The sequence below is a fragment of the Hypanus sabinus genome, chromosome X1 (assembly GCF_030144855.1).
Source record: "Hypanus sabinus isolate sHypSab1 chromosome X1, sHypSab1.hap1, whole genome shotgun sequence".
Taxonomy (NCBI): domain Eukaryota; kingdom Metazoa; phylum Chordata; class Chondrichthyes; order Myliobatiformes; family Dasyatidae; genus Hypanus; species Hypanus sabinus.
This window is the reverse complement of record NC_082738.1, coordinates 35,178,667-35,313,713: the sequence shown is the minus strand read 5'-3', so window position 1 is coordinate 35,313,713 and position 135,047 is coordinate 35,178,667. Positions and strand designations below refer to the sequence as shown.

The following is a 135,047-nucleotide window of genomic DNA, read 5'->3' as shown; positions in this document are numbered from 1 at the left end:
TTGCGATTTCCCCTTCATTGATCCTCCTTCGATCTCCCCAGGCTTCATCAAATCACAGCCCCGTTCCCATCAACTCCTCCGATCTCTTCCCTCTGGCATATTCTCTCTTCTCCCTCTCAAAAGCTCCAAGCCCACCCTTAGTGTCCCTCACCGGAGAAACCTCCTCTGAATCTATTCATCCCCATTGGATGCACACATTTCTCCTGTCTCTTATCTTCAGCAGTAACCCAGACAAGCAGCTCACACAGAGACCAGAAAACCATAACAGAAAAAAATATGAACCATCTGAACCAGGGCATTACACTTATATATGTAAAGACTTACACTGTCCCAAGGACCTGCTGTAAATACAGACATACTCCCCTAGAACCTTCTGTAAGTACTGACACTCACCAGGGGAGCCCCTGTAAATACCAACACACACCCCAGGAGTCCTGTACGTAGCTACACGCTCCCCAGGAGGCACTATAAATACCGACACATTCTCCAGGACCTCATCCAAATACAGACATATTCCCCAGGAGCTCCTGTAAATACTGACACACTTCTGAGGACCCCTTGAAAATACTGACACACACCTCGGGGACTGACTGTAACTTCTGACACTCTCCACAGGGACCCCCTGTAAATATAGACTCAATCCTCAGGATCCCGCTATAACACTGAATCACTTCCCGGGGACCCCTTGAAAATACCAGTGCATTCCCAGGGACACTCGCTAAATACTGGCATACTCCCCTGGACTCACTGTACATACCAACAGCCTCCTGGAGACCCCTTTAATACCAACACACTCTCCAGGGACATCCTGTAAATACCGACACACACATCATGGACACCCTGTAAATACTGGCACACTCCCCAGGGATGTGCTCTGTCAATGCCAAAACATTCCCAGGACCATCTGTAAACCTGACACACTGCTCAGGATCCACTGTAAATACCAGCACACTCACTGGAACCGCTGTAAATACCGACACACTCACCAGGACCCCTGTAAATACAGACACACTCCCCGAGACCCCCTGTAAATACCAACACACTCACTGGGACCCCTGTAAATACAGACACACTCCACCGGGCCCCTGTAAATGCAGACACTTCCCAGGACACCCTATAAATGCTGACACATTCCACATGACCCGCTGCAAGCACCCCCCCCCCCCACCCCACACACACGCAGGACCCCAGTAAATATCAACATACTGTAAAATTGAAGCAGGTTCACACTATCCTCTCTCCCTCAGTTTCACCATCCAGTCCAGACATTCCCATCCCCCAGCCACATTAAAACTTGAACCTTAACAGAATTGGGCCACCAATTAGCCTGCAGAGCAGCCTCTAATTGCTGTACCTTCATTAGCTGACAAGCTATCTCTATAAACTTTGCAACCCGAGTCTGGGCCATCAACAGTGATTCTCTCAGAATGATACAGTACTGATTTGGGTCCTCCACCTCATACTTATGAGCTACAATCATTTTGTACTGGTGTCTTATGATTGCTGCAGACAGTCAGAAAGCATCTCGCCGGCTATCCTTTCTCCTGGGAATACCCAACGTTTTAAGTATTGACATAATGTGGTGTCCACTTTTAACCCCAGCAAAATCCAACTGGTCTGACAAATCTAAATTATTGTTGCAAGGTTGCTCAGTCAGAAATATATATGTACTTTAAAATACAAGATGTAAGCATTGAGGTGTGAAAAAATACAAAAATGTGCATTAAAAAGTAAAAGTGCAAAATACAGATGTGCAATGAAACGGTGTACTTGAGGAGGAGGAGTTGTAGAGTTTTGTAGCCACAGGGAGAAAGGATCTCTGTGCTGTTCAGTGGAATCAGTCTGTTACGAAAGGTGCTCCTCTGTTTGTCCAGAAGGTCATGGAGGGGGTGAGAGGGATTGTCCATAATGCTCCGTACTTCTGCAGCACTCTCCTCCCAGACACAACCACCGGGGAATCCAGTTCCAGCCCCAGAACAGAACCAGCCTTCCTGATGAGCTTGTCCATCTTCTTGGTATCCGCTGCTCTCACCCTGTTGGCCCAGCGACTACAGCATGGAATAGAATGCTAGCACATCTGCAGCATAGCACTGCAGACACTGAATGACTGGAGCCTCCTCAGGAAGTACAGTCAGCTCTGTCCCTTCTCATATAGAGTCCCTGTATTTTCAGTCCAGTCCAGTTTATTGTCCAGGTGAGTTCTCAGGTATTTGTAGTCCCAGACGACCTCCACATCTGTTCCCTTGATGGAGATAGGAAGGTGTTTTCACCTTCCTGAAGTTCACCACCAACCTCTTTGTTTTAGTGATGTTGAGTTGCAGGAGATTCAGCCCACACCACTCAACAAAGCTGTCCACCACTCTTCTGTACACAGCCTCTTGACCCCAGCTGATACAGCCCACAACTGCCAAATTGTCCAAAAACTTCTGCAGGCGGCAGGACTTCGACTTGTGTATGAAGTCTGTGATGTAGATGGTGAATAGGAGGGGGCACAGGATAGTCCCCTGAGGTGCCCCTGTGCTGCTAACCATAGTATCTGATACACAGCTCTGCAATCTCACATACTGTGCCCATCTGGACAGGTAGTCTGTAAACCAGGACACCAGTGGAGCATCCACCTGCATCTCCGTGTGCTAACTTCCTAGTAAAGCAGTTCATATGGTGTTACAGGCACTGGAGAAATTAAAGAGCATGATTGTCACAGTGCTGCTTGACTCATCCAGATGGGTGTAAGCACGTTGAAGCAGGAAGATTATGGCGTCCTCAACTCCAATATATGGTTGGTAAGCAAACTGCAGGTGGTCCAGTGATGGATTTACAATGGTCCAGAGCAGTTCAAGACCAGTCTTTCTAATGATTTCATAAAATGAGGTCACTGCCAATGGTCTGTAGTCACTGAGCATGACTGGCATTCCATAACCCATCGGTGGGTTATTGAGACTTGCAAAGCCCTCACTGTTATCAGTCCGCCTTCGGACTCAGCAACTCTCATACGAGGATCCTCTCTTTTAAATAACTTTTTTAAAAAATGCATTTTTTTCTCAAACAACAAACCTTGTTATTTGCATTGCCAAAACGTAACGTGGAAGCAGGTTCATGGGGAATGAGATACAGGGCAGGAGAAGGGGGAATCTGATAGGAGAAGACAGTAGGCCATGGAAGAAAGAAAAGGGGGGGGGTAGCACCAGAGGGAGGCGATGGGCAAGTAAGGAGATAATGTGAGAGAGGGAAAAGGGGATGGGGAATAGAGAAGACGGAAGGGGGGGGTAAGAGATTGGCTTGTTTAGTGCATTATAAGTATTACTTTGAGTCTGTTCTGCCACTACTGCAGACATATATATTCCTTATGTGTATTGCAGTCGTGCTAGTTTTAATGAAGTGCATTAATACCCTAATGCATGGCCTGGATGGTAGGGATCTTTGATGATAGACATTGCCTTCTTGCTCCCAAAGCGTTGCCTCTCCCAGATTACAGAGCTCCCTCAGTATTGCCTCTACCACAGGACTGTAATGGCATTCCTTTGATTCTGGGAATTGCATTTATATTGGACATCTTTCTTCATTGCAGGATGTTTTATTGTTTACAGAATTTTTATAGTCCTTACTGAGTCAGAATATTCTTGGTCAAAGAACAAGCAGGTTAGAGTGTCTGGGCACCTTGCATTTACCTGCAGATGTAACAGAGGGCACCATTTAGGTGTGACAGAGGACACCTATCAGGTGTGGTTAGAGGCACCCTACTTATTGTTGTTTCTTTCTGGGCTGCCAGGAGGACACTTTTTTTTCAGTGAATGATAGAGTCACAGAACAGTTTGGCATAGACTAGATGGGCCAAAGGGCCAATTTCTGTGTTACATTATTAATCTGCCTAGTTCCATCAATCTGCACCCAGACCATTGCCCTCCATACCCCTCCCATCCATCTACCTATCCAAATTTTTTGGAAATGTTGGAATTAATCCCACATCCACCACTTGCACTGGCAGCTCATTCCACACTCTCACCACCCTCTGAGTGAAGAAGCTCCCTCTCATGGTCTCCTGAAGCATTTTGCCTTTCACCCTTAAACCATGACCTCAAGTTGTAGTCTCACCAACCTCAGTGGAGAGAGTCTGCTTGCATTTACCCTATCTATACCCCTCATAATGTTGTATACCTCTATCAAATCTCCTTTCAATCCTCTACATTCTAGGGAATAAAGTCCTAACCTATTCAATCTTTTCCTATCATTCAGCCCCTCAAGTCTCAGCAATGGTTTTGTAAATTTTCTCTGCACTTTTTCAGTCTTGTTTACATCTTTCCTGTAGGTAGGTGACCAAAACTGCACACAATACTCCAAATTAGGCCCTCACCAATGTCTTATACAACTTCAAATAACAGCCAACTCCTTTACTCAACATATTGCTTTATGAAGGCCAATGTGCCAAAAGTTTTCTTTACAACACTATCTACCTGTGACTTTTAATGAATTATGGATATGTATTCCCAGATATCTCTGTTCTGTTGGACTCCTTGGTACCCTACCATTCACTGTGCCAGACATGCCCTGGTTGGTCCTCCCAAAGTGCAGCACTTCACACTTGTCTGCATTAAATTCCATCTGCTATTTTTCAGCCTATTTTTCCAAGGGGTCCAGATCCCACTGCAAGCTTTGAAAACCTTCCTCGCTATCCACTACACCTCCAATCTTGGTGTCGTCTGCAAATTTGCTGATCCACCTTACCACATTATCATCCAGATTGTTGATATAGGTGACAAACAATAAGGGACCCAATACCAATCCCAATGGCACGCCACTAGTCACAGGCCTCCAGTCAGAGAGGCAACCATCTACTACCACTCTCTGTGAAGCAATGTCTGATCCAATTTACTACCTCATCTTGTATACCAAGCAACTAAACTTTCCTGACCAATCTCTCATGTAGAATCTTATCAAAGCCCTTGCTAAAGTCCATGTAGACAACATCCACTGCCTTGCCTTCATCAACTTTCCTGGTAACTTCCTTGAAAATCTCTGTAAGATTGGTTAGACATGACTTACCATGCACAAAGCTGTGCTGACGATCCCTAATCAGTCCCTGTCTATCAAAATATCTTACAATAACTTTCACACTATTGATGTCAGACTCACCAGCCTATAATTTTCTGGCTTATTCTTAGAGCCTTTCTTAAACAATGGAACAATATTAACTATCCTCCAACTATCCGACACCTCACCCGTGGCTAAGGATGTTTTAAGTATCTCTGCTGGAGCCTCTGCAAGTTCTGTACTAGTGTCCCACAGGGTCTGAGGAAATAGCTTGCTAGGCCCTGGGGATTTGTCCACCCTAGCTTGCCTCAAGGTAGTAAACACTTCCTCGGTAATCTGTATCGGGTCCATGACCTCAGTGCTGCTTTGCCTCACAACTACAGACTCTGTGTCCATCTCCTGAGTAAATACAGATGCAAAACATCCATTTATAATCACCCCTGTCTCTTCTGGTTCCATGCATAGATGACCACTCTGATCTTCCAGAGAACCTATTTTGTCCCTTGCTATCCTTTTGCTTATTATATCTGTAGAAGCACTCCTTCACCTTGTCTGCTAGAGCAACCTCGTGCCTTCTTTTATCCCTCCCGATTTCCTTCTTGTGTTCTCTTGCATTTCTTATACTCCTCAAATAACTTATTCAACCTCAATATCACACCAAAGTTCAATAAACTTGTTATCCTTGCCTTTTATTCTGACAGGAACATACAAACTCTGTACTCTCAAATTTCACTTTTGAAGGCCTCCCATTTGCAAGCACACCTTTGCCAGAAAACAACCTGTTACAATCCACACTTGCCAGATCCTTTCTGGGATAATCAAAATTGACCTTTCTGCAATTTAGAATTTCAACCTAAGGACCAGATCTATCCCTTTCCATATTTACCCTGAAACTAATGGCATTATGATCACTCGATGCAAAGTGTTCCCCCACACAAACTTCTGTCACCTGCCCTGTCTCATTCCCTAACAGGAGATCTTGTATCGCACTCTCTCTTGTTGGGACTTTTACATACTGACAAAGGAAACTTTCCTGAACACATTTGACAAACTCTATCCCATCCAGCCCTTTTACAATATAGGGGTCCCAGTCAATATGTAGAAAGTTAAAATCACCTACTATCACAACCTTTTGTTTCTTACAACAGTCTGTGATCTCTCTACAAATTTGCTCCTCTAAATCCTGTTGACTGTTTGGTTGTCTATAAATAAACCCATTAACATGGTCATACCTTTCTTATTCCTCAGTTATACCCATAAAGCCTCACTAAGCTCTCCAGCCTATCCTAACTGAGCACTGCTGTAACATTTTTCCTGATTAGTAATGCCACCCCTCCCCCTTTAATCCCTCCCACTCTATCATGTCCAAAACAACAGAACCCTGGAACCAAGTCCTGCCCCATCTGCAGCCAAGTCTCACTAATGGCTAAAATGTCATAATTCCATGTGCTGATCCATACCCTAAGCTCATCTGCCTTTCCTACAATACCCCTTGCATTGAAATATTCACAGCTCAGAACATTAGTCTCACCGTGCTTGACCTGTCCATTCCTACTGTAGGTTCAAACCATCTCTCTGTACAGGTCCCACCTTTTCTGGAAGAGAACCCAATGATCCAGAAATCTGAAGCCCTCCCTCCCTCCTGCACCACATGTTAAACTGTATGATCTTCCTATTTCTGACCAATGTGTGGCATGGGTAGCAATCCTACGATTACAACCTTGGAGGTCCTGTCGTTTAACTTAGCACCTAACTACCTGAACTTACTTTGCAGGACCTCGTCACCTTTCTTACCTCTGTCATTGGTACAGACATGGACCACGACCTCTGGCTGCTCACCCTCCCACTTAAGAATGCCGTAAACTCAGTCTGAGATGTCTCAGACCTTGGCACCAGAGAGGCAATATACCATCCGGGAACCTCGTTCTCATCCACAGAACCTCCTGGCTGTTCCCATAACCAATGAATCCCCTGTCACTACAGCTCATCTCTTCTCCCTCCTTCCCTTCTGAGCCACAGAGCCAGACAGTGCTTGAAACCTGACTGCTGTGGCTTTCCTCTGCTAGGTCATCCCCTCCCCACACCAGTAAACCTGTTGTTGAGGGGAATGGCCACAGAGGTACTCTGTACTGGCTGCCTATCCCCTTTGCCCCTCTTGATGGTCACCCAGTTACCTGTGTTCTGCACACTGGGGGTAACTACTTCTCTATCTATCAACCACTCAGTCTCCCAATCTGGAGTTTATCCAGCCCGAGCTCCAATTCCTTAACACAGTCTGTTAGAAGCTGCAGATAGATGCACTTCTTGTCAGGGACACTGGAAGGCTCCCTACCTTCCCACATCATGCATGAGAAGCATTCCACTGCTCTAACTGTGCAATAAGAAAGAACGGAAGGATAAATAGCAAAAAAAAATCTACCAACAATCCTTGTATCTCCTCGCCAAAGCCTCAACTCCCCACTCTAACATTGGCCAACTGACACAATGGCCACTCCAATTAAACCTAACTTCTCTTTATTGGCCTAATTATGCAAAATCCAATTTCTTCGCAGGAACTGTGCCACACAAAATGTGCCGATTGCTCCTGCTCTCTTCTTTTAAACTTTCTCTCTCTCTCTCTCCTTGCAACCCGATGTCTCCTCGGGAACATGTGTGTCTTTCCTGTTTTCCCCAGATGGTGAACAGTACTGACTCTGGAGCCAGACCTGCCACACAGGCAGTTCACTATCGAGTCTTGAAAACAGCCCCTTTGGCCAATTCACCCATGCTGAGCAAGTTGCCTACCTGAGCTAGTCCCATTTACCTGCATTTCCCTCGAAACCTTTCCTCTGTAAAAATATTTTACCTAACCTGGGATTTTTATTCTGCCATATATATGAGGAAATTTTTGAATCAACATTAGTAAAAAAAGATTTCGGAATAAAAATTGGTACCGCTTGAAAAATATATAAAAACTTAGGTAAAATAACCATCCTAATAGCATTAATCCTACCAATTAGAGATACCTATTTAGGGATCAAAATCACAAGAAACCTTTCCTATCCATCTAGCTGTGTAAATTTATTTTAAATTTTGTAATTGTGCCCGCCTCTACCACTTCCTCTGGCAGTTTGTTCCACTGTGGAAAAGGTTTCCTCTCAGATTTCCAATATATCTTTCCCCTCTTATCTTAAACCTGCACCCTCCAGTTTTAGACTCCCCGAATCTCTTCATAACACAATCCCTTGAGCCCTGGTAACATCATTGTACATCTTTTCCGCACCCTTTCCAACTTAATTACATCCTTCCTCTAGCTAAGCAACCAGAACTGCACACAATCATCCAAGTGCTATCTCACCAAAGTCTTAAACATTTTGTAACATTGTGTCCCAATTCTTCTACTCAACGGTCTTCTTGGTCAGCTCTTCAACAAAAACACTCCAAATTTGTGGGATAAGCTTTTCCATGCGCAATGCCACACTGACTCCTCCTAACCAGACCCTACGGAGACACCAGAGACTGCAGCTGCTAGAAACTGTGGCAACACATAATCTGCTGGAGGGACAGCGAGCTGCCCAGCATTGGGGGGTGGGGGCAGGACGGAGAAGAGTAAATTCTGATGCAGCAACAATCACATCCCTTGGACAGATGCTGTGTATCCTGCTGAGTTCTCCAGAAAAATCCTCCATATCAATAAGGTATGTTCCCTACAACTACTTCCATTATCTGCAGCACCGCCAGTACCAGTCTCCTTCCCGAAACTCCGTCCACCAGTTAGGAGCCTCACTACTAGTTCACTGTTAGCAACGGTACGGTCAGAGGAAGACAGGAACATGCGCACTCACACTTGCATACAGGTACTGTAATGTAAGTTGAATCAGAGTGTCACAGTGTGGGGTCTGTCACTGTTATAGTGAGGGGTGTGGGGTGTGTCAGTGTCACAGTGAGGGGTGTGTCACTGTTATAGTGAGGGGTGTGAGGTGTGTCAGTGTTACAGTGAGGGTGATGGGTGTGTCACTGTTACAGTGAGGGGTGTGGGGTGTGTCAGTGTCACAGTGAGGGGTGTGTCACTGTTACAGTGAGGGTGAGGGGTGTGTCAGTGTCACAGTGAGGGGTGTGAGGTGTGTCAGTATTACAGTGAGGGTGAGGGGTGTGTCAGTGTCACAGTGAGGGGTGTGAGGTGTGTCAGTATTACAGTGAGGGGTGTGGGGTGTGTCAGTGTCACAGTGAGGGGTGTGTCACTGTTACAGTGAGGGTGAGGGGTGTGTCAGTGTCACAGTGAGGGGTGTGAGGTGTGTCAGTATTACAGTAAGGGGTGTGGGGTGTGTCAGTGTTAAAGAGAGGGGTGAGATGTGTGTCACTGTTACAGTGAGGGGGGTGGGGTGTGTCAGTGTTAAAGAGAGGGGTGAGATGTGTGTCAGTGTTACAGTGAGGGGTGAGGGATGTGTCAGTGTTACAGTGAGGGGTGTGGGGTGTGTCAGTGTTACAGTAAAGGGTGAGGTGTGTCAGTGTTACAGTGAGGGATAAGGTGTGTGTCAGTGTTACAGTGATGGATGTGGGGTGTGTCGGTGTTACAATGAGGGGTGTGTCAGTGTTACAGTGTGAGATGTATCAGTCTTACAGCAGAAATTTCTGGGGTGGATTTGAACATTTTGGAAGAGGGTGACCAACTTTGCTGCCAGGATGATTGATGAAAAGACAGTAGTGTCACTGGAAAGACAAGCTGATCATCATACCTGTCCACTATTCACTCTATCACACCACAGTGAAGAGAATATGGATTGATGTATTGGGCAAGCTGGAAAAGTGGATCTGGCAATCACACTTCTAACTTGAGCACACCACAAAAAGCAGCTGGTTAACGTAACATGTCAGAATCTTATCTTTACTGGGTTTACATCTGGAATGCATGCTCAAAATGCTGCAGGAACTCAGCAGGCCAGGCAGCCTCTGTGGAAAAGAGTAAAGAGTCGGTGTTTTCTGCTGAGACCCTTCATCAAGTCCTGAAGAAGGGCCTTGGCCCAAAACATCAACTGTTTACTCCTTTCCATAGTTGCTGCCTGGCCTGCTGTGTTCCTCCAGCATTTTGTGTGTGTTGCTTGGATTTCCACCAGCTGCAGATTTTCTCTTGCTTGTGTTACATCTGGAATATTCCTATAGCTGATAATCTGGTTATTTCTCAATATAAGTACAAGTTTCAGTGTTAAGTAAACTGAAAACATTCTCTTGTACAATAGTTCATTTGCAACCCAGCCACCTCTGGTGCCCGTCACTCAAGGGAAATTTCCTGGCCCTGCTGATGCACAGGACGGTTATTTCTCTCTAGGTCAGTCACCTACTCAGAAAATGGAATGAGCAGGCTATCCATTCTGATAGTTGATGTCTTTCTATTCCCCCACCACCCCCACCTCCAATTCCACCATAAAATATCATTCTTAAAGTGTTCACACTAATTTATATTGGAAACAGATAAAAACGTGGACAGAATGTATGATTTTAAAATTGTGAGCACTTGGATTGAATTGCATCCAATACAATAAGAATTTCCATTTATTGAGTACAGTATCTTTAAAGTTGTTGGGTCCTATAGACTTGTGGTCAAACTGTAAACAACACCTGACAGCATAAAGAATTATTGAGCATGATCCTAACTGATTACATCACAGTCTTATACAGCAATTCAAAAGCATAGGAACGTAAGCTGTAAAGAGTAGAGGACTCTGCCCAATATATCACGGGCACATCCTTCCCCACCAACGGTAGTATCTACAGAAGGTGCTGCCTCAAGAAGGTAACGTCCATGATCAGAGATCCCCACCATCCGGGCCATGCCATCTTCACACAGCTCCCATCGGGCAGGATGTACAGAAGCCTGAAGTCCCACACCACCAGGTTCAGGAACAGCTACTTCCCTTCAAACATTCAGCTCCTGAAGCAACCAGCACAACCCTGATCACCACCTCAGTACAGCAACACTATGATCACTTTGCACTACAACAGACTTTCGATTTTACGTTCTAATTGTGTTCCTTATTGTAAAAATTGTGCGTAATTTATGCTTGTTTATCTTGTGAACATTGTGTCTCTAATGCTATGTGCCTGTGATGCAAATAAGATTTTCATTACACTTACACATACATGTACTTGTGTGTATGGCAATCAATTTGATTTTGAGCCATGTTTGACCAAAAGGGCATTTCTTTATGCAGGGACGAGAAAGTTGAAGGGTCTCAAATCAAAACATCAACTGTCCATTTTTTCTATCAAAAAATTCTGTAGATGCTGAAAGAACTCAGCAGGTCAGGCAGCATCTAATGAGAGGAATGAACAGTCAACATTTTGGGAAGAGACCCTTCATGACGGGGCCTCTTGTATATCGGTGAGACCCAACGTAGATTGGGAGACCACTTCATCAAGTAGCTATGCACTGTCCGCCGGAAAAAGTAGGATCTCCCGGTGGCCACTCATTTTAATTCCACTTCCCATTCCCATATGTCTATCCATGGCCTCCTCTAGTGTCATGATGAGGCCACACTCAGGTTGGAGGAACAACACCTTATATTCCGTCTGGGTAGTCTCCAACCTGATGGCATGAACAGTGATTTCTCAATCTTCCAGTAATTATCCTCACCTCTCCTTCACCATGCCCCGTTCCCATTTCCCTCTCTTACCTTCTCTCCTTACCTGCCCTTCATTTCTCTCTGGTGCTCCTCCCATTCCCTTTCTTCTGTGTTCTTTGGTCCTCTCCTATCAGATTCCCCCTTCTCCAGCCATTTATCTCTTTTACCAATCTTTTTCCCTGCTCTTTACTTCACTCCTCCCTCTCCCGGTTTTACCTATTACTTACCACTTTGTACCTCTTCCTCCTCTCCCCCAACTTCTTACTCTGACTTCTCATCTTTTGTTCTCCAAACCTGATGAAGGGTCTCAGCACAAAATGTCAACTGTTTACTCTTTTCTATAGATGCTGCCTGACCTGCTGAGTTCCTCCAGTATCTTGTGTGTTTTGCTTGGATTTCCAGAATCTGCAGATTTTCTCATCTTTGGGATGGGTGTGTTGTCCATTTTCTTCCATATTACAATTCAAAGTAAACTTATTATCAAAGAACATATACACTGAGTGGCCACTTTATTGGGTACACCTGCTCAAAATCAAAATCAGGATCATGTTAATGCAAATATCTAATCAGCCAATCACGTGGCAGCAACTCAATGCATAAAAGCATGCAGACATGGTCAAGAGGTTCAGTTGCTGTTCAGATCAAACACCAGAATTGGGAAGAAATGTGATCTAAGTGACTCTGACTTGTTGCTGCCAGACAGGGTGGTTTGAATATCTCAGAAACTGCTGATCTGGGATTTTCATGTGCAACAGTCTAGAGTTTACAGAAAATGGTGCGAAAAACATCCAGTGTGAAGCAATCTCTGCATTACTTCCTGTGTCACGGGCTAGTGCAGGTAGGAATGGGATGATAGCATGGATAAATGAGTGGCTATGGAGGACAGCGGGCAGGGTTTCAAGTTCTTGGCTCATCGGAACTTTTTCTGGGGAAGAGATGACCTGCACAAGAGGGACAGGTTGCACCTGAACTGGAGGGAACCAATATCCTGGTTGTAGGCTGTAGCCATTACTGAAACTTGGGTGCGAGAGGGGCAGGAATGGGTGATTCATGTACCAGCTTTTTTAAGTTTTAGAAAAGATAGAGGAGGAGGTAAAAGGTTGTGGGGAATTGCACTACTAATCAGGACAATGTCACAGCTGCACTCAGGAGACATAATGGGGGGGGGGGTCAGACACTGAGTCCATTTGGGCTGAACTCAGGAATAGGAAGGGTGAAATCACACTGATGGGATGGGAAATCACACTTATGAAGGTAAGGATAAAATCTACAGATGAATCACACATAAATAACAAACTAAAATGCATTAATATTAAATATTGCAAGGTACAGAACCAGTGACACTTTGAACACAATGCAGCCGGGAGTTCAGAGGAAGAAACTGTTTGTCATCCTGACCGTTTTTGTTTTTATGCGTTGTAGTCTCCTGCCTGATGGTAGAAAGTCAGAGAGGATGCTGGATGGATGGGTGGGATCCTTAATAATACTAAGGGCCCTGTGTACCCAGCGCTCCTAATCAATGCTCTCAATAGATGGTAGGGGGGCCTCTTTCTGTTCTCACAGTCCTTTGTAGGGACTTCCGGTATGATGCTCGATTGCTCCCATACCAGATGGAGACGATACTTGTCAGGATGCTCTCAATGGTGCTCCTGTAAAATGCAGTTAAGATGGGGGTGGGGGGGGGGGGGGGGCGCCTCGCCTGCCTCAGTCTTCTTAGGAAGTAGAGACGCTGCTGTCCCTGCTTGTTCAGGGAGACGATACTCAAGGACCAGGTGAAGTATCCATGTTGTGAACTCCCAAGAGCTTGGTGCACTTAACTCTCTCTCGATGGAGCAGCCATGTAGTCGCAGAGGGGGATGGTTTGCCTGCACCTTCCTGAAGTCCACAGTGATTTCCTTTGTCTTCTCCACGTTCAGGCTCAGGCTGTTCTTCTCACATCAATCCACCAGTCCCTCCACTTCTCATCATCATTCCCGATGAGGCCAAACACTGTTGTGCCATCTGCAAACTTGAAGATACGGTTTGAGCTGGATCCTGCAATGCAGTCGTGCGTCAGCAGCGGGCTGAGCACACGGCCTTGGGGACTAGAGACGGTGCTGCCCACAAGGATTAACTGTGGCCTTACTGTTAAGGAGTTCAGTATTCATTTGCAGAGGGAGGTGTTGAGGTCCAGTGAGGACAGTTTCCTCACCAGTCTCTCAGGTATGATGGTGTCAAACACCGAAATGAAGTTTATAACCACCAGTCTGGCATATGAAACCCCATTTTCCAGGAGGAACCAGACAGAGTGGAGGGCAGAGGATATTGTATCATTGGTGGATCGATTTGAGTGGTAAGCGAACTGGAAAGGGTCCAGTGTAGCTGGGAGAGTTGTACACTTAGCAGCTCCATCATGGATACTAGCCTCCGTAGCATCCAAGACATCTTCAAGGAGCGGTGTCTCAGAAAGGCAGCATCCATCATTAAGGGCCGCCCTTCTCACTGTTACCATCAGGAAGCAGGTTCAGAAGCCTGAAGGCACACACTCAGTGATTCAGGAACAGCTTCTTCCCCTCTGCCACCCGATTGCTCAGTTATGTCTCTTTACTGCACCCCAAGACAGAGGACATTTGCTGGATGGAATTCCAAGACGGTGGCGTGTGACCTCGTTAAATGAAAGATTGGATGTTTTGATCAAGCTATTAGAAACATAGAAAGCCTACAGCACATAGAGGTCCCTCTATTTTTCTAAGATATATTCCTTAATCAATTTCAGGTAAACAATTCAATGACTCAGACTGACAAACAGGCCAGAATGTTTTTCTGAGAAATCACTGCTCCTGCTTGAACTTGCCTGCCAACGTTAAGTCAATAAATTTGCGTGAGAAAATTACACCTACAGGCACAGAGAGCTCTAGGTATCAGTGTGAAGTATAGATGAACCCACGATTTTAATAATTCAACTCAAGTTTCAAGTCAAGTTTATCGTCATCCAAGTACACACACATATGTAACATATATAACCAGATAAGGTATATAGAAACAAGACTTCTCTTTGAGCCAGAGTGTTAAGCCCAGTAGTACACATAACACTCGATATAACACTAGATGGATGGGTGGAATCCTTAAAGATACTAAAGGTCCGGCTTACCCAGCGCTCCTGATAAACGTCCTCGATGCTCGATTGCTCCCATACCAGATGGAGACGATACTTGTCAGGATGCTCTCAATGGTGCTCCTATAAAATGCAGTTAAGATTGGGGTGGGTGGTGGTGGGGGGGGGGCGCTTCACCTGCCTCAGTCTTCTTAGGAAGTAGAGACGCTGCTGTCCCTGCTTGTTCAGGGTGTTGATACTCGGGGATCAGGTGAGATCATCCGTGATGTGAACTCCCAGGAACTTGGTGCACTTAACTCTCTCTCGATGGAGCAGCCATGTAGTCGCAGAGGGGGATGGTTTGCCTGCACCTTCCTGAAGTCCACAGTGATTTCCTTTGTCTTCTCCACGTTCAGGCTCAGGCTGTTCTTCTCACATCAATCCACCAGTCCCTCCACTTCTCATCATCATTCCCGATGAGGCCAAACATTGTTGTGCCATCTGCAAACTTGAAGATACGGTTTGAGCTGGATCCTGCAATGCAGTCATGCGTCAGCAGTGTGAACTGCAGCCCTGGGGATCACCAGTGCTCATGAGGAGAATTAAAGGAGCGAGAAAAGAACTAAAGAAGGGAATTAGGAAAGCCAGGAAGGGCCATGAAAAGTCGTATGTAAGTACGATTATCGTGAATCCCAAGGCGATCTATACATTCATTAAGAGCAAAAGGATAACGAGGGAGAGGGTGGGACCACTCAAGGATAAATGGGGGAACATTTGCTTGCGTGAGGAGAATGTGAGTGAAGTACTTAATGAGTACTCTGCTTCAGTATTTACAAAGGAAAAGGAGGTGGAGGACCAGGAGATCAGTGCTAAGTGTATAAATATGTTAGGGTGTTTGGAGGTCAAGAAGGAGGAAACGTTGGGCCTCCTAATGAGTATTAAGGTGAATAAATCCCCAGGGTCTGACAGGATTTACCCCAGGTTATTGAAGGAGGCAAGAGATGAGAATGCTGGGGCTTTGACCAGGTTCTTTTTGTCCTCTCTAGCCACAGGCGAGCTCCCAGAGGACTGGCAAGTGGCTAATGTTGTACCTTTATTTAAGAAGGGAAAGGGAAAATCATGGGAACTGTAGACAGGTGAGTCTCACATCAGTTGTAGAGAAATTGCTGGAGAAATTTCTTAAGGATAAAATATAAGAGTATTTGGAAACCCATGGCCAAATTAGGGAGAGGCAGCATGGCTTTGTGTGGGGCAGGTCAACTTTTACCAACTTGATTGAGTTTTTTGAGAAGATGACGAGAGAGATTGATGAGGGTAGGGTAGTGGATGTTGTCTACATGGATTTTAGTAAGACATTTGACAAAATCCCTCATGGGAAGCTAATCCAGAAGATTAGGATGCTTGGGGTCCATGGAAAATTGGCTGTTTGGATTCAGAAGAGGCTTGCATATAGAAGACAGAAGGTAGTGGTTGAAGGGACTTATTCGAGCTGGAGGTCTGAAAGTAGTGGAGTTCTTCAGGTGCTGGGACCTCTGCAGTTTGTAATGTATATAAACGATCTGGATGAAAATGGAGATGGGTGGGTTAGCAAATTTGCAAACGATACCAAGATTGGTGGAGTTGTGGATAGTGAAGAAGACTGGCAAACAATACACAGAACATAGAACATAGAAATCTACAGCACATTACAGGCCCTTTGCCCACAGTGTTGTGCCAACCATGTAACCTCCTGTAGAGACTGCCTAGAATTTCCCTAGCACATAGACCTCTATTTTTCTAAGCTCCATGTACCTATCAAAGAGTCTCTTAAAAGACCCTATCGTATCCGCCTCCACCACCGTCGCTGGCAGTGCATTCCACGCACTCACCACTCTCTGTGTGAAACACGTGCCCCTGACATCCCCTCAGTACCTACTTCCAAGCACCCTAAAACTGTGCCCTCTCATGTTAGCCATTTCAGCCCTGGGAAAAAGCTTCTGACTATCTGCATGATCAATGCCCCTCATCATCTTATACACCTCTATCAGGTCACCTCTCATCCTCGATCACTTCAAGAAAAGGCCGAGTTCACTCAACCTATTCTCATAAGGCATGCTGCCCAATCCAGGCAACATCCTTGTAAATCTCCTCTGCACCCTTTCTATGGTTTCCACATCCTTCCTGTAGTGAGGCGACCAGAACTGAGCACAGTACTCCAAGTGGGGTCTGACCAGGGTCCTATATAGCTGCAACATTACCTCTTGGCTCCTAAATTCAATCTCATGGTTGATGAATGCCAACACACCATACGTCTTCTTAACAACCTGTCAACCTCTGCAGCAGCTTTGAGTGTCCTATGACCCTTTGACCCCAAGATCTCTCTGATCCTCCACACTACCAAGAGTCTTACCATTAATATTATATTCTGTCTTCAAATTTGATCTACCGAAATGAACCACTTCACACATATCTGGGTTGAACTCTGCCACTTCTCAGCCCTGTTCTGCATCCTATCGATGTCCCGCTGTAACCTCTGACAACCCTCCAGACTATCCACAACATCCCCAACCTTGTATCATCAGCAAACTTACTAACCCACCCTTCTACTTCTTCATCCAGGTCATTTATAAAAATCACAAAGAGAAGGGGTCCCAGAACAGATCCCTGAGGCACACCACTGGTCACCAACCTCCATGCAGAATATGACCCATCTACAATCACCCTTTGCCTTCTGTGGGCAACCCAGTTCTGGATCCAAAAAGCAAAGTCTCCTTGGATCCCATGCCTCATTATTTCTCAAAAAGCTTTGCATGGGGAACCTTATCAAATGCCTTACTGAAATCCATATACACTACATGTATCTGATGACCAAGAGCAGATGATATCTTTGCATTCCCTCTTTCTCTGTCACCACATCACAATTCAGAGAGCTTTATGCCAACTGTAGTATTCCCATTGCTGCCTGGGATAATTCAGTCTTAACAATATTCAGTGTTTGCCATTTGAGCAAGATGCTAACATTGGGCCTCCAGGAAAAGAAACTACAGGTTCATTTTTTTCTTACAGGAAAGGAAATGGCAGTGTGTAGTAATGCCTGAGCTTTGTACTTGTTGAGATCCATATACACTACTTCTCCCGTCCCTATTGATGATGCAAAGATCATCGCCAGAGGCTCAGCAATCTCCTCCTTCACTTCCCACAGTAGCCTGGGGTATATCTAATCTGGTTCTGGTGACTTATCTAACTTAATGCTTTTCAAAAGCTCCAGCACATCCTCTTTCTTAATGTCTATATGCTCAAGTGTTTCAGTCCATTGTAAGTCATCCTCACAATTGCCAAGGTCCTTTTCCCTGGAGAATACTGAAGCAAAGTATTCATTAAGTACCTTCGCTACCTTCTCCGACTCCATGCACACTTTTGCACCCTCACACTTGATTGGTCCTATTCTCACACGGCTTATCCACTTGCTCTTCACATACTTGTAGAATGCCTTGGGCTTTTCCTTAGTCCTGCTCGCCAAGGCCTTCTCATGGCCCCTTCTAGCTCTCCTAATTTCATTCTTAAGCTCCTTCCTGACAACCTTGTAATTGTCTGGAGCTCTAACAGTACCTAGTTTCTTGAACCTTTCATAAGCTTTTCTTTTCTTCTTAACTAGATTTTCTACATCCTTTGTACACCATGGTTCTTTAATCCTACCATCCTTTCCCTGCCTCAATGTTCCCTGAACATTTGCCACATTTATGCTATGTATTTCCTAAGAACATCTGCTCCCATTTTATGCTCCCAAGTTACTGCCCAATAGCATCATATTACCTTCTACCCTAATCAAATGTTTTCCCTAATTGTCTGCTCCTATCCCTCTCCACTGCTATGGTAAAGGAGATAGAGTTGTGATCACTATCTCCAAAAAGCTCTCCCACGGGGAGATCTGACATCTGACCAGGTTTATTTCCCAATATTAGATCAAGTACAGCTTCTCTTCATATTGTGTCAGTAGGCTTATCTACATATTGTGTCAGGAAACCTTCTTGAACACACCTAACGAACTCACCCCATCTAAACCTCTTGCTCTAAGGAGATGCCAATCAATATTAGAAAAGTTAAAATCTTCCTTCACAACAACCCTATGATTATTGCACCATTCCAGAATACAGCACAATATAGATCATTTGCAGATATGGGCTGAGAAATGGCAGGTGGCGTTTAACCCAGATAAATATGGTGTTACACCTCAGTAGGGCAAATGCAAGGAGATGGTACACTGTTAAGGGAAAGATCCTTAGCAGTGTTGCTGAGCAGAGAGGTCCAAGTTCACAGCTCCTTGAAAGGTCGATAGGGTGGTTAATGCTTATGGAATGTTTGCTTTTATTAGTCGATGCATTAAGTTCAAGTTAGGAGGTTATGTTGCAGCTTTATAGGGCTCTGGTTAGACCACATCTGGAGTGTTGCATACAATTCTGTTCGCCCCACTATAGGAAGGATATTGAGGCTCTGGAGAGGGTGCAGAAGAGGTTCACCAGGATGCTGTCTGGTTTAGAGGGTATGAGCTATAATGAGACATTATTTAAATTTGGGTTGTTTTCTCTGGAGTGTCGGAGGCTGAAGGGAGATCTGATAGAGGTTTTACAAGGTTGTGAAAGGCTTAGATAGAGTAGACTGGGAATCTGTTTCCCAGGGTAGGAATTTCTAATACCAGAGGACATGCGTTGAAGGTGAGGGGGAGGAAGGTTCAAGGGGGATGTGAGGGTAAGGTTTTTTTTACTCAGAGTGGTCTGTTTCTGGTATGGTGGGAGAGACAAATACTTTAGAGGCTTTTAAGAGACATTTGGATAGGCATATGGATGTGAGGAAGATGGAGGGATATGGACACGGTGTAGGTAGGCAGGATTTGAGTTTGGATGTCTTTGATTTGTTTTTTAGCTGGTTCGGCACAACATTGTGAGCTGAACGGTCTGTTCCTGTGCTGTACTGTTCTACTTTCTATATTCTATGAGAAGCCAGAGGAGAATGGCCAGACTAGTTCAAGCTGACGGTAACTGGAATAGCCATGCATTACCACAGTGGTGTGGAGAGGAGCATCTCTGAATGCACAACACATCAAACCTTGAAGTGGATGGGCTACAGCAGCAGAAGACCACAAACATACACTAAGTACACTTCACTAGGTACAAGAGTTATCTAATAAAGTGGCCACTAAGTGTATGATACCGTATTACCACTTTGCAATTAATTTTCTTGCAGGCATTTACAGGGAAAATATATTTGAATTTTACAAAAAAACTATAATAAAGACTGACAAACAACCACTGAGCAAAAGAAGACAAACTGCAAGTAAAAATAATACTAAGAACATGAGTTGTGAAGAGAGGCTGCCTGACTCGCTGAGTTCCGCTTTGTGTATCGTTGCAGGGAAGCAAAGACGTATTAGGCTTTGGACAAACTTCCCTGCGCCCTCTTGTTTCACCATAAGGATATTCTCCAGGAGATCACCCGATGAGGCGAGGCGCTAAGGCAATATTTGTCAATGGATGGGTCCAGCCAGCAGAGGGGAGATCGTTCATAATGCCTCTCCTTTGGAAAGCTATTTCGAGATCCGCTCCGCATGCTGAGAACTTTGGTCCCACCGTCGCGCCGTCTTCGGGCACTGTGCTTTGCGATTGCGTGGAGAACTGATAACTTCATGTCGACAAATTTATGTGCGAGTGAAAAAGAAAAGTTAAACCCCCCGCGAAAAATAAAAATTACATTTACACCTCAACCTTTCGTTTGCATCTGAAGCGGTGCGACCGCTTGCGGAGCACGCGATGGATCAGTCAAACGTGATAGCAGGTGGATGATTGGCAGCGACGCTCACCAATAATTAGTGGGTTTTCTGTCCCTGTCTGTGAGTTGATTGGACCAAGTGAAACGTAAGGTTAGGTTGGACTCGCAGTTTTACCAACGGTGGCAAGTAAGTGGAACTGTGGTACTGTCAAAAAGTTTAAAGTTATCGTGTGTTCCACAAACAGCATCTGTGTAATGAGAAACTGGGAAAGAGAGCAAACAAATGTTTAAAGTTGCAGAGAATTGGCTCTAGAGCCAAGGGAATGTCAGTGATAGCGTTGTCCAGATGACACTCGTGCTTTTGGCACCGAGAGCTTTTAAATTTTTTTTTAATCAGACTAACTTGACATGAATTCTGGTGTTTTGCGGCAGCATTACAGTGCAAAGACATAAAATTACAATCGATTACAAAACATAGTAAAAAACGATAATCAGGTAGTGTTAATGGACTGTACAATACATAGGAGAGCGGGAAGAAGCTGCTGCTTAATCGTTGAGTGTCTTCAGGCATATGTACAGAGGCATGCAAAAGTTTGGGCACGCCAAGTCAAAATTACCTTTATTGTGAATAGCTAAGTGAGTAAAATATGACTTGATTTCCAAAAGGCATAAAGTTAAAAGTGACACATTTCTTTAATATTTTAAGCAAGATTACTTTATTTCCATCTTTTACAGTTCCAAAATAACAAAAAAGGAAAAGGGCCAAAGTTTGGGCACCCTGCATGGTCAGTACTTTAACACCCCCTTTGGCAAGTATTACAGATTGTGAATACTTTCTGTAGCCAGCTAAGAGTCTTTCAATTCTTGTTTGGGGAATTTTCGCCCATTCTTCCTTGCAAAAGGCTTCTAGTTCTGTGAGATTCTTGGGCCATCTTGCATGCACTGCTCCTTTGAGGTCTATCCACAGATTGTCGATGATGTTTAGGTCGGGGGACTGTGAGAGCCATGGCAAAACCTTCAGCTTGCGCCTCTTGAGGTAGTCCATTGTGGATTTTGAGGTGTGTTTAGGATCATTATCCTGTTGTAGAAGCCATCCTCTTTTCACCTTCAGCTTTTTTACAGACGGTGTGATGTTTGCTTCCAGAATTTGCTGGTATTTAATTGAATTCTTTCTTTCCTTTACCAGTGAAATGTTCCCCATGCCACTGGCTGCAACTCAAGCCCAAAGCATGATCGATCCATCCCCATAGTTGGAGAGGTGTACTTTTCACGAAATTCTGTACCCTTTTTTCTCCAAGCATACCTTTGTTCATCATGGTCAAAAAGTTCAAAGGTTTTGTCATGGCCCTCACAATCAGGGTGTCCAAACTTTTGCTTCGGGCCCTTTTCCTTTTTTGTTCTTTTGGAACTGTAAAAGATGGAAATAAAAAAGTAACCTTGCTTAAAATATTAAAGAAATGTGTCATCTTTAACTTTATGCCTTTTGGAAATCAGGTCATCTTTTACTTGCTTAGCTATTCACAGTAGCAGAAATTTTTACCAGGGGTGCCCAAACTTATGCATGCCACTGTACCTCCTCCCTGATGTTGACAATGAGACGAGGACATGCCGTGGATGGTGAAAATCCTTAATGATGAGGATTAAGGATCTTGAGGCATTGTCTCTTGAAGAAGCAGATTTTGGAAAGGTGCAATAATAAAAGGTTGTTGTCATGAATGACTTCAACTTCCCTAATATTGATAGGCACCTCCTTAGCGCCAAATGTTTAGAATTTATTAGGTGTGTCCAGGAAGGCTTCCTCATGCAATATGTGAACAAACCGACAAGAGGAAAGGCTGTACTAGGCAATTGACCTGTTCAGGTGACAAATCTCTCAGTGGATGAGCTTTTCAGAGACAGTTGCCTGACCTTTTACCATAACCTTGGAGAGGGATAGGAGCAGACAGTATGTGAAAGTAGTTAATTGGGGGAAGGGGGAATTATGATGCTATTAGGCAGGAACTGAGGAGCATCAGTTGGGAATGGGTGTACTCAACGGAAATGTGGAGGTTCTTTAAGGAGTACTTGCTGGAGGTTCTGGGTGGCTTTGAGGCAGGGAAAGGATGGTAGAATGATGAAACCATGGTTGACAAGAAATGTGGAACATCCGGTCAAGAGGAAGAAAGAAGCTAACTTAAGGTTTAGGAACCCAAGATCACGCAGCCCTCGAGAGAGAGTTACATAGCATCCAGGAAGGAGCTGAAGAATGGACTTGGGAGAGCTAGAAGGGACCATGAGAAGGCCTTGGTGAACAGGATAAAGGGAAACCCCAAAGTGTTCTACACATATGTGAGGAACAGGAGGATGACCAGAGTGAGGGTAGGACTGATCTGGGAGAGCAGAGGAAACATGTGTCTGGAGTTGGAGGAGGTAGGAAAAGTCCCTAATGAATACGTTGCTTCAGTATTCACCAGTAAGAGGGACCTTGAAGACAGCATAAAGCAGGCTGATATGCTGGAATATGTCAATGTTAATAAAGGAGATGTGCTGGAACTTTTGAAAAACATTAAAATTGTTAAGTTCCCAGGGCCAAATAGAATACAGCCCTGGTTACTATGGGAAGCAAGGGAGGAGATTGCTGCACTTTTGGCAATGATTATGAACCACAAGAGTAGTACCAGAAGATTGGAGGGTGGTAATTGTTATTCCTTTGTCCAAGAAAGGGAGTAGGAATAACCCCAGGAATCATAGACCAGTGAGTCTTACATCAGCATTGGGCAAACTCTTAGAGAAGATTCTTAAAGACAGGATTTACAAGCGTTTAGAGAAGCAAAGTCTAATTAGGGATTATCAGTATGGCTTTGTGAGGGCAGGTCAAGCTTGATTGAGTTTTTTGAGGATGTGACAAAGCACATTGATGAAGGTAGAGCAGTGGATGTAGTGTATATGAATTTGATAAAAGTTCCCATGGTATACTCATTCAGAAGTTCAGGAGGCATGGAATCCAGGGAAACATGGTTGTGTGGATTCAGGATTAGCTTGCTCACAGAAGGCAGAGTGTGCTCACAGATGCTCACAGCCTGGAGGTCGGTGACCAGTGGTGTTCCACGGGGATCTGTTCTGGGACCCCTGCTCTTTGTGATTTTTATAAATGGCTTTGATGAGGAAGTGGAAGTGTGGGTTAGTAAATTTGCAGGTGGTACATGGGGAGGTGATTTTGTTGATAGTGTAGAAGGTTGACATAGGTTATAATGGGACATTGACTGTACACAGAGCTGAGCTGAGAAGTGGCAGATGAGAGTTCAACCCGGAAGTGTGCAAAGTGATTCACTTTGGAAGGTCAAGTTTGAAGTGGCAGAATACAGGGTGAATGATAGGATTCTTAGTAGAGGCACAGAGTCCACATCTATAGATCCCTCAAAGTTGCCGCACAAGTTGATAGAGTGGTTCTTAAGGCATATGGTGTGCTGGCCTTCATTAGTAAGAGGGTTGAGTTCAAGAACCGCAAGGTGATGTTGCAACTCTAAAAAACCCTGGTTAGACCACACTTGGAGCATTGTGTTCATGTCTGGTCATCACATTACAGCAAGCATGTGGAAGCTTTAGATTTAAGATTCAAGATTCAAAAACTTTATTGTCATTACAACCATACATTAGCTGTGCAGGGCAGAATGAGACAGCATTTCCCGGGGCAAGTGCAATCATAACATAACAAATGCAACACTAAATAATAAACACAACAATAAATAGTAAAACACAACAGCCACATGTCGGTTAAAATCAAGTTATAAGTGTCCAGTGCAAGTTAAAAGTGTCCAAAGCAGAGTCAGGTAGAGCAGCTATTTAGCAGTCTGACTGCCTGTGGGAGGAAACTGTTTAGTAGCCTTGTGGTTTTAGTTTTGATGCTCCTGTAACGTTTGCCTGATGGCAGAAGAACAAACAGTTCATGGAGAGGGTGTGAGGGGTCTTTAATGATGTACTGTGTCTTCTGGAGGCATCGACTCTGAAAGAGGTCTTGGACAGAAGGTAGGGAGACCCCAATAACCTTCTCTGCTCCCCTAACCACCCTCTGCAAGGCTTTTTTGTCGGCAGCACTGCAGCTGGAGTACCAGGTCCTGATGCAAAAGGTCAGCACACTCTCAACCACGCCCCTGTAGAGTGTAGTTAAAATGTTAGTGGGGAGTGATGCTTGTTTAAGCTTCCTCAAAAAATGCAATCTCTGCTGGGCCCATTTCACAATCCCAGTGGTGTTCCTGGACCAGGTGAGATTGTCCGAGATATGCACCCCAAGGAACTTGACGTTTTCCACTCTCTCCACTGTGGAGCCGCTGATGCTGAGGGGTGTGTGCTCAGGCTGAGACCGTCTGAAATCGACGATTATCTCCTTGGTTTTGGTGACATTAAGCATCAAGTTGTTGTCACTGCACCAGCTCTCTAGGTGTTTAACCTCCTCCCTGTACATTGTTTCATCATTTTTGCTGATGAGCCCCACCACTGTGGTATCATCAGCAAATTTAATGATCAGGTTCCCCTTGAATCTGGCTGCACAGTCATGTGTTAGCAGTGTAAACAGCAATGGGCTAAGCACACAACCTTGTGGGGATCCAGTGCTCAGTGTGATGGAGTCAGAGATGTTCCTGCCAACACGGACTGACTCTGGTCTCTCTGTCAAGAAATCCAGAATCCAGCGACACATGGCAGTGTTAAGGCCAAGCAGCAACAGTTTCTCCACTAGTCTCTGCGGGATGATGGTATTGAACGCTGAACTGAAATCAATGTACAGGATTCTGGCATAAGTGTCTTTATTGTCCAAGAGAGAGAGAACTGTGTGCAGTGTGGTTTGAGTGAACTAGGGCTTTTCTCTTCAGAGTGAAGGAGGATGAGAGGTGACTTGATAGAGGTACACAAGATGATAAGAGGCATAGATAGAGTAGACAGCCTGAGACTTTATCCCAGGTCAGAAACAGCTAATACGAGAGGGCATACTTTTGAGGGGTATACAAGAAAGCATAGGGGGAATGTCAGTGGTAGATTTTTTTTAACAGAGAGTGGTAAGTGCATGGAATCCATTGCCAGGGGTGGTGGTAGAGGCAGATATATTAAGGAGATTTACGAAACTCTTGAATAGCCACGTAGATGATAAAAAAAAAATGGAGGGCTATGTGGTAGGGAAGCATTAGATTGACCATGGAGTAGATTAAAAGTTTGGTACAACTTCATGGGTGAATGGCTTGTACTGTGCTGTACTGTTCTATGCTGTCGATGCTGGCTGAATCTATAACCCTCTGCTGCCTCTTTCGGTTTATATTTTTGCGATTCCCTCCATATAGTCAGAATGTTCTCCAACATACATAAATAGAGATTTGGAAGAGTCTTTGGAGACATACCAAATCTCCTCAAACTGTTAACAAAGTAGAGCCACTGGCATGCACTCTTCCTGATTGCATCAGTGTGTTAGGCCCAGTGTAGATCCTCCATGATGCTGAACTTAAAGCTGTTCACCCTTTCCACCGCAGACCCCTCATTGAGGACTGTTGTGTGTTCTCTCAACTTCCCCTTCCTGAAGTTCACAATGAATTCTTTGGTCTTGCTTCCACTGAGTATGAAGTTGTTGTTGTGACACCATTTAACTTCACTGCTGTACGCCTCCTCGTCGCCGTCTAGGATTCTGCCAACAGTGGTGTTGGTTGGAGGAGGTGTAAATAGTGGGAGATAATGTCAGAGGATAAAAATAATGCTGGGATTGTGAGATACAGAACACAGCAGTTGTTGGAATTTGGAAATTAAAGGGAATTCGGGAAATAACCAGCAGGGAGAGAAAGAATAATGATCAAAGTTGATGATTGAATTGGCCAGTTCTAACACAAACAGGAAAGGTTGGTCATCTGAAATTGTTGAATTCAATATTAAGTTCCAAGGGATGCAATGAGCATAGATGAAAGATGAGATAGAGTCCCTCAGCTTAGGTTAGGCTTCCTTGGAACAGTGTAGGATGTCAGCATGGTAGTGGGGTGGAGAATTAAAATGGCATTTGCCTGGAAGCTTAAGATCAACTCTGAACTGATTTCTGCAAAACAATTCTCCTGTTTGCATTTGGTTTTTCAAATGTAGTGGTGTCTGCAAAGTGACCACCAAATGCAGTACACTAGGATGGAAGAAGTGCAAATGAATTGCAGCTTTGCCTGGAAAGACTGTTTGGGTCTGTGGATAGCAGGAGGTAAAAGAACACCTGTTGCATCTCCAGCTGTTGTGTGGGAAAATGAAGGAAGTGATAGGTGAAGATGGAAGAGTGAACCAAGAAAATACAGAAGGAATGATCCTTTATAAATTAAGAGAGCTGGAATGAGGGAAGATTTGTCCAAGCAGTACCTGTTTCTTTGTGGTATACGTCGAGTCTTTAAATCATAATTATGGGAACCCATGGGGGCTAAAGCTATGCTTGTCTCTTTCTTGAAAATGTTTCAGTCCTTGTTCCAATCTTACTTTGTCCCTCTCCCTCACCTGTTTTTCTGGTACAGTGATGACTGTCTTAGTTGTGCTTCTTGCACTTGTACAGAACTTACATGTCACCACCTTCGCTGCCAGTTTCCACTCCGCTCTCCCTTTAAATCTGACTTCCCACCCACCCCTTCCAAACATTCTTAACTTTGCTGTCTCCATCTCAGGCAATAGCTTGGAGACCAATATCCCAGCAAAATTGTACAGTTGTCTTGACTACACCAGCTGCCATCCGACTTCCTATAAGGACTTCATTCTATTCTTCCAGTTCTCTGTCAATTCTATTATAATGATGCCCTTTCCACAGCAATGCTTCTGAGATGCCTTCCTTTCTCTTTAGTCATGTTTACTAAAGCTGATAAGGCTGTCAACCGCATCAGCTCCATTTCCTGCTCTTCTGCACTTGTCCACTCTCCAATCGAGAATAGGGTTCCCCTCATCCCCACCCCTCTAACCTTCTAGTCTTCTAGCCAGAAGGATCATCCTCCATATTTTCCCTACATCCAATAATATACCAACACGAATGGGCCCTCAGGACTCAGTATAGAATTCAACAATTTCACTTCACCAGTCTTTGTGTCATAGCTGGCCAATTTTGATGCAAGGATGTCTACCTGACCTTTAAGCTGGCAAGAGTGTAGGGGAGATTTGCAAGACTCAGGGGATGGTGGTGCACTGAGAGGCTGAGCACTTTAGTAGACAATAGACAATAGGTGCAGAAGTAGACCATTCGGCCCCTCGAGTCTGCACCGCCATTCTGAGATCATGGCTGATCATTCACTATCAATACCCAGTCCCTGCCTTGTCCCCATATCCCTTGATTCCCCTATCCCTCAGATATCTTTCTAGCTCCTTCTTGAAAGCATCCAGAGAATTGGCCTCCACCGTCTTCCGAGGCAGTGCATTCCACACCTCCACAACTCTATGGGAGAAGAAGTTTTTCCTCAACTCTTTTTTAAATAACTGACCTCTTATTCTCAATCCATGCCCTCTGGTACTGGACTCTCCCAACATCTGGAACATATTTCCTGCCTCAATCCTATCAAATCCTTTAATTATCTTAAACGTTTCAATCAGATCCCCTCTCAATCTCCTCAATTCCAGCGTGTACAAGCCCAATCTCTCCAATCTCTCTGCGTAAGACAGCCCTGCCATCCCAGGAATCAACCTAGTGAATCTACGCTGCACTTCCTCAATTGCCAGAATGTCCTTCCTTAAACCTGGAGACCAAAACTGTACACAAAATTCCTGGTGTGGTCTCACCAGGGCCCTGTACAAATGCAAAAGGACATCCTTGCTCTTGTACTCAATTCCCCTTGTAACAAAGGCCAACATTCCATTTGCCCTCTTCACTGCCTGTTGCACTTGCTCATTTACCTTCATTGACTGGTGAACTAGGACTCCTAGGTCTCTTTGCATTTCTCCCTTACCTAACTCTACACCGTTCAGACAATACTCTGCCCTCTTGTTCCTGCTTCCAAAGTGGATAACTTCACATTTATTCACATTGAATGACATCTGCCAAGTATCTGCCCACTCACCCAGCCTATCCAAGTCTCCCTGTATTCTCCTAACGTCCTCTTCGCATGTCACACTGCCACCCAGTTTAGTATCGTCAGCAAACTTGCTGATATAGTTTTCAATGCCCTCATCTAAATCATTGACATAAATCGTAAAGAGCTGTGGTCCCAATACAGAGCCCTGTGGTACCCCACTAGTCACCTCCAGCCAGTCTGAGAAACACCCATTCACTGCTACCCTTTGCTTTCTATCTGCCAACCAGTTTTCTATCCAAGTTGAAACCCTGCCCCCAATGCCATGAGCTCTGATTTTACTCACCAATCTCCTATGTGGCACCTTATCGAATGCCTTCTGAAAATCTAGGTACACAACATCCACTGGCTTACCCTCGTCTAACATCCTTGTTACACCCTCAAAAAACTCCAACAGATTAGTCAAGCATGATTTGCCCTTGGTAAATCCATGCTGGCTCGGCCTAATCCTATTACTGCCATCAAGATGTGCCACTATTTCGTCCTTAATAATGGACTCAAGCATCTTCCCCACGACTGACGTTAGGCTAACAGGGCGATAGTTCTCCGTTTTCTCCTTCCCTCCCTTCTTGAAAAGTGGGATAACATTAGCCACTCTCCAATCTTCAGGAACTGATCCTGAATCTAAGGAACATTGGAAAATGATTACCAATACATCCGCAATTTCCTGAGCCACCTCTTTTTGAACCCTCGGATGCAGACCATCTGGATCCGGGGATTTATTAGCCTTCTGTCCTACCAGTCTACTCATCACAGTTTCTTTCCTAATGTCGGAAAGTTCCTAAAGTCCTAAAGTCCCACTTTGGGACTTTACTCACTGGACTGAGGGGGTGATATTGTAAAGATGTATGAAGCCATGAGGGGAGGGCATAGATAGAGTGAATGCACAGTCTTTTTCCAGGGTTGGGGAATCAAAGAATAGAGGGCACAGGTTTAAGGTGAGAGCAGAGAGATTTCATAGGAACCCAAGGGGCAACTATTTCACCCAGAGGGTGGTGGGTGACCGAACTGATAGAGGAATTGGTCGCAGCAGGCTCATTAACAACATTTAAAAGATACTTAGAAGTTACATGGATAGGAAAGGTTTAGAGGGATATGGGTCAAACGTGGGCAAATGGGGCTGGCTTAGATGGGAATCTTGGTTGACATTGTTGAGTTGGGTGGGAGGGTAGGAGGCAGCAGAAAGGAAACTATAGACCTGTTAGCCTGACATCAGTGGTTGGGTAGTTATTATAATCAACAGTTAGGGATGAGATTACGGAGTACCTGGAGGCACATGACAAGATAGGCCAAAGCCAGCACGGTTTCCTGAAAGGAAAATCCTGCCTGACTAACTTATTGCAATTCTTTAAGGAAATTACAAGCAGGGTAGAGAAAGAAGATGCAGTAGATATAGTGTACTTCAGTTTTCAGAAGGCCTTTGACAGGGTGCCGCACATGAGGCTTAGCAAGGTAAGAGCCCATGGAATTACAGGGAAGTTACTTGCGTGGGTGGAGCATTGGCTGGTTGGCAGAAAACAGAGAGTGAGAATAAAGGGATCCTATTCTGACTGGCTGCTGGTTACCAGTGGAGTTCCACAGGGGTTGGTGTTGGGACCGCTGCTTTTTACGATGTATGTCAATGACTTGGATTACGGTATTAATGGATTTCTGGCTAAATTTGCCGATGATACAAAGATAGGTGGAGGAACGGGTAGTGTTGAAGAAACAGAGAGACTGAGATAGTTTGGAGGAATAGGCAAAGAAGTGACAAATGAAATACAATGTTGGAAAGTGTATGGTCATGCACTTTGGTGGAAGAAATAAACTGGCAGACTATTATTTAGATGGGGAGAGAATTCAAAATGCAGAGATGCAAAGGGACTTGGGAGTCCTTGTGCAAGATACCCTAAAGGTTAACTTTCAAGTTGAGTCAGTTGTGAAGAAGGCGAATGCAATGTTGGCACTCATTTCTAGAGGTATAGAATATAAGAACAGGGATGTAATGTTGAGGCTCTATAAGGCACTCGTGAGACCACACTTGGAGTATTGAGTGCAGTTTTGGGTTCCTTATTTTAGAAAGGATATACTGACATTGGAGAGTGTTCAGACAGGATTCACGAGAATGATTCCAGGAATGAAAGGGTTATCGTATGAGGAACATCTGGCAGCTCTTGGACTGTATTCCCTGGAGTTCAGGAGAACGAGGGGGATCTCATAGAAACATCCCAAATGTTAAAAGGCCTGAACAGATTAGATATGGCAAAGTTATTTCCCATGGTAGGGGATTCTAGGACAAGAGGGCACGACTTCAGGATTGAAGGACGTCCTTTTAGAACTGAGATGTGGAGAAATTACTTTAGTCAGAGGGTGGTAAATCTGTGGAATTTGTTACCACGAGTGGCTGTGGAGGCCGAGTCATTGGGTGCATTGAAGGCAGAGATAGATAGGTTGTTGATTAGCCAGGGCTTCAAAGGGTAAGGGGAGAAGGCAGGGGAGTGTGGATGACTGGAAGAATTGGATCAGCCCTTGATTGAATGGCAGAGCAGACTTGACAGGCCGAATGGCCTACTTCTGCTCCTATATCTTATGGTCTTATAAGTGGCCGGGCCTGTTTCCATGTTGTTTTACCCTATGACATCTATCTGTCGAATATCTCTAGCATTTTCTCCTTTTCACATTTCCATCAACTGAATTCTGAATAACTGGTGTTTTTATTCCACTGTTCATCTTTTTTAACACCTCCTCCAGACAGACCGGCTGTTAAAGCCAACAGCGTGTGTGTGTTATTTGGGCAATTTTGGTGTTCACCCTTTGTTCTCTTCACTGTACTCGACTCTCTGCAACGTGCATAAATCACACCTTTCCAATTCTGATAAAAGGTCACTGGCCTGATACACAAACTCTGTCTCATTCCAGGGATGTTGTCTGCACTGCTGATTATATCAGGCTTTTTCCTGTTTTTACTTCTAGCAATAGCAGTTTTATTTATTGCTTTCGGATTGATTTACAAAATCAGGAGGATTTAGGATTAGGTGCCTTTGAAGAACTTTTTCTCCATTAGTGGGGAGAATCCAGAATAAGACCATAAGACATAGGAGCAGAATTAGGCCATTTGGCCCATCGAGTCTGCTCTGTCATTTGATCATGGCTGATTTAATTTCCTCCTCAGCCCATTCTCCTGCCTTCTTGCTTTCTTATTTATTTATTTATTTATTTATTTATTGGATTTTTATGAAATTACAAAGAATAAATGTGATGATCAAATAGTAAGAAAGAGAAAAATAATATTAATCCTCCCCCCATTAACCCTTATCTAAAGAAAGAAAAAAAAGAAAGAAAGAAGAGAAAGATTGCCTGGATATCGGAGGATCCCCACATGCTCCATGGAGTTCAAAATAATTTTAATATTTATTTTTACTTTCCCCAATTACTTTATAAAGCTTATTCCTTTTACAATGGATTCCTTTTACATAATTGGTTCCAAAAGGGGATTAAATATATAGGTGATTGTTTTGAAGGAGGTATATTGATGTCGTTTGATCAATTAAAAAATAAATATAAAATATCAAACAACACTCTTTTTTGTTATTTTCAATTAAAGGCTCATTTACGAGAAAAACTGGGTCAAACAATGTTGATGCCAAAATCTAGTGAAATAGAAATATTAATTCAAAAAGGAAAAATTAAAAAAATTACATCTTGTAGGTACAATTTGATTCAAAAACAGACAATTAAATCAGGAATTCATAAATCAAGACAAAAATGGGAATCTGATTTGAATGTTAAAATTGATGGAAAAAGCTGGTCAAGATTATGTTCTGATAGTATGATAAATACAATAAATGTTTGACTTAGATTAGTACAATATAATTTTTTACATCAATTATATATAACTCCTGCCTTCTTTCTGTAAACTTTGATGCCCTGACTAATCATAACCCTATTGACTTCTTTAAAAATACCCAATACCTTGGCCTCCACAGCTGTGACAATGAATTTCATAGATTCAGCATCCTCTAGCAAAAGAAAATCCTCCTCATCTCTGCTCTAAAGTCGGTGTCCTCTGGTCCTGGACTCCCCCACTATAGGAAATATGCCCTCCACGTCCACTCTGTCTTTCAATATTCAAAAGGTTTCATTGAATTCCCCCTCATTTTTCTAAATGAGTACAAGCCCAGAGCCATCAAATGCTCGTCACCATTAACCCTTTAATTCCCAGGATAATTCTCACAAATCTCCACTGGAAATGAAGAATTTCTTCTCAGGGTTGAAAAACTTTGGAAGCTGTGGAAGTGGAGTTGAGTGTATTCAAGGCCAAGATAGAATCTTGGGATCAAAGTTTATGGAGATTAGGCAGCAAAATGTGTCTGAGGTCCAAGATGAGATCATGAATGGCAGAGAACAAGCTCTGGTGGCTGTGTGACTAACTCTTGCTGTTCTTATTGGCTCAGTCCATCACCCCTTGACGCCCCATTTTAAAAGAAAGCTGTGCACTCCTTGCTGTTGTCCTCACTTTAGTCACTTTCCATCTCCTTCAAAAGATTACATGGTCTTTACAAGCAGTTGCCATCTAAAAAGTGACTCCCAATAAAGTCTTTGCAGGAAGATTTGGGCAATGTTCCTAAAAGGGAAAGATGCCTAAACATCTGAGTAAAGGTGTATGGGTTCCAATGAAACATTAACTCTGATTTGCTCTCCATTGATGCTGCCTGACCTGCTTTATGCTTTTGGCATATATCTGTTTTTATTTGGATTAGCTGGAGTACCTGAAAATGTTTTCTCCCCCTCTCAAATTTCTGAATCTTTACTCCACAGGGAGAAATGTGTCCAACACTGGGAACAAATTAACCCTGAGGCCCTGCTGGAAACTGGAAATCCAACTACTAAAGTGTGATGCAAGATGATGGAAGAAAATCTGTGCAGTGTCTTCCCCAAAGATGATGATCTGTTTGCCGACTGTTACACGGAGGAGAAGGCTTATGAGTTTTGTGGACATGCTTTAAAGATCACCCAGAGCTTCAGCACTGATTTGGGAGTTGCTGGTGTAGTATGGGATTCTGTAAGTCTAGTGGCCTGAAAATAGATTAAGCAGAGAGCAAGCAATCCTTTCACAACTCCTGTATTTCTATAGCATGCTGCTGTTGTGGCTCGAGCACAGAAATGCAGGCTGACAGTATCAAGAGAGCACCATACTGTCTTTTGGGTGAGATGTCCTCTCCATTTGCCAGCTTGGGGAAGTGTAAAGGATCCCATAGCACTATTTGAATGAACGCAGGGGAGTTTAGGCCAAAATCCCTCCTTTTCCTCAGGCCAGCCCAATCCAGTATCATATTTGCTGCTTCCTGTAACAGGCAAATTTTGCCACTACATTTGCCTAGATAACAACAGGAGCTGCTCTCTTGTGTAAGTTGTGGTGAGGCTTTATGGTTGAATGAGAATGTGAGGAAATGGCATATAAATGTACTTTCTTTTCCCCACACCTAATTTCAGTCAGTTCCAAACTGAACTTGCTGGTGGATTATCAGTTCGGTAATAGCTGTTTCCATTCATTATCCCTTCTCTCCACAAAAGACGTTTCTAACCATTGGCTATGGGCAGCACGTTTGTCTCCAAACTACTTGGATCATGGGTTCAACTCCCACTCCAGATACTCAAACGTCATAAAAGCTACTGTCATTCAGGTGACCCATTAAATTGAGGGTCACTCTCCTACTCTCCATGGTAGAAGTAAAAGATCCATCCTTGGAAAGAAAGGATACAGGAGTTCTCTTCAATGTCCTGGCCTCAATATACTGCATATCTCTCAACTAACCACTCTAACTCTCGTCATAAAACACCACAGCACAGAAGCAGGACCTTCGTTCCATCTGATCTGTGCCAAAATATTATTCTGCCTAGTCCCATCGGCCTGCACCTGGACCATAACCTTTGATACCCCTCCCATCCGTGTACTTCTCCAAATTTTTTTTTAAATGTTGAAATCGAACCTGCATCCCACCTCCGCCTTCAGCTTATCCCACATACTACTCACCATCCTTTGAGTGAAGAAGTTCCCCTTGTGTTCCCGTGAAACCGTCCTTTGAATGAAGAGGTTCCCCCTCACGTCCTAACCTATTCAGCCTTTCCCTAAAGCTCAGATTCTCAAGGCCCGGCAACATCCTTGTAAATATTCTCTGCACTCTTTCAATCTTATTGATATCTTTCCTTGTAAGTAGGTGACCAGAATGCCCACTATGGGAGCTTGCTGAGTGCAAGTTTGCTGTTGTACTCCCTACAACTGCGACTACATTTTGTGTGGTTCTACAATGTTTTGAGATGTCCTGAGATTGCACTTGACACCCTTAGGTGCTTCCCTCTGATGCGTTGTTGTTCTTGCTGCAGTGTGTCATATCAAAACTGAATGTTGAATGAGAATGCTTCTAATGTGAAGTTATGATGTTTTCAGGCTCTTGTTCTTTGTCAGTACCTTGATGAGCAGAAGATAAGCTTCTGTGGGAGAAAAGTGATTGAACTAGGTGCAGGCACTGGAATTGTGGGGATTCTGGCTGTACTTTTGGGTAAGTTTAACGTTCCCAACCAAAACTTAAATAAGCAAAATGCACAGCAATCTCTGTCAGAATCAGTTTTATTATCACTGTCTTACATGATGTGAAATTTGTTGTTTAGCAGCAGCAGTACAGTGCAAAGACATAAAATTGTTATAACTTTCAAAATAGTGCAAAAAAAGCAATAACAAGATAGTGTTCGTGGACAGTTCAGAAACCTGATGGCAGAGGGGAATAAGCTTTCATTAAGATTTTTTTAAATCATTGAGGGTGGGGCTTCAGGCTGCTGTACCTATACTGTTGTTAGTACCAAGAAGGGGACATGTCCTGGATGCTACCCTCCTGACTCACCGCCTCTTGAAGTCCTCAGTAGTGGGGAGCGTTGCGCCCATGATGGAGCTGGCTGAGTTTACAACCCTCTGCAGCTTCTTCAATACCTGTGTATTGGAGCCATGTGGAAATAAAATCAGAAAGTGATGGAAGCACTCAGCAGGCCTGGCAGCATCTGTGGAGAGAAAAAAACTGTTAATGCTTCAGATCAATGATCTTGAATTCCCAGCCTTAAAAGTTAATGATTTTTCTCCACAGGCGCTGCCTGGCCTGTTGAGTGTTTCCAGCATTTTTTGTTTTTACTTCAGATTCTGCATTTGCAGCAATGGACCTTGCTTGCGTTCTGCTGCTGGGGTGTATGGGGTTGGGTAGGAGGGCGCAAGGGTTGGGTGAATGGTGCACATGACATTGCTAGTGACTGCCCAGTCTAATAGAACCCAGTGAGAGGTTGATATGTCACTGGAAGCCAAGAGTCTTCTTACCCAGCTCCAGGCTGTCCTAGAACCTCATCCCTGGAGGAGAAAGGGCAAGCCCCTGTATTTCCCATGCACTTCAGCACATGAAGGCCCATCTTGAATCAACAAGTACCTCAATCTTAAGCACTTGACAAGTCAATGGTGATGCCAAGGGGAGAGAGTGATGGACAAGCAGGAACATAGTTTGGATCCTCGTCCCTTTTCTTAAATTTTTCCGTGGCTTCACTCCTACCCCCACACCCCTCCCTCCCCTTCATGCTGTAAAGCAATAATGTAACAGGTTGTGTAGCATTGTCATTTGGATTTAAAGACTGACTCCCAGATCTTTAGGGGTAAGCTGTAAATGGGGAAATGTGATTTGTTTTTCTTTCCTTTTGTTCATCAGGGGGCGATGTAACCTTCACAGACCTTCCTCATGCTTTGAAGCAAATCAAGAGCAACATCTCAGTGAACGTACCCGCTTCCTGCGTACACCGCTTACGGGTACGTGCCCTTTCCTGGGGCCACAATCATAGCCAGTTTCCCAATGACTATGATGTTGTTCTGGGTTCTGACATTGTGTACCTGCCTGAGACCTACCCCTTGCTGGTGCAGACACTGCAGCACCTCAGTACGCAGAGAACCACCATTTACCTCTCGTCCAATATGCGAAGGGAGCATGGGACTGTCTCTTTCTATGAGGAGATCCTACCCCAGCATTTCCGGTGCCAACTTCTTCACAGGAACAAGGAAGCAAATATCAACCTCTATGAAGTGACCCAACTAGAACATTGTGTCAGAGAGCACAGACTAAACCAGCCAGGGAAAGCACCCCAGGGCCCATCTCCAGATTCACAAAGCCGTTTGTAGGTGGCTCCTGTAGTCAGCTCGAAGACTTATTTTCTGTTATACTACATTTTTTAATTGACCTTTTCCTTTTTTGCTTTTGAACCCAGTAGTTTGACCTGAGTTGTATCTTTGTGCTCTGGGACCAGGCCTAGGACTGAGCAGCCACTCTGCAAATAGGGCATTTCAACTGGCTGTTTGACCACCTGTGTGCACTTTCCAGTGGAACTGTAGTTACTGAATGGTGATATGTTGGGAGAAAGCTTGGTGGGTTTTCCTCTCCCCACATACTAATCCCACCAATCCCAACGATGCCAGTGATACTAGTGGCACTCCTGTTAGTGCCTCTCACCACACCCCTCTCAGTCCTTTTCACATAACATCTGGGCACTTTTTAGATGAAATAAATACTGCAGATGCTGAAATAAATGCAGAAAGTGCTGGAAGTACTTAGCAGGTCAGACAGTCTCCACATAGAGAGAAATAAGAGTTAATGTGTTAGGACTGAGGCACTGAGGAGACTCAGTATTATCAATCTTTAGTCCTGAGATGAGCCTGGTAGCCATACAATAGGCAATCTGGCATAGTCGTCATGGATTTGATGTGCCAAATGGCCTCCTTCTACATCATAAGGAAATGTATAGAAGTACAGCCTCTTTTTGAAGGCAGATTTAGTGGTTTGTTTAAGCAGAGAGGTGGCACTGGGAGATGGAGTTTGAGGATGACTTCCTTCCTTGGCTAAAACAACATGGGTTGTTTTAAGTATCAGTATCAGTATGGTTGTGATAAGTATCAGCCTGTCTGCTGATACTTATTCAGTTTACTCACGCAGAGATGCATCAGTGAAGACCAAAGTAGCTTTCCCCACAGTGGGGCAGAATATTTTTAATGCTTTTTTTAAAAATGTTTCTTTTTCTGAGATCAAATTCCAACTTGTGCTTGGAAACCTGTCCATGTGCCTTAGATGCCCTCCAGTATGTCAACCAGACATACAATCTCAACATGTGGTCAATGTGGGTCAGGCAATTAGACCATGGGGTGTGGGATGAGAGAGCTGGGTGTGAATCTGTTCACTCCTGACATGTAAGTTGTTATTTTGGATTTGAACATAGAACATTACAGGCCCTTCAGCCCACAATGTTGTGCCGACCATGTAACCTACTCTAGAAACTGCCAAGAATTTCCCTACTACATAGCCCGATATTTTTCTAAGCTCCATGTACCTATCATAAGAGCCTCTTAAAAGACCTTATTGTATCCGCCTCCACCACTGTCGCTGGCAGTGCATTCCACGCACTCACCACTCTCTGCGTAAAAAAATTTACCCCTGACATCTCCTCGGTACCTATTTCCAAGCACCATAAAACTGTGCCCCCTTGTGTTAGCCATTTCAGCCCTGGGGAAAAAGCCTCAGGCTATCCACACGATCAATGCCTCTCATCATCTTATACACCTCTATCAGGTTACATCTCATCCTCTGTTGCTCAAGGAGAAAAGGCCAAGTTCACTCAACCTATTCTCATAAGGCATGCTCTCCAATCCAGACAACATCCTTGTAAATCTTCTCTGCACTCTCTCTGGTCATGAGGTGACCAGAACTGAACACAGTACTCCAACTGGAGTCTGACCAAGGTCTTGTATAGCTGTAACATTACCTCACAGCTCTTGAACTCAATCCCACGTTTGTTGAATCCCAACACACCAAATGCCTTTTTAACAACACTGTCAACCTCTGCAACTGCTTTGAGTGTCCTATGGACACAGACCCCAAGATCTCTCTGATCCTCCACACTGCCAAGAGTCTTGCCTTTAACACTATATTCTGTCTTCAAATTTGACCTACCAAAATGAACCACTTCACACATATCTGGGTTGAACTTGATCTGCCACTTCTCAGCCCAGTTCTGTATCCTATCGATGTCCCGCTGTAACCTCTGACAACCCTCCAGTCTATCCACAACATCCCCAACCTTGTATCATCAGCAAACTTACTAACCCACCCTTCTACTTCTTCATCCAGGTCATTTATAAAAATCACAAAGAGAAGGGGTCCCTGAATAGATCCTTGAGGCACACCACTGGTCACTGACCTCCATGCAGAATATGAATCATCTACAACCACCCTTTGCCTTCTGTGGGCAAGCCAGTTCTGGATCCAAAAAGCAAGGTCTCCTTGGATCCCATGCCTCATTATTTCTCAAAAAGCTTTGCATGGGGAACCTTATCAAATGCCTTACTGAAATCCATATACACTGCATGTATCTGATGACCAAGAGCAGATATATCTTTGCATTCCCTCTTTCTCTGTCACCACATCATAATTCAGAGAGCTTTATGCCAACTGTAGTATTCCCATTGCTGCCTGGGATAATTCAGTCTTAACAATATTCAGTGTTTGCCATTTGAGCAAGATGCTAACATTGGGCCTCCAGGAAAAGAAACTACAGGTTCATTGTCTTACAGGAAAGGAAATGGCAGTGTGTAGTAATGCCTGAGCTTTGTACTTGTTGAGTAAGTTCGAGGTTATGGTATTGTGCAGTGGCTGAGGTGTGTCTACTGCTGCACCATTTGAGAGCTTACACTTGACAGTAGTTCTAAAGGAGACAATTTGGCTTAATGAAGCTAAATTATGATCTGTGATTTGCTTTCGAAGGAAATAAAATGATAAAGTTCATTGAATTTTTGCCATAGGGCCAGGTGCCAGTTTTGGAGAACAGAATATTTTTCCAATTTAGGCTTCAAATGGTATTTTTTTAATCCTCAATGGGTGCTCACAGTTTTGGAACTTTGCTTGTAGCAAACAATGGACCATCTGTTGTGGGCTCAGGGTGTCAAGAAGAGCATTGATCAAGTGAGAAGTTCCCTTCAGTCATGCTTTATATCGTACCTTGGGCAGGTGCTCTGAAAGCCCTCAGCTTCTCCTCATTCACCTTATGGACTTGCACTCAATATTAACTGGGCTAAGCTGAACTCATCTGCCTGTTGATTCAAACTTCTTGTCAATGTTTGCCCTGGATTCCCCAGGTCAACTTTATTCCACACTGTACTACCCACCTCATGTTAATGAGAATTTATAATCATGGAGGATGTTTTTTGAAGGATATTTCTTGAATATAAATTGTGCCTTAAATGTAAGCAACACTTAAAAGCAGAAGTGCCTTTGAACTATGTCTGCTTGTACTGCATATTATCTTTCATGTGTCCTTGAAAATACCATGTTGCTGTATAATCACTTTGGGCAATGTTCCTTTGAATTCAGTTCCTAAACCAAGACACTGTATTGCACAGACTGTAGAAAAGCTGACTCTCTTCAATGTGTAAAATATTGATCATAAAGCCAAATTCATCATAGATCCTAAAATTTCCTGTTGTCACTTTTTTGCTCCACAGAAAGAATAAGATTGTATTTAAATAGTGCTTTTTCAGAATCTCAGGAGACAAGGAACAGAAGCAGGAGTTGGCCTTTCGGCTACTCGAACTTGCTTGGTTTACTAAGGTTGCAGATGATCTTTTGTCTTAAATCCACATATCCTCTGATTCCCATAGAATCCAAAAATCTCCTGTATTCAGCTGTGAATATAAACAGTGACCCCTTCAGCCTCTGAATGAGACAATCCCAAAGGTTCACAACCCTCTGCGCAACAAAGCTTCTGCTCAGCTCTGCCATAAATTGGGGCAGCGGAGTAGCATAGTGGTTAAGATAACACTATTAAGAGTGCCAGTGACCTGGGTTCATTTCCACAGCTGTCTAAGGAATTTTTAAGATCCCCCTGTGACCGCATGGGTTTCCTCTGGGTGCTCCAGTTTTCTCCCACATTCCAGAGTTGTAGGGGTTAGCAGGTTAATTGGCCACATGGTGTAATTAGTCAGTGCGGGCTCATTGGGCCGGAAGGGCCTGTGACTGTGCAGTATCTCTAAATAAAAATAAATAAATCACTAAACCCTATTTCAGACACTCCAGCTTGAGGGAAACAGCCTTCCAACATCCAACCACCCAATCCATTGCAGAATGTTGTATGTCTTATTGAAATAATTTTATACTAAGATTATACTTAGAATTTAGGGCAGTGTTTCACAATTTCACCCTATAGGGTCCCTCATCCTAGGAATTAGCCAAGGAATCTGTTGTACTGTCTCCAGGCTAATTGTATTTGGAGACCAAAACTACCCAGGTGTGGGTTTCACAAAATCCCTATAGTATGATTCTACTAAGGCTTCCCTTTGCAATAAAGATCACCACTCTATCTACCTCCTAACTCTATCTACCTCCTTTCTGCATTTCAAGATCCAGCACACCAATGCTTCACATTAAATAGCTGTTGAAAGATCATTGCTGTTATGATGATGACATTAGGTAGATTCAACAGGTGCCAGAAAACCTCAAATGTCTTGGCCATGTGGCCATTCACATGTTAGATCAGGCGGGCAGTTTGGTTGCAAAAGGCATTTCCAGATCCAAGGAGGCACAACAGACCAATTCTAGTGTAGATACCTGGTTGCAAATCCAGCACACCTTGGGACCATATGGTACATTTACAGAATAAGCCATAGGCAGACAGGGCTGTTTGTTCAGAATGTACAGTGCTATGGGACTGAGATCTTTAGCGAATCTAGGCTGCTGGTTAGATTGTTTTGTTTTCCCAGGCAGCAAGCCCTTTGCACTTGGTGGTGTCAGCTGGTCAAGCTGAGACTACCTAAGCACTGGCAAGGTTTTAGAGAGGGGAGAAAGAAATTGTGTGTTGATCAAGAATTAGAACATAGAACAATAAGCTCATGTTCATTTAATTTGGATCAATATAAAGAGTTGACATTAGTCATTTTATCTTTACTTTAGAAATATTAAGAAGTGTAAAATTGCAGTTTTTAGTCTTCAGAACAGCAGTACTTTAATTACATAACTATTGAGCAAAACATCTCAAGCCATGTCACAGGGTAAATGTTTCACTAAACCAATAGTGAATATGAGAGCAGGTGACCAAAATCTAATTAAGTGGGGTTCAAGGCCTGTATTAAAGGAGGTTGAGGTATGTATTAAAGGAGTTTCAGGCAGTTGAAGACGCAGACACCAGTGATGAGGGAATTAAGTTCAGTGATGGTAAAGGAGCCAGAATTAGAGATGTCTCCTAAAAGCATAAGGAATAGGAACAGGAGTAGGCTATCTGGCCTGCCGAGTCTGTTCTGCCCTTCATTAAGATAATGGCTGATCTGACCATGGGTTCAGCTCCATCTACCTGTCTTTTCCCCATAACCCTTGGTCACCTGCTCTCAAATTCTCCGAAGAAATATCACGACCGCATGGACCCCAGCGCTAAACCTGTTGATTTAGAGGCAAGTGTGCTGTTCACCCAATGTAGCAAGGAAAAAGAGAGCTGACTTTTATATTCTGTTCATACTTTGACAAAGGGAAACGCGTTTTATTTTTCCGATTTCATCAGAAACTTAGAGAAACATTTAAACTCCGCCCTCTCTTGGCGTCCTCTGGGTGAGAGGTTGCTTAGTTTGACCCTGTAGGATTTCCGTCGCTGTTTCCTTCCGGTGGCATGGTAGCCTTGTGTCTGCTGCATTGATCCGGTGAAAATGGTCATCTTGTGTGCCCTGCGAATCGCTCGAACCGGGATCTCCAGGGTAAAAATAAATATCTATCTGGTTACCTCGACACCGATGAACGATTTTAATAAGGTTCCGGGGGAGAGAAAACAATCTGTAGAAGGCCAGAGGCTCCGTGGTAAAACTAATGTGCTGGGAGGGGATGATGGACGGTAAGGTTTGGCCAATTAAAAGGGACATTTGCCGGGCTCTTGTTATCTCATTGGAGGATTTCAGACCCGACCCTCCCCCCTCAGCCGCCGTGGATTGAATGGCGAGCAGGGAGAGACAATGGGTCTCCCGCAGGGAGGCCGAACAGCAACATGCAGAGGGCCAGTGACTATTTAAAATAATTAGAGTGACAGATCTTCATTTATACCCCATGTGTTGAAAGAGATTCTTTGGAAGAGCAATTGAATATCTTCAATTTATGAAGGAGAAATCCGGTGGGGAAAGACAGAGTGGAACAGGGGACACAAGACTGCAGACGCTGAAACCTGGACCAACACAAAAGGTGTTGGAGGAACTCAGTCAGTCAGACAGCATCTGTGGAGGGGGAATGGACAGCAGTCGAAACCCTTCATAGATGGTACCTGACCCACTAAGCGCCTTTTGCGTTATTGGAAAGCTCTCGAGGGGCTGGCACAGGGATGACGGCTGAACGTTCTCTTCTGATGTTTTCTAACCTGGGGTTGTGGAGATTGGATCATTAGAAGCAGTTAAGGTGGAGATAAATGAAAGTTTTGAACGATCGGGGAATTAAAGGTTTTGTCGAACCGGTACAGAAGAGGAGTTGAGGCTTGAGGTAGAGCAAAATGATCATATTAAGCGGTGGGGTAGGTTTGAACAGTCGTTGGCCTATCTTGTGTTCTTAAGCTGATAAAATTTATACTCTTAAGTACAATGATTTTCACTTTTTAATGAAAATGCAAACAAGTTGAACTGTTAAGTTTGCAGAATGATTAGCAATCTCTTGCCAAAATGAATTAATATTCATGTGTAGGGTTATAGAACATAGAACATTACAGCACAGTACAAGCCATTCAGTCCATGATATTGTGCCAGCCTACTCTAACATTAGTCTAAACTTCCAATAGTCCTCCAATTTTCTATCATCCATGTGCTGATCTAAGAGTTTCTTAAATGCTCCTAATGTATCTGTATTATCCATGCACCCACCACACTCTCTGTAAAGAACTTACCTCTGATGTTCCCCTATATTTTCCTTCAAATCATCTTAAAAATTGTTTCTTCTTATATTAGCCATTTCTATCCATAAGACCACAAGACATAGGAGCAGAATTAGGCCATTCAGCCCATCAAGTTTTTTCTGCCATTCCATCATGGCTGATCTCAGATCCAACTCAACCCATACACCTGATAGTTTCCCATCAGAAAACTCAATTTCTGCTTTAAATATACCCATGGACTTGACCTCCACTGCAGTCTGTGGCAGAGCATTCCACAGATTCACTACTCTCTGATGAAAAAATTCCTCCTTACCTCCATTCTAAAAGGTCGCCCCTCAGTTTTGAGGCTGTGCCCTCTAGTTCTGGGTACCTCCTCTCCACGTCCACCCCATCTAGTCCTTTCAACATTTGGTAGGTTTCAATGAGATTCCTCCACATTCTTCTAAGTTCCAGTGAATACAGGTCCAAAGCTGTCAAATACTCCTCATATGTTAACTTCTTCATTCCTGGAATCTTCCTTGTGAACCTCCTATGGACTGTCTCCAATGATAACACATCCTTTCTCAGATATGGGGCCCAAAGCTGTTGACAGTACTCTGCAGCCTGAATAGTGTCTCATAAAGCCTCAGCATTCTCCTTGTTTTTATATTCTATTCCCCTTAAAATAAATGCCAACATTGCATTTGCCTTCTTCACCATAGAGTCAACCTGTAAATTAACCTTCTGGGAGTCTTGCATGAGGACTCCTGTCCCTTTGCACCTCTGATGTTTGAACCTTCTCCCCATTTCGATAATAGTCTGGACTATTGTTCCTTTTACCAAAATGCATTATCATACATTTCCCAACACTGTATTCCATTGCCACTTTTTTGCCCATTCTTCCATTTTGTCTAAGTCCTGTTGCAATTGTATTGCTTCCTCAGCACTACCTACCCCTCCACCTATATTCGTAACATCTGCAAACTTTGCCAGAAAGCCATCAATTCCACTATCTAAATCACTGACAAACAATGTGAAAAGCAGGGTCCCAATACTGACCCTTGAGGACACCATTAGTCACTGGCAGCCAACCAGAAAAGACCCCCTTTATTCCCACTCGCTGCCTCCTGTCTATCAGCCATTCCTCTACCCATGCCAGTATCTTACCTGTAACACTGTGGGATTTTGTCTTGTTGAGCAGCCTGATGTGTGGCACCTTATCAAATGCCTGACCTGGCATAAAGTCTCTGGCTGTCCACTCTACCTATGCTTTTTTGTATACCTTTGTCTAATTACCTCTCATCCTCTTTGCTCCAAAGAGAAAAGCCCTAGCTTGCTCAACCTATCCTCACAAGACATGCCCTCTATCCAGGCAGTGTTCTGGTAAATCTACTCTCTAACTTCTCTAAAGCCTGTATATTCTTCCTATGGTGTGACTAGAATTTAACTTATCTAAACACGGGAGATTCTGCAGATGCTGGAAATCCAGAATCTCACACACACAATACTGGAGGAACTCAGCAGGTTGGGCAGCATCTGTGGAAATTAAATAAACAAGCCAATGCTTCGGGTGGAGACCCTTCAGAGTTTCGGCCTGAAACATCAACTGTTTATTCATTTCTATAGATGCTGCCTGACCTGCTGAGCTCCCCCAGCATTTTGTGTGTGTTGCTCTGAACTTATGCTGAGTTTCAAACTGAATTCCAATAATCCATATAAGTGAAAGTTGAGAAGATCAGAAAGCCAGACAGTAAGGGAACTTCCTACCTAATGCAGAGTTTGATTTATTATACAGGTTTTGTATTCTTCATCCTGCTTTGCTGGAGAAATCTTAAGAGCTTGGGATTCAGTGCCTTTCTCATACAGAAAGAGAAAGCTATTAAGCATAAGCTCCCTCCTAGCTTCAATACTAAAGGAAGGAGCCTGGTAAAATGCCACTATTTGAAGCATATTTTTTATTGGCCCCACAAGTTTCTTGGTACGCTTTGAGGGAAGTGCCCCCGCTGAGGAATGTTTGAAATGTGTGTGAGAAATGGCAAGCACAGGCTGCATCCCCTCACTGCTTGCCAGTAAAATCAAGATACACTGGATACCTTCCTCTGTAGCCCAAAGCATACGTTATTCTGGAACTTTATAAAACTCTAGTTGGCTCAGACCTAGAGTACAGTGTACAGTTTTGGTCACTATACTACAGGAAGAATGTGATAACAATAGAGGTAGTGTAGAGGAGATTCACAAGGATATCACCAGGACTGAAGAATTAATGTTGGGAGAAAAGGTTGGTAAGGCTCAGCTTTTTCCATTTGGAACAGAAGTGGCTGTAATGAGATGTAATTGAGGAGTGCAAGATCATGACAGGGAGAGCAAGGAAGGCCTATTCCCCTTAGCAGAGAGGTTGAGAATTGAGAGACATACATGAGAGTGTTAGAAGTAGAAGCAGCAGTAAGGCATTCAGCCCTGATACCTGCTCATGCCTGATCTTCCTCAGTGCCCCACCAGTTGCATGTCATTTCAGCTCTCCTTTGCACTCCCACACTGACCATTGCTATGGAGAGGGCAAACTCAAATTGGAAGAACAACATCTCATATTCCTTTTAGGTAGCCGACAACCCAATGGTATTTGTTTGAATGTTTTTCATTTCAAGTAACCTACAGCCCTGGTGCTTTCTTCCCACAGGCATTCACCTCCCCACCTAGTTCTTGAATGTTGGCCTTCATTGCTAGAGGGATTGAATTTAAGAGCAGGGAGGTCATGCTGCAACTGTACAGGGTACTGGTGAGGCCACACCTGGAGTACTGTGTGCAGTTCGGGTCTCCTTACTTGAGGAAGGATATACTGGCTTTGGAGGCAGTGCAGAGGAGGTTCACCAGGTTGATTCCAGAGATGAAGGGGTTAACCTATGAGGAGAGATTGTATCGCCTGGAGCTATACTCAATGGGATTCAGAAGAATGAGAGGGGAGATCTTATAGAAACATATAAAATTATGAAAGGGATAGATAAGATGGAGGCTGGTAAGTGAGTCTAGAACTAGGAGACGTAGCCTCAAGATTCAGTGAAATAGATTTAGGACGGAGATGAGGAGAAACAGCTTTTCCCAGAGAGTGGTGAATCTGTGGAATTCTCTGCCCAGAGAAGCAGTAGAGGCAACCTCATGAAATAAGACACAATTAGATAGATTTTTGCATAGCAGGGGGAATTAATGGTTATGGGATAATGACAGTGCAGTCGAGTTCACGGCCAGATCAGCCGTGATCTTACTGAATAGTGAAGCAGATTCAACAGGCCAGATGGCCAACTCCTATTTCTATGTTCTTATGTACTCTTGTGCCTTTGTTCATCCCTCCTATCCACTACCCAACTTGCTTCCACCTGTACATTATCCCCTCCTGATATGGCTCCATCTACCACCTTCTAGCCTTTAGCCTATCTTCCCACCCACTGCACTGCTGTACTCTGGCAACCTTTCCTGTTTCCTCTCAGTCCTGATGCAGTCTTGATCTGAAACATCAAACTGCACCCTTTGCCTCCACAGACACGGCTTGAGCCACTGAGTTCTTACAGCATTTTGTGTTTTGTATTTAGAAAGTGCTTGGATGTGTGGTAGACAGAGCTGGGAAGTAGGATTGGGCAGGATTCAACTGCACAGTCACCAGAATGGCCACTTCTTGTGTCATATATTTCCATGATCCTGCTTTGTTGATTGTGGGTGGGGGAGTGAGTGTTGTCCATGACTATGGTCTTTGACTGAATATATTTAACAATGGGGTAGCATCACACAAAAGTTAAAGTGCAGGCTACAGATGGAAAGATTAAAATCTGTTGATCCTATTAGAGATTTTGGTTTTGTCTTCAGCAGATCTTCTCTACACAACCAGCCCAGTTTCTCCACTGTTCTGGGGCTAGATTGATAGTAGCTGATAAAGATCTTCTCATTAAACTCCGGAAAAAGACAGGATACTCATTTACAAATTGTAAGAAGGCTTTGGAGAAGTTTAACAGTGACCTCCAACAGGTAGGTGTAAAGTAAAGGGCTGAACGGCCTGCTCCCACTTGTACCTCTTATACCTCATTATTACCCCATCATGCATTTAAATCACCTTCTCCTCTCTTGAAGACTATTTTATGGATCCTTTGATACCTTGCCTCAAGGGATTGTTCTTCACTTGCAGAACTTGAAAATTTCAGCAAGCTGCTCATTAGCAAACCTGGCTCGATTGGAGCAGAAGCCCAGCTAATTACTTTTGTACCTCTCTCTAATGTTCAGCAGCCAGCAGTTAGCTTGCTTAGAAGGAGCTAACTTCATGCAGACCCGAAGTCAAACCGGGAGATCCCTGGTATATGTATCATAACAGAGAGTACACTGCATGTAATCTCATAGCCATAGGTTTTAATTCTGCCACTGATGGTGCTTTGAACGTAACTTTAACATTCATTCAGCCAATATTGTACTGCAGAGTAGCTCACCCAGAGTGAAGGAGCATAAATCAATTATTCCAATTCAAGCCATCATTCTTTGTGTGTGAGCCTAGAGATTGATGGCAGGCAATCCAATAACTGTCGAAGGTGTTGTACCAGGCCTGTCAGTTACAGTGAAGACACAAAAGACTACAGATGCTGTAACCTAGAGCAAAAAAAAACATATTTTCTTTAACTAATGTTGAAATTACCCACCAAACTGAAGCTCAGTAGTGCTGAACTCTTCTTGCTTGTCTAGTAGCTTAATTCTGATGCCACTGATCTCCTGTTAAATACTTAAAGCAGGCAGTCACTTTCCCCTGGCTAGCCATTGAACCAAGAGTTCATGCTTGTGCTGTTTCTTGTATAGAACCACCAATGAAAAACACGAGATGTAATGGAAACACGTGCTGTTAATTATCAAACTCCCAATGCCCTGAAGATGCTAATGCTGACACAGAGAGTCTTTCACAGCCTCCAGGTTTTACAAAGATCTTTCCAGCAAATGAACTACTTTTGAAGTGTAGTCTTCTTGTCATGTAGGAGTAAAGCACAATATGCACCTCTTCCATCATTTGATCAAGCAGTTGATCAAAGTATCTGGCTTGTTTTCTCTTGGAGATATGGAGTCCATTTTCAACGCATGGTTTTGAGGAAAGTTGATTTTCCTGTTAACATCAACTGCTTCTTGTTCTCTAGTTGTGTCATTTTAAAAATAGATGAGAAAATATATAACAGCAGAACCATTGACTCGGAATAGGTACACTGGGAAATGGAAACAGAAAATGGGTGGCTGACTGTAACTGAGGATCCGTCAAGTTAATGAGGGCAATCTCAGCACCATCTTCTCATGGGTAAAGTGATTTACTGCCGGGTAACTGGTGATTAAAATCGACTTCTTTTCAAAGGCTGAAGCCTGGCTGCATGAACAAGCCCACAAGGAAGGATGGAGTAAAGCTTCTAAACTGCAAGGCCGGAAGACAAAGGAGGGTCTTATTGGATTGCTGCAGGATGGAAACTTGGCTGTGCTGGTGGAGGTAAAGATGAACAACTTCTGAACAGTAAAAAATGTATTACATTACAGAATCTGCTGTACTGACAGACCCTGCCTGTCTGGCCCTTTCAAAGAACCCTTCAGCTGTCCCCACTCATCCCGCTGTTTCCCCACAATCTGGTGCCCATTCTACTCCTAGTACCACTGAATCTGTGCACCCCGGCCATTCTGTATGGCTGCTGTGTCTGTTAAAGTCGTGGGCAGGAAAATTCCCTTTGAACAACACACACACAAAATGTTGGAGAAATTCAGCAGGGTCAGGCAATGGAGGGGAATAAACAGTCAACATTTCCGGCTGAGGGTCTCAGCCGAAAGCATTGACAGTTTATTCCCCTCTATAGATGCTGCCTGACCTGCTGAGTTCCTCCAGCATTTGTGTGATTTCTGGCATTTGCAGAATCTCTTGTGTCCAAAATTTCCTTTGAAATAGTTAAAATGAAAGGCAGGATTGGCAACCAGAAAATTGACTTTAAAAAAAATATTGAAGCGGCAGAGGGCGGTGACAACTTTTTAATTATGATGTTCTGTATTCTAATTGCATATAGAATGCCATCTGAAAAAACACTGGAAGCAGATTCAATAATAATTTTCAAAGGGAATCACAGACATGCTTTAAAGAAAGAGAACTCCAGTGCTTTAGAGAAAGTGGAGCTCAAGTCAAGTCGAGTTTATTGCCACGTGTACATGAGGTACAAGTACAATGAAAAACTTGTTTGCAGCACCATCACAGATATGTACTTTCAGGCAATGCACAGTAAAGGATTGCAAAACAGATATTAGTTTAATAAATCCCCACAATCAGAGACAAGTTCACGGTAGGGTAAAAGGTGGTCCATAGTGTTCCTTTGCTGAGGTGGTGATAAGGGTTGTGTAGGTTGGTTCAAGAAGCTAATGGTTGAGGGACATAGCTGTTCCCGAACGTGGTGGTGTGGGACTTCAGGCTTCTGTGCCGCCTGTCCGATGGTATCATTGGTGGAGATCCTTACTGATAGATGCCGCCTTCTTGAGGCAAAACGTCCTGTCAATGTGGGAGAGAGCTGTGCCAATGGCTGACAATGCTGTGTCCACTACTTTCTGCAGCCTCTTGTGTTTCTGTGTGTTGGAATTGCTATAGCAGGCTGTGGTGCTTTGAACAGTGCATCTCTGGAAGTTAGAATATTTGGTGACGTGCAAAATTTCCTCAAGCTTCTTGAGGTGCTGGCATGCCTTCTTTGTGATTGCATCAGTATGCTGGGCCCAGGACAGGTCGTCCAAGATGTCAATGCTCAGGAATTTGAAGCTGCTTACAAAGGGAGAACTGGCACGTGGTCTCCTGACTTGCCCGTTCTGAAGTCAACAATTAGTTCTTGGTTTTGTTGACGTCGAGCATAAGGTTGTTATTGTACCACCATTCAACCAAGTGTCCTATGTCACTCTTTTATGTTGACTCATCACCACCTGTGACTCGTGGGATAGCTGTTGAGAATTGACCCTGTTGTGATGGGCTGAATGGACTCCAGTACTGTCTAATATTGCACCCTTGTGTGTATCAAGTGGGCTTTTTTTTTAGTATAACGTTCCTTCCCTTGCAGGTCAATTGTGAAACTGACTTTGTTGCCAGGAATATGAAGTTTCAGCAGTTGGTGCAACAGGCAGCTGTGGCCACGATGGAACATTGTCGCTCCAAGCAGGCAAATACCATTGATTATACCAAGGTTTGTCCATGTTTCTGTCTCTTTTCTGTCTATGCCAGTAGATACCCATTATCATTGTTTGAGTCTCCAATCTAAGAGACTGAACAGTCTATACTATACATGTGTAACCCCCTGGGTCGCCTCAGGCTCGCTCAGCTCGTTCTCGTCTAGGGGGAGCAGCCTTCGGCCCCGCCAAACTGGGTAATCAGCTGGTGTGGATGCTGTGTGATGTCCCTGCCTCGCCCAAAAACAGACAGTACACCATAAGCGATTAAATGAGTACAATTTATAAAGGTTACTATAACTAAGTGATTAATAACGATACAGTATATATGAAGAGAAAATTAAAGAAAAGGCGCCAAACTTATCAAAGTCCAAACCACTTCGTGCACAACCGTTGGAGCTCAATTACTGAAGTCTTCTGGCCACCATTTGATCCCCTCCGAACTCCTCGACTCGCAGCTCAGGACCCTCCGAACTCCTCGACTCTCCAAACAGCTCAGGACCCTCCGAGTGGTCAACCAAGCACATCTAGCTTCATCCACCCCCCCCCCCCCCCCCGGAGAATATCCCGGCCTCGGACCCCCCTTTGGGGTCCGATCCTCACCCAGCTTAGAGCATTGCGTCCTCTCTCTCGACCCCCTCGCGCCAATCTGCCCAAAAGCCCGTCAACAAAAGCTTACAGACTCAGAAGAAAGAACATTAATCCCCATTTGGTTTACAAAGGAATACCATTCTCGTTATCAGTAAATTAGCATTCCTGCTAGTTAACAAAAAGAAGAAACCCTTTTTACACATGCAGTCTATATTGGTTTGATCTTGATACCCGCATTGATAGGACACTTCTATTTAAGCCCAGAGGACACAGGTGCAGACCAGCGTTCTAGGTTTAAGGACCCTTCCAAGTGGGAAACAGGTGGAGTTTATCTGGCTAAACCTGTGCAGCTGAACTGCTTGGAGGATTGGAAAAACCTTTCATTGCTGATCCAGCCAGTACCACACCATCTCCAGGCCATTCCCTTAAAGGGTTCTGTGAAGCTGTATTTGAAGAATCACCCTCCACTGACTGTTCAAGCCGTGGGAGTGCTTTTAGCGGTTTAGAGCAACTGATTAACTATTAGCAATACCCTGGGCTCCAACGTTGAGTGACTGGGTCGTAGCAACTACCAATTCGCTGTAAGAAAAGAGATTATTAGGGTTGGTTGCATTTTCCATACTTAATTATTAAGGACTAGTGGCTTCCCACTGTGACATGAACGCATCAATTGCAGAAGCACAGGAGGAAATGCTGAAAACACCCAGCACTTCAAGGCAACATCTGAGGTTGACACTTCGGATGAAAGGAGCACCCACAAAATGCTGGAAGAACTCAGCAGGTCAGGCAGCGTCCATGGAAATGAACAAATAGTCGACACATCAGGCCGCGACCCTTCCTTAGGACTGGAAAGGAAGGGAGAAGACTCTAGAATAAAAAGTTGGGGGGGCAGGGAGGAAGAAGGATAGCTAGAAAGTGACAGGTGAAGCCAGGTAGGTGGGAAAGGTAAAGGGCTGGAGAGGGAGGAATCTGATAGATGAGGACCATGGGAGAAAGGGAAGGAGGAGTGGAGAATAGAAGAAGGATTAACCAGCAGGGGATGCAGAGGAGACAAAGGAACTGAGAAAAGGGAATAGCATTTTTGCAGGAGGCAGGGTGGGAAGAGGTGTAGTGAAGATAGCCGTGGGAATTGGTAGGTTTATAAAGGACGGTCAACAGTTTACTCCAGAGATGGAAATAGAGAGATCAAGAAAGAGGAGGGAGGTGTCAGAAATAGTATGAGTGAATTTAAGAGTCTGGAGAAAGTGGGAGGAACTGAAGAAATTGTTGAGGGTGAGGACCAGTTCTGCCAGATGGAGGAGGGTGGTGGTGCAGCAGGGGAACTGGTTGATTCTTTCATTGAGAAAGGAGTGGAGAGCTCTCAGCTCTTGATGGGGGATAGAAGTATAAAGGGATGGACAAGTGTATAGGAATTGAACGTTATGAGGGGATGGAGGGCATGAGAAGTGTCACGGTTGTAGGTAGGAAGGAACTGAACCAAGGAGGATAGAATGAAGTCAAGGTATGAGGAGCAGATGGAGACAGTCTGGTTTGTGGATCTTGGGTAGGAGGTCAAAGTGAACAGTGAAGGAACTATGAGTTTGGCAGCAGTGGGAATTCTCCAGAGTGGATGAGGTCAGTGATGGTGTTGGAGACAGTTTCTGATGGTCCAGGATTGAGTCCTCTTCAAGGGGTAAGGATGAGGTGGTGTCTGAGAGTTGCCGCCTGGCCTCAGCAAGGTAGAGATCAATCCACCACAAAGGACCTGAAACACAAATGCTGTTTCACACTGCTTGACCTGCTGAGTATTTTCTGTTGTATTTCAGAGTTTCTGTGTCTATAGTATGTTGTTTGAGTGCTGGATGGAATGCCAAACTTGTCACCTAAGATACTATGTCTTGGGGATTTCTGCAAAGTTTGATATCCCCTATGAGTTCCTCAGAAGGCAAGTTCTGGAGGTTTGCAGTGCTATCAGGGATTGACTTCTTTCTAACACTCTTCACCATCCTTGTGTTGAGGCAGGTTTAAATTGTTCTGTACTTTCCTCTGGAGGTATATGTATTGGAGTATCAATATGCTGGTGTCACAAAGTAATGATAGGTGGTTTCAAAACTACAGTAAGATGTAACAAGTGGAAGCACATAGCTGCCTCTTGGAGAGAGGAGGGAAAAATAGTGTCATAAATCATCATGTGCTGCTCTCAGTAAGCCCTTCCATTCTGTTTTGCAGGCTTCAGCTCAAACTGTTTGTCCAAGGATGGTTGGGAGAGCATTTCCGATTAGAAGTTTGTATATATTGAAACTTTACTCATTACTTTGCAGAGTTTCCTTATGGCTGAAGAAATAAAGCAGTTGAAAACAAGTTTAGACAACCGTGCTCTCGCTGACCAGCTCGCTCTGGCCATTGGTAAGGCTGGGGGTGCAATTTCAGCTCGATGACCTGTTCTACTTTTATCCTTGGGTGACGTACACGAGGTATCTTGACTTTATTTACAAAGAGCCATCCTGTTTTTTATAAACATTTTAACTTTTCCCTTTTCTAATAAAATCCTTCCAGGTAACCTTGGTGAGAACATGGCAATCAGAAGAGCTGCCTGGGTGGCTGTGCCATCTGACTGGTACATTGGCACATATGTTCATGGAGAGCTGCCAGCAGATAACCCATCCCTCGCAAAGATGATGTTTGGAAAATACGGTGCGTTGGTGGTCTACAGGGCCCTGGAACAGCATTCCAAAGTAAACCTGCCTGAACTAGGCCGCAGGTTGGGACAACATATTGTAGGAATGATGCCTCTGTCTGTGGGATCAATGGATGACCCGCCTGGTGATGATTCAGAGACCAAGATGTTAGCTCAGCCATTCCTGCTGGAATCTGGCACAACGGTGGGGCAGTTCCTGCAGACAAGCGGTGTGTCAGTATTGGACTTTATACGATATGAATGTGGTGAAGCAGCTGAGGTGGGCGAAGCTGTATAGTTAGAGTATTGTAATACATCTGGCAAAGTGTATTTCATTGTCTGTTTTCAGATGTTAGAATAAAATAAGAATATTCATCCTATTTAGTGAGGATTAATCAATCTCTTTTTCTCCTCCCTTTTTCAAAAAGCTAGGGCTAAATTGTTTGCCCACTTTCCCTCTGATGTCAGGTCCTTTGGGTTGGGAGAGTTTAAAGAAATCCAGCGCAAGTGACCATTCTTCATTGGGGATGGGCTTGCTTTAGGAGTGACTGAGGTGGGCCAAACACAATATCCATAGGTATGTATGATCAAGCACAGGTCACTGGATAGTGCTGGGCATCAGGAAACTTGACTGAAGTTACCGGAGCCCAAGGACACTGAGGTCATCATTAGTGCCTTCACTGGAGATTAAAAGGAATATAAAGCTATATATTCAATGGCATTTACAATGCAAGTATGTCCCAAAGACTCTTGGGCAGGCCAATGAGACTGTAGTTCCTGTTGTAATATGAGAGACTAGTCTGTGTACTGCAAGCTCTTGCAATCACCAATGAGATGAATGACCACACTGCATATTTTAATATTGTTGCCTGAAATACTTAAATACCAGCACTAGGACTTGGAGACAACCCCCTGCATTGTTTCAAAACAGTGACATATGATCTTTAACATCCACTTGACAGAGTAGATTGGACCTCAATAAAGTCTTGAATTGACTTTATTACTTACATCCTTCATATGCACGAGAAGTAAAAATCTTTACATTATGTCTCTGTCTAAATGTGCAATGTGCAATTTGTAGTAATTTGTAATAAATAGTATGTACAACAGGACAGTCAATATAACATAGAAATATAATTGTATCAGCATGAGTTAATCAGTCTGATGGCCTGGTGGAAGAAGCTGTCCCAGAGCCTGCTGGTCCTGGTTTTTATGCTGTGGTACCATTTCCCGGATGGTAGCAGCTGGAACAGTTTGTGGTTGGGGTGACTCGTGTCCCCAATGGTCCTTCAGGCCCTTTTTACACACCTGTCTCTGTAAATGTCCTAAATAGTGGGGAGTTCCCATCTACAGATGCGCTGGGCTGTCCGCACCACTCTCTGCAGAGTCCTGCGATTGAGGGAAGTACAGTTCCCGTACCAGGCAGTGATGCAGCCAGTCAGGATGCTCTCAATTGTGCCCCTGTAGAAAGTTCTTAGGATTTGGGGGCCCACACCAAACTTCAACCATCTGAGGTGAGAGGCGCTGTTGTGCCTTTTTCACCACACCGCTGGTGTGTACAGACCACATGAGGTCCTCAGTGATGTTTATGCCGAGGAATTTAAAGCTGTTTACCCTCTCAACCCCAGATCCATTGATGTCAATAGGAGTCATCAATGGATGAGAGGTGTATGGAGGGATATGGGCCAGGTGCAGGTCAGTGGGACTAGGCAGAAAAATGGTTCTACAGGAGCGCAGGCAGTGTCTGCTTCGCTGATACTGTTCTCTCTTGGAGGGGAATCAGATGAGAATACTATCCACTGAGTCATGAAGGAGCCAGAACCTTCTTTGAAAATACTGCAGAACATTACAACACAGTACAGGCTATTCAGCCAAGAATTTTGTACTGATCCTGGAGTACATTAAAAGGTCAGTCTAACCCTTCCCTCCTACTTAGCCCTCCATCTTTCTATTATCGGTGTGCCTATCCAAGAGTCCCTTAAATGCCCGTAATGTATCTACCTCTACCACCATCTCTGGCAAGGTGTTCCACATACCCACCACTCTGTATTTAAAAAAAATTAAAAGCCTCTGACATTCTCCTTGTACTTTCCTCCACTCACCTTAAAATTATGCCCCCTTGTATTACCACTTCCACCCTGGGGAAAAAGTCTGTGGTGCTCCGCTCAATTTATGCCCCCTATCATTTTGTACACCTCTATGATACAAAGGTTGGAGGTGTAGTGGACAGTGAGGAAGGTTTTCAAAGCTTGCAGAGTGATCTGGACCAGCTGGAAAAATGGCAGATGGAGTTTAATACAGACAAGTGTGAGGTATTGCACTTTGGAAGGACAAACCAAGGTAGAACATACAAGGTAAATGGTGGGACACTGAGGAGTGCAGTAGAACAGAGGGATCTAGGAGTACAAATACAAAATTCCCTAAAAGTGGCGTCACAGGTAGATAGGGTAGTAAAGAGAGCTTTTGGTACATTGGCCTTTATAAATCAAAGTATTGAGTATAAGAGTTGGAATGTTATGGTGAGGTTGTACAAGGTATTGGTGAGGCCGAATTTGGAGTATTGTGTACAGTTTTGGTCACCGAATTACTGGAAGGATATTAATAAGGTTGAAAGAGTGCAGAGAAGGTTTACAAGGATGTTGCCGTGACTTGAGAAATTGAGTTACAGAGAAAGGTTGAATAAGTTAGGACTTTATTCCCTGGAGTGTAGAAGAATGAGGGGAGACTTGATAGAGGTGTATAAAATTATGATGGGTATAGATAGAGTGAATGCAAGCAGGCTTTTTCCACTGAGGCTAGGGGAGAAAAAAACCAGAGGACATGGGTTAAGGGTGAAGGGGGAAAAGTTTAAAGGGAACATTAGGAGGGGCTTCACACAGAGAGTGGTGGGAGTATGGAATGAGCTGCCAGATGAAGTGGTAAATGCGGGCTCACTTTTAACATTTAAGAAAAACTTGGACAGGTATATGGATGAGAGGTGTGTGGAGGGATATGGCCCAGGTGCAAGTCAGTGGGACTAGGCAGAAAAATGGTTCGGCACAGCCAAGAAGGGCCAAAAGGCCTGTTTCTGTGCTGTAGTGTTCTATGGTTCTATAGCATTATTACAATGCCAGTGATCCGGGTTCAATCCTGCCACTGTCTGTAAGGAGTTTGTATGTTCTTCCTGTGACTGCATGGGTTTTCTCCAGGTACTCTGGTTTCCTCCCACGTTCCAAAGACATACGGGTTAGTAGGTTCATTGGCCACATGGATGTAATTGGACTTGAAGAACCTGTTATCATTCTGTATCTCTAAATAAGTAAGAAATTGTGGAATTTAAATTCAGTTAATTGAATAAATCAGAATTAAAAAGCCAATAAGCATGAAACTATCTAATTGAGACAAGGAGCACTGCTGTAAAAAATCCATTTGGTTGACTAATATCCCAGAGAGAAGTAAATCTATTAATCTCTGCAACAATCTAGCCGATAAGATTCCAGATTTTTTGTGGTTGAATCTTAGAAGACCACAAGACCATAAAAAATAGGAGCAGAATTAGGCCATTCAGCCCATCAAGTCTGTTCCACCATTTGATCGTGGCTGATTTACTACTCCTCTCAAACGCGTCCTTTTGCCTTCTTCCCGTAATTTTTGAAGGGATAGCTTGTTGGAATTCTACTGATGTGTGATGAAGTAATTTAATGTTTTGGGGGGGGGCAGCCCGGCAGTGTAATGGTTAACATAGCGGGCTCACTTTTGACATTTAAGAAAAACTTGGAAAGGTATATGGATGAGAGGGGTTTGGGGGGATATGATCCAGGTGCAGGTCAGTGGGACTAGGCAGAAAAATGGTTCGGCACAGCCAAGAAGGGCCAAAAGGCCCGTTTCTGTGCTGTAATGTTGTATGGTTCCATCAAGTCATCTCTCATCCACCTTTGCTTGCTCCAAAGAGAAAAGGTCCAGCTCACTCAACCTATCCTCATGAGACATGCTCTCTAAACGAGTCAGCACCCTGGTCAATCTCCTCTGCACACTCTCTAAAGCTTCCACATCCTTCCTACAATGGGATGACCAAAACTGAATACAATAGTCCAAGAATGGTCTAACCAGGGCTACAACATGACGTTGCGGCTCTTGAACATAATCCCCTGACTGATAAAGGCCAACACACCATATGCCACCTTAACCTCTCAGGCAACTTGAGTGATCAGTGGATGTGGACCCAAAGATCCCTCTGTTCCTCCAGTTCTTGAATTGCATTATTGACTTCCACACTGAACAATGCATTCACCAATTAACTGATAAAACAAATATGGCTAATGACTATTGTTCAGTTGAGCAGTGCACAATTATTTACATTCACATTGTCAATATAGTAACAGGATATAGTTTATGCAGCTGTCTTCAATGCGTGATATCAAGTTTGCTATCCAGTAGTAAAATTAGCTCTGAGGGCGACAAAGGTGAGCCCAGCTTCTCAGGAAATAAAGTCTGACACCAGGTGCACACTTGAGATCTGCTGTAGTTAAAATTGCATAAACTGACTGAAGTCGCTGCTTAAAAATAAAATTATTTTGGGCCCTTATCTGTTCAGTGAAGGGAATGGGAGGCAACTTTGACCATGTTGTGGTTGGCACTGACACTGGGTGCACACATAGAGACAAAATATTCATTTTCCTCATTAAGGACATTCCCTGCTCTAATGAACAATGTAGTTTTCTTCTCCTTAGCATGGCTGTGATTGTTATCAATATTTTACCTTTGACAATGAAGTATTCAGCAAGTCATTTGTGTTATCACAGCACAGCCAAAACCTAGTTATATCCAATTCAGTGACATGAGACACTGCAGATGCGAGTAATCCGGAGGAACTCGGCAAGCATCTATGGAGGAGGAAGAATAGTTGCCAGTTCAGGATGAAACTCTGAATCAGGACTATTTCTCAGAGTTTATTATAGAACATAGAACAATACAAGCCCTTCGGCCCACAATGTTGTGCTGACCCTTAAACCCTGCTTCCCATATAACCCTCCACCTTAAATTCCTCCATATACCTGTCTAGTAGTCTCTTAAATTTCACTAGTGTATCTGCCTCCACCACTGACTCAGGCATTGCATTCCATGCATCAACCACTCTCTGAGTGAAAAACCTTCCTCTAATATCCCCTTTGAACTTCCCTCCCCTTACCTTAAAGCCATGTCCTCTTGTACTGAGCAGTGGTGCCCTGGGGAAGAGGCGCTGGCTGTCCACTCTGTCTATTCCTCTTAATATCTTGTATACCTCTATCATGTCTTCTCTCATCCTCCTCCTCTCCAGAGAGCAAAGCCCTAGCTCCCTTAATCTCTGATGATAATGCATACTCTCTAAACCAGGCAGCATCCTGGTAAATCTCCTCTGTACCCTTCCCAATGCTTCCACATCCTTCCTATAGTGAGGCGACCAGAACTGGACACAGTACTCCAAGTGTGGCCTAACCAGAGTTTTATAGAGCTGCATCATTACATCGCGTCTCTTAAACTCTATCCCTCGACTTATGAAAGCTAACACCCCATAAGCTTTCTTAACTACCCTATCTATCTGTGAGGCAACTTTCAGGGATCCGTAGACATGTACCCCCAGATCCCTCTGCTCCTCCACACTACCAAGTATCCAATTATCACCAGCATCCATCATGAAATTTGTTAACATAGCAGCAGCAGTTCAATGCAATACATAATATGGAAGAAAATATAATAATAATAATAATAATAATAATTAAATAAATAAATAAATAGATAGATAGATAGATTACGGTATACATGTATTGAATAGATTAAAAATTATGCAAAAAACAAATAATCCATATTAAAAAAGTGAGGTATTGTTCAAGGGTTCAATGTCCATTTAGGAATCAGATGGCAGAGGGGAAGAAGCTGTTCCTGAATCGCTGAGTGTGTGCCTTCAGGTTTCTGTACCTCCTACCTGATGGTAACAGTGAGAAAAGGGCATGCCCTGGATGCTTCAGGTCCTTAATAATGGAAGCTGCCTTTCTGAGACACCACTCACTAAAGATGTCCTGGGTACTTTGTAGGCTGGTACCCAAGATGGAGCTGACTAGATTTACAACCTTCTGTAGCTTTGTTCGGTCCTGTGCAGTAGCGCCCCACCCCCCCATACCAGACAGTGATGCAGTGTGTCAGAATGCTCTCCACGGTATATCTATAGAAGTTTTTGAGTGTATTTGTTGACATGCCAAATCTCTTCAAACTCCTAATAAAGTATAGCCGCTGTCTTGCCTTCTTTATTAACTATATCGATATGTTGGGACCAGGTTAGATCTGCAGATATCTTGACACCCAGGAACTTGAAGCTGCTCACTCTCTCCACTTCTTATCCCTTTATGAGGATTGGTTTGTGTTCCCTCATCTTACCCTTCCTGAAGTCCACAATCAGCTCTGTTGTCTTACTGTTGAGTGCCAGGCTGTTGCTGCGGCACCACTCTGCTAGTTGACATATCTCACTCCTGTATGCCCTCTCGTCACCACCTGAGATTCTACCAACAATGGCTGTACCGTCAGCAAATTTATAGATAGTATTTGAGCTATGCCTAGCCACACAGTCATGGGTACAGAGGGAGTAGAGCAGTGGGCTAAGCACACACCCCTAAGGTGCGCCAGTGTTGATCGTCAGCGAGGAGGATATGTTATCACCAATCCACACTGATTGCGGTCTTCTGGTTAGATATTGATGCAGTTTGTCCTTCTGTTCATCAGCACTCCTCTGAGTTTAGTTAATGATACTCAGTAGGAATGTTAACATTTGCCAGAGAAATTTAAAATCACTGTGTGAGGTGTTCCATTAAGTAGCGCCATATTGACATGCAGGTGACCACAAGTCTCTCAGCTTGGACTTGACCAGCATTGATGAATGTGCAAAAGAAAGCTAAGTATTTAAGCTACAGACAAATTAATGGCTTTGAAACTATTTTTATTTGTTGTGAAGACACAATGGAAATAGTTTTCTATTAAAATCCCATCCCCATGTGCTGTGACAGAAACTACATCAACTAATTTCTAGTAAATACACAAGTTGCTTTAGCAAGAAATAAGATGCTTAGAAATTGAAATTGTAACAGAACAAAAAAATTGTCAGCAAAGTTTGTGCAGTTGTTTCTAAACTCAGTTTGCCAAGCTCACCCATTCCACTCAGTGCAGAACCAAACAACACTTAACTATAACACAATGGGCTCAGTTATGAAGGGTACGGGAGAGGTTCACCCGTGGCTGCATTAAGCTGATGGTAAGGTTTCATCTGATGTAATGAGAGGGATTAGACAACAATTGTAGTTCAATCTAGTTATAATGAAACCTAAGAGATGCTAAAGTCTTATGCTTGCTGGTTTCCTTTATTATTAGGAAAAATCCCTTACATAAAACATTTTTGCAGCATTCGCTGCTCTAAGAAACTCTTTAGTTTGCTGTCAACCATTGAATATTTGAATATATGTTTAAATTCAAAGCAACTACTAACTTTTTCCAAAAAAGGAAATGTCATTGTAGGTAGGTCTGAGCCAACAATATGATACCCAAATGAGTAAACAAAAGTTAACTGGATCATGGAAAGCTCTTTCATAATGAGCAGGTTGCACTCCTTTTAAGTTTCATTAATCAAGCAAAGACTAAAAAAGGAGGCTTAATTTCTCAGGAAAGGCAATTTAATTGAAGTCTTAAGGCTGAATCAAATGGCGTTCTCTAAAGTCTGAGCTGTACTGCCAAATTCATCCAATTCATTTGTGACAAAACAACACAAGTATGCAGATACTTTTGCATTTATGATTTTAATTCAAAAATTGATGACAATGATAATTGGACAGGAAGCTGCTGCATGCATTACGTGCGAGCTGGTTGCAAACTTTAATCTGGCTACTGACTATTTGCAAGTTGCTCGTGAGCCAGCTGCTCACAAGTCGACGCTATTTGCGGGCCGTCTGCTGACTACTTGCAAGTGGTCTGCTTACTCTGACCTGGCTGCCATGTGCATACGGTCTGGTTACGGACTATTTGCGGGCTGTCTGCTGACTACTTGCGAGTGGTCTGCTTACTCTGACCTGGCTGCCATGTGCATACAGTCTGGTTATGGACTATTTGCGGGCTGTCTGCACGTGAGCCAGCTGCTCACAAGTTGCCTGCTACTTGCGAGCCGTCTGCTGACTGGCCTGGCTACCATCTGCATGCAGGCTGGCTGTGGACTCAGTTTGTGACCTGCTTGCTGTTTGCACTTTGAGCTACATGCAAGCTTGCTGCTCACCAGCGATGAGTTGCCAGTTGCTGTTGGCCACCGCTGATCTCTGCTCATTTGATTTCAGACTGTCCATTGTTTGCTCTCCATGCAGTCCACTTAGATCCTGTTAAGGCCTTTCTCAAAACCTGATTGCTTCAAGTCTAGAAATTGTTTCCACTTTTTAAATTTAAAAAAAGTTATCCTGACAAATGGTGAAAGGGTCAAACAATATAATGGAGATAAGACATTTAATATACATAGTGCCTTCTTTACAACCTCTCCCACCACTGTACCTCATGTCACCACGGATTCTGGTGTCCAATCGTACAACAGAAATCAAGTCTGTCACATCAACAGTGAGAGTGTAACCCCTAAAGGGCTACAACAAACTTTCTGGTAGCAGATTCCAGGAAATGTGGTTGAAAACTTATAAAATAACTAATTAAATAAGATAGTTTATTTAGGCAGAGGTGAATTGCTCTCAATTCATTCCCAGATACAGGAGAAAACTCAGTCCCATGGACTTTCAACATTCACATCAAAATGCATCAACTGCAGCTGCGTCCTACCTGATCCATTTCTATTATGTTTGAGTTTCCAGGGCTCGGATCTGTCTCATCAGCTTTGGGTATTTGAGGTCTTGCTAAGACTCTGGAATACCACTCCACTGGTTAATGGTGGCTGCTCAAGCAGAATTGCAGAATATACTGCTCCCCACAGTTACCCTAAATGGGGTAAATAAGGTACCTCCACCTTGTTTCTCCTCCTTCCCTCCCTAATAGTGTGACCTCCTGAGCATCTGTTGAATGGCTTCTTGGTGACAAACCTACAATGATTGACATATTAGAGGAGTCAAATGTTACCTCAGTGAGTTTGGGTTAGATGGTGGCACAACTATTTTGATTGAGCCTCAAATGGGCGGGGTAGAGTATAAGGCATAACATACAGACTAGGATGACTTGGAATCCCGGGCTTTTAAGTGCTTTTGACCTTTTGAAATTTATGTGCATCTTGAGGAAGATGGGAGGAGGGGACTAAAAACATTGACTTTATCAATAAGACACCTTGGGTCTAAACATACATTTTATGTGTACTTTTGTTTATAACTGGCTATAAGCAGTAATACAAAACATCCATTTGGTTAGGAATTAAGAGATGAAAGATATGACATGTTTTTATTTGAGATCATTCCCTGCTCCTGAAAGTGGATCAGAATTATTATCTGACAGAAGGTTTAAAACAACAGGAATAAAAGGTAGTTGTGGACATAGAGCCAGGTGGGGCTACTGTGATCTTTCCTGGTCCTCCTTTCTGGCCATTGAGCCTTGTGATACAACTTAGGTAATTTTAAGTAAATGAATGAAAAAGGGTTTAATATTTATCTGTATTGTAATTGGAGGCAGATCCTTTTGATCCTTTTGCAGAATAGATGGTGTTTGTTTTCCTCTCTTGGACGGTTGGATGGTTTGGAGAAGTACCTTAAACTAAAGCAGTGCAGTGACTCATAATCCAGTTGGCAGATGCAAAAGTGGCGCAGCAAATGTTATCCAGTTCTCCATCTTTTAGAACATTCCTTTTGACTTCTTCAAGTTTACCTGTTTCCAGCTGGGCATTGCAACGAATACCTCTCTCGACAGCCCAAAAACCCGTTTGAAATCTTGGTCTGTCAGTGCATCCTGCAAAGGAGGTTCATGAGCTCAGTTTGATTCTTTCCCAGCCTCTGCTAACACCCTGCAGTATTGGGTGTCCTTTGGAAAAATCTCGGAACTTTACAGGTTCTCTAACGACCCAGATTTTGCTCTGTCACTGATGGCTTCCTCTCCACAAGTGACTAACTTTTCTTTCCATAAACCTAAAGGTCTTTGTTTATCTGATCCTCACAACCCATTAGCACCAGACCCAGATCTGTAGGGTATTTCTGACCTATCCCTTGCATTGGTATTAGTTGCTTAATCCTTCTGCATTGAGTTGGCTGATGCTAGATAACTGGAATGGTTCTATTAGCCTCATTTCTGGGCCTGGGTTCCCAGTGTTTTAAACCCCCCCCCCCCCCCAGCATAGTTGCTGGGTGTGGAGCCTGCTCTATCGTTCTTTTATGTAACATGTAGAGACCCTCAGCTGTAAGAAACATGCAGCATGAGGTTTATAGCATCAGTATCGCAGGTTGCTAGCACAAGCAGCAAATGATGCTTTGCTAATACATCTTAAAAAGGTGGCCCTGGAAAGAATAGCACATGTCCTGCCACTTTAAGTTGGGTCAATGCTAGGCTAAGTGACCTAGAGAGAGAGAGTGTGTTTTATCTTCACTTTAATACCACCTGTGACCACCCCCACCCATACAACTTTCTCGCAGTCTCTTGGCCCTGGGGCTTAGTTAAAAAATGCATCTTGTACCCATTCACACTGTGGAGGCAGCTAACAAAAGCAGAGATGTCAGCTTCTATCCTTTCATATGCTTCCAATTTCTTACTCTCTCAAGTGTCCATTCCTGCATCCCCATCATCAGAACTAACCTCTTTTCTGGCTGGGTTGACACCATCAGGCAATTCATATGTTTGTTTGTTAACCAGTGCCTCTGGTGGATAGTGCTTGTGGGTGGCTACACAGTCCAAGTCCATCCCAGCTAAATCCTGCAATAAATAAAATGCATTACTGGATTTGTTGCACTTTTTTAGATCTCCACTTAAGATAGCCTGTCACATAATGCTAAACTCTCTATGCATCCACAGGTTGAACTGCTCTGATCAAGTGATGAATCAAATTCACATTTCCTCCCATACACCCACATTTCTTGGTGCCCTCATGCTAATTATCTCAATATTTAGCAATGGAGCCTCTACAGGGAATCACAAAGGTTCACAACCCTCTGCACATTAATAGATTCAAAAGCAACAGGGTGGGTGGGAAGTGAAGGAAGTGAGAGATTTGGTGCACAGCCAGGAAAATGAAATTGATCCATAGAATAGCATTTGCCTCTAATTATCGATTTTGATGCTAGAAGTCTGTGTACAACTCACATATGACCCCTTGGTATTTTACAGAAGAAATGAAAGAAAACAAATCACACAGGGGAATAAAACTGCAGCAGATCGCATTACATTAACAGTGTACACTTGGGTATGACTTGATCTTTTGCTGGTCTGGGAAATTCTAAAGACTACAAGAGAAGTCAAAGGAAACCAACAAGCAGGTGAAAGAAAGCTTGTATTAAAAGCCAAGAGATGGCAAAACTGAGGGAAATCAAACTGGTGAGGTACAGGGAATGATTGATTTCAAGCTGCAGACGGAAAGAATATTGCAGACTTGGGTAGTGGTTAAATTATTGGGCAAGCAATCCAGAGCTTGTCCCAGAGAGCTAGAGGCAAGAATTCAAATACCAACTGGGATTCTTCCAATTCTTAAAACAAAAGTTATCAAGTTACAATGAATATGAAACTAATTCCCTTTAGGAAGGCAATCTTCTCTCCTTACCCAGCCTAGCCTATTTGTGTCTGCAAACCCACAGTGTTGTGGATGATTCTACATCCAGCAAGAAACAATTAGCAATGGGCAATAAATATCAACACACCTGCATGCCATGAGTAAATAAGAGGGAATTACAAGACTTGGGGCTGATAATAGGAGAGGATACTTACAGATGAGACCTGCACAATTGCTGCAATGTCTCCAAGCTCCCTTTTCATTTGATCATAAGTTTTACCACCCTGGAAAAGACAGCAGAAACACAAATATTATGAGCTGAACTAGTTTGATTCTTTTCTAAAAGAACTCAAAGGATAATCTTCATTGGTTGAAGTGAATATTTCCTGCCCACATTTCTTTATGTATTTCAAATTGAAAAACAACTGGACAATTACATCTCATTCTTGACTAAAATACAGTGACAGAATTTAGGGAAACCCAGTGGTAAAGCTAGGCTTGGTGTTACCTCTTTAGACATGATAAACTGTTCATAGGAGTCCTACAGCACAGAAGGTCATTCTGCTTTGATGTTCCAGCATTATATCACTGCCAGGTCTGTTCTCAAGCTCCTATGTGCTAATGCAATTCCATTCATCATGCTTAGACACAACTGATCAACATACAGTATGATGGGAAACTTATAAGACCTCCTCTCTTATTAGTATATTTTCAATAAATTAGTGCATAAAGTCTCTGATCTACTGCATGTCTCTGGCTCAGTCTTGCTCTGTTTTTCTAAGCCCTCGCAGTAAGTTATTCTCCCTTCATCACTGACAGTTCATTACACAAAGGTCAAAATTCTGAAGTTTCTTACACTCCATTTGCTAATGTCCCATGCCACAAACCAGCCGGTGAATGTGGGCGGTTCAAAGCCCTGTTTGATGATGATTATGGGGGTGTCCAAGTCCCGGTCACTGGGGTGAGTCTTCAGGTACTCCTGCACTGTTGTCAAGGACAACCTCTTTTCAGTTTCATTTGCATTTTTGCCGATCCATAGGAAAACCTGTAACACAATAAGGAGGAATCGAAGGATGATGAAAAAGATGGTCAGACTGAAGCTTTCAAGTTTCTACAGGGCCTTCCAGTTGTGTTCTTTGGCTCCAGTTCCCCATCATGCCCTTACAAAAAGCCAACTCATTATGCTCTTCTTCATATCCACATTTCACCTCAGATATTTAACCAGTCCCTGAGTTGGGGTGGATATAGTGAGTGGGGTAGTGGGGATTGTTAGATAGCAGCAAGGTTGTTTCACTGGAAGACACACAAAAACTTGAAATGCAGGAAATGACCACAAGATATAAGAGCATTCCATTCCAGTCATTCTGCAGTAAGCCAATCACTGACTGGCAGGGCATGTGAAGGGAATAGAAAACTGAGCAATCTAATTTTCAGGCCACCATATTGAAAACAACATTTCCATTGGTCATTTCTATTTACCTGATCCCACGTATCCAGGAGCATGACATCATCTTCACTGAGGTCGTCCTGAGTGAAATTTGTGATCTCGCTTGCAATGAATCGCCCCGTTTTGTTGGAGCATTCAAAGAGACGGGGCTGATAGTCCATATTTTCCTCTTGTAGCCTGTACAGGAATGGAATTATCCTTCATGAGGGACAGAGATAACCTACCAAACAGGAGCACACTTCCACCTCTTTTCATGAAGGGTCTTCAAACCTTTAACTAGCTGGGCTGGGTGCTTCCAGCTCTGGCTAGTTTCTAACTAATGTCAAATAACAGTAAGGAGGAAGAGTTGAAATGGATGCCCTTGAACCCAAGACTTAGGGAAAAGAGCTGGTACCACTGTTCTGCCCAAATCAAAGCCCTGGCTCCTGCTGCTCCTAGAAACAAAGGCACAGGGGTTTAAAGGAATTGGTCGAAGGATTAGCAGGGAGATATAAAACATTTGCACCTGGAGACAGGTGAGGCTATGGAGGCGGTGAGGTGGAAACTCCTCCTCACCGTTAAACAGGATTTGGCTGTAGAGCAGTGGCCTGCAGGGCTACAAAGATATTGAGAGGCATTGATCGTGTGGATAGTCAGAGGCTTTTTCCCAGGGCTGAAATGGCTAACACAAGAGGACACAGGTATAAGGTGCTGGGGAGTAGGTACAGAGGAGATGTCAGGGGTAAGTTTTTTACTCAGAGTGGTGAGTGTGTGGAATGGGCTGCTGGCGGCAGTGGTGGAGGCAGAAACGACAGGGTCTTTTAAGAGACTCCCGGATGGGTACAGGGAGCTCAGAAAAATAGAGGGCAATGGGTAACCCTATGTCATTTCTAAGGTAGGGACGTGTTCAGCACAACTTTGTGGGCCAAAGGGCCTGTATTGTGCTGTAGATTTTCTGAAGCCAGTGGGCCTACACTGAGTGGCTCTTTATCAAACAGCATAGACACAAAAGACTCAATAGCCCCCTTCTGCCTTTGAGTCAAAGCCCCGACTGCCTTTGGTCTCCTGCAAGAGGTCATGTGTGACTAACAGACAAGAACAGGATAGAACTTGGCAATAATACCCACTCCACCAAAAGGTCACCCTCTAACACCACTTGTCCAAATGTCAAATGGTCATGTAACCAAAGTAAAAGAGGAAGCTGCAACCCAAGGAACCTTAACTCAGTGATGTTAAGGAAAAACAGTTGCAGGATTTATTTTTTACCTTTTATCATTTGCATAAGGCACCTTTCCGCCGAGTGCTTCCCAGAATTCCATTGATTCTTGGCCCTCAGCAACGGCAGCCTTATTTCCATTGGAAATAATGACAGCCAACTCCTTTGCCATTTCACGTTCATCCCCATTGGATCCCTACAGGTTGGAAGAGCAGAATCAGAACTATAACCTTAAAGAACTTGCAACAACATTATTCCTCCTCTCTGCACTCTTCTGTGACAGTGTTTGGTTACCATTGGGAGGCGTGTTTGAATAAAGGATTTACTCCTCCTGAGCATACAAGGCTATTCCTGTGACTTCTACCCATCTTCTCAACACAACAATAGGTAATTTTGAGAACAAGTTAATGAACCTCACTGGCAGTCATGAGTAAAGCGTATCAGCGATAGTAATGTTCAGCACAAGTGTCGTGAAGATAGAGGCCATTTTATTTCTTGTTATCAGGCAAATTTTGGACAAATGGGATGTACCAACTGGGATGTACTGCAAGGGGGGGCTCTGTGGGGGCATTGAGGAGGTCACTGACTGCACAACGGACTATATTAACTTTTGTGTGGACGCCGTTGTTCCTGTTAGAACTGTTCGCTGCTATCCCAATAATAAGCCCTGGATCACCAGCCACATCAAAGGCCTTTTAAACCAGAAGAAGAGGGCCTTTAAAGATGGCGATCAGTTGGAGCTTAAAAGAGTTCAGAAGGAACTCAGAGTACAGCTCAGGGGGGCAAAGGAGCAGTATAGGAGGAAGCTAGAACAAAAGCTGCAGAACAAAAGCATGAAGGAGGTGTGGGACGGGATGAAGATCATCACCGGATGCGGTACAAAGCGGGGGGCAAACACAAGTGGAGATGTGGAGAAAGCGAACCAGCTGAATAACTTCTTCAATAGGTTCGATAGCACAATCTCATCCTCACCGCAGAACTCCACACCAGGCTTGTCTCTCTACTCGTCCTCCCTCTCACTTCTCTCATAGGAAAATAGCCACTCACAGGAGACCTTACCCACGCCCAAGATTACGGCTGCACAGGTGAAAGGTCAACTGAGGAAGATCTGTACCAGCAAGGCGGCTGGACCAGATGGAGTATCCCCACGATTACTGAGGGCCTGTGCGTCTGAGTTGAGAGAACCCCTTCAGCACATCTTCAACATGAGCCTGGAGCAGAGAAGGGTACCCAGACAGTGGAAAACATCCTGTATTGTCCCGGTACCGAAGAAACCACAACCAAGGGAGATAAATGACTTCAGACCTGTTGCTTTGACGTCGCACGTGATGAAGACCATGGAGCGGCTGATAATACAGAATCTGAGGCCACAAACCAGGCACGCCTGGGATCCTCTTCAGTTTGCGTATCAGGAGAAGGTGGGAGTGGAGGATGCTATCACGTACTTGCTGCACAAATCCCTCTCTCACCTGGACAGGGTCAGTGGTGCTGTGAGGATTACATTCCTGGACTTCTCTAGTGCCTTTAACACCATCCAGCCCAGGATCTTAAGGCACAAACTAACGGAGATGGGAGTAGACTCACACATGGTGGCTTGGATTACGGACTACTTGACAGACAGACCTCAGTATGTGCGGTTGGGAGACTGTAGGTCTGACACGGTGGTCAGCAGCACAGGAGCGCCACAGGGGACCGTGCTCTCTCCGGTCCTGTTCACCCTGTACACATCAGACTTCCAATAATATAACTCAGAGTCCTGCCACGTGCAGAAGTTCACTGATGACACGGCCATAGTGGGGTGTGTCAGGAATGGTCAGGAGGAGGAGTATAGGAAACTGATACAGGACTTTGTGATATGGTGCAACTCAAACTACCTGTGTCTCAATATCACCAAGACCAAGGAGATGGTGGTGGACTTTAGGAGACCTAGGCCTCATATGGAGCCAGTGATCATTAATGGAGAATGTGTGGAGCAGGTTAAGACCTACAAGTATCTGGGAGTGCAGTTAGACGAGAAGCTAGACCGGACTGCCAACACAGATGCCCTGTGCAGGAAAGCACAGAGTCAACTGTACTTCCTCAGAAGGCTGGCATCATTCAATGTTTGTAGTGAGATGCTGAAGATGTTCTATCGGTCAGTTGTGGAGAGCGCCCTCTTCTTTGTGGTGGCGTGCTGGGGAGGCAGCATTAAGAAGAGGGACGCCTCACGTCTTAATAAGCTGGTAAGGAAGGTGGGCTCTGTTGTGGGCACAGAACTGGAGAGTATGACATCGGTGGCAGAGCGGAGGGCGCTGAGTAGGCTACGGTCAATCATGGAAAACCCTGAACATCCTCTGCACAGCACCATCCAGAGACAGAGAAGCAGCTTCAGCGGCAGGTTGCTGTCAATGCAATGCTCCTCAGACAGGATGAAGAGATCATTACTCCCCAACGCCATTCGGCTCTACAATTCAACCACCAGGGGCAAGACATGTTAAAGTGCCGGGGTTAGGACTGAGCTTAAGTTACCACTCAATGCACTTTAGTAAACTATTTAAGAACTTTTTAAAAGCTATTTATTAATGCTTTTTGGGAGGGTGATTTTAGATGCATATCATATTTATACTGAGTTAAATACTGTATGTAATTAGTTTTGCTACGATAAGTGTATGGGACACTGGAAAAATGTTGAATTTCCCCTTGGGGATGAATAAAGTATCTATCTGTCTATCTATCAAAAGTCCATGAAATCATGGCAGACTCTGCTTTTTAACGCAAAGGTAATCAGACACAGTGACATCGTTATTGTTGATTATCTGACCAAAGCTCCAAGTAAATTCATTATCAAAGTACATGCATGTTACCATAGACTACCTTGGGATTCATTTTCTTGCAGGCAGTTACAGGAAAAATAAGAAAGACAATAGAATGTATGAAAATTTATACATAAACTGACAAAATATCGACAAATAACCTATGTGCAAAACAAGACAAACTGCAATAAATAAACAACATGGATCCTTTTAGATTAGAGCTGATATCAAATATCCTATGAAACTGAAGATTAATTTACAGGATGCCAATTCATTTTCTACTTTTGCCTTTAACAATGTAAACGAGATGGAACAAAAGCTGTTTGACTTGAGGTCCAGCAATAATCAAATCAGGTTATGAAATGTTTTCACAGGAACTAGGTGTGCCGTGGGAAGGGGAAGTATGAGCAAGCGGAGGTGGTGTGAGTACTGAGTGGAAACATATGGTAAAAGTGTTGTCAGACATTATCATGAGAGGCACCAATGCTCACTGGCTAGTGGCATCCAAAGGACACTACGGTAATGCCTCCTGCTTGGAACAGCCAACAGCACAGACCACGGACTGAACTTCCAAAATAAGCCGAAAGGGTTTGCTATTAATGTCTTCCTAAATATTTAGCTGATAGCTTGTCATTTGTGCTTCAAGTATTTTTACCTTCCCAAACCAGAGGTAGCAAATTGTTTTAGTCGTTAGAAGAAAAACGTCATTTGAGTTCAAGGATGAAGCATAGGGTGAGACCTCGATCGCTTTGGTGTTGGACTTATCATAGCTGTGAACCTGGAAGAGTCTGACCGGTGGCTCTTCTTGTTTGCCGTTCTTCCTTGAGGTGCCCCCCTAACAAATGATTAAATAATACACAGTCATTATTTTATTTAAAATAGCAGTTCCTCCATTCATAAATTGCTTGACAAATAACCATATAACAATTACAGCACGGAAACAGGCCATCTTGGCCCTTCTAGACCGTGCCGAACATTTACTCTCACCTAGTCCCACCGACCCGCACTCAGCCCATAACCCTCCACTCCTTTCCTGTCCATATACCTATCCAATTTTACTTTAAATGACAATACCGAACCTGCCTCTACCACTTCTACTGGAAGCTCGTTCCACACAGCTACCACTCTCCGAGTAAAGAAATTCCCCCTCGTGTTATCCTTAATGTTTTGCCCCCTAACTCTCAACTCATGTCCTCTTGTTTGAATCTCCCCTACTCTCAATGGAAAAAACCCAACCACGTCAACTCTATCTATCCCCCTCATAATTTTAAATACCTCTATCAAGTCCCCCCTCAACCTTCTACGCTCCAAAGAATAAAGACCTAACTTGTTCAACCTTTCCCTGTAACTTAGGTGCTGAAACCCAGGCAACATTCTAGTAAATCTTCTCTGCACTCTCTCTATTTTGTTGACATCTTTCCTATAATTCGGTGACCAGAACTGTACACAATACTCCAAATTTGGCCTTACCAATGCCTTGTACAGTTTTAACATTACATCCCAACTCCTGTACTCAATGCTCTGATTTATAAAGGCCAACATACTGATGCACCATCAATAACTCACTCCGAGACGTAAAGGTGAGATATCGGCTTTTATTGACTGGAAGAAGGAACAAGCAGTGGTTGGCCACCATACTACATCCTGGAGACTGAGAGGCCTCAATCCGCTTTATACTGGGGTCTGTGGGAGGAGCCACAGGAGCAGTCAGCAGGGAGCAAGTCCAGACAGGTATATGTAGTTCACCACACATACCAAAAGCTTTCTTCACCACCCTATACACATGAAATTCCACCTTCAGGGAACTATGCACCATTATTCCTAGATCACTCTGTTCTACTGTATTCTTCAATGCCCTACCATTTACCTTGTATGTCCTATTTGGATTATTCCTACCAAAATGTAGCACCTCATTTAAAGTATTTAAATACTTAAATGAAATAGCTTCAACACTGAAGATTTGGAAAAATTAAAGAATTCATTTAAAAAGCAAACACCCCATGTTTATACTTAATTCATAAACAGAACAACACATTGAGGCCACATTAGCCACTTGCTGACTTTTGAGCAAACCAAATGTAATTCTAATACCCAACACGTTCCCATAGCCATGCACGTGCAAGCAGTTAGAAATTGTAGGCATTCTTGCCCTCAAAGTAAGCCATCTCCCCTTCCCTTTCTTCCATCCAAATAACATCACTTCAAATGTTAGCTTATGGTGAAATGTTTTAAAGTCAGTCCCTTGTTTTAGTTCTTGTACATTAACTCAGTTACTGGTGATGCCACTTAAAAAAAAAATTATCGCACTTTTTTCTTTCAGCACCTTAAATCTGTACAGTGGCTAACATATTTAGAAGTATATCATTCAGGCAATGGCAGGCAACATTTTAAACAGCAGTCAGTGGATCTCCTTTGTCTTTCTCTTCTCCACCTGTTTTTCTCAGATTCAGATTGAGATTTATTTATCACATCGAGACAGAAATGTGCCGTTTGCGTTAACAACCAACATAATCCGAGGGTGTGCTGAGGGCAGCCCAGATGTTGCCTACATCGCATGTCCACAACGTTCAGCAGAACACAAGCAACAATGGAAAAACAAGCAGCGTTCCTCACACCCCCCACACAAATAGTCCCTTGTTCATTTGTCCCTCCCACTGATCTCCCTCCTGGCTCTTACCCCTGCAAGCAGAGCAAGTGCCACGCCTGCCCCTACACCTCCTCCCTCACTACCATTCAAGGCCCCAAACAGTCCTTCCAGGTGAGGTGACACTGTTGGGGTTACTTACTGTGTTTGGTGCTCCTGATGTGGCCTCCTGTATATTGGTGAGACCTGACATAGATTGGGAGACCACTTCGCCGAGCACCTACACTCTATCCATCAGAAAAATGGGATCTCCCTGTGGCCATCCATTTTAATTCCACTTCCCCTTCCCAAACATCTGGTAATGCCCCACCCCCACCCTCCCCACTTTCATCATTATTCCCCATCCCCTTTACTCCCTCTCTCACCTTATCTGCTTACCTGCCCATCACCTCCCTCTGCTGCTCCTCCCCCCTTTTCTTTGTTCCACGGCCTTCTGTCCTCTCCTATCAGGTTCCCCCTTCTCCAGCCCTTTATCTCTTTCACCAACTTCCCAGCTCTTTACTTCATCCCTCCCCCGTCCGGTTTCACCCATCACCTGGTGTTTCTCTCTCCCCTCCCTCACCTTTTACATCTACTTATCTTTTTTTTCTCCAGTCCTTATGAAAGGGTCTTGACCTGAAAAGTCGACTGTACTCTTTTCCATAGATGCTGCCTGACCTGCTGAGTTCCTCCAGCATTTTGGCATTTTGTGTGTGTACACAGACAACCCTTCAACCCCAGGACAGGACATTTCCAGGTCTCCAGCGGACTTGGACATCAGACCTCTGACTTCCCCAGTGGACTCACAAACCAAGGGCTTTGGCTATTAGGCCTCAACTTCTGGACTTGTTGACTTTGAACTTTGACCTTTGGTATCGACCCAGGACCATGATCTTCAGGCCTCGAATTCTGTACTCCCCGAACTAGGGGCTAACCAGAAAATGTGTCAATGAGCTCAAGTGTGCGTTCTTCATGTACGAGTAGGCTAACTGATTGTGAGGGGCAAAACAAAAAGTCTGACTTCCATGTACATGGCCTTCCGCATCATAATGATCAAAATTATCTTCGCTGGTACTTTGTTATTAAACATAGGATCTAAAAGTCAGCTCACCTCCAAAGCACAAAGTCACTAATATAGAGAGACTTGTGTTTAGATTCTAAATAATGACTTAGAGATGCGGCCTTCACATAGTGAAATAAAGATTGTTTTCTCGGAGATCCCCACATGAGCCAGACAAACCAAAAGGTGTGTTGAATACTTAGAAGAATGATCAAATAATCTGTTTTAGTGGTGTCATTTGAAGAATTATGTAAAACATCTTAGTTTATCATGCTATGGGATCTTTAACAACTACCTGAAGCACCAGAGGAATTATTCAAGACCTTGGTTTAACATGTAACAATGTGGCAACACCATAAAATGCTGGAGGAAGGCAGCATCTATGGAAAAGAATTAAAAAATCAACGCTTCAGGGAGAAGACACCAGAATAAAAAGGTGGGGGAGGGGAAGGAGGCTAGCTGAAAGGTGATTGGTGAAGCCAGATGGGTGGGAAAGGTCAAGGGCTGGATCTGATAGGAGGGGAGAGTGGACAATAGGCGAAAGGGAAGGAGGAGGGGACCCAGGAGGAAATTATAGGCAGGTGAGAAGAAGTAAAAGGTCAGAGTGAGGAATGGAGGAAAGTGGGGGGGGCACAGAATTTGTTTACTAGAGAGAGAAATTGATATTCATGCCATCAGGTTGGAGACTACCCAGATGGAATGTTGCTCCTGACATGAGGGTGGCCTCTTCTCGGCCATGGACTGATAACATCAGGATGGGAATGGGATGGAAATTAAAATACTTGGCCGCTGAGAGGTCCCTCTTGTGGCGGATGGAGCAGAGGTGCTCGACGAAGTGATCCCCCAGTTTACGACAGGTCTCACCAGTGTAGAGGAGACCACATTGGGAGCGCCGGACACAATAGACGAGCCCAGCATATTCACAGTTGCAGTGTTGCCTCACCTGGGAGGATAGTTTGGGGCCCTGAATGGAGGAGTGTGGACAGGTGTAGTAACTCTGGCTGCTTTCAGGGATAAGTGTCAGGAGGGAGATTAGCGGGGAGGGATGAATGGACAAGGGAATTGCAGAGGGAGCGATCCCTGTGGAAAGTGGAGGGGGAGGGGGAAGATGTGTTTGGCGGTAGGATTCCTTTTGTGACGGTGGAAGTTGCGGAGGATAATGTGTTGTGTGCAGAGGCTGATGGGGGGGCGTGGTAGGTAAGTACACGAGGGACTCTATCGCTATTATGACGGTGGGAAGAAGGGGTGAGCAGGGATGTACAGGAGGACATCTCTGATCTCCTGGAATGAAAAGCTCCATCCTGGGAACAGATGCGGTGGAGGTGAAGAAACTGTGAAAAGGGAATAGCATTTTTACAGGAGATAAAGTGGAAAGAGGTACAGTCGAGATAGCTGTGGGAATCAGTAGGTTTGTAAGAGATGTCAGTTGACATTTTGTCTCCAGAGATGGAGACAGAGAGATTGAGAAAGGGGAGAGAGGTGTCAGAGACGGACCAAGTGAATTTAAGGGCAGGGTGGAAGTTGGAGGTAAGGTTGATGAAATTGACGAGCCCAGCATGGTGCATGAAGCAGCACCAATTCAGTTGTCAACATACATAGGATCAAGGATCAAAGTCGGCACACAATTCAATGTCACTGTTAACCCAAGTTTTAATACCATACAAGTTCGCATTATACAAGAGACTTACTTCAAAGATGATTAGTTTGCCTTTGAAGATGGTCAAGAAGTGTCGAGGCTCCTTCCCCATAGTGACCCGAACCTGCACTGGTTTATTGCCAAACTTCTGGTCAACCTGGACCGCATGATAGGCTGAGGCAGCTAGTTCATCTTGGGTGGCATGGCGTCCCTAAGAACAGAATCACTAACATGGTTAAAGATGTTCATAACCAGAGTAATTTCAAACCATATTGGACCACTATTTTGGTACACTGAATGGGAACCACATGAAGCAGTAATGCCCCTAGTAGACTGAAGAGCTGGGAGAAAGCTATTAAAGAATTACTGGAATGGTTTTCACCCCTAAACTTTCAGGTTCTGAGTCAGACTTTTAAACAATTTCCATGAGCAAACAGGAACTGGCACTGCTCACCTTTGAACGATGTTATTAGACACCTGGCAAATGTATAATGTACAAAGAATTAATTGAGGAAGCTGGTCTGAGCACTTCCAATGGTTATTGATAAACCTTGAAATTATCGTGAAATAATATTATGCACAAATTCGTCAGAAAAATCTTGCCGAATGGGTCCAGTTTCTAGGCATGTGTGTCTCACTGCTCAGACTAGAAAAAGTACAATATTTTTCAATTATGTCAGTCTGTTGGTCACATTTCCTCATGAAGAAATGGTTGTATAGCTGACCTCAGACCTGAGGTATTTTACCTCAAGTGACCAGTTTTCAAAGGAGTGTCCACACATCAAAAGGTTCTGGATGTCTGATGTAGTAGCACTTGAAGTAAATTCACCATTATAAATTTAGCAGTCAATTACTAGACAGCAAGATCCTATAATAGCAATGTCAATGAGCAGATTGTGTGCTTTTGTGAAATTGGAGGAAAAAATAATATTGAGCATGACGATGAGTGAACTTTTCTGCGCTTCTTCAAGATGATTCCCTGGCATCTTTCAAACCCACCCAAGTGGTGGGGGGAGGGGCTTAACATCTCATCAGAAAGATGGTGTCGATAACTGTGCTGTACGTCCTCAGTAACCCACTGGGAGTCTAGGCCCGCAGCTTAGGCTCAAGTTTGTTGAGTATGACCTGAAATCTTGAAGCTTCTAGAAAACATGCTACCTACTCGGCTATGACTCATAACTTGTACTTTCTTCACACTTATGATTTTGTTTGTTAAAATGACACCAATGGCTCCAACAACTCTCTTCACATCTTTAATATTCATGTGCAATATCTGTATGAATGGTTATGGGTCTGGTAATCTAAAGACCAGAGTTCAAATCCCACCAGGACAACTATGGAATTTAAAGTCAATAATCTGGAACCTGGTTTTAGTAACAATGACCGCAAAACTACCAGAATGTTGCAAAAACCCTTAAATGTCTGCCAACCTTACCCAGTCTGACCCAAGTGTGACTGCACGCCCATCCCATATGGTTGACTTTTAAATGGCCACAAAAGTGAACCATAAATCATGTTGTACCAGTACTATCATCACTAATTGACAAATATATTCAAGTTATTGTTTCCCATTACAAAAGAATTTGGGTACATGGATGAAATACAGAAGCTTGGCATCCTGAAAATGTGTGGGTTGCAAAAACAAAATGAAGAGAGTAGGCAGACTTAGCTTAGCTCCAGTCTCAGTTGGAATTCTACTGTAGTGGGGTTTATGATATGTCTTTGTTTCCTCTTCAGACAGCAATACCTGCCAAATATAGAGGATAAAATGCTCCTTCCTGTTCACCAGATACGTGTACAGGAGTAGGTAGCAGTCACCTCCGTAGAAAAATCCGTACGTCTTTGGGTCCACAGGAACCAGTTTAAGGTTCTCCACTCTCCAAACCTGCAATGAGAATCCATAATCAAAAGAACAAGCCAGAGTTCATCAATGCTAACAATGCAGAGGGTGAATTCCTGCTATGCATACAAGATTAGATGAACATTTGTAATGGCACAGGAAATCGTTTGGCCCATTTAGCCTATGCCAGCTCCCAGCAGAACTCACTCCCACCCCTTTTATTATTCTTCTGTGTATCCCTTTACATACCCACCAATTTCTCCCAAATTAGTTTTTCAATTGCCAGCAATTTACAGCAGTCAATTAACCCAGAAGCTTATTTTGAGGATGCGCGAAGAAACTGAAGCAGAGGAATTTCACGCAGTCATAGAAAACATGCAAACTCCACACAGACAGCACCCAAGGTCAGCATCAAGCCTGGGTCGCTGGAGCTAGAGCATTAAGGAGACTACTTCTTATAACAATCCTCTCAATTTCTTTCCCTCAGTTATTTCAGGATTCAAGATTGTTTATTGTCATTCTCCAGTACACGAGTGTAAAGGAGAATGAAATGATTGTTACTCCAGATCCAATGCAGCATGTAAAACACACAGTAAGTATAAAAAGCACAATAAAAAACACAATAAATATAAATATAAAAACAACCCTATAAAGCACAATGTACAAATAACTGCTATATGGACAGACGGATTGTATGTACATGAAGTGATGATAGGCGATGTGGATGTGGTGGTGGAGGTTGGCCCTGACAGCTTGGGGGAAGTAAATGTTTTTGAGTCTAGTGATCTTGTAACCTCTTACGTTCCTTTCAACTCCCTTTGGATTTTCAATAATAAGATCTAATGGGGGAAATAGCTAAGCAAAGTTAGCACAGGTGGAATTGGGGTCAAGATTGAAAATCTGTTAATATATAAAAAATAAGGATTAGAAACAAATGAGTCAATCAGTGATGTATCACAAGAATGTCACCGCTGATAGTCTGTATCAGTGATTTGGCGAAGGGAGCCAAATAAGACATTTGAAACTTTGTGATAACACAAAATTCGGTGGGAATGTAAAGAGGTTTCTAGGAGATATAGACCAGATAAGAGAATGGACATGACAGATGGAGTGCAATATGGAAAAAAAGTGAGAGTTCATTCACTTTAGCAGAAAAACGGCTCCAAGACCTTGTCCTCAATATCTCCTTGTGCAACTGGATTCTCGACTTCCTCACTTGCAGACCCCGGTCAGTTTGGATTGACAATGACATCTCGTCCACGATCTCCATCAGCACGGGTACACCACAAGGCTGTGTGCTTAGCCCCCTGCTCTACTCACTTTACACCTATGACTGTGTGGCTAAGCACAGCTCCAATGCCATATTTAACTCTGCTGATTGTTGTTGGCCAAATCAAAGCTGGTCATGAATCGGCATATAGGAGGGAGATTGAAAATCTGGTTGAATAGTGCCACAACAACAACCTCTCACTCAATGTCAGCAAAAACGAAAAAGGAACAAACTGGAGGTTCATGAGCCAGTCCTCATTAGGATATCCTTCACATAGTCATAGTTGAGGATTTGTCCTGGGACCAGCATGCAAGTTCCATTACAAAGTTGGCACAACAGTGCCATTGCTTTCTTAGAAGTTTGCACAGATGTGGCATGCCATCTAAAACTTTACAAACTTCTGTAGATTCATAGTGGAGAGCATCCTGATTAGTTGCATCATGGCCTGGTATGGAAACACCAATGTTCAGGAGCAGAAAGGCCTGTATAAGACTTTTCTTGCAGCCGCCATTTTGTGAACTGTTTGGTGAATTAGTTCTTGCTCAGGGATAGCTTAATCGAAGCAACTGAACATGAACGCAAGGAGTTTATGCTAGTGATCTGCTAAACCTGAGATCATTCTCAGATAAGAACATAGAAAGACTACAGCACAATACATGCTCTTCGGCCCATAATGCTGTGCTGAACATGTACTTACTTTAGAAATTACTTAAGGTTACCCATAGCCCTCTATTTTTCCAAGCTCCATGAGTTTTTTAAGAAACTTCATTCAGAAGTCTCTTAAAAGATCCTATTGTATCCACCTCCGCCGCTGGCAGCCCGTCCCACACACTCACCACTCTCTGTGTAAAAAACTTACCCCTGACATCTCCTCTGTACCTACTTCAAAGCACCTTAAACCTGTGTCCTCTTGTGGCAACCATTTCAGCCCTGGGAAAAAGCCTCTGACTATCCACAAGGTCAATGCCTCTCATCATCTTATACACCTCTATCAGGTCACCTCTCATCCTCTGTCACTCCAAGGAGAAAAGGCCAAGTTTACTCAACCTATTCTCGTAAGGCATGCTCCCCAATCCAGAAGCTGTTTATTATGTAAAGTGGCAGGCTTGCAGAAAGATCAGCTTGTGATCTGGCCATCTGGGTCCAGAGTTTGGCTGACTTGGTTGGACTGGTTTGAACCAGTCTGAGCTGGAAAGAACAAAAGAAACTACCAAGGTCACATGGCTTGGGCCTTGGGGCAGAACCAATGAGAGGTTCACACAGGTCAGTCAAATGATCTTGACCAACAAAAGATGAGAGGGCATACAGGAGTGAGATGTACCAACTAGTTGAGTGGTGTCACAATAACAAGCTTAGCTTTGCTGAATGGTGCACCTAGCACAAGGGATGAAGTGGCATTCACCTGTTCCAATTTCTTATGTTCTTTGGTTTTGGCATCATCTCTTCACTGTTCCCATTCATTTCATTCTATCCATCGGTTCAACCATGTCTTCATTGGTTCATACCATCTATATACTTTCTGCCTCTCAGTATCCATACAGAATAATAACACTGTACCTCAGTTTTCCCCGTACCATCATCAACCATCCTCTCCTGAGATGCCACTTTTGAAATGGCATGCATTTGGGTGGCATCAAACTTCTGTTGGCTAATCTGGGCTGGAAAGGAAATAGAAGGTGTGAAAGATTAGCAATATCATGAACTCCTAAAGAGTAAAAAGACAAGGCCATTCACCCATTGATCTATAGCTTTACTTGGTCTATTTTCTTATTTCCATATTTGCCCCCACCTCACCCCAAAAGCCAAAAACTCTAGCACAGAGATGACATGGAATTTCTTCAGCCAGAGGATGGTGGATCTGTGGAATTCTTTGACACAGACAGTTGTGGAGGCCAAGTAATTAGGTATATTTAAAGCAGAAGTCGATTGGTTCTTCATTAGTTAATGTGGGTTAAGGGGAGAGGACAAATGAATGGGATTGAGGGGGAAAATAAATCAGCCCAGAATGGATGGTGGATTCAATGGGCCCAATGGCCTATTTCTACCCCTATGTCTTATGAATGTGGAAGTTCCAAATTTCCTGAGAAGGTCTCACTATACATGGGAACTGCTCCAAAGTTACAGCCCTCCTGGAATTTGCTGTTCCAGTTTTACAGACCAACAAACTTATCATTTCAAACTTCTTCCCCCCTCTGTACACAATTGCCACATCTTAGTGATTTGTGTAAACAGAGCTCAAATCTGTCTGGACCTTCACTTGGATTATAAAAGAACATATCTATCATCAGAAAAGACATAAAGGTTAATTCATCTTTCCACTTATTCCTGCCCCACAGCAAACAGTTCATACTATGGATACTCACCAACTTTACCAACTGTCTGTGTCTTCCCTAAACCCACTGTCTGCCCCTTCACTGTCCATTTCTTGAAGAGCTGTTTGAACATGGCTGACTCAGCCCCATCGTTGACCATCTCAATGCTAGTAGTGTTTGGGTATCCCTTCAACTTCATAAACTCCTGGGTGAGATTAAAGAATTCATCAATTCAGAGCAATATTGTTAAAAGTCATTAGTGAATAAAAACAAAAATTGCTGTATAAAATCATGAAGACTCATTTTCTTTAACCAAGAGCTCCAAAACTAGGGATGTACATTTAAACTAATTGGCAAAAAGATTAGAGGGGAAATCAGGGAACATTGCCCCCACCACTCAGTGGATGGTAGGTGCCTGGAAATTCCTTCCCAAGAGGGGTGGGTGGCACAAAGAGGGGCAGAAACCTTTATTATTACATTTAACTGTTGCCTGAATGTGTACTGCAGCTCTATGGATACAGACCAGGAAGGGGAGATCAGGCTGGGTAGCCCTCTGACTGACATAGGTACAATAGGCCAGGTGGTCTCCTTTGCCATGAATTTTTATTTTGGATTCTGTAGGTCAATTTGATAATTTCCGAGCAGGTTTAGATGAGCTCCAAGCACAGGAGATGCAACCAGACTTTTGCACTCAGCAAGCATTGCAATGGCTTCCATCCAGTTGAGCGATGCTGACTCTGCCTCGACTTGCAATCAAACGAGACACCAAGGCAACTGCAGACACGCTTTTATAAACAGAGCGTCACCAATATTTTTGATACTGGCCACTTGTGTTGAGAAGGAGCATGTGTCGACATTAAGCAGGGAAGGTTAAGGTTAGTTTGGGTTACGTGATTTTCCCATGGGCTTCCTCACTCGCTGTTCAAGTTCAATGTGGTGAATATGCAGAGAGGAGCTGCTGTCTGTCTACGAGTCAGACACAGCAACTAAAAGTTATCCCCTCTTCCGTCCACCTCCCCCCTCCAACCCTCTGAGGATCTAGATCAATCTGACACTCGAAACATAAAACAGACAACTGGATGTGCAGACATTGCAGGATGCTATTCTGAACCAGCAGACTTAAACACTGCAGCTCTTTAAACATCCCAGTGGCTGAGGATGTACAATCTAAAGGACCACAATTTCAAGAAAGTAGTCCAAACTGCGATTTTCCATAACAAAGCTGCAACATCTGCATACACATCAAGAAATGAAAGACACAATAAAAATTGTGCTTATTTATTTACTTTTACCCCCCCCCCCCATGTAAATTCAGTTAGAGCAAATTTTATACTTGATCTCTAATTTTTGGGTAGTGGTTGGTCAATTGTGTATGGGTGAATTTCTGTAACATTAGGGTTGCCTGTATTGGTCTTTTCCACCTGTGCAATCAATGATGCAATAACACTGATCATCAACTACAATGGCATCCATATCACTCACTGCACAGACCCGTTTTACCTCAGGCGAACACTGCACTGCACTCTCTTACACATGTCATAAAAAGAAGGGAAGAGGTCTATAACTGAAAGATCATTCAGGTGCTTGCAAATATGAAAGGCAGGAGTACAGGTACCCATGATAGCCATTATAGGAACCACTATCCAAACCCTTCAGTCCATTAGATTGAAATTACCAGAGCTCCAGAGACTGCAGCTTGCTTTTCCTTCTTTGAAGCTCGTTTTCCTTTCCAGACATAAATCTTGGTTCCACCTTGATCGAGGATGAAGCAATCCTGGAAGACATTGAACAAGTTCACATTATTAAAATGCAAAAACTCAGTTAGAAGTAATATAACAAACCACAATATAAACAAAGGTCTAAAGGGAAAAAAAGAGTCTAAATTTTCTCTAGTTTACTGTCATCTCTTAAGGTCAAAGCCCTGATAGTTTCAAGGCTGGAGGTGTTAAGCCTTGGCTAAAGACTTGTAACAAGTAGTTCAATTAATCAACAATTAGCAACAGATTCAATTCAATGAGCAATAAAGAGAGGAGCAGAAACAGAAGAGCCCTCTCGACAAACAGAGTTACGAACACCTAACTTACATACATTCAACCATTTGAGAGACCAGCAGGGTGGATTTGCCAGCTGCTGTAGGGCTGCAGGAATCATTTACCCAGTGAAAACTCTGTCCAAGGCCTCATTTCCAACTTGCAAACTGTTTGGGTCGCGAACAGCTCACAGGAACGGAAGGCGGTCATAACCTGGCGAGGAGCTGCATTGCGTAAAGGCATCAGGAGGGCGTGCTGTATACTCACATTGTGATCCAGCATGTCCTGGACGAGAGGCCGTGTGGCAACTTCTGTGACCTTCATTTGTCCACAAGCATCTGAAACACTGAGTTATCAAGACAGCTTGATTTGGTTTTCAGACCTTTACTGTTTGTAGCTATCATTTTCTTTGAGGTCTATACTACACACACACACACCTTGAACAGAGAACACTACAGCACAGTACAGGCCCTTAAGCTCAGGACATTGTGCCAACATCTTAACCTACTCTGAGATCAATCTAACCCTTCCCTCCCCCGTAGCCCTCCATTTTTCTATCATCCATGTGCCTATCTAAGAGTTTCTTAAATGCCCCAAATGTATCTGCCACCCTGGCAGAGCGTTCCACTCACCCACCACACTATGTAGAAAACCCTACCTCTGACATCCTCCCTATACTTTCCTCCAATTACCTTAAAATTGTGCCTTCTTGTATCAGCCATTTCTGCCCTGGGAAAAAATCTCTGACTATCCATTCTTAACTATCCCTCTTATCATCAAGTCACCACCCATCCTCCTTTGATCGAAAGAGAAAAGCCTGGGCTCGCTCAACCTTTCCTCATATGATGTGCTCTCTAATCCAGGCAGCATCCTGGTAAATCTCCTCTGAATTCTCTCTAAAGCTTTCACATCCTTTCACAAAATAATACAGCAATCCACAAACTCAGTTTGCCATAGAATGAGAATAGATACATACTCCACACATCTACTAGCCAATGCACAAAACATGCTCCATATAATGCTACATATTCACTATTTAATATAAAACCCACTCCAATCTTACTGGTAGAGGGCAAGTTTGGCTTTCTGCTGCTGGTCTGCCATCTCATCAGGTAGCGAAGGGTTAATTGTCTTGGTCCTTTCCCCGAGAAACTTTACTAAAACCTTCATCAGCTCGTGAGATTTTGTCTCCTCATTGCCTTCGATTATTCCGATCCCTGCACGTCCACCTCGCTCTCGATCACGAATGTCCTTAGCGAGTTGCATGCCCTATGGCAAGAACAAATGGAGTTCTAAAAACCATTAACTCGACTACTTTTTGTGAGGAGGCACTCTGCTTATGGTCTCTAGACTTCCCAAAGTCCTTTACAATTGACATACTTTTTGCAGTTTAGCAACAGTTGTACAGTAGGAAGCACAACAGCCAAATGTTCAGAGCAAGCTCCCACAGACAATAGCTAGAGCATCTGTTTCATCATTGGTTGTGGGATATACAGTATTCTAGTCAGGGCACGAGGAGAACTCTACTTTTATTTGCAAGAGTGCCAGGCATCTTTTACATCCAGCTAATGGGTGGAGGAAGACCTGGTTTAATATCTGATCTCAAAGACAATGCAAGAAATGCATCTGTGGTTCTGCAACAAGAGTGCCAAATTTTGCGTTCTTGGCTATTGGAGCTGAAACTCAGAGGTGAGAGTGCCACTGAGTTAAGAAGCAAGGCATCTCATTACGCCCAGAGGACGTTTGTCACAGACACAATTAATCAGATAATAAGGTCCCTCATTTGGCTTGCACTGACCAGAACAGTCATTCACTTCAACCATTGCAATACAGCAGGATTTCTAGACAACTGAACCTTTAACCGTTCCATTCGATTACTCTCTGGCCCATTCCACTGAATGATGACTTTGCCGACATCTAGAAGAAAGACATCGCCCAAGCTGTAACTCTCCCAGCTCATTTTAACCTGAAAAACACAAAGCACACGTTAGAATAGCTGTCACCCGCCAGCAGACCCCAGTGCAAGGTCTATTATTACTCATCATCAAGTTCCAAGGTGTTCCCTCAGGCTTTGACCATTCTGGGGCATTTAAAACAGGCACCACAGAGTATGTGGCAAACCAGGAGATCAGGACCCATCTCCTAATCTATGATACTGGGAAAGAACATCACTCAATGGACAGTTTGCAATCAGTAGAGACCTTTTCTCCAGCAACACTCTATGGTTGGAAAGGGAGTGCTGATGAGAAGGAGTTTCTATTTGTATGCCTATGTTTCTCTGAATGGAGGAATTGAAAGCTTTGTTTCATAATATAGAGAACACGCAGCAAGGTGAAATGATTGATCCTAACAGGTGGACATCTCATATCGCCGTCACCCCTCCAGTCGAGGAACGTTTGAGTATCACTGAACGGCTGTATGTCTCTATGTCTTTGCTTTGTTGTAAATATCCCTGGTCTTACAGGAAAGGGAGTGTGAATTTGCTTTGGTTTTGCATATATTTAAGATCAGTTCCATCAAGTCTGTTCTGCCATTCCATCGTGGCTCATTTATTTTCCTCCTCCAGCCTTTTCCCCGTAACTGTTGACACCTTTACTAACCTATCAACCTCTGCTTTAAATACACCCAACAGCCACCTGTGGCAATGGATTCCACTGATTCACCACCCTCTGGCTAAAGATATTCCTCCTCACCTCTGTTCTATAATTGTGTCCCTCAATTCTGAGGCTGTGTCCTCTTGTCCTCTGCACGCCCTCTCTATCTTGCCCTTTCAATATTTAATTAGATCAAACCCCCACCCCCCCATTCTTATTTACAGAACAATCAGACACTCCTCAGACATTAACCTTTTCATTCTGGGATCATTCTCGTGAACCTCCTCTGGACCTTCTTCAATGCCAGCACATCTTTTCTCAGTTAAGGGCCCAAAACTACTCACGATACTCCAAATGCAATCTGACCGGTGCCTATAAAGCCTCAGCATTACATCCATGCTTTTATATTGCAGTCCTCTCAAACTGAATGCTAACATTGCATTTGCCTTCCTTACCATCAACTCAATCTGCAAGTTAACCTTTAGGGAATACTGCCTCTGATCTCTGAATTTGTTCCCAACTAGAAAATAGTCTACGCCTTTATTCCTTCTATCAAAGTGCATGACCAGACACCTCCCGACACTATATTCCATCTGCCACTTCTTTGCCCATTCTCCGAATTTGTCTAAGTCCTTCTTCAGACTCCCTGCTTCTTCAACACTACGTGACCCTCATCTTTGTATCATCCACAAACTTGGTCACAAAGCCATCAATTCCATCATCTAAATCATTGATATATAATGTAAAAAGAATTGGTCCCAATACAGACTCCTTTGGATCACCACTAGTCACCAGCAGCCAATCAGAAAAGGTTCCCTTTATTCACAGACTTTCCCTCCCACCAGTCAGCCAATTTTCTGTCCACACTTGTATCTTTCTTGCATTACTATGGGCTCTTATCTTGTTTTGTAGCTTCATGCATGGCACCTTGTCAAAGACCTTCTGAAAGGTTGAGCTGAAAGATTTAGAAGGTTGAGGGACAATGTAATTGAGATGTTTCCATTCTTTCATCAAATTTCTTTGTTAAAAAAAGGAGTTGAAACCCAGAGACAATTTTCTCAAGTGGGAAAGTGTAGAACAAGGGGTGGATTAATGTTAAAATTGGAGCCAGCTAGTCCCGGAGTAGCAGGAGGCAGTGGCCACCATGATTTGTAGGGAGATGTAACGATCTCAGAGAACCACTCTGTCAGATCAGGCTGCAGAAAATTAAAAGAGGCAACATACAGAACCTGAAACTTGCTCTGCAGTCCAGTTAGTTTGTAGCTGATCTCAACCTCAATATTATTTATCTTCTTTTGACCTATAGCTCTAGATAGCTTTGTTCATTAAAAATACATTGATCTCAACCCTGAAAGCTCCAGCAGTGACAATAGACAATAGACAATAGGTGCAGAAGTAGACTATTCAGCCCCTCGAGTCTGCACCGCCATTCTGAGATCATGGCTGATCATTCACTATCAATACCCAGTCCCTGCCTTGTCCCCATATCCCTTGATTCCCCTATCCCTCAGATATCTTTCTAGCTCCTTCTTGAAAGCATCCAGAGAATTGGCCTCCACCGTCTTCTGAGGCAGTGCATTCCACACCTCCACAACTCTCTGGGAGAAGAAGCTCTTCCTCAACTCTGTTTTAAGTAACTGACCTCTTATTCTCAATCCATGCCCTCTGGTACTGGACTCTCCCAACATCTGGAACATATTTCCTGCCTCTATCCTATCAAATCCTTTAATTATCTTAAACGTTTCAATCAGATCCCCTCTCAATCTCCTCAATTCCAGTGTGTACAAGCCCAATCTCTCTAATCTCTCTGCGTAAGACAGCCCTGCCATCCCAGGAATCAACCTAGTGAATCTACGCTGCACTTCCTCAATTGCCAGAATGTCCTTCCTTAAACCTGGAGACCAAAACTGTACACAAAATTCCAGGTGTGGTCTCACCAGGGCCCTGTACAAATGCAAAAGGACATCCTTGCTCTTGTACTCAATTCCCCTTGTAATAAAGGCCAACATTCCATTTGCCCTCTGCACTGCCTGTTGCACTTGCTCATTCGCCTTCATTGACTGATGAACTAGGACTCCTAGGTCTCTTTGCATTTCTCCCTTACCTAACTCTACACCGTTCAGACAATACTCTGCCCTCTTGTTCCTGCTTCCAAAGTGGATAACTTCACATTTATTCACATTGAATGACATCTGCCAAGTATCTGCCCACGCACCCAGCCTATCCAAGTCTCCCTGTATTCTCCTAACGTCCTCTTCGCCAGTGACCCAGTATTTACTTCCACAACTCTCTCTCTACCACAGATATGGATCATTGGCCTTAAGCTGTGCTGGAGGTACATTCTTACCTCAGTAGCTGTGACATTCCTTTTCCCTTTCACATGGAGGAGACGCTGCACATCATAAATGTTGGTTTCTACGTGCTTCATACCGGAGTTCACTCCTCCCTTCTTGTAACTGCAAGGAACAGGCACATTGTCATGGAAGTGTGGAGATGGGGGCAGCAGGGAGCTCAACACTGCATCTGCACGTTCATACCCTACTGCGTTCATATGGTGCCTTCTGTAAAACTGGTCAACACGGTTGCAGAGGGTGTCAGAACATAGAGATAAAGGTAAGGTAAATGTTCAAAACCTCTCCTGTTTCACTGAGCTTCCAATTCAAATGGTGCAGAGAAAAGACGTAAAACTGGCCATTCATAATGTGATATGCATTACCAGAACATGAAGAATTATTACAGTTCTATCATGACAGAGCCTGTCTCAGGCCCCTTGCGAGGTATAGAAGGATGTCAGCACCTACCTCCTTCTCACTACTATCATTCAAGCACAATGGTCAGTTGCCAAAGCAAGAATCAATTTTACTCTCTAATTCAGAGGCATTTGTTGTCTTCCTCCCACTTCCACTTTCCTACTTTCAGAACGCAAGATTGTTTAACAGACTGTAGAAAAGGACAATGTTAGCACCTAATCCAAGGAAAGTCGGCAAATTACTTCCCAGTCACACAGTATCATGACTTGGAAACATGGTCTAACTTTCAACATTGGTGGACTTGTCCAACATCCACACAGAGGTCTTACACTCAGACTAAAGCAGTTCTCGAACAAAAGCCGTCACCACTCTAAAGATTACTAGACACAGACAACAGAAACTGAATCATTTTATTGCCAGTATTGATTCTTGTTCGCTGCCAAGCATAAAACACAGGATAATACCATAACAGACAACACAATAACAACCAACAATTTACAAGACACTAGTGCAACCAGCCATGAGCAATTAACAATTAGCAGAACAGTCACATGTCCAAATGTCAATAATCAAACTTAAATAGATGTGAACATATGAACAGACTCAATAATTATCAATGGAACAAGGAGAACAGGAAAAATATTTAATGGATGTTGTTCAGGGACTGTTCAGGTATGACAACTGAGTGAGCTTTAAGACAAGGTGGATAGCTACAGGAAAAAAGCTTCAGAGATTATGTGTAATCCTGGTGGTGACGGACAACCCAACACCCTGACAACAATTTATATAAAATCTGCATAGAGGTTTAACATGGAGCTAGGAGCGGCATAATGCTGCCCTGGAACCTCTCAATGACTAACGCAGGGCTGCACTGCTAGAAGCTTAGACAAAGGCTGGCTGTCCATCAAGCCTCAGCATGTGTCTCAAGGACAACCAACAAGCATAGAATAGAACAGAGCCTTATTGTCATTGCTGAAGGCAACAAGACAGACCATGCAATACAGATACTTACAATGCATGCAGTACGGCATAATTTTAAAAAATTCCCATATTTACATGAAACAAATGGCTTTGATAGTCCATGACACTAAAAGGCCATTGGCAAGCCGGTGTGTAGCATTATTCAGCTGCATAACAGCCCTCAGGTAGAAGCTGTTTTTCAGTCTCACTGTCTTGGCAAAGATGTTTCTGAATCTCCTACCAGATGGCAGGAGACTGAACAGACAGTGTCTGGGATGGGATGGGTCTTTAATGATGTTTCGAGCGTGCCGCAGGCATCGAGAGTCGTAGATTGTCTCAAGTTCAGTAGTTGAGTCCCAGTGATGTGCTGAACTGTCCTAATCACCCACTGGAGTGCTCTGGGATCTGCCTTGCTGCAGCTGGAGTGCCACACTGTCACTCTGTATGTCAGTATCACACACTGCAATCTTTGAGACAGATTAGCTCTCCTTGAACACCTCAGGTAATATTGGCACTTGTTGTGCCTTCCCTACTATTAAGATTGTGTTGATAGACTAAGAGAGCTCCTCGGCGATGTTCATTCCCAAAAACCTGAAACTGGAGACCTTTTCCACCACCATTTATGAATAGTGGGCTTTATTTGAGGCCTCTTACTTTCCTGAAGTCAAATTATCATTTCTTTTGTCTTCTTGAGGTTGAGTGATAGGTTGTGGTTCCTGCACCAACTGGACAGTTTCACCACCTCCCCTCTATCTGCAGATTTGTTATTGTTTGTGATTAGGCCAATCATGATTCTGTCATCTGCAGATTTGATGACTGAGTTTGCAGCACGAGCAGGAGTGCAGTCACAGGTGAAGGGAGAGTAGGGAGGTGGCTCAGTTCACACCCCTGCGGGCACCAGGGTTCAGGGTTGGGGTGGGGAGATTAATATGCACTTGCTTAGTTTCACATTCTGGGTACGATTAGTGAGGAAGTCCAAGATCCAATTACAGGTTGATAGGTCGAGACTTAGATTGCGGAGCTCAATGGTCAGTTTGGTGTTAAAGACCAAACTGTAATCAATAAAAAGCATCCTGATGTCAGTGTCTTTGTGCTCCAGGTGTTCTGAGACAGTATGAAGTATGATAGAAATGACGTCTTCAGTTGATCTATTCGACAAACTGATGCTGGCCCAAGGTAGCTAGGATTACATCCTTGATGTGGGACACGACCAGTCTTTCCAAGCACTTGGCAACTATGAGGGTGAGTGCCCCCAGACTGTAGTCATCCAGGCATATTGCAGCTCACATCTTGGGGATTGATATGATGGTTGCTGCTTTGAAGAATGCCTGAACCATAGCCTGGGACAGTGAGAGGTTTTAAATACCCATCAGAACTTTTGCCAGATGGTTGGCGCAGTCTGGGTACGCCATCCAGTCCCGCTGCTCTGCATGCACTGACATCACGAAGTACATACCTTACCTTATGCATGGGTCTCAAGAACAACCAACACTGAAAATGTTATGGAAGGAGACTGTAACTTAACATGAATAAACAGTTTCATTGATCTGTTAGCTCGATAAATACCATCCCATGTTGTTAGCTGAATCCAGTAGGCTGGTGCAAGAGGTGTTGTAGTTAACCACTGCAGGAGGTGGGGAAGAAGAATTTGTCCAGATGTTCTGCTCAAGCCCCCTCCAGCAATTCCACACATCTTGGGAACAGTGAGCAGAACTGGATCAGCTGGGGGTCACGCCCCACCCATGAGTGAATTGTCCTACACTTCTCATTGTTGAAGGTCACGTGTGACCTCTGGTTAGGTGGGTGAAGTGCACAGTGTCAACTAGTGCCTGAGGCACCATAGTTCAACAAGGAATGAATGCACTTGGTGGTGAGTGAGGAATAGCGAAAATCAATGATAAATGTCCGGGCATGACCGGGAAGAGTAGAAAGCGCAAGACAGCTCTTTCGTACGAGTAGCACAGGTCATGATGGTATAACATTCAAGGACTAGAAGTTATTTGTGAATATACTTTGAGTCAATCCTGTAAGGAAGCTCAAATTCCAGCTTCTGTGGGTCTAAGATGACCTGGGATTCAGGATGGCTGGCGTTCCCTGTGAATGCTAAGCAACATATATCGGCCAGACGGGGAACCTGCATCAAGGAGCACAGGTGTATCCACTTGGGTTACCTGGAGAAATCGGCAGTAGCAGAACATTGCATTCGTAATGGCCATAGGATTGACTTTGACGGCACAGAACTACTGTGCCACACCAATGGCTTTTGGGACCGCCTGGTAAAGGAAGCCATTGAAATAAAACTAGAGAATAAGAATTTTAACAAAGATGAAGCTCTTGCTCTAAGTAAGAACTGGAATATAAATAAGGTGGAACAATGGAAATCTGATTGGTTGAGGACTACTGATCAGGAGGGACGGACGACGGGAGTTGAGTACATATACTACTAGACTAGATGTGCCTAGGCTTCATCCCTGATGAAGATGTCAGAGTTTGTCATCGAAACGTCGATTAAAATTGACACCAGGACCCGGCTGGAAGCCCGAGAAGAGTTCATGCATTCCCTGTGGAAGTTTCACAAGCAATGTGTGCTTCAAATATTCAGCTTCAGGCTCAGTATTCTTCAAATATTGAGCATTATATTAAAAATAAAAAAGTGCAGGATGGAAAGTCGTGTTCCATTTTTCTTTCTGCAAATGCCGACTGGTTTGTTGAGTGTTTACAGCATTTCCTCTTTTTACTGAGCACTATATTCTGCATTCCCCTAATTATCAAGCCCCAAGTTCTCTGTCCTCCCATTCACAGACAAGAGAAAGGACTCACATGATCCCATTTTTGAAGTAACCCTTGAAGGTTTCTGACTCATGCCCCTGAACTTCTCGATGCTGCACTGGACTTCCATTGAGGTGGTCATCCAGATGTATGGTGTAGATCGCAGCCAGGCCCTGCTCATCCTGCGATGAGTGTAACCCAATCCAGTAATGGATATCACGACTTAAAGCACTGCCAACACTCTGGGTCTGCATGATGGATCAGAAAGAGACATTAGAGCAAAAAGAGACCATTCAGCCCATCAAGTCTGCTCCACCATTCAACCATGGCTGATTTATTATCTCTCTCAACCCCATTCTCTTGCCATCTCCCTGTAACCTTTGACACCCTTTATCAGTCTCTGCTTTAAATATACCCAATAATGTGGCCTCCACAGCCATCTGTGCAATGAATTCCACAGATTTACCACCTTCTAGCTAAAGGAATTCTTCCTTATCTCTGTTCTAAAGGTACACCCTTCTATTCTGAGGCTGTGCCCTCTGATCCTAGACTCCCCCACTATAGGAAACATCCTCTCCACATCCACTCTGTCTAGGGCTTTCAATATTCGATAGGTTTCAATGAGATCCCCTTCCATTCTTCTCAAAAGAGAATACCACTGCTGTAATACCAGTTATATTTAAGCACATTTAATAGAACAAATGCTTTTCAGAAACACAAGAGGGCAAAAATGACAATGCCACATAAGTAGTGTAGATGACCAAAAGGTCAGTCAAAGAGGCACATTTTGGGAAAAGGAGGTAGAGAGTGATAATAAGAGCGAAAAGGCTTTCTTTTTAAATAGAGCAATGTTTGACCAGGAGCCAAAGTAGGTCATCGAGCAAGGGTTTAATGGGACTGTGTGTTACACGTAATTCAAAGGGTGTAGATGCAAACTCAGACCTGCATGCCCTGCTACTAAGCTTCATTAATGCACTGCCCCAGAACAGGCCATTCAGCCCAACAGGTATACATGAGAGTTTATGCTCTGCATGACCTTCCTCCCACTTTATTACTTCTAAACTTCTCCCATGGTTATCTTGCTTCTCCTTAAAAGCACCTCTGCTCTACACCACCCTGTCATTTGCAGTCAAACGACGTTCCAACACCAGCTGGTTGATGAGGTCAGAAGCTAACCTTCTGGCCAATTTCCTTCTCTAGTCCAGGGGCATGGAGACCAACCCCCAGCTCAAAAAATTAAACACAATAAACATTTTTTCAAAATGTTAGTCCTAACCTGAAGATCTTCAAACAGAACAACCCTCTCCCATCCCCATCAATATACCCAATAAACATGTGGGAAAACAACTGTCACATTGGTCTCAAAAAACTTTGAAAGTTGCCTCACAGGTAGATAGGGTAGATAGGGTAGTTAAGAAAGCTTATGGGGTGTTAGCTTTCATAAGTCGAGGGATAGAGTTTAAGAGTCACGATGTAATGATGCAGCTCTATAAAACTCTAGTTAGGCCACACTTGGAGTACTGTGTCCAGTTCTGGTCGCCTCACTATAGGATGGATGTGGAAGCATTGGAAAGGGTACAGAGGAGATTTACCAGGATGCTGCCTGGTTTAGAGAGTATGCATTATGATCAGAGATTAAGGGAGCTAGGGCTTTACTCTTTGGAGAGAAGGAGGATGAGAGGAGACATGATAGAGGTATACAAGATATTAAGAGGAATAGACAGAGTGGACAGCCAGCGCCTCTTCCCCAGGGCACCACTGCTCAGTACAAGAGGACATGGCTTTAAGGTAAGGGGAGGGAAGTTCAAGGGGGATATTAGAGGAAGGTTTTTCACTCAGAGAGTGGTTGGTGCGTGGAATGCACTGCCTGAGTCAGTGGTGGAGGCAGATACACTAGTGAAATTTAAGAGACTACTAGACAGGTATATGGAGGAATTTAAGGTGGGGGGGGGGGTTATATGGGAGGCAGGGTTTGAGGGTCGGCACAACATTGTGGGCCGAAGGGCCTATAATGTGCTGTACTATTCTATGTTCTATGTGCTATAAGCCCATGCTGTGTTTGGCCTGGGTTTGCTCGATGGGACAGCTTTATTCTGTAGCTATTCTACTCTTTGACTTCAATTTAGTTTACAATTTTTCTTTGTTCAGTTTATGTGCCACATTAATGCAGAGTAGGGAGGCATTTATTATCTATCTAATCCACTCTACCCATGCCCAGGGAGTGTTTGACTGGGCAGCATAGAAGGAGCTTAACATTGTATCTAAGCCTTTTTTATTTGAATTTTCAAACCATTTATCTTTATTGGAAAAGCAGCAAGTAGGATTCCAAGTTTCAAAACTACGTATTTATTTTTAAACTGAGATGAACATGAAAATATTTCCCTATACACAGAATGGCAAAGATACGATTTTAATGTGCTGTCCTTGCTCTGGGAGTGCTTAGATGGAACAGTGCAAAGGATCGTAACTATGCATCTAACCTGTGACATTTCTACCCTGTGAGATATTGCATCCAAAAATTTGGAATATTTTTCATTCTCTATCACCGACTTCTATTGTTTTAATAGGCATAAAAAGCCAACTCTAAAATGGGTTTATTATTAATTCCATTTCTGATGAGAAGCCAGATCTTTAACTTACCGCCAGGAGGACGTAACAATCACCATCAAAAAAGTTCCCGTGAAACTTCTGAGGGACAGGCACCAACTCCATTTGCTGATAAAATTAAATAGATCTCATTTTAACAGAGAAAAGCAATAAAACTATTTAAATAAAAGGCTGCAACGACATTAGATGTTCACTTCCAGTGTTTAACAAGGTCCGAAACAAATAATGTGCAATTGGTTTTAAATGTGTAGTTGGTCGAGGATTTTACTTTGCATTAATGTTTGTTGATCCCCAAAGAAGCCTTTACACAGATGTTTTTCCTCCAACGTGTCAAACTCACGCTAGCTTTACAGCTGCCGACTGAGAGGGTCAACACCCTTCATTTGCTTATGAACCTCGGACTCAAAGTGACAACTCACCTCAATTCTCCAGATCAGGACCCCAGGAGCATCGGTGACAGCTTTAAAAACAGTTTCCATTGACATGATAGCTCAGATCCGGCAAATCAGTAGTATTTCCTACAAAAGAAATGAGGCAGGCAGAGCCAGGGTTGACAACTCTGGTTGAACGAACTTCTGGAAGTTTGGCAACATAACCCCTGCCTCCTGCTACACCTTCCCTGCTCACCCAACATACCAGTCCACACTGAGCCCCAATCAGGAAGATTTTTTGTTACCTAATTGATGACTCTTCACTCTCAGCTAAACAATCTTTTCCCTACCTTCAATATTTAAAAATCTATATCTAAAAGAGTTCACAGGAAGTCCAAAGCTGTTATATTTTAACCCCTGTGATTTCCCTCCCAGATTAACCTCCAAGCAATGTTTGTTTCTTGGAGAGTAATGGGAACTATACAAGAACTGAAAGCATAAGTAGAGCTCAGAGTAACCCACAGGCATATCTATCATGTATACTTCTGTGTTTGTTGTATCAATGCAGTTTCAAGAAATTCCAAGCATGGAGTTGTACCGCTTCTTTTTGAACAGTGAATGTTCCCTTACTCATAACATCGGTTTCCCCATTAAACAATTTCACTGGCTGTATTTAAGATAAAGCAACAAACAGGAGAAACAACAGACAAGAAAATTCAGTGAAATGTCCAAGTGAAAGAACAGTCCTCAACTGATTAATTTCTCAAGACTGCCCCTCAAGGCTCTACATTGCTGATCTTTAACAAGAATGAGAATGATAACATTTGTGCACTGTCCTGAACCAGTGACCTGCAAATGTCAGGAGCTGTCCTATGTAAGAATGAGAACTGAAGAGCTTTATGATAAACTTACATGTACATTACCTCAATGGTTCACTGATCAAAACTCAGCTGTAGGCTGGGATGAGAGGAGAGCGGGAGATCAGGCAGAGACAAACGCAGAATCACTTGCAATCAGAGTTCAAAGAGGTACCAGATGGTGCGTTCTAGCTGTTCTGGGCGTTGCCGTGTATTTGCATTGCACATGATTTCATCTGTTTGGATTTAAAGAAAGAGAACAAAAGATGCTGTTAATCCAAACTCACGGAAATATGACTGACTGCAAAGCCATTCATTCCTCCTGCTCACTAGTCTCCCCTGGCATTACAGATAATCGGGAGGGTGGTTAGAGCCTGTCCTTTTAAAGGCCGCCACTCAGGTAGTCACAGGTTGAAGCAATCACACCCCAAGATTAGACATGAAATGCCAAGGAGTGTTTGTAAATTGGCAAAATATTGTTAAATGTACCAAGGTACAGTGGAAAAATTTTGCTTTGCATGCCATGCATATACAAACGGTGTATCGATTCACCACATCAGTGCATTGAGATAGTACAAGGGAATCCAATAGCACAATAACAGAATACAGAATAAACTATTACAGAACACTATACCATGCCGTGCAAGTGGATTGGCCAGAATGAGGTAGATTGTTAGATCAGGAATCCATCTTATCATACTAGGGAACTGTTCAATAGTCTGATACCAGCGGGGTAGGAGCTGTCCTTGAGCCTGGTGCTGTGTGCTTTCAGGATTTTGTATCTTCTGGCTGATGGGAGAAGGGAGAACGTCCAGTGTGGATCGGGTCTTTGATCATGTTGGCTGCTCTACGGAGGTAGCGAGAAGTGTTGACGGAGTCCGTGGCAGGGAAGCTGGTTCCTGTGATGCGCTGAGCCATACCCACAACTCTCTGCAGTTTCCTGCAGTCACATGCATTTACCACACCAAGGCAGTATGCACCCATTCATCTGGATACAATGCTTTAACTCCACCATAGACAGTCCCAAGCCCAGGTGCGAAAGGAGAAGGGTTGGACAAAGGGCTAGACACCCCATCCCATATAAACCGAGATCTACAGATATGCCAAAGAGGCTCAAAAGACGTCTCTGGGAGAGGAAGGATCTTCATGTAGAGGAGCAACTTGAAAGACTGGCCCAGGACAGAGGACCCTGTCGAGCTACTGATGGTGGCCTATGGGAGATGGACTTTAAAAAAAATGCAGTGCTTTCTATGGTATATCTATGAAAATTGTTAAGGGTCAAAGGGACATGCCAAATTCATTTAGCCTCCTGAAGAATCATGGATGTTTGTGAGCTCTCTCAGCCAAGGAGTCTATGTGTTTGGACCAGGCCAGGCTGTTGGTGATGTTCACGCCCAGGAAATTGAAGCTCTCAACCCCCTTCAATGTAGATAGGAGCATGTGTGCCACGCCCCCCCCCCCCCCCCCCCGAAGCCACTGCTGACATTGAGGGAAAGATTGTTGTTATGACACCATGTCATTCGGTTCTCTAGCTCATTGTTATTTGAGAGTCATCCCACTACAGTGGTGCCATCTGAAAGCTTGTAGATGAAGGTAGTGATGGGCGGGGACAGGTAGCCGACAAGTTATACTCAATAATCTAAAAGGTGTTCATCTCTGGCTATGTGGCCAAGTTTCATATTTCATACATCATAATAGGCCATTTGGTCTATTAAGTCTATGCCAGCTCTCAGAGCAATCCGATTCTTCTAATTATTTCTTGGTAGACCATCCTCTTCCAAATGCCCATCAACATAGATAGATAAAGGGGCAAACACGAGGAAATCTGCAGATGCTGGAAATTCAAACAACAACACACACAAAATGCTGGTGGAACACAGCAGGCCAGGCAGCATCTGTAGGGAGAAGCACTGTCGACATTTCGGGCCGAGGCCCTTCATTAGATAAAGGGGCATGTAGTGTTGAGGAAGCAGGAAGTCTACAGAGGGACTTAGATTAGGAGAATGGGCAAAGAAGTGGCAGATGGAATACAGTGTAGGAAAGCATATGGTCTCGGGAAGAAAATTCAGAAATCAGACAGGCAGAGGGACTTGGGAGTCCTTGTGCAGGATTCCCTAAAGGTTAACTTGCAGGTTGAGCTGGTGATGAGGAAGGCAACTGCAATGTTAGCATTCATTTTGAGAGGACTGGAATGTGAGAGCAAGGATGTGATGCTGAGGCTTTGTAAAGCACTGGTCAGACTGCACTTGGATTATTGTGAGCAGCTTTGGGCCTCTTACCTGAGAAAGGATAGGCTGGCATTGGAGAGGGTCCAGAGGAGGTTCACAAGGGTGATCCTGGGAATGAAAGGGTTAATGCATGAGGAGCGATTGAAGGCTCTGGGCCCATACTCACTGGAGTTTAGAAGAAAGAGGGGGATTTCATTGAACTATATCAAATATTGAAAGGCCTAGATAGACAGGACATGGAGCGGATGTTTCCTATAGTGGGGGGAGTCTGGGACCGGAGGACACATAAAGATGTCCCTCAGAACAAAGATGAGGAAGAATTTCTTTAGCCAGAGAGTAGTGAAACTGTGGAATTCATTGCCACAGACGGCTCTAGAGGCCAAGTCAATGGGTATATTTAAAGTGGAGTTTGAGAGGTGTTTGATTAGTAAGAACATCAAAGGTTACAGGTAGAAGGCAGAAAAATGGGGTTGAAAGGGATAATAAATCAGCTATGATGGAATGGTGGAGCTGACTCAATTGACAAAATAGCCTAATTCTGCTCTTCTGTCTTATGGGCTAACATCTCCAAAGCTCCTACCACACACTTGCACTAGGGCAATTTACATGAGCCAATTAACTTACCAACCAACACACCATTTAGGGCACCCACAGAGGCACAGCGAGAACAAGAAAGATCCACAGGATCAGCACCAGAGGCCAGGATCAAACCAGGGTTCCTGGAGATGTGAAGCAGCAGCACCTACTGTTGTGCCACCAGTCAACTATCTGGCACAAAATGAGCCATGCTGGGTCTTGGGTCAGGCAAAGGCTGAGACTGAGGCCTCGAATGTTCACCCCCCCACCCAAATTAAAGATATCCAAAGACACCATAGAACTGTTTTTTCAATGACACGCGCTTTTCTAGAAATGGAGCCACAGCACAGAAACTTTGCCAGAGGCTCTGTTTTGCTCTGTGCGTCAAGCTGAAGAAAAGCGTGTTTATTAAAAGTGGGATTCCAACATCAAATTGTCCACTCACAGAAAATCTAATGCCTTCAGATAAAGCTTCTTCGCTTTTCCGAGCCAAGCTTAGCCAACTCATAAATTTCTTTAGCCTTTATGAAAAATGTGACCCAATTTCCTTCCTAACTGGCATTATTCTAATTATAAGATTGCCCGTGCATGTTGTATATGCTCCCACCAGAGACAACAGTCATTTCACATCGGTCCGATACCTTGACTTCAAGCATTATTGTAATGTAACTTGTGTTCATACATGGGCACTACCTCCAGTTTTTGTTCAAAATTCAAAGTACATACATATATGAAAAAGGATCTAATGCTTTCCTGGCATATATGGTGGACAAACTCTTCTTTGGCTTCCAGCCTGGAAGCCTGAGAAGCGTTGAAACTACATGTATGTCATCAAATACTACCCTGAGATTCATTTTCTTGTTAGCATTCACAGTAAAATAAAGAGATGCAAGAGAGTCAATGAAAAATTACACACTGACTGGCAAGCAACCATTGTGCAAAAGACAAACTCTGCAAATGCAATAATAATGACAATAACAAAAAAGTGAAAAAATAATACTGAACATGAGTTGCAGAGTCCCTGAAATTGAGTCCATAGGTTGTGTACAGGGTTGTGGTGAGTGAAGTTATTTATCCATGCTGGTTTAGGAGCCTGATAGTTGAGGGGCAATAACTGAATAACTGTTCCCAAGCCTGATGGTACGGGACCTAAGGCTTCTGTACCTCCTTCCATGGTAGCGGTAAGTAGAAAACTGGTGTTTCCATACTAGGTAGTAATGAAACCAGTCAGTATTCTCTCCATGGTGCGTCGATAGAAAGTTGTCCAAGTCTTCAATGACATGAGGAATCTGCGCAAACTTCTACGTAGAGGCACTGCCATGCTTTCTTTGAAATGACATTACTTGCTGCATTGTATCTTAAAATTCTTGCATTCAAAACAGAAAATAGAGCAAGCTTGCATGTTTTAAGAGAGAGATTCAGGGGGTTGAGTCATTTTTTAAATAGGGAAATAAATGTTTTTTTTTTGTAAGTATATGTTATCCTCTATGATAGGATTCACCCTAGAGTTTGAGAAGGAGAAGCAAAAGTCAGATATATCAGTATTACTGTGGAGTAACGGGAATTACAGAGGCACGAGAGAAGAGCTGCCCAAATTGATTGGAAGGGGACACTAGCAGGGATGATGGCAGAGCAGAAATGGCTGGAATTTCTGGGAGCAATTTGGAAAGTGCAGGATTGTTACATCCCAAAGAAGTAGTATTCTAAAAGGAGAATGACATTGGAAGTTAGAGTCAGCATAAAAGCAAGAGAGGGCATACAACAGTGGGATGCTAAAGATTTGTGAAGTTTTTAAAAACCAACAGAAAGCAACTAAAAAAGCAATAAGGAGAGAAAAGATGAAATATCAAGGTAGGATAAAAGATACAAAAAGATTTTTCAGATATATAAAAAATAAAGCAGAGGCGAGTGGATATCAGACTGCTGGAAAATGATGCTGGAGGGGTGGTAATGGGGGACATGGAAATGGTGGACAAAATCATTAAGTATTTGCGTTAGTCTTCACTGTGAAAAACATGGGCAATATGCCAGAAATTTGTGAGTGTCAGGGAACAGAAGTGAGTGGAGTTGCTATTACTCAGGAGAAGGTGCTTGGGAAGCTAAAAGGTCTGAAGGTAAATAAGTCACCTGGACCAGATGGACTACACCACAGGGTACTGAAAGAGGTGGCTGAAGAGATTGTGGATGCATCAGTAATGATCTTTCAAGAATGACTAGATTCTGGAATGGTTCTGTAAGAGTGGAAAATTGCAAATGAAGAAAAGAAACTATAGGCCAGGTAGTCTGACCTTAGTGGTTGGGCAGATGTTGAGGTCCATTTGCTAAGAATGAGATTCCCGGGTACTTGAATGAACATGATAAAATAGGCCAAATTAGCATGGCTTCCTGATAAACCTGTTGGAATTCTTTGAGGAGATAACAAACAGGATAGACAAAGGAGAGTCAGTGGATGTTGTGTACTTGGATTTTCAGAAGCCTTTGACAAGGTGCTGCACACAAGGCTGCTAAACAAGAGCAGAGGTATTACATGGTATTACAGGAACGATACTAGCATGGGTAGAAGATTGGCTGACCAGGAGGAGGCAAAGAGTGGGAACAAAGAGGGCTTTTTCTGGTTGGCAGCCAGCGACTAGTGGTGTGCTGCAGATGTCGGTGTTGGGACTGCTTCTTTTCACGTTATATGTCAATGATTTGGTTAATGGAATTGATGGCTTCATGGACAAGTTTGCAGACAATACAAAGATAGGTGGAGCGGCAGGTAGTATTGAGGAAGCAGAGTCTGCAGAAGGACTTACATTAGGAAAATGGGCAAAGAAGAGGTAGATGGAATACAGTGTATGGAAGTGGATGGTCATGTACTTCGGTAGGAGGAATAAAGGTGTAGGCTATTTTCTAAATGGGAGCAAATTCAGAATTCAGAGGTGCAAAGGGACTTGGGAGTCTTCATGCAGGATTCCCTAAAGGATAACCTGCAGGCTGAGTTGATGGTAAGGAAGGCAAATGCAAAGTTAGCATTCATTTCGAGCCGGCTAGAATACAAAAGCAAGGATGTAATGCTGAGGCTTTATAAACTATTGGTCAGACCACACAGAGTATTGTGAGCAGTTCTGGGCCCCTTGTCTAAGAAAGGATGCACTTACATTGGAGAGGATCCAGAGGAACTTCACAAGAATGATCTCAGGAATAAAAGGGAATATGGGGAGTGTTCAGTGGCTCTAGGGCTGCACTCACTGGAGTTTAGAAGTACGAGGGGGGATCTCATTGAAACTTTCTAAATATTGACTGACTAAACTAGACCACTCTCCTGCACAGTGGAGATTGCATCTGATGTCATCTGGAGATGACAAATTGATCAGTTGAGGAGAGCAGAGTCAATTACTGGAGAAGAAAGTTGTCCAGAGATGTCAGAACCACTTTCTGTAGTTCCAGAGTCAATTCCTACAACCACCACTAGGGGTCCCCAGAACCTGAGATTGTTTCATAGGCACAAGTCTCACCTGCCAAGCAGAGTGATTCCCCCACCACCTCCCACCTCCACCCCCCTAGTTCAGGAAAGATGTTATCCCTCAAGAGTAAGAAATCCTCTATAGTAGTTAAACTTTTAGGCCTAAATGGGACAATTTTAAAATTACCCTGCTGCATATATAAGTTAAGATGCATTCTATATTGAGCTGGAGTTTACAGCTGAGCAGGGAGAAGTGTTGTGTATTCAATATTTCAGTAATATTTGGGTATTAATGTAAATTTGTTGTTTGATTAAGCATTCTTTGTTGTTTACATAATTCATTATGGTTTTCTGAAAAAGTACATGAATGGCATACGTCATCATGCCACCATGCACCTTGCTTAAAGTAAAAATGAAACTAAAAATTAAAATCAAGTATCTCCTGGCTCCATGTTTTTCTTTAATTAGTTTTGTTTTGGAGTTACAAAACATAACAGTAATATTCCTTTAGCACCTCACTTCAGGAAAGTTATGGTAGCATTGGAGGTCTTGAAGTTAGACAAAGGCCAATCAGGGGCTGTATCAGAAAACACTGTTTTCTACACAATGCATTATAAATCTCCCTGGAGTCTGGTGACCCGAACGTGATGAGGCCAGACTACATGTCAGGCTTGAATTGGGTCGAGTATCAAGCGATAAGCCCTCAGGTTTGGATTGGCCAGGGTCATGTTTTAATTTTATGCCCAAGCAGATCTCCAACTCTCCTTCAGAAAAGATGCTGTTGAGTCGCTGGAAATATTCCAAAACTAATGGCAGAAAACAGATTAGAGGTAAGATCACCATGATCTAATTAACTGGCAAAACAAGTTATTTTTGATCCTACAAAACTGACAATGGAAGGTGGTGTCAAGGGGTAAAGAGAAGCTTGTTATACAATGGGCCATTTAATATTTCTGATGGTTCCCGTTCCATGTCTGAGCTGGAGCCTGCATTAGCTATCTACGAGCTTGCCTCTGGAGGTGTCTGGATCCTACTGCCACACAAAGAATTGAGCATGAAGTGCTGAGTGGATATGGTGAGTGGAGAAGTATTAATTCAACCTTATCTTTTAATTAAATGCAGATAGGATATTGAGCCAGGTTAGTGGTGTGAAAACCACTGACCAGATGAGAAAATCTGCGCCACAGTAGCGTGCCACTATTAGTGTAAATTATCCTGTGATTAGGCTAGGGTTAAATAGGTGGCTTGCTGGGTGGTGTGGCTCGTTGGGTCAACTCCACGCTGTGTATCTCAATAAATAACAAATGCCAAAAAAGGGGGAGTGGTTTGAATAACCCAACTTTATTCCCCTTCGGCAGAGTTTCCTAGAGTGGAAACTTGTAGCTCAATTAAAATCTGTTTTCTGGTCTTGTTTGTAAATATTTTGATACAAAAGATCCTTCATGCAACAAGTTGTCTCATTATGGTCAAACATTATGAGAGAGGGGGAAAAATTACTCCACTATACAGGATACAGAACAGGGGACACTAAAAATTAGATTCCACCTAGACTTGCTCACAAGCAATTGAACCAAAAAAAAATGGCTACAATTATTCACCAAAATAGAAGGAAAATGCAGGAGTTTTTGATCATCTCTCATTCAACCTGCAAGGCTTGTTAAAGAACATGTGAAGGAAGTGTACATACAGTACATTAGTGATTATTGTGGAAAAATATTTCATGTTTTAATAGCATTAACTTTTGATGATATAATTTCCTCCCCCCCCCCAAAATGATGTCTCCTTCAAGTTCCCTCATTCCCTCCACACCCCCAACCCACCCCACAAAGAACAGTGCAGTGTGATCTCCTTCATTTTAAATATCCCACAACTGTTTCCCAAGAGTCAGAGCAGCTAACATTTGCTATTTTGCTTTCAAACAAAAATTTCCTGGCTATCCAGAAAAGGCCATGAAATCCAGAAACACCATACTGCCACCTACCTACAGGAATGAAATCCTGACATCCTGAAATGTTTATTTCAACCTTATTTTTTAACAAAAACACTACATACAGTTGTAAGTATTGTGAAAAGGAACTCTGAGCATAGTTTAAAACAACATGTATTATAACATTAAAAGATTTTCCCCAAAGATAACAAACACATGGTTACTGAAGTGATGATGCTATGGCTTTTACTTTAATATTTTTTGTTCAGAATGGCATATTTTATCGGACATCAATTTCCTGATCAGAATGGTTTACAGTACCCAAATGATTCTGCAAACAACTCCTTGCTGTAACAGAAGCTGTTACATTTGCTCCAAGGCTGCTGAGTAAAAGGTCAATCAGAGTTCTGAGCAAAGCTTTATTTTAAATTCTTTCTCCAAGTTGCAGGAGGCCAGTAGAGGAAAAGGGAATGGGCAGCCAGTGCAGAGTACCCCTGTGGCTGTTTCCCTCGATAGTAAGCGTATATGTGTGACTGAGGAATTGATGCAGGGTTTCAGATTTATGGATCATTGGGATCGCTTTTGGGGGAAGGTGTGACCTGTACAAAAAGGACAGGTTACTTTTGCACTTGAGCAGGTCCAATATCCTTGGGGGCAGCTTTGCTAGAGCTGTTGAGGAGGGCTCAAACCAGAGTGATAGGGCAGAGGATGGGGCAGTTGGTGTATAGGTAGATGCAGCATGTCGAGAGACTGTGAGGAAGGGTAGGCAGTTGGTAGAGGAACACTGGAGTCAGTGGGGATGAGTACGTGAAAATACAGAGTTATGACCACTACAGAGACTTGGCCGTCACAACGGCAGGAATGAACGTTCCAGGGCTTAGATGTTTCAAAAGTGACTAGAGAGGTAAAAGAGCAGAGGGAGTAGCTTTCTTTTAAATCAGGGAGAGCAACACAGCTGCATACAAAGAATATCATGGAGGGAATGTTTACTGAGTGTCTACAGTGTGCATGGAAGCAAGAAACAGGGAGGGAGTAATCACTCTATTGGGAGTATTCTATAGACACCCCCCCCCCCCCCCATGCCCCCAGTGGTACCAGAGACACTGAGGGAAAAAAAAAGAAATCGGGAGGCAGAAAGGTACAAAAAAAAAGCAGTTATCATGGGGGCTTAACTTCCCCAATATTGATTGGCACCTCCTTAGCGCAAAACACTTAGGTGGGTTGGAAATTATGAGATGCATCGAGAAAGGATTCCTGACTCAATATGTAGGCAGGCCAACTAGAAGAGAGGTCAAACTGGATCTCGTGCCAGGTAATGAACCTGTTCAGGTGTCAGATTTCTCAGTGGGGGAGCGTTTTGGAGACACTGACAACTCCCATATAGTTTTACTACAGTTTTGGAGACAGATAGGATTAGAAGGTATGGGAAAGTATTTAATTAGGAGAGGGGGAATTACAATGCTATTAGGGAGAAATTTAAGGTTTAGGAACCCAAGATCACGCAGCCCTCGAGAGAGAGTTACATAGCATCCAGGAAGGAGCTGAAGAATGGACTTGGGAGAGCTAGAAGGGACCATGAGAAGGCCTTGGTGAACAGGATAAAGGGAAACCCCAAAGTGTTCTACACATATGTGAGGAACAGGAGGATGACCAGAGTGAGGGTAGGACTGATCTGGGATAGCAGAGGAAACATGTGTCTGGAGTTGGAGGAGGTAGGAAAAGTCCCTAATGAATACGTTGCTTCAGTATTCACCAGTAAGAGGGACCTTGACGTTTGTGAAGACAGCATAAAGCAGGCTGATATGCTGGAACATGTCAACATTAGGAAAGAAATTTTGAAAAACATCAGGACAACTAAGTCCCTGGGGCCAGGCGCAACATACCACAGGTTACAATGAGAAACAAGGGAACAGATAGCTGCATCTTTGTCACTGACCTCCATAGTCCAGAGTCCAAAGTAAATTTATTATCAAAGTACATATATGTCACCATATACAAAATTGAGATTCATTTCTTGCAGGCATTCACATTAGAACAAAGAAATAGAATCAATGTAAAGCTACAAAGACTGACAAATAACCAATATGCAAAAGTTAACAAACTGCAAATGAATAAATAAATAATTTTTACAGAACATGAAGTATAGCATCCTTGAAAAATCAGTCCATACATTGTGGAATCAATTTAGAGTTGAGGTTATTCACACTGGATCCTCACTGGCCTCAGGAGTACTACCAGAAGATTGGAGGGCGCATTGAGCATGTTGCCTGGGGTAGTAGAAGAGGCAGATAGATTATGAGCATTTAAGAAACTCTCAGATGGTACATTTTTGTATGTAGGAGGGAAGGCTTAAATTGGTATTAGAGTAGGTGAGAAGGTTGGCATAACATGGTGGGCTAAAGAGCCTACACTACTGTAGTGTCCTCTGTTCTATGTTCCCCATCATGCTGGAGTCTCATCCCATGGTTGACCTTCATCACCTGCAACACATACATCCCCATGAAAAATAACATGTAGAATCTAGATAACCAGCTTGTCAGATGAACAGCTCAAACAGCACAGGAAGAGGGTGGGGACCTGATACAGCGAAACAAATTTATGAAAGGCATAGATAGGAACATAGTCAGATAGACATAGAGCACTACAGCAAAGAAAGGCCCATCAGCCTATCTAGGCTGTGGCAAACTGTTGTTCTGCATGGTGCCGTAAACCCACACCTTGTCCTTACCCTCCAAACCACTCCCACCACGCACTTATCCAAACTTCCCTTAAGTATTGCAATCGAGCCTGCATCACCGCAGCTTGTTCAATACTCAAACCACCCTCCGAGTGAAGATGTTCCCCCTCAAGTACACCTTAAATATTTCATCTCTCACCCTTAACCAGCTCTAGTATTACTCAACCTCAGTGGAAAAAAATTTGCTGCATTTACCCTATCTATACACACCTCAATCAAAACTCCCCTCACTCTCCTGCACTCCAGGGAATAAAATCCTAACCTAGTCAAGCTTTCTCTATAACTCAGGTCCTCAAGTCCTGGCAACATCCTTGATATCTTTCCTGTAGGTAGGTGAACAGAACTGTACACAATGCTCCAACTTTAGCCTCACCAGCATCTTATACAACCACAACCTGACATCCTAGCTGCTGTACTCAATGTCCAGATTTAAGAAGGTCAATGTGCCAAAAGCTTTCTTTATAACCTTAACTACCTGAGAGACCACTTTCAAGGAATTATGGCTCTGTATTCTCTGATCCCTCTGTTCTAACACCCTCCTCAGTGCCCTACCCCCACTGTGTAAGTCCTACCCTGGATTGTCCTCCCAAAGTGCAACATCTCACACTTATCTGTATTAAATTCCATCTGCTGTTTTTCAGCACATTTTTCCAGTTGGTCCTAATCCCACTACAAACATTGATAGCCTTCCTCGCTGTCTACTACGCCCCCAATCTTGGTATCATCTGCAAATTTGCTGATCCAGTTTACCGCATTATCAGCCAGATTACTGATATAGATGACAAACAACAACAGACCCAGCACCGATCCTTGCGACATATCACTAGTCACAGGCCTCCAGTCAGAGAGGTAAGCCTTTACTACCACTCTCTGGCTTCTCCCACAAAGCCAATTTACTACCTCATCATGAACGCTGAGCAATTGAACGTTCCTGACCAACCTCCCATGCGGGACCTTGTCAAAGGCCTTGATAAAGTCCAGGTAGACCACATCTACTGCCTTGCCTTCACCAACTCTTCTGGTGACTTTTTGGAAAAACTCTTAAGATTGGTTAGACATGACCTACCATGCACAAAGTCATGCTGACTATCCCTAATCTGCCCGTCTATCCAAATACTCAAACACCCTGTCCCTTAGAACACATTCCAATAACTTATCCACTACTGTCTATAATTTCCCAATTTACCCTTAGAGCCTTTGCTGAAAAACATTAGCTCTCCTCCGGCACCTCAAAGACATGGTGAACACCTCTGCCAGGGCCCTGCAATTTCTCTACTGTGACAAAGGTTCCCCCATCTCTCTTTAAGCTTTTCACTTTTTACCTTTAACCCATGACCTCTAGTTATAGTGCTACCCAACCTCAGAGGAAAAATCCCAGAAGATCAGCGGTTTGAGATATTCAAACCATCCTGTCTGGAACCAACAATCATTCCAGGGTCAAACTCACCTGGATCACATTTCTTCCCCATTCTGATGTTTGTACTGAACAACAACTGAAGCTCTTGACCGTGTCTGCATGCTTTTATGAATTAAGTTGCTACCACATGACTGGCCGATTAGAACAGGTGTACCTAATAAAGTGGCCACTGAGTGTATTTTGCAATTCAAGAAAAATCCTAACGAATTTCTTTTTAACCAGTTCAGTGCCACTGAAAGGGAATGGATACATTTGCCAAAATGCCTGCAAATAGCAAGTGTTCAAATAGCTCCCTATTCATGCAGGGGCTCTTGAAAACATACAGCTAAAAGCAGAACACAAGGGCCAATTAGAAGTAGTACTAGACCCAGCAAATCCCCTTCATTACCTGGGAGTTGTCTCACAACCCTCGAGTGTCCTTAACTTAAAAGGACATGGAAGCTTTAGCAATGCTACCTTACAGGAGGAGAAGTGTTGTGTCAAGAACCATAATAATTACTCTGCTGCAGTACTTAAGAATGCTTTGAGCATTTGTTGAGAATAACACACATAATTAGCATTCCTCCACAGCTCAGACCCCAGCTTCCATTCATTTTCTTCAAGATCTTCTGTTGGTTAGTTACAGTTGATGTGAACCCCATGCAGTGTGGCTGTACTAAATGCTAGATACACTTCTTACAGGTCAGAACCATGGAAGGTCCAAAATGCAGAACACACAACAATGTTTGAAGATGCGATGCAGACCATCTCCTGATGCAAGTTATCGAGAATAGACCAACTTACATTTACAGCCTATCCTGGATTACTTGAAGCAGGCAATAGCCAGATCCCAATTAAAAATGATCCAGCTCATCACTTGTGAACAATTAGTTCTTTAGATAAACAACAAAAATTACTCTTGGAATAAAACACAGTCAAGTAGCCTCTAACCATTCCTTCAAAGACAGGGGCAAAGCAGTGTTTTGATGCAAAACAGACATCCAAGTGCCCATTGTGGCAAACTGCATGTGCACACATTTTGCAAAGATGCTTTACCACTCATCATGCTGATGAAAAGGCATAAAGACGTATTCAGTGGTTGCATTTGAAATGGATTAGACCATTGCAAATTTGACCTGTACAAGCTGGAACCAAAGAAGGAAGATACTTAAATCAAACATGATGGGTTTCACTGTAAAACTGAATCTTGTTCAGTTTTGTCTCCACTCTATGCTTTAACAATCCACCATTACACTTCTCACAGTCCCCTTTTCATCCGCTCTTCAGTACTTTAGATTGATCTTCTTTTGAAGCACTTAGTTATCTGAGTTTTATTTTTAAATACCTTGACTTTTTTTCCTCTAGAAATATTTACAGCAGTGTCCAGAAAAATAATCTTCAAATCTAAAGGTGCTGAATGAATTTTTAGAGAGCAGGCAACTCTACCATTGACTTAGGGTGTAGTAGCAGGTTGGAAACAGCACAAAATGGTGTAAGTGCTCAGCAGGTCAAGTGACATAGAGAGACACAGAAATCCTGCCTTCAGATCAAAGGTCTTTCATGAGAACATTAAATCCATTGATGGGGACATTGGCCCGAATTACTAACATTTTCTCTTTATAGATACTGCCTGACTTTGAGTACTTCCAGCATTTTCTGTTCTTAGATTTTAATATCTACAGTTACTTTTTCTTCTGTGCAAGGATTCAGAGATAGGAATTTCAGGCTTGGGAACATGGCTGCAAATAATACACAAGAACATCGCAGGAGTAGGCCACCAGGTCACTTAAGACTGCCCATTATTCAATATGATAGGGGCTGATCTACACTGGCCTCAACTTCACTTCTATGTCAGTCCCCCAAAACCCTCAATTTCTCAATCTTTGGAGAAGGGCAGACTTCCATCCACCTCAGCTTTAAATGAAGCCCCCCCTCAAGATCTTAAATACTTAAATGTCATGCCTCATTCTTCTGAGCTCCAAGGAATAGAAATCCAAATTGTCTAGCCTCTCTAGAAAGGTTGACCCTCTCATTGCTGTAATTAGCCTGGTGAATTTCTTTTAGATTGCTGCTTATGCTACGATATTGAAAGGGGATCAAAACTGGGCACATTTTTCCACCAAGAGTGGCCACATCAACACCCTGTATGGCTGTAACAAAACTTTTTCCTTAAACTCCAACCCTTTTGCAACAAAGGCCAATATGACATTTGGCCCCTTTAACTATTTGTTGGACCTGCCTGCTAACTTCTCATGACCCATGCACTGGAACACCCAAATCCTTCTGAACTTCACTCACTTGCAGTCTCTCTCCATTTAGGTAACAATCTGCCTTTTGATTACTCTCAAAGCTCTTGACCTCCCACTTCCCCACATTGAACTCCATGTGCCAGGTTTTTGCCCAATCACCTCATTCCATAAAAACCACAGTATTTGTGAAATTACAGCAATGTAGAGTTAAAAAGGGTTTCCTCTCAACAATCCAAATGCCAGCCTGAAATGAACATGGCCCAGTGCAAGGGCCTTGGACTGGTCTCATTTACTGCAAGCTCTTTTGCTGAACAGCAGTGCTGGAAAGCTCCCAGTTTTCTCCCCACCCACCCTACTGAAAAGTAATTACTACAATTAAAATCCAAGTATCAAGCCACTTACAGTAAAATATTGATGGGGTATACTCCAGCACAGAAAATATGACAAGTCAAGGGGTGGGCGAAACAAAAACCACGCCACAATAACATAGCAGTTAGCATGACACTATTATAGCTCATGGCGGAGTTCAGAGTTCAATCCTGGCGTCCTCCATAAGCAAGTTTGTACGTTCCTTCCCGTGTGCTCGTGGGTTTCCACCGGGTGCTCCGGTTTCCTCCCACAGTTCAAAGACGTATCAGTTAGTAGGTTTATTGGTTTCTGTAAATTGTCTTGTGATTAGGCTTGGGTTATATCAGTGGGCGGCACGGCTTGAATGGCCAGTAGGGCCCATTCTGTGCTGTATCTGTAAATAAATAGAAATAAATAAACCACTGGCATATACAGTACAATCAGTAGAACAACAAGGGATGAAAACTACTGAAATTTCTCCCAATAAAACAGGGTAATTCTTCCAAAAGAAAGTGGATTGCTGCATTTGGTACAAATTCTGCGCATAAAATTAACCTCATTCACCTATAGCAGTATACAGGTGGACACCCCCAACCCCCACCCTCCACCCACGTTATGGCTGTTGGAGTAACAGAAATTTGCTCATACAGAATTCTCAAATTTCTCAAAAAAAAAATACAATATGGAGTAAAATTTGCTCTTACAACATTTGTGGAGGTGGGGAGGGGGGAGAACAAATAAACAATGTGTTTTTCCCCCAATTTGAATGTCTTCATGTGTACACAGATGATGCAGCTTTGCAGTGTAGAACATAGTGATAGAGACCGTTTTCTAGGGACACAATCTCTTCCCCCACCCCACAGTTTGACTAACATACACAGTACATTGTACATGTACAAGGCTCATTTGTAATTACCTCACCCAATCCTGTACACACATTACCTTGCTCAGTTATCTCCAGTTGCCCAGCTGTAGGTCCGTTATCATATGCAGCCACTGCTAGGTCAGCTTTCTTAACCTTCAAAGATTAAAGCACTGCTCAGTCAATGAAGCATTTTTGAAATACAAGTGGCAGTGCAGCAAACCTCTTAAAACAAACGAGATAAAGATCTTGTTTTCAATTAAAGTTGATTGAGAAATAAATACTGCCCAGGACACCAGGGACAACTCCATGGTTTTTAACAAAATATTACCAGAGTCCATTACATCCACCCACAAGGGAAAGCAGCTTAACACTGTTAATGTTTCAGCTAAAGGACTGCAATCTGTCAGTGCTATGCAAGGCACATCCCACTGTAATGGGAGACCAGCCTAGGCAATTTGTACTCAAGTTAGTGCTGCTGTCACCATGACCCTGATCTCAGGTGCTGTCTGTGCAGAGTTTGTGCTCATCCTCTGCATGACTGTGTGTGCTTCCTCCCACATCCCAAAAATGTGTTGCCTCGCGAGTTAATTGTCCCTAGGGATAGGGTATTGAGAAATAATGGAAGAAAATGAGGTTGATGGAGTTGGTCTGAGCCAGCACAGACTTGCTAGAAATAGTCTCCTTTTACATCATTTAAAAATGAACATTGCTGAAGTGGGACTTAATTCCAGTCCCTTGTGTGTTCTCTCTTGCTTAAATGTGATTTGTCACTTGGTCCCAAATATTGTGGCTTCATGTTGGGATTAGTATGAGACGATGGGGAGATTACATTTTGTTTTTGATTGCTCAGGCTGAGAACCAAGACAAAGTTTAAAGGTTTAATGGCTGCTTTTTATTGCACAAATCTGTATTGGTTCAGACGATCTGAAATTGATTTCCCCAGTATTGTGGAGACAGGACAAGTGAATATCACCTCAACTGTGACCATTACCCAAGGACTCACTCTCAAGGACACAACAACTCATATTCTCAACATTTATTGGTAATAGTTTTTTTTTTGTATTTTCACATTGGTTGATCATCTGTCTTTCGCTCGTGTGCATTTTTTTCCATTGATTCTATTGTATTTCTTCATATCTACTGAGAAATCATGCAAGAAAATGAATTTCAGGATAGCATATGGTGACATATGTAATAAATTTAGATTGAACTTTGAACATTACTTAGTGATAGCATAGCTTGCCAATTGGACAAGTTGAATTGAATTACTTACATCCTTCACATACATGGAGTAAAAATTTGTACATTACATCTCCGTCTAAATGTGCAAGTGATCCTCTGGGCCCCTTTAAGAAAAAAAAACACACCCGTCTTTGTAAATGTCCTGAATAGTGGGAAGTTCACATCTACAGATGCGCTGGGCTGTCCACACCACTCTCTGCAGAGTCCTGCGATTGAAGGAAGTACAGTTCCCGTACCTGGCAGTGATGCAGCCGGTCAGGATGCTCTCAGTTGTGCCCCTGTAGAAAGTTCTTAGGATTTGGGGGCCCACACCAAACTTCAACCATCTGAGGTGAAAGAGGCGCTGTTGTGCCTTTTTCACCACACAGCCGGTGTGTACAGACCACGCGAGGTCCTCGGTGATGTGGATGCTGAGGAACTAAAGCTGTTTACCCTCTCAACCCCAGATCCATTGATGTCAATAGGGGTTAGCCTGTCTCCATTCCTCCTGTAATCCACAGCCTGCTGCTTTGTTTTTGTGACATTGAGGGAGAGGCGGTTTCCTTGACACCACTATGATGACTTCTCCTCTGTAAACTGCCTCATTATCATTTGAGATTAGGCTAATCAGTGTAGTGTCGTCAGCAAATTTAAGTAGCAGATTGGGGGCGTGGTTGGCAAAACAGTCATGGGTATATAGAGGGGGCTACAATTTCACAAAGCTACAATTTGTACATGGAACAAATGATGCATCTAGCTCCCAAGTCTCCCATTTGTCAAATCAAAATGTCCCCTGTCTAAACACCACATCTTCAGTCCCAAGGAAGATTTTGTGATTTAAACCACTTTAGTACTTACATCATCTTCAATGTAGTGACTACATTTCTTTGCAATGGTTCTTTTCCCAGCTACCCTAATGGGCAAGTGCTCAGACTATAGTATCAATCAGTTGCTATAACAACTAAAGTGCACCAGAGTGCACATTAGGTCCAGGGGACAGACACACACACACACACATCCCAATGACAGGGTCCAATTGCATCAAATCCAGCCTTTCTGTATTGACAATCTTCACCATTTAAAACACACCCAAAGAAAGGCATTCAGAGATTCTAATGGAGTACACCAGATGATCAAGCCCAGTTATCAATCCAATGAAGCTACATTTCATGCAAAATTTCAGTTTACAAACACATTTTCCAAGGGTGATTCTTTGGCATGTGACTCATGTGCCATTTCTCACTTAAAAAAAAACCAAATTAAGTCATTTTATAAAAAGACTGCATTATACATTTCACAAGTTTTGGGAATAGACATAATCCATTGATTTCATTAATTGGACATTGTATGGGACTTTATGTACAAACTGTCCAGAAGCAATATTTTAACTTTTGATGAGTTGGTCAGAGTTGACCATGGATGTTGCACCCTGGCTGTCTAGATACAGAAGCCTGGGCAGTACGAAATGGAGAGCAAGCTGTTGCCCATGTAGCAAGTTCCCCCTCTCCACGCATCTGATGATTCGAAAGGAACGGCAGAGACCAATACAGTTTGGTACCAGTGGTGTCGCAGGAGTTGCCAGTCAGTGTTGAACTCGATGTAGGACTGCCTTAGGGACTCCAGACCCAGATTCCCCCACCCCCCTGGGGTTTGCTCCTGAAGCCTTCCTCACAAGTGGGTATAGCTACAGTGGAAGTTTGAGATCAGAGTTTTCCTTCTCCTACACGACCCGCCTTTGCCCCTTCTCATCAGTAGAAACAGTTCCACTAGGCTAGTAGCTAAGCCCCATGTGAAAGCCAGGAGCTGGACCTGGTTGTTAGAGGCTATTTGAGATGCACACCATTGAGAGCATTTAACAAGTAGTGGGAGCTTGTCCCCCTTACCAACCCCAGCTATAACAACCTGAAGGAACCATTTGATAGTGAGGCTTTAAAATAAAATAGCTGTGTCATAAACCTAAAAAGTCTGTAGATTTCTGCAACTTGATCGTAAAGAAAAAATATGCACACTTAAAAGACAATAGCCCTGTTGAGTGAGTTTTCCCTTATATTCACTAATTCCTACGAGTTGTGCCCTGACAAATTCATTTATCATTAGCTCTCAAATCCCACAATGCTGTTGTGGAATTCAGATTTAATGACCAACATGGAATTTATTTTTAAAAAAAACAGTAGTTACCATATCATGCTTTTCAGCAGGTTTTAGATTGTATGAGCAATTGCTTGAGGTGCCAGATTTGGGACTTTTTGACCGGCTTGAGATAACTGAGTAATCAGGCACTTCGTTAGGTTTAAGTGGAGCTGCCATTGTTTGAGTAGGCCAGTGTTAAAGTGAAGAGCTTGAGGCTTTGTGTCAAGACAGGCAGAGGTGATGGCAAGTTTCCTTTTTTATTGCACACTTAGAGCAGTAGAAATGCTAGCCAGGTCAGTGGTATGCTCCTTTTGTGGGATGTGGGAAGAGGAAAGAGGGGGAGTCCTCTGGTGTCCCTGCCGACTACACCTGCAGCTTCTTATAGGCTGCTTTAGGAAACTGGAGTTGGATGACCTTCAGGTTATTCGGGACGCACAGGGGCAGGAGATACACAGAGGTAGTTACAACTGAGGTGCAGGACACAGGAGGGGTAGGGGAGACATAGTTGACTGTCGGGGGGTGGTGGGGAGGGTGTATGAAGCTAGCGCAGGACACCCATGTGGTAATTCCCTTCAAATAACAAGTATACCGCTTTGGATACTGTTTGGGGGGGGGGGTGGTTTTGAGCTGGCAGAATAGTGGTTAGTGGCTATTACAGCTTTTGGCTCAATGCTGAGTCTGTACATCCTCCCCATGGAATACATGGGTTTTCTCCAGGTTTTCTGGTTTTCTCCCACAGTCCAAGATGTACCAGTTAGTAGGTTAGTTGGATAGGAGAACAGAGTGGACTACTGGAGAAAGGGAAGGAAAAAGGACACTAGAGGGGGAGATTGGCAGGCAAGAAGAGAAAAAAAAAGAGGGGAGCCAGAGCAGGGAATTAAAGAAGTGGGGGGGGGGGGCAGAAGAGAACAATTACCAGGTTAGAGAAATCGATGTTTGTGCTATCAGGGTGAAGGCCAGCCAGACAGAATATGAAGTGTTGTTCCTCCAACCTGAGAGTGGCTTCATCATGGTAGTAGGGGAGACCATGGATATTCCTTTCCATGAATGCTGCCTGACCTGCCGAGTTCCTCCGGAATTTCATGTGTGTTGTTCTGGATTTCCAGTATCTGCAGAATCTCTTTTGTTGACATTGACACACATCAGATTTGCTAAGGATCAAATACGGGATTTTTCCCTGTATGTGTGCGCCACATTGATGGGTGGGTTGGGTGCATTCACCCACTGAGCCATCGTATTGTTGCAGAGAACTTCAAAACTTGCACTGAGGAATGCCAGGTATCAACTTGTTTGGCTGGTTTGTCGTGTAAATGGCTGGGGATATTGTTGACTTAATTTGAGGATACAGCAAGCACCTATGGTATGAAAACCACTTAATAAATTTTTAAAACTCATTTACAGTCAAAAATAAACACGCAAAACTATAACCAGCAACTTGATGCCCTTGTTGATAAATTTCCACCGAACAAGACATACTGTGCTCACTTAATCCAAACTTGGCTTACCTCCATTTTGAAATTATTTTCAGAAACAAATTTAAGATAGCAGCTGCAGATTTATTTTATCAAACCATTGAAATATCGTTCATCCAAATAACTTTGCTCACCTCTGACACCAATGTTGCCAGGCAACAGAACAGAATTCACTGTAACTGCAGCAATGTTTGCACTGGCCAGAGTCAGGCAAAACTTGGACTGCTGGATTTTTGTTCTGTGAAGAAGTGTTTATGCCAGAACCCCTGTGTCAGTATAATTTACCTGGCAAATATTATTCCAGGGTTGACTTTGGATTAAAGCTTGTTTACCAAGGGCCATATTAATGAGAATTCATCATTAGATTCAGATGGCCTCTGCTTTCTGAAGAGAGCTGGACTTTGCACATCTAAACTCGCGTCACTCTACAGACAGATACTGGGGAACATCCCAACAAGCTGCATCACTGTTTACAGCAGGCACAAAGGCTCCAGAACAGCTAGTCAAAACTCCCCAATGCATCACTAGCACCAGCCTAGCCACATATACACAGAAAGGTGCTGGAAAAAGGCCAGCAACATCATGAAGGATCACCCACCCTGCTCATGATCTGTTTGCCCATCTCCCGTCAGGGAGGAGGCTACGTAGTGTCCACGCCAGGACCACCAGACTCAAAACAGTTACTTTCCCCAAGCAGTCAGGCTGAGCAACACCTCCACCCACCAACTCCACTACTACTTTATTATTTCTTGCCAATCACCTTACGTACAGACACTCCTAAATGCAGCATCACTTTATAAACACAAAATCAATGTATATATGCTTGTATATTTATCGTGTTTTTTATTATTAGGTTCTTAATCTTTTGTTTATTTTGTGCTGTGCCAGTTCCAGAGTAAAAATTATCAGAGAGAGACAGAGAGACCAAATGAGAACAAAATCTGCTCTAGGAAGAAGTTGTTGGAGTCTTAAGCTGTCAAGTCAGGTGCCCAATTTAGAAAGCCTTGGCTCCAGGGAAATGTCCACTCCTCAGGCATTTGTATAGAGGCAGATGTGGATCATTGACATATGGAACAGGAAGGAAGGGAGGGACGTGAGATTCACAAGTTGGTTCCAACCCAATCCTAAATCCAATTTCAAGTTCACTTGAGTTTCATCAACAGCAGGACACCCAGCTTCCAGGTACCAAGGCCATCAGTGGCACCCTTTTACTGCCAACTCAGAAACAAAATACATCAGACTCAGCACAGACTAACAACTAAACCTAGGACACTATTAGCAATATAAATCAGTATCACGGGAGAAAGTTTATTTAGCCAACAAACCATTCAGCTGGTAAACCTTTCAGAATTTAATAATATTAGATCCTCAAAGGTATAATCCCCTTTGGGATCATCCACACAGACAACTTCCCATTTATTCCAATGCAGATTCTGACAAGCAGTTATAAAGCATAAATTTTTCATTCTGATTACTACTTCACACATAGCCAATCCACATCCAAACCCTTGCTAATAATGTCTCAATTTTAAAAGAACACAATTTCTAAAACCGATCAAATTGGGTACAATGCAGTTACTGTGAAGAACTTAAAAATTCTAGAACTTTAGATCCCAGGCACAACATTTGTCAGTTTGTACAGATTACAGCATTGTTATATAAGATACAAATTCTATACATTAATTCCCCAGTGAAAGCACTGTTTCCTGAAGATGTTACCACCAGTTAGACTTCCAAAGCTTACCCAGTTACATGCACACACAGATTTTTAAAGAAGAAAATACCTTCAATGAGGAGTTTGTCTTTTAATCAAGCCACTCAATTCACTCTCTGGCATCACACCTAAATGACTGTATCAAGAGGCTTTTCAACTGAAGGAGTCAGGCCTGCACATGCAGGCTCCTCCCAGTCTCCACCCAACTAACACAAGTCACCTGCCACTTTTTTCCAACTCATCACCTGCAGCCTATTTAACCCAGCTCTCAGCCCCAATCCTTATTCACTCATATGAACCGCCCAGTCTCTCTACCAGCTGCTCCTAGTCTTCAGTTACCTCATTGCCTTGTCATATTAAGTATCTGTTCTCTTTCATTTTGTAACCCCTTGTGGCTTACTATTTTGCAGTTGATTATTAAAGTTATCGCTCATCACTAAATCTGTGTTTGGGTCAATCCTCCTCTATATTCTCCGACAGGATGGGCAATTCACCGATTGACCCAGCAGAGATTCCTCGCTTAAAGCAAGTCGTCTGTCGATATGAGCACACAATCCAAAAGCAGTTGGGAACAATTGATCATCTGCTCACCACTCTTCCAAATCTCCGTCTCGGTATACCACCCCACAACCGTGAACAGCCTCCCTCCAAGCCCCGGAATCTGGCCCCAAGGCTTCGATGGATCCCCAACCCAAAGCTGCAACTCTCTGTCCCAGTGCGTCTTGCACTACGTGTCAAGCCAAGATTGCCTTCGCCATCTCTCTCTTGAATGGGCGAGCCCTGACCCGGGACAAATAAATGCCCATTTATAACAAATGAGGAGTTCACCACTGAGGTTCACTGGGGTTAGATACTTTGCCAGCATCAAGGTTCGTGCTCGGTGCTGGATTACACCACAGAATTCAGGACCCTTGTGGCAGAGTGCAGCTGGAATGCGAAAGCGCTGCTGGCCCATTACCATCATGGTCTCTTGGCATGCTTGAAAGATGAGCTGTCTACCCGAGAAATGCCCACTGAGCTTGAAAGCCCCATCACTCTGGCTCTCTGAACTGACAACTGTCTTGTGGAACGCTCCTCCAGATCATCAGCCAGAACCTCAGTTCCATTCCAAAAACCATTTCAGTCGGTAGGACCTTCATCAGCAATGCCCCCCTGAACCCATGCAGTTAGGGAGAGCTCCCTTAACCTCCCCAAGAGCACAAGCGTCGATGGAGAAACAACCTGTGCACAACACCACCAGGTAGAGACGAGGGACCTTCTGTCTGTTAAGCTCCTCCTGGCCTCTCATTCCGACTCACCCTCTCTGTCCTCAACACCCCGACAGCTCTATGCACACAGGAGACTCTGCTGTAGCAGGCAACTCTGGACTAGACTTTGTGTATGCAATTTGGACTCCCTCCCTGCCTGTCTCTCAACCCTTCTGCATCACAGCCACCGATGAATGTCCTTTAGGGTCTGGGATGGTCATAGTGTGCACACGAGTATCAGAGAGCACCGCGAGTCTATCCACCTGATCGCCTTGCCCAACACTCCTCATCTTGGGTTATCCCTGGCTCTCCACACATGCCCTGGTCATCCGGGTCACTGCTGAGTTGGGGACTCGCCTGTTGGACCACCTGGCTGAAACCTCAGATAAGCTCATCTTGTAAATCTGTGGAGATAGGAAACCCTCAATCTCACCAAACTCCCACTGGAGTACCAGGACCGAGCCATCACCTTCTCAACTGTGCAATAACCAGCTCCTCCCAGTCTCTGCCCAAGTAAGAAGTCACCTGCCACTCATTTCCAACTCATCACCTGCAGCCTGTTTAAACCCAGCTCTCATCCACAGTCCGTTGTTCACTCAGCAAACCATCCATCCTCAACCAGTTGCTTCTAGCCTTCAGTTACCTTGTCAAGTACCTGTTCTGTCTTGTTCTGTGACCCTTGTGGCTTATTTTTGTAGTAATCATCTCCGTGTTTGGGTCAAGCCTCCTCGACGTTTCCAGACAGAAGGAACATAATAGCATGGGTGGATCCCATCCAAACTCAGTTGCAGAAGTTCCCCCTCTACCACTTACTTCACCGAGCTGACTGATAACGGATGTGTCCCCTGCCTCAGCAGTGAGCTGCCAACTCGGCACCGAGCAGGCATCAAGCTGTAGTCCCATTTAGAAATTATGGAACTTAAAGACCACCCAGTATCATCAAGCAGAGAGCTACCCTATTATTAACACTTCAAAAACACACACATACACACAACCCCATACAAAGATGCTCGCTGCTAAGGATGGTGACCACAATAACTACAAGGCTGCATTGAGTAGATGCAACAAATTCTAGCCAGGCTGCACAGTCTGCCCCCAAGAGTTCACTTTATTTTCTCTCTAAGTGCTGATTCAATCACTGAGTCACCCACTATTATCTTGTGGAGCGTGCAGGGGACCCTCCTCCACCGCGTGGCTGTGCAAAGCCTCTGTGTGCGCGCAAAAGTGTGAACCCAGACCCTCACCTCCCTCATCTCAGAAAGCATTGAGGTCCAGTTGAGATAGATAGTGAATGCAATGGGCGATGTCACTAGCCACCTCAGTACACACACACTTTTACATTAAAGTGCCTGGAAGGTTTATGATGAGAAAGCTGATGTTTAGATGGGGTTAATTTTCTAAGTTACCTCATGTTTACATCTCAGCGCACTATTAAAAAAAGACCTGAAACTGCCTCCAAGAGCAACGTAACATTGATTAATTTTAAATTTCTGTCTTATAAGGCAAAAAAAAACTTGAGATGGTCCCATGTGCATCAGCTGTTAAGACCCATCTACCTGTTAATGGTCTTGAAGTTTGAGCTTTAATGGCAACAACTGGCATTTGCATATCATCTCTAAAACAGTAAAAAACCATCAGACCAACTTGACATGAAGCATAGGGACAAGTTTGATCACACAAGGAAAGTTTTATTAGATGTTTCTTAAAAAGGTGGCAGTGGAGTAAATGTACACGAGGTAGAAATTGAGAGGATGAGATGGCATCTCATCCCGAACAAAAGAAAATCCTGCTGAACAGTCTCGGCCAAAACGTCGACTGTTTACTCTTTACCATAGATGCTTCCAGGCCTGCTGAGCTCCTCCAGCATTGTGTGTGTATATTTATCTAACTCAAGCCTCATTTCCTTTGCTCTGCCAAATCCTCATAGCCCTTAATTCCTGCCCCCTACTTCCACTTTAAATATTTCTAATGAGCTGGACTGCACAACTCTGCAAAACAATTCCAGAGGTTCACTGTTCTCCGCAGAAAGAAATGTGTACATTCCTTGGCCTGGCCTCTTATCATGAAACTACTTCCCTCCTTTGAGATTAATCTAGAGTGAAAACATCTTGCCAGTCATATCCTCTGTTACATAGAGTTCAAAAATCTAAAGAGTTGAGGCTGGATGTGATTCTAGAGACATAGAATAATAGATCTAAAAGAATTATGTGTAGCCAGGGCCACTCTCCATATACATGGGCTAGGCAGGGGAATGCATAGTAACAGTAAACCAGCGCTTATATTTAAATAATTCTCAAAGGGCACATCAGGGAATATTTGCCATTGAGTAGCTGCCAACTCCGCTGACTTGTGTCCTGGAATAGCCTTTCTGATAGGCTCTGGCCTGAAGTACTGGTTCTTGGACGATGACCAGAGAGCACAGTCAGTGCCTGATTTTCAATGCGAATTAGCACCTTTAATAGAGGAGAAAGAAAATTGGACAAGGGCTGGGAATTGATTAAAGTGGAAATGAAACCAGTAAAAGATTCTGGTCAATACGGAGGGAAAAAATAAATTCTGATTTATTAGAATAAAACAAAAATAAATAAAAGCAACTACAAAAGCCAAGAGATTTAAAGTGGAAACCATGTATCCATTCTGATAAACAAACAGCATCTCACCATCAAACCCCAGAACTCTCTCAACCCCATGAACACCAGGCTTCTCTCCATTTCTGTAGGCTAACACTTTACAATATTTGAAGAGGTCCTTCTTTGAAGTCTGAAGGGTTGATTGACTAATTGACCCTGAACTACCACCAAAAGGAACTTCAGATTGGACACACCGATGTACGTTTTGAAATGAAATATCACACTACACCTCCAGAAATGTATACTTAAAACTAAAGGGTAAGCATAATTGAAACCAGACTCCACTACCTGTAGGACCAAACTATATGCATATGCTCTAAATGTCAACGGCTACATCAGCAGAGATTGTAAATGAATCAAGTGCTGCAACCAAAAGCAACTTCACTGTGCGACCCCCCCCCCTTACCAATCAGTTCTTAAGACCTGCATGCGTTCACCCTTGCCATCCCACAAATTATGAAGGCTGACAGCTCATGCAACAGGAGATATGTAAACAGGGAGAGGCATGGCCATGAAGGATCTACACACAAATGAGAATTTGCAAAGTTGATGCATGAGCACCGACAGCTAATGCAGATCACAGGGGTGAGTGATCGGTGCAAGTTAGAATACAGCCAGCCGAGTTTTGAAATGAATAAAGGGACAAGGAGGGGAGACCAGCCACAAAAAGTAAATCAAATCTGAAGGAAACAACGTGCACACAAGGTTTTCAGTGACCGATGAACTGAGGTAGGGTCAAAACAAAACAGCAGCAAGAATGTCCATTACTTTTTCTATTGAGAAATAATTATCAGACATTAATTTATCACAGCTCAAAAACCTGACATTTTCAATGTCCAGGCTCAAATCTAGCGCTCGCAAAGTCTACATCTGAACATGAACTGATCTGCCGTGCATTTCTAGCATTTTACCTTAGTACTGGATTCATTTTATTTTTAATCTAAGATGCCAAAGGTATTGACATCATTGAAGCTCAAAGTTGCAGTAGTATTAGCCCTTAGTACACCAGTTCACCAAATTAGGAGTGGAAATTAGTTTGAGTTTTTCCCAACTATTAACAAATACCAGATTGTGACAGATCAGTCTGGTGTTTCCCATCACTATCCACTAATCAGGACTGAACATAGCTAAGTCACCTCCAGAAGACAAATGGTTCACCAAAACTCACTAGCTGGAGCCATCTGTGAACTAGTTTGACAGAAAGTGAGCCTCTGGATGAGTCTTGCAAAGATAAAGCACATCAACAAGTCTTTACTGATGCCCACAGAACAGGCAGCTGGACATCAGAAGTCTACATAGTGACCAGATTTAGAGGGCTTGGGAGGCCATTTATCTGTAGAATGACCAGATTAAAGTTTTACAGTGTCTATTGGAAGGATTCAGCAAAGCAACAAATAGGATGAGACTCCACTGGCATTTTCTTGCTGTTGCCCCAAAGTTACATTCCCTTGTACACTAGTAAGTTTAGGAACAGAGGGACCATTTAGCTACACCATGATGCATTCCATCATTCATCGAGATCAAAACAGATCTGTTCCCTAATTTCATTCAATTATTTTTGCTTTACATTTGACCACAGCATCTGCAGTATACTTGGTGTTTCTTATTACCCATGATTTGGAGCAAGGCGGCTGCAAGTGAACAGCTGATTTCCAGAGCAAAGGTAGTTTTACTTCTGTTACGAATGTGCCACTACTCTGAGGGGCCGAAGGATACAAAGTAGCCCCCTCCTTTTCGAGAATCGCAAGATCACTATTAATTCGGGTCTGGGACCCAGGAAATGAGACAGCGACGTCCAGAATACACAAGGCTTGGAATGTGTCCTGGCCTCATCAAGGCGGAACCATTGATAACGGCTATTGTCTCTTGGAGATGGAATTGTGTATTGAGTACTGTACTATTCATTGACGCCCTCAGGGGATGACCAGAGTGGGCTGGTTGAGGGATTGCATCATCCCAACCTGATTGACACCTGAGACCCCGTGAGTAAGGATAAAACAGGGTCTGGGGAACAACCCCTTCAGACGCACCAGGAGAAACGCTAGAAATCCCGTGACAGCGTTTAATAGCAACAGCCGGTGGAGGGCTCGTGTGTGTCCTTTCCCGTTGCCTGGGATTGGGGCCTTACCACAGAAGAACGGCTTAGCTAAAGGATCCGCTACACCAACGAAATTTCGAAGGATCGACATCATAAAAAGGAAAAGCTGGTAAGTTTCTAAAATCTCTCTCTTGACTTCAACCAAAGACTGCAGCCTGAATGAACTGAGTGACTTTTATATTTCCATCGGACAATACATTATCCCCTAGACAACGATAGAGCTATTTCTTATTGATTATTATTATACCCGCACTTTTAGATTTAGTATTGACGACGTATATTATCTGTATGTTTGCACTGATATTATTTTTGTGTATTTTTACTAATAAATACTGTTAAAAATAGTACCATCACACTTCAACGGACCTCTCTATCTTTGCTGGTAAGTGACCCAGTTACGGGGTTCGTAACACTTCTCAGGGTAAAAGAGAGGCAAGACTGCGCAGGCGCGTGAAATAGAGTGTGAAAGGTTTAAAAAGACCACCATCCAGTGGACAGCGTTCAGAGTGAGAGGCAGCAGAATGATAGGGCTTCGGCTCAACGGGACAAGGCGAGGTAGGTTTGCCTGTGTTCATTGTGGAAAGGAAGTAGTACACGTGTGAGGCCGGTTTTCTATGCTCGATGTCAGATGTGGAAGGTCCTGGAGTCTCCCAGCCTCCCGGACAGTCATATCTGCACCAGGTGCGTCGAGCTGCAGCTCCTGAGGGACCGAGTTAGGAAACTGGAGATGCAGCTCGATGACCTTTGCCTGGTCAGGGAGAGCGAGGAGGTGATAGAAAGGAGTTATAGGCAGGTGTTCACACCGGGGTCATGGGAGACAGACAAGTGGGTCACAGTCAGGAGGGGGAAGGGGAAGAGGCAGGTACTAGAGAGTACCCCAGTGGCTGTACGCCTCGACAATAAGTACTCCTGTTTGAGTACTGTTGGGGGTGGGGGAGGAACAGCCTACCTGGGGGAAGCAACAGTGGCCGTGTCTGTGGCACAGAGTCTGGCCCTGTGGCTCAGAAGGGTAGGGAAAGGAAGAGGAAGGCAGTAGTGATAGGTGACTCTATAGTTAGGTGTCAGACAGGCGATTCTGTGGACTCAGGAAAGAAACTCAGATGGTACTTTGCCTCCCAGGTGCCAGGGTCCAGGATGTTTCAGATCGCATCCAAGATATCCTGCAGTGGGAGGGAGAACAGCCACAGGTCATGGTACATATTGGTATCAATGACATAGGTAGGAAAAGGGAAGAGGTCCTGAAAGCAGACTGCAGGGAGTTAGGAAGGAAGTTGAAAAGCAGGACCACAAAGATAGTAATCTCGGGAATTGGAATAGAGTGAGGTGGAGGATAAATGTGTGGCTGAGGGATTGGAGCAGGGGGCAGGGATTCAGATTTCTGGATCATTGGGACCTCTTTTGGGGCAGGCGTGACCTGTACAAAAAGGACGGGTTGCACTCGAATCCCAAGGGGACCAATATCCTGGCGGGGAGGTTTGCTAAGGCTGCTGGGGAGAGCTTAAACTAGAATTTTTGGGGGGGTGGGAATCGAACTGAAGAGATTGGGGAAGAGGAGGTTGAATCACAAATAGAGAAAGCCTGTAGACAGTGTGAGAGGGAGGATAGGCAGGTGATAGAGAAGGGACGCACTCAGATGGACGGTTTGAGATGTGTCTATTTTAACGCAAGGAGTATTGTGAACAAAACGGATGAGCTTAGAGCATGGATCAGTACTTGGAGATATGATGTGGTGGCCATTACAGAGACTTGGATGGCTTAGGGACAAGAATGGTCACTTCAAGTGCCAGGCTTTAGATGTTTCAGAAAGGACAGGGAGGGAGGCAGAAGAGGTGGGGGCGTGACACTGTTGATCAGAGATAGTGTCACAGCTGCAGAAAAGGAGGAAGTCATGGACGGATTGTCTACGGAGTCTCTGTGGGTGGAGGTTAGGAATAGGAAGGGGTCAATAACTTTACTGGGTGTTTTTTTTTAAATTATTATTATATAGACCACCCAATAGTAACAGGGATATCGAGGAGCAGATAGGGAAACAGATCCTGGAAAGGTGTAATAATAACAGAATTGTCGTGATGGGAGATTTTAATTTCCTAAACATCAATTGGCATCTCCCTACAGTGAGAGGTTTAGATGGGGTGGAGTTTGTTAGGTGTGTTCAGGAAGGTTTCTTGACACAATATGTAGATAAGCCTACAAGAGGAGAGGCTGTACTTGATCTGGTATTGGGAAATGAACCTGGTCAGGTGTCAGATCTCTCAGTGGGAGAGCATTTTGGAGATAGTGATTATAATTCTAGCTCCTTTACAATAGCATTGGAGAGAGACAGGAACAGACAAGTTAGATAAGTGTTTAATTGGAGTAAGGGGAATTATCAGACTATCAGTCAGGAAATTGGAAGCTTAAATTGGAAACAGATGTTCTCAAGGAAAATTATGGAAGAAATCTGGCAAATATTCAGTGTATATTTGTGTGGAGTTCTGCATAGGTATGTTCCAATGAGACAGGGAGGTTATTGTAGGGTACAGAAACCATGTAGGAAGCCTGTAATAAATCTAGTCAAGAAGAAAAGAAAAGCTTACAAAAGGTTCAGAGAGCTAGATAACATTAGAGATCTAGAAGATTATAAGGCTAATAGGAAGGAGCTCAAGAAGGAAATTAGGAGAGCCAGAAGGGGCCATGAGAAGGCCTTGGCGGGCAGGATTAAGGAAAACCCCAAGGCATTCTACAAGTATGTGAAGAGCAAGAGGATAAGATGTGAAAGAACAGGAGCTATCAAGTGTGACAATGGGAAAGTGTGTATGGAACCAGAGGAGATAGCAGAGGTACTTAATGAATACTTTACTTCAGTATTCACTATGGAAAAGGATCTTGGTGATTGTAGTGATGACTTGCAGCAGACTGAAAAGCTTGAGCATGTAGATATTAAGAGGATGTGCTGGAACTTTTGGAAAGCATCAAGTTGCACAAGTCACCAGGACCGGATGAGATATACCCCAGGCTACTGTGGGAGGTGAGGGAGGAGATTGCTGAGCCTCTGGCTATGATCTTTGCACCATCAATGGGGACGTGAGAGGTTTCCGAGGATTGTGGATGTTGTTCCCTTATTCAAGAAAGGGAGTAGAGATAGCCCAGGAAATTATAGACCAGTAAGTCTTACCTCAGTGGTTGGTAAGTTGATGGAGAAGATCCTGAGAGGAAGGATTTACGAACATTTGGAGAGATATAATATGATTAGGAATAGTCAGCATGGCTTTGTCAAGGGCAGGTTGTGCCTTACAAGCCTGATTGAAATTTTTGAGGATGTGACTAAACTCATTGATGAAGGAAGAGCAGTAGATGTAGTGTATATGGATTTCGGCAAGGCATTTTACAAAGTACCCTATGCAAGGCTTATTGAGAAAGTAAGGAGGCATGGGATCCAAGGGGACATTGCTGTGTGGATCCAGAACTGGCTTGCCACAGAAGGCAAAGAGTGGTTGTAGATGGGTCATATTCTGCATGGAGGTCAGTCACCAGTGGTGTGCCTCGGGGATCTGTTCTGGGACCCTTACTCTTCGTGATTTTTATAAATGACCTGGATGAGGAAGTGGACGTATGGTTTAGAGAGTTTGCTGATGGCACAAAGGTTGGAGGTGTTGTGGATAGTGTGGAGAGTTGTCAGATGTTACAGCGGGACATTGATAGGATGCAAAACTGGGCTGAGAAGTGGCAGATGGAGTTCAACCCAGATAAGTGTGAGGTGGTTCATTTTGGTAGGTCAAATATGATGGCAGAATATAGCATTAATGGTAAGACTCTTGGCAGTTTGGAGGATCAGAGGGATCTTGGGGTCCAAGTCCATAGGACACTCAAAGCTGCTGCGCAGGTTGACTCTGTGGTTAAGCAAGCATACAGTGCATTGGCCTTCATCAATCATGGAATTGAATTTAGGAGCCGAGAGGTAATGTTGCAGCTATATAGGACCCTGGTCAGACCCCACTTGGAGTACTGTGCTCAGTTCTGGTCACCTCGCTACAGGAAGGATGTGGAAACCATTGAAAGGGTGCAGAGGAGATTTACAAGGATGTTGCCTGGATTGGGGAGCATGCCTTATGAGAATAGGTTGAGTGAACTCAGCCTTTTCTCCTTGGAGCAGAGGATGAGAGGTAACTGATAGAGGTGTATAAGATGATGAGAGGCATTGATCGTGTGGATAGTCAGAGGCTTTTTCCCAGCACTGAAATGGCTAACACGAGAGGACACAAGTTTAAGGTGCTGGGGAGTAGGTACAGAGGAGATGTCAGGGGAAAGTTGTTTTTTTTTTAAATAAAGTGGTGAGTGCGTGGAATGGGCTACTGACAATGGTGGTGGAGGCAGATACGATAGTGTCTTTAAAGAGACTTTTGGATAGGTACATGGAGCTTAGAAAAATGGAGGGCTATAGGTAAGCCTAGTAATTTCTAAGGTAGGGACATGTTTGGCACAACTTTGTGGGTCGAAGGGCCTGCATTGTGCTGTAGGGTTTCTATTTTCTATTTAAAATTAAAAACTGACGATGCATCACTTCATGCTTGTGAAAAAGCATTTCCAATTGCTATAATACATTACATTTCCCTAACTTAATCCTGAATAGCCTGGCTGTCATTTGGGACCATGCCGCTCCCTGTCCCCCTCCTCTAATCCATGATACCCCAACCAGCAGAATATGTTTCTCTCCATTTTCCAGTTGGTTCTCCAAAATATCTTGAAAGCATCATTCTAATTTTCCAAATTCCAGGTAACACAACCCGAGATAGTGAAGTCTCTCCTCATAATTTAACCTATGAGACTCCATGTCAGTTTGGCAAACTTGCACCCTGCTCCCTCCAAGGCTTTGTCTGCAGATCTGGTCACACTACTCCAGGGATGGAGTAACAAGGGGATTGTATTAGCAGTCTACCTTCTATACGAGACCATAAGATATAGGAGAATTGGGCCATTCAGCCAATCAAGTCTGCTCTGCCATTTCACCATTTTCCCTTTCAGCCCCGATTCCTGCCTTCTCCCCATAACCCTTCATGCCCTGACTAATAAAGAATCTATCAACCTCTGCCTTAAATACAAGTACATCTTAGAGCTTCCTAAAGGTGGCTTCTGATTGGCAGCATCCTGCACTTCCAGTTCAGGGTCTTCCTTCAAATATAGAAAGGCTCACTTTCACAAATGTTTTCTACAGTTAACCAACTCATACCCTCTTTAAGATTAAGATTAGCTTTATTTGTCACATGTACATCAAAGCCTTCTGTGAAATGCATCACTTGTGTCAGTGACCACAGTCTGAGGATGTGTCGGGGCAGACTGTGAGCGTCGCCATGCTTCCGATGCCGAAATAGCACGCCTACAATTTACGTTTTTGAAATGTGAATGAAACTGGAACTCCTGGAAGAAACCCATGCGGTCATGTGAACATGCAAAAAAAATTCCTTACAGACAACTGGCACTGTAAAGTGTTACACCAGAGACTACACTACTGTTCCCCTTGGCTTACCAGTTGTCAAAACAATTAATATCTTTGACCTATTAAAATGTGCAAGTACACTAGAAACAATTAAATACATTTTTTTAGTTAGCCTATACAAATTGACAAAACTTATCTACCTCCTTCAGAACAGTTTCTCTCCATTGAAAGGGCAGAAATGACCCTACTCAACACCCAGATACCTCAGCATGTCCATGAGGAGTCTAATATCAAAATGCCATAAGACCACAAGATATGAGCAGAATTAGTGCTTTACAACGCCTCAACATTACATCCTTGCTTTTATATTCTAGGCTTCTTGAAATGAACTCTAACATCACATTTGCCTTCCTCACCACAGACTCAACCTGCAAATTAAACTAGGGAATCTTGTACAAGGATTCCCAAGTCTCTTTGCATCTCAGATTTTTGAATTTTCTCTCCATTTAGAAAATAGTCAGATACAACACCAGGTCATGTCATCTGCAGAGATTCTCTGATGACTCAGCGATAGTTGAGTGTATAAAGGGAGGGCAGGAGGATGATTGCAGGACCCTGGTGGAGGATTTTGTCACATGGTGCAAGTTGAATCATCTGTAACTCAACATCAGTAAGACAAAGGAGATGGTGATCGACTTTAGGAAAACTAAGCCTGCACTGCTCCCTGCTACTATTGATGGTGAGGACGTGGATGTGATGAGGACCTACAAGTACCTGGGGGGCACCTGGACAACAGACTTGAGTGGAGCACCAACACAGAGGCTGTGTACAAGAAGGGCCAGAGTCGCCTCTACTTCCTGAGGAGACTGAGGTCCTTTGGAGTGTTCAGGCCTCTCCTTCACATGTTCTACCAGTCTGTTGTTGCCAGTACAATCTTCTCTGTTGTGATGTGCTGGGACAATGGCATCAATGTGGGTGATGCCAACAGGCTCAATAAACTGATTAGAAAGGCTGGCTCTGTGAAAGGAGTCAAACTAGACACACGCGAGGTCGTGGTAGAACAAAAGACCAGACAGAAAATCTTGGTAATTCTGGACAATGTTTCTCACCCTCTGCTTGCCACCTTGGCTGAACAGAGGAGCACTTTTAGTAGTAGACTAAGACAACTGCACTGCTCCAAAGAGCGTTATGAGGCCATTCTTACCCTCAGCCATTAGGCTCTATAATGAGTCAACCTATAGCCAGGGAAGTGATAACCCCCCCCCCTCCTGTTAGACTGTTATTAACCTGTGTTTACCAGAGCTCTGTTTATACTCTGTTTATCACACCCTGCTATCAAGAACACCCTGTGCAATACTGCCATCATTTCTTATCTGGACGGTGTGAATGTGCACCCATTACTGTATAATATTACAGTAATTCTTGCACTACCATCTTATCAGTGTGAACTTAAAAATCTTGTACATTTTTAAGGTAACTTTTTTATTCTTTCTTACTTCTCTACCAATATACTGTATGTATATCTGTGCACTTGTAATGCTATTGTGACACTGTAATTTCCTTTGGGATCAATAAAGTAACTCTTGCCATTTAGCTACTTTTCTATCCAGGCTAATATTTTGTAAATACTTCTAAAAGTATTCACTTTAGTTAAAAGTCTGAAAGATTTTATGAAATGCCTTTAGGAAGCCCATACAGATAGCATTCATAGATATTTCCTAGACCACTACTTTAGTCACCTTTTTTGAGAAATTCAACCAGGTATGGCCCTTCACAAATCCAAACTAAATGTCGACTGTCAGCAAGCACTTCCCGTAAATTATTGGATTGTCCTGGTGACACAAATATTTGATCAAAATAAAATTAAACACAAAGAAAGCTGTAATTCAAAATATACATGATCTGTGCTCGCCAGATACCCCATATTCAGTACCCACCAGTTGTTTGTGTGCGCTTCAGACTTCTTTCCATTTTGTTGTCCATCCCAAGCTAGGTCACAGCCTTCAGCAGTTGCCGGAGAAGAAGCCATGAACACCTACAAAAGAGTATTAATGCACACATGAGCTCAAGCTGTGGTCTGGTTTTAGAACTCCAAGGATGATTACTGTTGGACATTATTGGTTTAAAATGATTTAAACCCTCACAAATTGCTCATCCATAATCACCAAATATCTACAATGACACTATTAGATCTTAACATACAAAGACGATGGAGGCAAAGTTCCTTCCTTTAGGGAGTTTATTTCCTTCAAGCCTGCTTAGTACACATGTCTGAAAATGCAGCTCTTGCAGAGAAGCTAAAATGGTGTTTGCTAAAGACCACAGTTTACAGTGCCAGTGAGCGAGGTTTAATCCCTGCCAGTCTTTAAAGAGTTTTGTACATTTTCCCAGTGACCATGTAGGTTTCCTCCCACATTCCAAACATGAACGGGTTGGAGTTAGTAAGTTGTGGGCATGCTTATGTTAGTGCCAGAAGCGTGTGGACACTTGTGGGATGCCTCCAGCATTGTGTTGATCATTGACACAAACGACTGTAGATTTCATTGTACAGAAGACAAATAACACTAACCTTTAAAGTTGTGTTAAGTCCTGAACAGCACTGCAAGCTCTGCTGGCTTGGAGGAAAGTAACTTCCTATTGTGTAGGTTCAATTGTACGTTATAACAAACTACCTCCCAGAACATTACCCACAATGAGGCACAGGATAGAATGAGTGATCCCAATGGAAGGGACAAGTGGGACAGCAAACCTTTTAGTCAGATATGCAGAAAGAAGGGTTGTATTAGATTGAGGGGTTTAATCTCACAATTTTTAAAAATCTCATTCATATAGCAATCATCTTGTTTCTGTTTCTAAAAGCACTTCATTCCAAACATATTTCCATCATAATCCTTAACAGCAGAGGAATTCAGCTCCATGGGAAATCCTACCCCCAGTTGTTCAAAAAGCTGACCATGCTATTTCATTCACTGCATCGGATCATTAATTGTCTGAGTATCCTGCACTATCCAACACACCTCAGCAGTTTGTTTTACCTGAAGTTTAATTGCAGCATCTCCAACACTAAAACTCTGAGTAATAATCTAATTTCCACACGGCAACTACTCGTTGACCCCAGTTTACAGGTGCTAAAATCTTCATCTTGCCAACAAGCGATTGGTCACGACTGGTTCCCTCTAAATGTATTTAATACTAAGAATGGAAAGAGCAACATGATCGGTTTTTTTTTGAAGCCAAAATGTTCTTTGCCTTCAGGGTTTTCTATGGAGTAACCCTGAGAAATCCTGTTAGTCTCAACCAATCCCCGCTGTAATAATATTTTTTAATTTGAACAAAAAAGGCACTTCATTCCCAGATACAAAGGTGATAGTCATAAAAAAAAGCTTTTCGCACTTTCCTCTATATCGATTTCAATTATCTGACGTGGTAATAATTGAATGTTCCAGCCTTTAGCTAATAATCCTCCATCTCCCCTGAAAGGAGCCTCAAAGCTTGATCTACACTGCATTTCTTACAGCGCCACAGAGAGACCAGTTTATGTTTAAAATAAAATCAAAACATTCGTGCATGCACTGCCAAAGCACGTTTCAATAAAAACAAAAAAGGGAAATCTGACCAAAAGCAAGAAAGAAATTTGAAAAAAAAAGACTTTCGGGATTGCAAGAGCAGAGGAAACAGCGAGAAGGTAATTGAACACCCCAGTAAACGTTCAAATGTGAAGGGAACATTTTCATAAAACAACGACAGTTATTCAGTATCCTGTAATTCAGAAATGACACTCATGTGGAAACGATTTTCATCCCGACCACCAGTTGATGGGAAACGTTTGCGAGGCAGAGAGCAGACTTGGAAGAACTTGGAAATCTTCACCATTAATAAAGGAAATGAAAAGAACAGTTAAAGGAGCCGAAAATCTCTCGGATGAGTGCGGATGTTGTACAGCTATTAGCAGACCCCCATCTCAGATTCTCTTTTACTGCAAAAAAACCTTCACTCTCTACTACATTCAAACGATTAAAAAAAAACAGGTGGATACGTTAAGTTTTTTAAAGAAATAAAGGAGATATACTACATATAAAGTTCGTTACCTGCATGCCGCTGCAGAGATGAGAGATACAGCTGTTGCCACCTCACATTGACTCTCTCTCCATTCAATAAATAACCCGAACAGTCCCCCACCCCCCATACTCCGTCACAATCAGATCCCAAATATCTGGAATCACAATTTACACACTTATCTCGCCAGAGCCCTCCCCAAACCCAACAACAGGACCAGAGAAGGAAAACAAACACAAAACGGACTAACGACACCGAAACCGTTTCAAGGCGCCCGAGTTTCTAGTAAACAACTTCCTACACGACTAGGGCTCTATTCTTGCCCCAGACCTACCAACCTCAAAGCTTGTCTCTCCCCTCAGAGAACAGGCATATACAACTCCACTCTGATGGGCACAGAAATTGTCAGAATGTTTTTACTTGTTGACATTTTTAAAGAGGCAAATTGGCCCTTGGGATGTCTTGAAACTGCTTTAAAACTTTTGATTGGACAATTGGGAAAGCTGGTATCTTAAAGGGGAAGATAAGCTACTTTGCCACTTTTTATGAATAGGCTTCCAACACACATGGTTCACTCGAGGTTTGTTTACTTGTCACATGCGACTCATTTCGAAAGTGCAATTCTCTTTGGAGAGAGACACAAAGTTCAATCGTTTAAAAAAAAACACAGAACTCCGCAGTATCTGTGGAGACAAAGAGATGG

General features: G+C 43.4%; 2 protein-coding genes across 9 annotated transcripts; one reads left to right on the top strand and one right to left on the bottom strand.

The window, feature by feature from the left end:
• The first annotated feature begins 20,481 nt into the window (after positions 1 to 20,481).
• tsfm (Ts translation elongation factor, mitochondrial) lies at positions 20,482 to 54,200 on the top strand. Of its 4 annotated transcripts, none has more exons than XM_059956364.1 (9): positions 20,482 to 20,629; positions 33,270 to 33,513; positions 34,900 to 35,011; positions 36,191 to 36,288; positions 47,244 to 47,399; positions 48,751 to 48,879; positions 50,468 to 50,590; positions 53,465 to 53,549; positions 53,700 to 54,200. In XM_059956364.1, exons 2-9 carry the CDS (start codon positions 33,355 to 33,357, stop codon positions 54,116 to 54,118), a joined length of 1,281 nt encoding a protein of 426 aa, XP_059812347.1. In that variant the 5' UTR covers positions 20,482 to 20,629; positions 33,270 to 33,354; the 3' UTR covers positions 54,119 to 54,200. The 4 variants fall into 4 exon arrangements, with proteins under 4 accessions (XP_059812347.1, XP_059812346.1, XP_059812348.1 ...); XM_059956363.1 differs by having other exon boundaries at positions 47,241 to 47,399; XM_059956365.1 differs by lacking the exons at positions 20,482 to 20,629; positions 33,270 to 33,513; positions 34,900 to 35,011; positions 36,191 to 36,288 and adding an exon at positions 42,099 to 42,255 and having other exon boundaries at positions 47,241 to 47,399.
• On the bottom strand, positions 35,022 to 134,816 carry avil (advillin). Of its 5 annotated transcripts, none has more exons than XM_059956360.1 (25): positions 134,683 to 134,816; positions 132,226 to 132,323; positions 112,441 to 112,516; positions 111,553 to 111,892; positions 96,659 to 96,828; positions 95,784 to 95,882; positions 95,398 to 95,472; positions 92,809 to 93,005; positions 88,626 to 88,734; positions 85,540 to 85,650; positions 84,748 to 84,953; positions 83,952 to 84,030; positions 83,330 to 83,428; positions 81,706 to 81,859; positions 80,900 to 81,000; positions 77,980 to 78,117; positions 76,285 to 76,443; positions 71,569 to 71,748; positions 68,172 to 68,317; positions 66,959 to 67,103; positions 66,336 to 66,524; positions 65,695 to 65,763; positions 64,573 to 64,689; positions 63,655 to 63,735; positions 35,022 to 35,504 (listed from the first exon to the last, which is right to left on the bottom strand). In XM_059956360.1, the coding sequence occupies exons 6-25, from the start codon at positions 95,847 to 95,849 to the stop codon at positions 35,466 to 35,468; spliced, it is 2,460 nt and encodes an 819-aa protein (XP_059812343.1). In that variant the 5' UTR covers positions 95,850 to 95,882; positions 96,659 to 96,828; positions 111,553 to 111,892; positions 112,441 to 112,516; positions 132,226 to 132,323; positions 134,683 to 134,816; the 3' UTR covers positions 35,022 to 35,465. The 5 variants fall into 5 exon arrangements, with proteins under 5 accessions (XP_059812343.1, XP_059812342.1, XP_059812341.1 ...); XM_059956359.1 differs by lacking the exon at positions 134,683 to 134,816 and adding an exon at positions 134,377 to 134,535 and having other exon boundaries at positions 96,648 to 96,828; XM_059956358.1 differs by lacking the exon at positions 134,683 to 134,816 and adding an exon at positions 134,377 to 134,535.
• Positions 134,817 to 135,047: the final 231 nt, after the last annotated feature.

Coding starts and splice junctions, on each gene's coding strand:
- avil (XM_059956360.1), bottom strand. CDS start 95,849: ATGTCAATGGAAACTGTTTTTAAAGCTGTCACCGATGCTCCTGGGGTC. Junction 95,473..95,783: donor TCCTGATCTGGAGAATTGAG/GTGAGTTGTCAC, acceptor TAATTTTATCAG/CAAATGGAGTTGGTGCCTGT. Junction 64,690..65,694: donor CAATTGTGCAGGTCTCATCT/GTAAGTATCCTC, acceptor TATTTATTGCAG/GATTTAGCTGGGATGGACTT.
- tsfm (XM_059956363.1), top strand. CDS start 33,355: ATGATGGAAGAAAATCTGTGCAGTGTCTTCCCCAAAGATGATGATCTG. Junction 33,514..34,899: donor CTGGTGTAGTATGGGATTCT/GTAAGTCTAGTG, acceptor TGATGTTTTCAG/GCTCTTGTTCTTTGTCAGTA. Junction 47,400..48,750: donor TTAACAGTGACCTCCAACAG/GTAGGTGTAAAG, acceptor TTCTTTTCAAAG/GCTGAAGCCTGGCTGCATGA.